At 37.0% G+C, this 144,179-nt stretch overlaps 3 protein-coding genes across 10 annotated transcripts; 1 reads left to right on the forward strand and 2 right to left on the reverse strand.

Moving 5' to 3' along the window:
• Positions 1 to 3,116: 3,116 nt before the first annotated feature.
• On the reverse strand, positions 3,117 to 27,106 carry GLYATL3 (glycine-N-acyltransferase like 3). The gene is made up of 6 exons (XM_045390410.2): positions 26,762 to 27,106; positions 18,084 to 18,189; positions 14,424 to 14,531; positions 13,349 to 13,475; positions 9,414 to 9,540; positions 3,117 to 4,684 (listed from the first exon to the last, which is right to left on the reverse strand). Exons 2-6 carry the CDS (start codon positions 18,159 to 18,161, stop codon positions 4,258 to 4,260), a joined length of 867 nt encoding a protein of 288 aa, XP_045246345.2. The 5' UTR covers positions 18,162 to 18,189; positions 26,762 to 27,106; the 3' UTR covers positions 3,117 to 4,257.
• A 6,468-nt stretch (positions 27,107 to 33,574) lies between these two features.
• CENPQ (centromere protein Q) lies at positions 33,575 to 56,476 on the reverse strand. 6 transcript variants are annotated; one of them, XM_045391006.2, is made up of 11 exons: positions 56,365 to 56,476; positions 55,968 to 56,091; positions 50,564 to 50,654; positions 49,512 to 49,650; positions 48,732 to 48,786; positions 47,586 to 47,706; positions 46,911 to 46,979; positions 42,595 to 42,724; positions 38,191 to 38,310; positions 37,978 to 38,055; positions 33,575 to 34,553 (listed from the first exon to the last, which is right to left on the reverse strand). In XM_045391006.2, exons 4-11 carry the CDS (start codon positions 49,611 to 49,613, stop codon positions 34,422 to 34,424), a joined length of 807 nt encoding a protein of 268 aa, XP_045246941.1. In that variant the 5' UTR covers positions 49,614 to 49,650; positions 50,564 to 50,654; positions 55,968 to 56,091; positions 56,365 to 56,476; the 3' UTR covers positions 33,575 to 34,421. The 6 variants fall into 6 exon arrangements, with proteins under 6 accessions (XP_045246941.1, XP_045246943.1, XP_073895143.1 ...); XM_045391008.2 differs by lacking the exon at positions 55,968 to 56,091; XM_074039042.1 differs by lacking the exon at positions 50,564 to 50,654.
• A 123-nt stretch (positions 56,477 to 56,599) lies between these two features.
• MMUT (methylmalonyl-CoA mutase) lies at positions 56,600 to 92,957 on the forward strand. 3 transcript variants are annotated; one of them, XR_012434469.1, is made up of 13 exons: positions 56,600 to 56,714; positions 60,575 to 60,998; positions 62,122 to 62,489; positions 63,939 to 64,096; positions 67,936 to 68,107; positions 70,039 to 70,287; positions 72,829 to 72,940; positions 73,954 to 74,069; positions 77,652 to 77,767; positions 80,570 to 80,701; positions 83,056 to 83,203; positions 87,683 to 88,667; positions 89,004 to 90,199. XR_012434469.1 is itself a non-coding variant. In XM_045391005.3 (13 exons), the coding sequence occupies exons 2-13, from the start codon at positions 60,614 to 60,616 to the stop codon at positions 91,975 to 91,977; spliced, it is 2,253 nt and encodes a 750-aa protein (XP_045246940.2). In that variant the 5' UTR covers positions 56,600 to 56,725; positions 60,575 to 60,613; the 3' UTR covers positions 91,978 to 92,957. The 3 variants fall into 3 exon arrangements, 2 of the variants coding, with proteins under 2 accessions (XP_045246940.2, XP_045246939.2); XM_045391005.3 differs by lacking the exon at positions 89,004 to 90,199 and adding an exon at positions 91,849 to 92,957 and having other exon boundaries at positions 56,600 to 56,725; positions 87,683 to 87,850; XM_045391004.3 differs by lacking the exon at positions 89,004 to 90,199 and adding an exon at positions 91,849 to 92,957 and having other exon boundaries at positions 87,683 to 87,850.
• Positions 92,958 to 144,179: the final 51,222 nt, after the last annotated feature.

Raw genomic sequence — 144,179 nt, forward strand, 5'->3', positions numbered from 1 at the left:
CTGTGTTTTATGTCTCTACTATCTTCATTTTCCCTACTGAAATAAATAATTTTAATCCAACCATTTCAGGCCAGAAGGAAGAAATAATATTGGCATTCCATGTTTTGTTACTCCATCTGCTACCTTTTACTTTCATTGTCATTTTTTCCTTGCCCCTAGTATTTATTGAGGTTAGAAAAAGGGATACAAAATTTGAGGTGTATCAAAGACAGTTTAAGGAAATTTAATATATATTTATCTCACGTTCTTTCTGAAAATTCAAATCACTGAACAAAACTTAGTGACTAAAAAAATGCAAAATTAACAGAATCAAATCTTGTATTATTAAATGAGATTCTATTTTAGAGGCTGTATAAATGTTCCCCACAATTGCACTTCCCTCTCTTGTTCCCAAAGTTTGAGCAGATTGAATTCTCAGTTATTCCCCTCTGTATCTTTTCAGTGAATCTTAGGCAGACTGAATACTCATTCTTGCTAAAATATACAGACATTTTTTTTCCCGATTTCAGGCCTGTTTTCTGTTAAGGAATATTCCTTATTGCAATATAACACGCATACAGAAAAGTAGATATATCATAATTGTATAGCTTGATAATCATATGCTCTAGGCCCTGATGCACAGGGGGCAGGGAGGAGGTGGTTAGTCATGCAGATTTGCCTATGGAAAGACTGAGCCCAGCAGGGAAGGGCCTGGCTAAGTCAGGGCTGGAGGGAACATACTTGTGTTAAAAAGTGGAACACACCTGTGTAACAAAGTGTTACAGAGTGAACACACCTTTGTAACCCACCCAAGTCAAGAATCAGAATATTACTGGAAATCCAGAAGCCATTTCATGTCCAATTTTACTTACTATCCTTCTGAAGGGTAATTACTTCCTGACTTCTACAGATACAGATTCATTTTGCCTGGTTTTAAACTTTAAAGAAACAGGATTATGCAATATGTAGTTTCTGGTTTCTTTTTGGTACATATGTTTAAAATATTTGAGAGTGAAATATGGAAGGAAGATGTTTCATTCCTAATGTATTCTTGACCTCTCAGCATAATTTGACACCATTGACCATCCCTCCCTTTTTAAATTTTTCTTCTTTCTCTTCCATGACAGTCAACTCCTGGCTTTCCTCCTATCTTCTGGCTGCTCCTTCTCCTACTCCAGAGCTTTTCTTTTCCCTTGCCTTAAATAGTTGATAATATTTAAGTTTCAGTCCTAGACAACCTCAGCTAAATTCATGGCTTCTGTTATCATCTATATACTTCTAAATCAATACCTCTATCCCAAATAACTTTTCTGAGATTTAGACTCAAATATCCAACTTCATCCCATCACTTGCATGGTTCAAAACTCAACATCCAAAAACTGAACAAACAATTTTCTGTGCTACAAATTGCTCCCGATCTGGGATTGTTCCAGGGTTTCTGATCTCAGTGAAAACTACCACCAGCTGTGGCTTTCACAACACAGAAGCCCAGTAGTCATCCTTGACATTTCTCTCTCAGCATACCCTGCAGCCACTAAATTATTAAGTTCTGACAAATTTTCCTTCTAAATAGTTCAAGTAACTGTTCACTTTTCACCATTATCATTGCTAGCATTCAGATCCAAGCTACCACCATCTTTTGCTTAGACTACAGCCTCCCAACTAATTTCCAAACAGATTAATGCACTACTGAAGGCTTTCTATTGGTTTTTATATTACATTGAAGAATTTCCTTAAATCAACAAATAAAACCTATGTTAATGAAGCCTCTTCCTGCTTCTTTTTGTTGAGGCACAGTCTGGCTCTGTTGCCCAGGCTGGAGTGCAGTGGCGCTATCTTGGCTCACTGCAACCTCTGCTTCCTGGATTCAAGTGATTCTCATGCCTCAGCCACCCGAGCAGCTGGGCTTACAGGCATGTGCCACCATGCCCAGATAATTTTTGTATTTTTAATAGAGATGGGTTTTTGCCATGTTGGCCGGGATGTTCTCTAACTCCTGGCCTCATGTGATCCATCTGCCTTGGCCTTCCAAAGTGCTGGAATTACAGGTGTGAGCCCCCACGCCTGGCCCCGTTTCTACTTCTTGAGTTTTTCTCTTCTCCTTGTCCTCTCCTTACTCCAGACATTTCTCTGCACATGCCTTAAAAGGGTCAGAAACAGTGTTCAAAGTTGAGCAATTATATCCAACATGGTTAGCTGGAAGATGAAAGTAAGAAAGTAGTATACGAGCAATTTGGTAGGAACAAAAATCTTTCAAATATGGGGTCTGTTTTGGAGGTGGAAGTGAAGGTAGAAAATTCAGAATGTAACGAGATAAGTGACTAATTATTTACAAAGTGTTCTAAGCTGCTTAAGAGACCAATTAGCATAATGACTAGTAGTATAGGCTTTGCAATCCAACAAACCCCTGTTCTGATCATGATTTTGCCACTTAGAGCCTGCGTGACTTTGGTGATTCATAACACCTCTAAGCAAGAATTCCCACAATAAAGCAATACTTTATCCCTCACCAGGATTAAGCTATATACATCTCACATCTGGTACAATTATTAGCACATAGATAAATGTGAAATGTTACGCAAATTATCATTAGGAAGAAAATAAGGCTATAATAATATTGCCATATATCAAGCAGGAGTAACTCATGCTTAATCGATGCTAAAGATAATTGGCATCCTTAGGGCATATTCTCCTAAGAGGTTTATGGCCTCTGGTTACTTGGTGCTTTCCTCTCTGGATCCAAGGATAGAGAAGTTTCCAGGTAACTGTGGACTCAGGATGAACTAAGCATGTATTTACTCCTACTGAGTCCTATTTTTTAAATTAAAATGTGCTTTACTTCAGCCAATTTGTTTCCTTTTTCTCAGAATAAACGCCTACAAGTTGGATTTTTCCCTATCTTTGCAGTCAGGATTTTGTGACCTCCTTGGGGATAAGAAACCAGTATTTTCTATATAGCTAAGTCAACTTTATCAAGACAAGGCCAATCCAACTATTGTGTTAGTGCCTGCTTTTATTGTAAATGGAGAACACAGCTGGTGATGCTTATCTCTTTCTTTACTGCCCTTGAAAGGTATACATACACAAGCAATTGGAACTCAAATTAAGAAGAAATAATGACAAGAATAAAAGAAAAATAAAATTAATCTTTTAATTACTTAAGCATTTTAATTTACATTATAAAAAAGGATACATGATTTAGTGAAAATAACAGATTGGAATTGAAATGGCAGCATTCTGGGTCTGCCTCCAGTACTGATTATAAAGAATATAATCTTGACAAAGTCATTTCTTTTCTCTGGTCCTCAAAATTTTCACATGTAATCAGAGGGTTAAAGTTTATTATCAAAATTCTATGAGTATATACATATACATATAGAAGATATGAATGTATATATATGTGTATGAATATATGTTATATATTCATTTGCATACCCCCAAACACCCCTATATATGATCTTAGTTTTATATGGGAAAGTAGATTATGAATAAGAGGGCTGAAATAGATTATAGGTAAGGTCTAGTCCTATGCTGACAGCATTTGTTTATAGCATCAAAATGCCCATATTGTCATCCATCCAAGGCAAATAAGCAGTGAGAAGCTGTTAGAAATGCAAAATTTGGGGCCCTACCTCATAGAAGGAGAGGCCTAGTGATGTGTGTTGCAACCTGCCCTCTGGGCGATTCTGACAAACACTAAAATGTAAGAACTACTACATTTGAACATTCCCAGGGCAGTGAACTATAGGCTAGAGTCCTAGGCAGAAGTAAAGAGCAAGTAATTAAAGGGGAAAAAGGAGGTTACTCTACAGAGAACTTAGCGGTAGAGCTGTTAGGACAGAGGTTGCTGAGACAAAGCAGTGGGGACAGGGGAATATGAAGGCAGTAGGGAAGCGGTGTGCCTTTAAGACTACAGAGCAGAGGTCCAAGCAGCAATCATAAAGCAGTAGCCACATGGTCGTGTGTTGAATCATTTGTTCTCAGGCAGTAATTTCTCCTAGTACGCTAAAACTGCTGGCTTTAGAACCTATTCTCCTAAAGGAGGACAATCGTCCTCAGTCTTCAGCCACAGCTACTCTTCACCCCCACAGCTACTTACTGGAGAAACCTGAGATACGAAGAATTAAGGCTTCTCAAGTGGATCCTGTATGTATTCTCCAGACCCTTTCCAACAACCCAAGAGTCTCCCGATTCCCATTTTAACTCAACCCTCGTTGGCAGCCAAGAGTATGTGTACGCTCAGGGAAAGTAAGAAAACCACTGCAGTTTTTCACTGGGCTAGAGGTGAGGCAGGCCAGAGAAAGTCGCAGGGGTGAGAATAAGCCTGTGGAAGCGACAAGGCAAGAACTCAGCGTGGAGACTCTTCAGTAGGCCTATAGATGCCGTGTTGTCATCCAGGACGTTCCCCTGAGAGGGGAATCCCCGGCTTTGCAACTTCCTAGCCAGCGTGAGGGCCACCAGCCGGCTGTAACCTTTCCTGCGATGTTCTGGCAGGGTGTACCCATGGCATATGGTGGCAAACTGGTCTGTGATGGACCAGGAGACCGGGTTTCCCTTCTCATCCCGGACACACACACTAGGGAAGCAGGCGATGAGGTTGGCGATGTACCGGAGACATTGTTCATTGCCACCCCTTGACCAAGTCCGGTTGAGTAGATCTGCTTCGGCAACAGTCAGGTAGGTTAGTCGTGGGAAAGGCCCCTTGCTAGAACAGAATGACACAAGAACAAATAGGACCTCAGAGTCATGTGGTTATACATAACTATTTTTCTTTTTCGAGACAGAGTCTTGCTCTGTCGCCCAGGTTGGAGTGCCGTGGCGTGATCTCGGCTCACTGCAACCTCTGCCTCCCGGGTTCAAGCAATTCTTGGGAGGCCTGCCTCAGCCACCCAAGTAGCTGGGATTACAGGCGCCTGCCACCATCCTGGCTAATTTTTATATTTTTAGTAGAGACGGGATTTCATACTATTGGCCAGGCTGTTCTCGAACTCCTGATCTTGTGATTCACCCATCTCGGCCTCTCAAAGAGCTGAGATTATAGGCGTGAGCCACCATGCCCGACCTATTACTACTCTTTTCATATTGGTTCAAACTGAGAAACCATCCCTGAGAGGGCACCTAAGATTTTCAGTGAGTTAGAATCCACCGTTCCCGATTTACAAGCACCTTTCCAGGTTTCATTTCTGAGAAGACAAAACACTTATTACACCAAATTTAAGTCGTTGCTTCTAATTTTATGTTCACTTGCTTTTGCCTTCAGCGCAGGTTAAGGAAAGTGTTTCTGTTGTTAAATGAATTAAATTTGGCCCGCAGTTCCCGCCATACCTTGAGTCCCCATGTGTTGAATTGCAACCTAACTTGACACAAAACCAACCTTAGGCGCATAACAAACAGCTGAGTTTGTTATACAAGCCAATCACAGGCAGGTAAGTGAGCAGACCATGCCCAAATATACAGATACCTAACTGTTGCCAATCAGAGGATTTACCTGCTTTGCTTCCGTGTCTGGCGTATAAAATCTCCCACTGGTGGGTGTAACTTTGAACTTCTGATTCTGAGTGCTGCCAGATTCATGAACTGTTCTTTGCTCAAATAAACGTTGCTAACTTTTTTTTTTTTTTTTTTTGAAAGCATTGCTCTGTCTCCCAGGTTGAAGTGCAGTGGTGCAATCTCGGCTCACTGCAACTTCCACCTCCCCGGTTCAAGCGCTTCTCGTATCTCAACCTCCTGAGTATGTGGGATTACAGGTGTGCCACCGCGCCTGGCTAATTTTTGTATTTTTAGTAGAGACAAGGTTTCACCATGTTGGCCAGGCTGGTCTCCAACTCCTGTACTCCAGTTGTCCACCATACTAGACCTCCCAAAGTGTTGGGATTATTACAGGTGTGAGCCACTGCACCCAGACCAACGTTGCTAAATTTAATCTGTCTAAAGTTTTTCTTTTAACACTTTCTGTAAACAACAACAATAACAAAAACCCTCAGAATTGCTTTTATTTAGTCCTGACTCTGCTGAAGTCCTCTCTGAGGCCTTGGTAAGTCCAGATTCTTGGAGCCCTAATCTTTTGCTCAATTAAAAAAAAAAAGAAAAAGTTTTAGAATAGAACTTCTGTGGTTATGCATCCATGTTAGAGTAGAACTTCTGTGGTTATGCATCCATGGCCAAAAAAGAAATAAAATCTCTTAATTTGCCAAGCATATGTGCATGCTTTAGAAATGTTTGTTCTTCTTCTTTTTTTTTTTTTTCAGATGGAGTCTCACATTATTGCCCAGGCTGGAGTGCAGTGGCTTACTGCAACCTCTGCCCCCTGAGTTCAAGCGATTTTCCTGCTTCAGCCTCCCAAGTAGCTGGGATGACAGGCACGTGCCAACATGCCCAGCTACTTTTTGTATTTTTAGTAGAGACAGGGTTTTGCCATGTTGGCCAGGCTGGTCTCGAACTCCTGACCTCAGGATGATCCACCCGCCTTGCAAGTGCTGGGATTACAGGCGTGAGCCACTGCGCCTGGCCATATTTGTTCCTTCAAACTGTCTCCTAGGCCTGCTCTTTTCTAGGTTAAATAGTCCCAACCTTCAACTTTTCCATTGGCAGTGTTTGTATACGCCACTAGCTGTATCTGTTCTAATGTTATGAAAGTTTTTATTAATTTACTGTATAAAGCCCCTCATATTAAGATAAAGAAAAAGAATTGCTGCAATTTCTAAAAACTGAAATGGATTACTTAGTTGAAAGCCTATGAGGCTGACAGTGCCTCAGAATTTGCTCTCAGTCTTAAAGCTATTAATATCATAAGACTACCCCAGTGACTGCTAAGAGACTGATAATGTTCTTGTCATCATTTTTATAAAGTAAAAATCTGTGTTTTCTTTTAATTAGTGGTGTGTAGTGTTGTTGCACATTTCAGGCATTTTATCAGCTATAGAACTGGGCCAGTCATTCATCGACTAAGCGGAGGAAAAAAATAGCTGGTTTAATGGAATTTTCAATTGAGTTTTTGAAAATGAACTTTAAAGCAAGGGCAAAGAAGCTTCAGGCAGAAATAATTACTGCAGATAAAAACATTGCTAAGGCAAGTGTTTCAGGAGTAGTTATGTTAGAGACTGTGACCTTGTTTCCAAAGGGCTGGGGGTTCACACACTTGCCTAATGACTTAGGTGTTAAATGCAAATTGTTTGCATCAGTTTCGTGTGGGAAGTTAAGGAAAAAAAAAAAAGACAGAATGTCTAACTGTATGCAAAAGAGATCAATTCAAGTTAAAACCCCATTTCAAAAGGCTTGACTGGACAGAGGAAAATTTTAAATAATACCTCAGGCATACAATAGTAAACAGATTATGGGATACTTCAAAGAACAAATAACCTGGTTTCTTCAACAGAAAAGTAATGCAAAAAATAAAGATGAAGGGGAACTTACAAGTCAAAGGAAACTTCAGATGTATTAAAGAGTTCTATGTATGAACCTTGTTTAGATGTTGATTCGAAACAAACTTTAAAATGTGACAATATCAGAAATATAAATACTGTTATTTTACTTTAAGGAAATATGTTAACAATATTTTAAGGGAATGTGCAGAAAAAACTAACATAGAAGGCTTGAGGCCGTCGCCCTTAAAAAGGCCTAATTGCAAGGTTGACCCTTGGTTGGTGTCTACGAACATGGATCTGGAAGGGGGCTACCATTTCCAGGACTCACATAAATGGGTCACTGTGATTAAATTGTGCAAACAGTGTGGGTTTTGCTGAACACTGGCTTTCCTTCTGTGTGTCTAGGAAATCGGTCTGTGCTAGGCAGAGGATGCTGCCAATAAAAATCCTGGGCACTGAGTGTCTAATAATAAGTTTCCCTGGTAGACAACTTTTAGCAGAGCACGGTGGCTCAGGCCTGTAATCCCATCACTTGGGGAGTCCCTGACAGGAGGATTGCTTGAGGCCAGGAATTTGAAACGTTTTACACATATCATTACAGGTCATTGTTTAGGGACTGAGCACATTCTGTGTGACTCCACTGAGAGACAACTCTTGGAAGCTTGTGTCTGGTTTCCTCTGGACTTTACCCAGTGCTCTCTTTCCCTTTGTTGATTTTGCATTTTATCTTTTCATTGTAATCAATCATAGCCATGAGTATATTTGCTGAGTCCTGTGTGTCAACATAGTGAACCATAAAACCTGTGGGTGTTCTTGGGGACCTCGGACACAGGAGTAATATCAGTATAGTGGGTGGTTTTTTTTAAGACTCACTTTTTAGAGTTACATATTAAAATTTTTAAGGATAATGTCTGGGACATTTCTTCAAAATAATCTAGGAAGTGGAAAGAATATATATTTGTATAAATTAAATAAGGTCAACTGCGTATGGGTAGGAAGTTCTTTATACTAGCCTTTAAACTTTCATGTATGTTTGAAATTTTCGTAATTAAAACTACAATAAAAGAAAATCCAGTTGCTTTCCTATGACTTAAAATGTACATTCTTCTTAAGGTTTAGTGCTATTTTGCTCAACAATTTCTTCAACATTCACTGTAGGAGTACAGAAAATTAACATTCATTGAGGTGGGTGATTTTTAATTATCTTGCTTCAGTCTCTTGCAAAACAACATGTCAGGAAAATATTATAACAATTTTTTTTAACATTAACTGGCTTGGTTTAATCAGTCTATGGTATATACATTTATCAAGACATCACATTGTACCCCATGAAAGTGTACAATTATTATTTGTTGATTTAAAATGATATTAATTTAACAAAATACTTAAAGGAATGAATTCAGAAGAAACTGAGACTCAGAAAGGTAATTAGTAAATGACAGAGCAGGGACTCCAAAAGAAGAATAAATGCAGATACAAACTAATCAATGTTTTGAAAGATTGTATCTGGAGTTGGACTTGGGATTCTTTCTTGGCTCTATAATTTACCCCTGTGTGTTACTTCATCTCTGTTTAAAAAGGTGTGTGGGGGCGGGAGGGGCAATAATAATAGTCCTACTTTACAGGGTTGTGGAAAGAACTAATGGGATAACATATTTAAGACATGTAGTCCCTGGCACATAAGAGCTCAACATAAGTCAGCTATATACCCCCATCCCTGAAACAGCAAAAACAATAACAACCTTGGACTCAGACGGTATAAATTATTTAGAATTATTTGAGGGACGAGGACACCAAGGAATACTTTTTCCGTGGATACTATGAAAACACAGGAATTCTGAGTTCATTTATAACTATGGACAAAGATACTGATTTGATTTTCAATGAAATTATGAGCAGTCAAGCGCAGGAGAGAGGAGAAAAGTAAATATACACACACCCATTTATGCTCAATGGTTGAAATCCAAAGTGCCTAGATATTCCATAGTGATACTAAGTACTCCAGTTACTGCTACCTGTACTTCTATAGCAGTAAGTCCTGCCCCAAATGCAAAAACTTGGTTTACATACAGGAAACTGGTATCTGGCAGAGTTGAAACAGGAGAAAGATGAACAGCCTTGAAGGAAGTTAGCTTTACATTCAACTGCTTTGAGTTGGCAACCGCTTTGGAAACATCATATAACTCACTCTGCAACCCTGTGTATAGAAAGATATAATTTAATATGTGGGCATTTTAGTTGAAAAAGCAGACAGTAAATTTGTTGCAGTAATTTTATACTGAGAATCATCAGTACCAGCAGTTTGCCACTTGTATTATCCTAACCAGTATACATTTACATCTAGTTTATTACAGCTATTGTCTAAGTTTCAAATTTTTGTAGGAGTTTCAAATTCCCCTGATGTTGCCCATTGGGACCACTCATCACGATCTTCATAGAAACTTATGATAGGAATATCTCATGGGACTTTAGAATTTCTTGGGAGAATATTGATTCTTTGGACTCTCAGACTAACCTTAAGCTCCACGAAATAAAGGATGAAGTCTATGAAGTATACAAGAAATAAAGGATGAAGGTCTATGAAGTATACAAGAGCTTAGATTTGTTGGACATGGCAAACCAACTTCAAAGACTCTCTTTCAGTCTGTTATACCTCTCCATTACAGAACGCAAGGTGTAAACTCAGTGTTGGTGAGATTTACCCTGAACTTACCTCACCCAGATTCCATTTGTCCTAGTTATTTGATTAATCTTGATTCAGTAGGTGTTGCATATATATAAGGTGCTATGCTAGACAATGTTCACAGTGGTATGGTCTCTGTTCTTTATTTAGAAACAGGGTCTTGCTCTCTTGTCCAGGTTAGAGTGCAGTGGCATGATCATAGCTTACTATAACCATGAACTCCTGGGCTCAAATGATCCCCCTCCCTCAGCCTCCTGAGTGCATGCCACCGCTTGGCTGATTTATTTTTTAAGTTTTTGTTTTGTTTTGTTTTTGTAGAGTTGGGGTCTCCGTATATGCCCAGGCTGGTCTCAAACTCCTGGCCTCAAGAGATCCCCCTGTCTTGGTCTCCCAAAGCACTTGGATTACAGGCATAATCCACCATGCCTGGCCCTTCCTGGTCTTTGTTCTTAGAGAGCTTATAGTATGATTCCTTTCTCCATCTTTTCAAATCCCCATCTACTCCATCCTTTCCAGTCTATGTCCTGATGGATTGAATTCTCTGCAAACTGACTTTCCCTCTTCCCATGACTAATGGCTTATTTCCTCCCCTCTGGTAAGGTTCTTCAGTGTGGACCTGGGACTTCTTGAAGAATGCTTGAGTGGGAAGGCGTATTGAACACAGTGTTGTATCTGAGCCTTGACTCCTCCCTCAGGGAGTTAAACCTCAGAAAAGATAAGTAGGCTTTTGAGTTAATGTTATTAAAATTAAAGATGCTGTGGCTAGTATCTCATATTATAACACTGAATTTCATCTAAGTAATTCAAAAGACTGTGAGAAAAAAGGAGGCAGTGCCTACTTTTTAAGTGTGTGTTCTTAAACACACTATAGTTTAATTTTGGTCTCAGATTTTTTAATCTACAAGTTTTCCTTCAATCCCTACCCCCACTCTCTGATTCTTTCATTTCATTTGTTGAAAAAACCCAGGTGTTTACCGTGCGGTTTTCACAATCTTGGATTTTGTTGATTACCTCTTCATAGTGTTCTTGATCATGTCCTTTTGTCTTCCTTACAAGTTACGACTTTTAACAAATGATTTTCTCCTTTCCCACAAGTGAAAGGAACTTCCACATCTTGCTCTGCCTCTTTCTACCTACCTTCTTATGAGAAGAGCGGCTAAGTGGATAAGCCACAATTCAGGGCATTTATTAGACTTCTTACCAATAACCAGGCTTCTGAAACTCTCACGTTAGTACACACGTAGATAATTTTTCACGTCAGTGCAAGGTTAGCTTACTAATCAGTAGTGAGCAGAAGAGCCTGGCCTGTGTGGGTAGCTGTATACTTTTTCACTTCCTGCCTTCATATGGCAAACTAAAGGGGTTTAGCTACTCTGGGTAGCTTGTTGGGTTAAACGTGATTTAATATTGTTCATTAATGGCTCTCAGATTAAAAATGACAAAGGCATTCCTATGCAGGATGTGTCATTCCTCTGGACATCAAGTCCTGAAGCAGCTCCACCACCTAATGCTTGATCTACCCAGTAGCCAAACTAGTATCTATGACTGGGGCCTGCACTGTGGCAAATGTTGATCATGTATATGGCCAGTAGGTAGGCTTTTGGAATTGTGTTATGGAAACAGAGAGGATTTATGACCTTTTTGGGTACTGCAATTAAGAATAGTAAACATACCAATGACTTCTTGGAAAGTATTCAGTATTCCAAGAAAATTACAGCTATTACCACAGAAGTCTGTAGTCAAAAGACCACAGGAGAAGCCAACGGTAATGTCCAGGCTGACTTACGTGCTAAATGAGGGACCTTTACTACTCCGGCTATATTAGGTGATACTAATTCACATTTGTCCCCATCAAACCTTCAGAAAGAATGATTGAGTCAATTTAGATGACTATAAGTTACTCACAACTATCAGCTCAGCCTTCTGAAAAGGATATTGGAAATTATATACCTTTTTTCTATATAATGATGGATTGAGGTGATTTAGTGATAATAGGCCTGTAGCACCAAGATCCATCCAATTACTACCATGATTTTTCACACCAATGAGGACATTTATTCATTTCTATGTTAAAGTAATACTGGTCAGAACATTTTTTTCTAAATTGGCTATGGAAGTGATAGAATCATGTCTCACATCTAACCAGCGCAACTGGGGCAAATCTGTAAAGGTGAGAGATAGTTTAGAGTTTCCTGCATAAGGTCTTTTTGTACATTTATGAATACATTTTGTACGACATCTGATGTCTTTGGGTTATGATCATGTGTTAGTCTTTATTTGTAAATTTTCCGGGTGGATAGAAGCTTTTCCTTATTGGAGGGCCTCAGCTTTCTATAGGTGAAAAAAAATTACTAGACTTTGTATTTCTAATATGAGGTTCCCTACTTTCCTGTTAAATGATCAAGGCACTCATTTCACTGGAACAATCATAAACAACAACTTTATTGCCTGTGCTAACACCTAATCATTATGAAAAGTTGGATGAGTAAGTGTACACTGAAGCGGAAACTATTCATCTAAACTATCAGAAACCCTTAATCTTCTCTCCTGGCATGAAGTTCTGCCCCAAGCCCTGATGGCCATGCCGTTATCTCCTCACAGCTCATATAAACTCTTTCTGTCTAAAATCACTTTAGCAGCTTAGTCAATAGGATGAGACGCTGTCTCAACAAAAACAAACAAAAAAGGGCCCTGTGTGGTGGTGCCACCTGTAGTCCCAGCTACTCAGGAAGCTGAGGAGACAGGATCCTTGAGCCCAGGAGTTCAAGGCTGCAGTGAGCTATGCTCATACCACTGCATCCAGCCTGGGTTGCAGAGCAAGACCTTGACTCAGAAAAAAAAAAACAAAACAGTCATTTGAGGGCATTGTATGCAGATCAATTGATTATTTCTTTCCAGAATCATCTGCTTCAGAAAAAATAAAAGGCCTACCTATTGGCTAAGACCTAAATTATAGTTATTTTAAAAGGTGTGATAGAAAATTATTAAAACCAATAAGGAAAAATATTCTGATTCTCACTGATATCCATCCATATTACAATAATAGTAGAAAATATATGTCACCTAAGAACAGCTCCATTTAAATGGTCTCTTTTTAACCCGAAGGCCATGCATGCCTCATTAGAAGTGACAAATAAGTGTTCTTACAACACTATAATATAGAAATGGTAAATGCATAAAATGGATGTGTATGTATTTATACATATATGTGTATATATATAATCTACATATTTTCATATATATGAAATATCTATATCTATCTGGATATATGCTAAGGAGGAAAAAAATGACTGCATAATATAAGTCTTGCACTTGACCTCACCTTGTATTTGAAAAACTTGGTTCCAGTTAAAAACATCACATTCTTCCAATAGCTGTCGATAAGCCCTGACATCCTTGTAGAACACAGCATAGGCATTAGTATAATAATCAAGGTTATCTGTCTCAGCCTAGGACAGAAGACATTACATATATATATTACATATATAAATATATATATACATATATAAATATTTAACTCTTTTATATTTAATTTTATATGTAATTCTTGGATTTACCTCCAAGAATTACAACTCTCAGAATCTTCCTAATGTGGTCAGGACGGTACCTCTTTGGCCATATGAGCTTCTCCTTGGTCTCAGGAGCAGAATGGGGCAGATGTTGTCTTCACTCTTCTTCCAAATACCCACATGACCAAAGTCACCAGTCATAAGCAACCATTCACCCAGGGAAAAAGCTAGTATCTATAAGTCAACCATTTGTGCTTCATCCTTCTAGAGATCATGAAACACTAAGGAACCACTTTATTGAACATGTTTGGACTAGAGGTTTTTCAAGTTCCTGATACTCTGAAGCCAGTCAAATTAGAATTTAATGCTGAGGCTGGGCATAGTGGCAGTTCATGCCTGTAATCCCAGCACTTTGGGAGCCGGAGGCAGACCGATCACCTGAGGTCAGGAGTTCGACATCAGCCTGGCCAACATGGTGAAATCCCATCTCGACTAAAGTGTCTACTAAAAATACAAAAATTAGCCAGGCATGGTAGTGGGTGCCTATAAGCCCAACTACTCAGGAGGCAGAGGCAGGAGAATCGGTTGAACCTGGGAAGTGGAGATTGCAGTGAGCTGAGATCACACCACTGCACTCCAGTCTGGGTGACAGAATGAGACTCTGAGAAAGAAAAGAAAAGAAAGTTAGCAAAAGAAAGGGAAAGAAAGAGAAAGAAAGAAAGGAGGGAGGGAGGGAAGGAAGGAAGGGAAAGAAAGAAAAGAAATGAATGGTGAAACAGGTAGTGTTGTAAGCTAACGTATATGGCTACTGTGGTTATAAAATACCATTACCTATTTTTTCTCTCCAATTCTTACTATTTTTAAATTTTTTACCTTTCAAAACTATACCTCTCTTTGTCGTCGGGTGATAACAGCTTTGAAATCCGGCCATGAATCCAACACCACTTCCTTTTGAAAGGGGTTCCCACGATTTATGTTCATCACCGCTCCATAAACCTGAGTCAGATAACCCAGAGAGACAAGCCAATCATACTATTAGCTGTTTCAGTCACATATTATCTTCTTTACCTCTTGTTCTACTGTGTACTCATGTCCATGAGAGGGGAAATTATAAACATATATGCATACATTCAGACACATGATAGACACACATTAATTTTTCTGTTGCTATTTTATCAGTGCACATGAAAACTGGTAAAAGGTCTATGAAATCCTATAAAAACTCTTTCCAAACCTAGTTTTTTAAAGGATAGCAGTGAGAGGTACCAAATTCATAGGCTTACTAGGTGGGTACTTGGCACATAGGTCAGCAGTAAATACTTGCTGAATGAATCAGGATAACATATGCACTTAGGGTCCATGCATATTTAAAAATTTCCGCAAATAATTTTGATGCTCAGCTGCTTTTCAAGCCCACTATAGTATTTGAAAATAACCTGTGAAATGCAACTCCTTCTTCAACCCTAAATTACAATTAGACATCATTAGAGGGTGACACCAGCTCAAATTAAAACAAACAAACAAACAAAACTGCACTTTAGATTTGATGGAGCCAGGCTCTAAATGATGTCTCAATTCATTATTATGTCCATGGAGCCTGACATAGATGATTGAATGCTTGGTGACTCAACCAAAGTAGAACAATATTAGAATTCTTTCTGTGGCCTTTCACATTTTTTCTTCTCTTTCTTTAAAGTTTACCCTTCTTTTATTATTATTATTATTTTGTGACAGTGTCTCACTCTGTCATCCAGGCTGGAGTATTATGGGGCAATCACAGATCACTGCAGCCTTGAACTCCTCAGTCTCGCTCTGTCACCCAGGCTGGAGTGCAGTGGCGCGATCTCTGCTCACTGCAACCTCCGCCTCCTGGGTTCAAACGATTCTCCCACCCCAGCCTCCTGAGTAGCTGGGACTAAGGCAAGCACCACCACACCTGGATAATTAAAAAAAAATTTTTTTGGAGAGATGGGGTCTCATGTTGCCCAGGCTGGTCTCAAACTCCTGGGTTCAAGTGATCCTCCCACCTTGGCCTTCCAAAGTATTGAAATTACAGGCATGAGCCACCATACGCAGCCACATATTTTTCTGTACTAAGAAAGATGACTGTCCTACAAAACAGCTTTCATGTGTCACATGTATGCTTGTAGAGGTTGGATAAAGTGGTGGTGGTAACAAGGACTGCTGAACTATGGGAATCCTTTTTACCACCATTCATGTTCATCAATAGTGAAATGAATAAATACATTGTGGCACATTGGTACTATAGATTACAAAACAGCAATGAAATTAATCTCACAAACATAATGTTGAGCAAAAGAAGTTAGATACGAAAAAGATACTTACTGTGTGATCCAATTTCTGTTACATTCAAAACAGGCAAAACTAAATTATGGCTTTGGAAGTCAGGATAGTGGTCACTTTTAGGGAGCAGGGAGAGGTAGTGGTTGGAAAGGGGCATTGCCGGTGGGAAGGAGTGATGTAAAAAGTAATTTTCTTTCTCTGTAGTAGTGGATGTTATGTAGGCATTTGCTTTATGAAAATTCATTGAGCTACATAATTAAATTATGTGCACTTTGTAACTAGCATGTGTTAGATTTCAATGGACTTTGTGTTGCTTGGTTTTGTTTATAAGGACATTGGAACCTACATTTACCTCCCTTATCACTTTTTTGTTTAATTAAAAAAAAAAAAAAAAACTTTTTTAAAGAAATGGGACCTTGCTGGCCTTGAACTCCTGGGCTCAAATGAACCTACTGTCTCTGCTTCCCGAATAGCTGGGACTACAAGCTTGCTACCGCACCTGAGTTTATCACTATTTTAATCTAAATCACTCATTTTCTTCAATGCCTAGAATTGTACAACTTTCTTCCATATTACCCATTCTGGACGTCATTCACATATCCTCATAGAGGGAGTCTTTCCAAATTGGGTTCGGCTTATATTATTGTGTAACATGGATCACCCTTAGTGAAAATTCGAGATCTAAAGTAACCTGGAAGGGTCAGGCTTGTTCTGTTAATCTTTAAATTCTGTGGCTGCTCATCTTGCATATACAGAGTAATGTTTATTGATATAGTTTCACATGAAGAAACTGTACATTCTTACTCAAGAATGTAACCTAAATATGGTTGGAATGCTCAGCATGTTAAAAGGGAAAACCCTTTCAATATTCAGATTCGAAAAAAAAAAACGTAACTTATTTATATAGGATTTGGAGCCAACTGAAACATTTGACTCTGGTTAACTACAAACTCTTCCAACAGCTATTTATTAAAAGGGTGAATGTTGAGTTGAGGGGGTGTGGCTAGAAGGATGTCAATGCACTGGGGGAATGAGATGAGAGCTTATGAAGGAACTTTGGAAGGATATTTAATCACTTAAACACTAAGCTGAGGTTACAAAATCCATAGCCACAACCTCCAGAAAATGGAGGAAGTGTAAATAAATAAAACTGTATTTTCTTTAATTTTTTAATCTTTTATTACCCTGTAAAGGTCACTGAAGTTGTTTTCATTATCTCTGGCAAAATAATTATTTGGACATGTTATTAAAGCAAAGTAGCCTACCATTTCATTCTATTAATTCGCTTCAGTGTCAGCATTGATCTTGGGAAGATTTGGGTCAGATTGTCCATTTGGTACCTTTTATTTTTTAGCCAAATGATTCCAAATTATTATTCACATTTTCGTTACCACATACAGTTTAAGCATGATCAATAAGGCAAGATGGCCAGATTTAATTCACACAGTATAGTGCATTAGAGGACTCCTTCTAGATCACTTTTGTTCAAATTTTAATGTACATGAGGATTATACAGGGTCTTTGGTAAAAATGCAAGTCTCTGTCTTCACAAATTCTTATTTGTTATGTCTCTCCTGGGTGATTTGCATGCCACTCCCATTTGAAAACCAGGCATAGGGCAGTCTCCTTGCTCAAGAAATTCAGCTCTTAAAGGCAATTTCACTGCATTTATAACAACATCTAAACCTCAGTTCTATTATTTTAACTAGATTATGTTCTTAACTGCAATGCCACTTAGTCTATACCCTTCTGCTATTTAAAATACTTTAGAAGTCAAATTTATTTAGAAATAATCTAGAAATTATACCTAAATTTCCTTAGGAGTCATCCAAGTGACTATGAAAAGTGTAGTTTCTAGAGGGTGAGAGGAAAGGGGAGGGAGAGCATCAGGACAAACACCTAATGCATGTGGGGCTTAAAACCTAGATGATGGGTTGATGGGTGCAGCAAACCACCATGGCACATGCATACCTATGTAACAAACCTGCACATTCAGCACATGCATCCCAGAACCTAAAGTTTAAAAAAAAGAAAGAAAGAAAAAAAAGAAAAGTGGAATTCCCTGGGCCTTATCCACAGTCTATTCAATCTGTCTCTAGCAGGAGGGAGCTAGAAGCTGTAGGTTTAACAAGTGCTCCTAGAGAGTCTTGTTATCAGAAAAAAAGGAAAATAGCCACAAGTTTGACATTATTTTACAGATTAACACAACAAAGAAATAAAATAAAATTAGTAATTTTATGGTACCTTGAGTGATTCAGGAAAGCAACTCTTCAACATTTTCTCCAGTATCAGTAATTTGGTAGAACAGTTTAGCACCAGCATCTTTTCCAGAGTTCTTGCAACTCCACACCTAATTAGAAACTTGAAGGTAGGCATTTAATTTTTGTCTGTTAATATTTGGATCTATTTAGGAGTATTCTTGTAATTCTATTTTCATTGGGTATAATTCTGACTGCCATTGCTCCCTCTAAAGAGGGAAAAAGGAAGATGGGGAGGCACTGGGACGGGTAAACAGGAGAATACACGGGAAGTGTTAATGACCTAATCCCGAACAGATGTGAGTATCTATCCTGGGTTAAATCTATTATATACATTGATTGTACTCTAAACTCTGTCTTCAGAGCATGTATAACAGTTGTAATTTTATATTTATTTGTGTTTTATTTGGTCTAAATCCATCCCGAGTAACCTATAAGCTGTATAAAGGTAGGACCGATGCCTTCTTTGTGCTCCACTGTATCCACAGCACCTGCCAAAGGGACTAGCACACAGTAGGGACATTCTAAATAGTTGTTGAATGGAAACTATGAAGCTCAGGGTAAGAGCCTCGAGCTAAGTTGGAAAACATCTTTTTCACAATGTGGGGCAAAGACTAGAGAAAGACTTGAGTGGGTCGGGTGGTTATGAGGAACAACTGGAGAGAAATAACCTAGATTGAAGATGAAGAATCAGAAGTGATCAAAGGCTGAGACTCATTTTAGCCTGATAAAATTAAAGAAAGAAGAAGGGCCTAAATATAATGTATGCAAAGTCATCTGTTCTCATGCAATTATATATTTTTTTAGATTTGGGGGCTTCACCTCCCCTGTTTTGTTCCCAAGAAAACTTTTTCTGGCATCATTCCAATCAGGGATGGACTGAATTAAAGAAAAAAAATATTTCCTATGTTCAATGTAGCAGAGCTTATCAACGTACATGTGACAGACAGGCACTAGGATGGCAAAGAGAACTCAGCTAGACAGGAGAACGTGGTGCCTCTGGGGTTGTGGTGGAGAGCTGGGATCATTCCTTTACAACATGTTTTCCAGGTAGAGAAAATTCTACTCAATTTCCCTATGTGGCATAACCCTGTGATTACAAGGTACCCTGAATATTCAATTGTAATCTACCTAAAAACTGCTGTAAAATTCTATCATGAAGTTTATGTGAGCCTGAACTTCTGGAAAGCATATGATCAATCCCTGTGGGCTCTAGTTCACTGAGTGGTTACACTTAAGGTGTCTGTGCTCTCTGCAGGAGTCAGAAGAGATTGCAGGGGCCAGGGTAGCACCCGAACATCAAGAGGCTTTCGAATCCCAGTCTGGACCAATATTAGAAACTTTGAAAAGATCTAGTTTCCATACTTCAGGATGGCAAAGAAAGAAGTACAGCCATCATCTCTTCACTTTTTCATCTGCTTAACTTTTCATTCATTTGCGTCATCTCTAAATACATTTTTTAACTTTGTAGTAGATACTTATTTGAAATACATTTATTTGTTCTAATTCAATATATCCTGATAGAAAATGAAACAAAATTATTTCAAAGAGCAGTGGAACATGAACCTCTTAATTAGGTTTGATGTCTAGAGATCTTTTTATGCCTGAATACTTATCAAAGTAGCTAATGAAAAGAGTAGGAATTAGAATATTTGTTGATAATTTGCTCCTTTATTACCTGATTTGTTCCCTGAAGGATCTAAAGCCATTTATGAAAATATGTAGGACGGGCGCAGTGAGTGGCTCATGCCTGTAATCCCAGCACTTTGGGAGGCGAAAGCGGGCAGATCACTTGAGGCCAGGAGTTCGAGACCAGTCTGACCAATATGGAGAAACCCTGTCTCTACTAAAAATACAAAATTAGCTGGGCATGGTGGCACTTGCCTGTAATCCCAGCTACTAGGGAGGCTGAGGCAGGATAATCGTTTGAACCTGGGAGGTGGAGGTTGCTAGGTTGTGGTGAGCCAAGATCGCGCCACTGCACTACAGCCTGGGCAACAAGAGCAAAACTCTGTAAAAAGAAAGAAGAAAGAAAGAGAGAGAGAGAGACAGTGAGAGAGAGAAGAAGGAAGATATGTAAAATATATCAAGAAAAATAATTAAATTAACATTCGGCAAAGGAGAAATAGAGGGACAAAGTAATATGGAGTCAAAAGTGAGGTTAATATGCAAAGTATGGAGCATGGGACATAATCCTATGTATATAATTGATCATCCTTAATCACGAATTTCATATTTGAAAATTTACCTGCTCACTAGCATTTATTTGTAATTCCCAATTCAATACTTGTGGCACTTTTACAGTCATTTGCAGTCATGCATAGAGCAACAAAAAGAACTGGGTTTCCTAACTCACATGTTTCCAGCTAAGGCTGAACAGGGTGCTCTGTCTTCTTGTTTGTTCTCATACTGTAAACAAGTGCCCTTTTCATGGTCTGTTTAGTGCTAAGTTTTTCAAGTTTTTGTACTTCGTGTTGATTTTGCTGTTTAAAAATGGAACAAAAGCATAGCATGTTTTGGCTGTATTGGTGTTTCTAAGTGCAAAAAGGCTGTGATGTGAATAATGGAGGAAATACATGTGTTGGGTAAGTTTCGTTTGGACATGAGTTACAATGCTTTTGAATCAACAATGTATATTAATGTGTCTTTCAACAAAAACACATATAAAACAAGGTTACTACTGATCTGCTGATGAAAATACCGTAACCAGAGGCTGACAGGAACCTAGCTGTATTTCTACTTGGAACAATGTTTCAGTATTGACTAAGTCAGTGTCTGGTATCATTTTATTGAAAACAACTACCACAATGAGAATCAACTGTACTTGCAGCAGGTGAGAGGTCACTTTTGACACTAAACTTTCTAACCTAAAGTGAAACAAATATGATTAGTTTCATGATGCAGTTTGCCCAGAAAATTGTCCTCCTTACACTCTTTCCTCTAACATACACTTGTTTTTTCACTTATGCCATCTCTGAAGTCCATTACTCTAGCTTATTATTTATTATTTATTTATTATTATTATTTCTTTTGACACAGTCTTGCTCTGTTGCCCAGGCTAGAGTGCAGTGCCATGATCTTGGCTCACTGCAACCTCCACCTCCCAGGTTCAAGTGATTCTCCTGTCTCAGCCTCCTGAGTAGCTGGGATTACAAGCACACACCTGTAGGGAGACACCATGAAACTACTGCTACGGAATAAAATATGAAATGCTCCTGATTATTGTAAATACAAAATTGCATGCAGGATTGTGTAAAGACAATGCTAGGTCGGACTGCCAGAATGAGCCAACAGCGTGTGATGTGCTTCCTCCTGTAGAGAGCCTATGAATGGACGTGCAGTCAGGGAGGTTTCACATCACCAAGATTCCTATTCCAGAAAAGCAGATGTTCATAGCTCTGGGAATGGAATGTGACCCTTGTGGAGAGCCTATAAATGGATGCTTGAGGGGCCCCTGTCCATATGGATAAGATAGGGCTATAAACACCCTCATCTTGCCACGGCTCTTCTAGGCCTCTTTAGGGTTAAAGCATACTCCCTTCTGAGGATTTCTGGTCTAACCAGTTGTCTAGCTTCACATCATGTTTCTATGGATTGTTTGTAACCAGCTTTTGCTGCAACTGTTACTGCTGATTAATATCTTGCTAATCACAGATTATGGAAAGACTGCGTTTCTGTTTTAAGGCTCTGTTAGAAATTACTGATGCACACATTATTTTGTAAATTCCTATCTCCATATACTGTAAATTGCATACAGATGTTATGTTAAATAATTACTTCATCCCCATGTGACCATCTCACCTCATAATCAAATGACCCTAAATCCCTCACTAACCTACCCCCGCCCTCACTAAATTTAATAATAAATGCTGGTATATTCAGTGCATTGGCACCACCGTGGGACCAGAAGGCAGTGACCCCCACTGGACCCAGCTTTCACTATCTTGTGTTTGTCTGTTATTTCTCGGCCTGCTGATCTGCCTGGGAACAAAGAGAGAGCTCCGTTGCATTGCGGGCTGCTGGCCAGATCCTGCAATACACACCACCACGCCTGGCTATTTTTTTTAATATTTTTAGTAGAGATAGGGGTTTCACCATGTTGGTCAGGCTGATCTCAAACTCCTGACCTCATGTGATCCACCTGCCTTGACCTCCCAAAGTGCTGGGATTACAGGCGTGAGCCACCCCACCCGGCCTCTAATTTCTTAGTAGTAAAACCTCTCCTTAATCAGGCTTTAACCTACCCTTCAAGACTATACTTTTGCAACTCACAAATGACTCAGGGTGACAAACTAAAATCAGAGACATTCCCCCATGGATTGATGCAGAGAGGACACTATAATTAATCTACATTTGACAATATCCTTTCAGGAAACAGTGATTCCTTTCATAAGGATCTTTTATTAAATAGAATTTATTTTTTATTTTTTATTTTTTATTTTTATTTATTATTATTATTATACTTTAAGTTCTAGGGTACATGTGCATAACGTGCAGGCTTGTTACATATGTATACTTGTGCCATGTTGGTGTGCTGCACCCTTCAACTCGTCAGCACCCATCAACTCGTCATTTACATCAGGTATAACTCCCAATGCAATCCCTCCACCCTCCCCACTCCCCATGATAGGCCCCGGTGTGTGATGTTCCCCTTCCCGAGTCCAAGTGATCTCATTGTTCAGTTCCCACCTATGAGTGAGAACATGCGGTGTTTGGTTTTCTGTTCTTGTGATAGTTTGCTAAGAATGATGGTTTCCAGCTGCATCCATGTCCCTACAGAGGACACATACTCATCCTTTTTTATGGCTGCAGAGTATTCCATGGTGTATATGTGCCACATTTTCTTAATCCAGTCTGTCACTGATGGACATTTGGGTTGATTCCAAGTCTTTGCTATTGTGAATAGTGCCGCAATAAACATACGTGTGCATGTGTCTTTATAGCAGCATGATTTATAATCCTTTGGGTATATACCCAGTAATGGGATGGCTGGGTACTTCTAGTTCTAGATCTAGTTCTAGTTCTAGATCTAGATATGGTACTTCTAGTTCTAGATCTTTGAGGAATCGCCATACTGTTTTCCATAATGGTTGAACTAGTTTACAATCCCATCAACAGTGTAAAAGTGTTCCTATTTCTCCACATCCTCTCCAGCACCTGTTGTTTCCTGACTTTTTAATGATCGCCATTCTAACTGGTGTGAGATGGTATCTCATTGTGGTTTTGATTTGCATTTCTCTGATGGCCAGGGATGATGAGCATTTTTTCATGTGTCTGTTGGCTGTATGAATGTCTTCTTTTGAGAAGTGTCTGTTCATATACTTTGCCCACTTTTTGATGGGGTTGTTTGTTTTTTTCTTGTAAATTTGTTTGAGTTCTTTGTAGGTTCTGGATATTAGCCCTTTGTCAGATGAGTAGATTGCAAATATTTTCTCCCATTCTGTAGGTTGCCTGTTCACTCTGATGGTAGTTTCTTTTGCTGTGCAGAAGCTCTTTAGTTTAATGAGATCCCATTTGTCAATTTTGGCTTTTGCTGCCGTTGCTTTTGGTGTTTTAGACATGAAGTCTTTCCCCATGCCTATGTCCTGAATGGTACTACCTAGGTTTTCCTCTAGGATTTTTATGGTATTAGGTCTAACATTTAAGTCTCTAATCCATCTTGAATTAATTTTCGTATAAGGAGTAAGGAAAGGATCCAGTTTCAGCTTTCTACTTATGGCTAGCCAATTTTCCCAGCACCATTTATTAAATAGGGAATCCTTTCCCCATTTCTTGTTTCTCTCAGGTTTGTCAAAGATCAGATGGCTGTAGATGTGTGGTATTATTTCTGAGGACTCTGTTCTGTTCCATTGGTCTATATCTCTGTTTCGGTACCAGTACCATGCTGTTTTGGTTACTGTAGCCTTGTAGTATAGTTTGAAGTCAGGTAGCGTGATGCCTCCAGCTTTGTTCTTTTGACTTAGGATTGTCTTGGAGATGCGGGCTCTTTTTTGGTTCCATATGAACTTTAAAGCAGTTTTTTCCAATTCTGTGAAGAAACTCATTGGTAGCTTGATGGGGATGGCATTGAATCTATAAATAACCTTGGGCAGTATGGCCATTTTCATGATATTGATTCTTCCTATCCATGAGCATGGTATGTTCTTCCATTTGTTTGTGTCCTCTTTTATTTCACTGAGCAGTGGTTTGTAGTTCTCCTTGAAGAGGTCCTTTACATCCCTTGTAAGTTGGATTCCTAGATATTTTATTCTCTTTGAAGCGATTGTTAATGGAAGTTCATTCATGATTTGGTTCTCTGTTTGTCTGTTACTGGTGTATAAGAATGCTTGTGATTTTTGCACATTAATTTTGTATCCTGAGACTTTGCTGAAGTTGCTTATCAGCTTAAGGAGATTTTGGGCTGAGACAATGGGGTTTTCTAAATATACAATCATGTCATCTGCAAACAGGGACAATTTGACTTCTTCTTTTCCTAACTGAATACCCTTGATTTCTTTCTCTTGCCTGATTGCCCTAGCCAGAACTTCCAACACTATGTTGAATAGGAGTGGTAAGAGAGGGCATCCCTGTCTTGTGCCAGTTTTCAAAGGGAATTTTTCCAGTTTTTGCCAATCAAAACTGCTCAACTACATGGAAACTGAACAACCTGCTCCTGAATGACTACTGGGTACATAACGAAATGAAGGCAGAAATAAAGATGTTCTTTGAAACCAATGAGAACAAAGATACAACATACCAGAATCTCTGGGACACATTTAAAGCAGTGTGTAGAGGGAAATTTATAGCACTAAATGCCCACAAGAGAAAGCAGGAAAGATCTAAAATTGACACTCTAACATCACAATTAAAAGAACTAGAGAAGCAAGAGCAAACACATTCAAAAGCTAGCAGAAGGCAAGAAATAACTAAGATCAGAGCAGAACTGAAGGAGATAGAGACCCAAAAAACCCTCCAAAAAATCAATGAATCCAGGAGTTGGTTTTTTGGAAAGATCAACAAAATTGACAGACCGCTAGCAAGACTAATAAAGAAGAAAAGAGAAGAATCAAATAGACACAATAAAAAATGATAAAGGGGATATCACCACCGACCCCACAGAAATACTACCATCAGAGAATACTATAAACACCTCTATGCAAATAAACTAGAAAATCTAGAAGAAATGGATAATTTCCTGGACACGTACACTCTTCCAATACTAAACCAGGAAGAAGTTGAATCCCTGAATAGACCAATAGCAGGCTCTGAAATTGAGGCAATAATTAATAGCCTACCAACCAAAAAAAGTCCAGGACCAGATGGATTCACAGCTGAATTCTACCAGAGGTACAAGGAGGAGCTGGTACCATTCCTTCTGAAACTATTCCAATCAATAGAAAAAGAGGGAATCCTCCCTAACTCGTTTTATGAGGCCAACATCATCCTGATACCAAAGCCTGGCAGAGACACAACAAAAAGAGAGAATTTTAGACCAATATCCCTGATGAACATCGATGCAAAAATCCTCAATAAAATACTGGCAAACCGGATTCAGCAGCACATCAAAAAGCTTATCCACCATGATCAAGTGGGCTTCATCCCTGGGATGCAAGGCTGGTTCAACATTCGCAAATCAGTAAACATAATCCAGCATATAAACAGAACCAAAGACAAGAACCACATGATTATCTCAATAGATGCAGAAAAGGCTTTTGACAAAATTCAACAGCCCTTCATGCTAAAAACGCTCAATAAATTTGGTATTGATGGAACGTACCTCAAAATAATAAGAGCTATTTATGACAAACCCACAGCCAATATCATACTGAATGGGCAAAAAGTGGTTAAATAGAATTTTTTTTAATGCCACAAAATAGAGCAGAAATTCTCATTGATGCAGAAAATATTTTCTACACATTTTTGTAACATGTTAGAGAGTCATAATGACGATTAACTCTGAAAGCTACAAGAGCAGAATGTCATATCCTTACCACTCAATTACTACTCTCCACAATCAGTATGTTCTGGAATTGGAAGGTAAAGGTTAGTGACTCCTTTAACCAAATTATAGCCAATAGACTCACTGTTTGAAAGTACTTGTCAAGAAAAAGAATTATGCTCATATAAGTTTTAGAAACTGAAGTTTCTTTGAGGGCATTTGAGTATTTATAAGCACAGAGCAAGCATCTAAAATATTTTATTGATTAATATTTATCATAACAATGAAAGCATGAAACTCCCCTGGGAGACTTTTAAGTCTTGTAAACAATAAAACATAAGATCTCCGTTTTTATAATGTAATACACTATTTACCATACAATGGTGGGCATTTGTTAACGAGGAAATACATTTTTTTTGCACTTGCAATCCGATGCTAATAATTATTTTTGATATGTTAGGATTTTTGTTCAGAGAGGTTGTTCTAGTTGTACCCATATCACAATGCAGACAAATTTATACTTGGCAATGCTTATTGTCGTCACATCAAAATTTAAGGGTAAAAATTTTCCTCATATCAAAATTTAAGAGTTTAAAAAACCCCAAACAAAAACACGCCGAGAAGTGAAACAAAATATATCTTTCCTTGAAACCTAAGGTTGGATTTCATCTCTTTATTTTTCCTATCCCTTTCTGCAATTATAAACTATGACTTGAAATGTATTATATTAATGAATAAATGTTTACCTGCTGGGAGTTCATCCAAAACTGAGGGTTTTCAGCTGTGTATCAGTCTAGCAGCTCCTTTTATATCAATGGTAAGTTTATTCTTCAAGGCTACCTCCCTAATTAGCCCTTAGTAGAAAGAGGAGGGAGAGGAAAAAAAAAAAAAGTGCCCACACCTGTAGAGGGGGAGGAGTTTATGATGTTGGTCAGGTGAAAATCATCTCACATACAGCACAGGCATTTCCACTACATCCCTTCCTTTTTATCACATTTGGCCTTATGGTGTAAAAGGCAATGAATACTAATCTTGATTTAGAGATAGGTATTTTCTAGACATAAAGCCTGTCTATTTATCAGTATCTCATGAACGAGAATAAAAAGAAAAGGAACCCAGGTGAATGGTAGTACGATAAGAAAATAATATAAAGGTATTGACCCCTAGTTATTTTTTATATATTCTGAAGAAAACGATTTTGCTGCCCTAAACTTACAAGGCTGAAAGGGGGTAATCTCTACAGAGGATACGTAAGAACATGAGAGTCATTTAAAGAATTTTAATTACTTCAGCCTATTCTTTTAAATGAAAAGTCATTCAGAGTTTACCCACTTCTTTCAAAAGACTGAAATTTCAACAACCATGTTAGTATTTACTTGGACATCTCAGCACTCAATACCTGAATCTTAAAATAATATTCAACACAAATGTCTCAATGGCATATGCAGAGTGCTTCAGTTTGAATGCGGTCACATGGGAGGATTCTGTTTACCATCTTTATGTCTCATAAAATGGTAAGTTAGGGCATTCTTCACTAGAGGGCACTGAGCTTTGTAATACAATGGGCAGCTAGTAGTTGACAACGAGTGGAGAAATTGTATTAGGTGTCAATTACTGAATGTCAAAATAAGAGCTTTTGATCTGGCTGTATATACTGATAACTTCTTTTTTAAAAGATGTTACTGAGAACAAAGTATACCTACTTTTGGCCCTAAGGAGCCTATATAAATATAGTTTTCTAAATATTAACTGAGTAAAATAGATTTTTTATAAGTTAAGCTAAGGCTTTTATTTACAAAACAGAAACTCCTTTAGATAGTAAGTGCAATATCCTGGGGGAAACTTTAAAAAGTTTGAGGTCTGGTTATTTATAAACTCTGAGACATGTAAAAGTCTCCCCAAATTTAGATTACATCTTGTTTCCAAGTGCATTTAAAACAGAAACTTGAGCTCTTTGTTCTTTATAAAACATCAGAACTAATTGGATCTAACTTTTGCCTGAATAAATAAATGATAAGACAAAACATTACTTTTCCAGGACAGTATGGTTGAAGGTAATTAAATTTGAGATATTTATATATATCAGGCTAAGGCAAACTTTTAATTCTGAGATTAAAGGAAAAGGGAGGAAAAAAGGAGATTCCCACTGTAAGATTAAAGAAATTGTCTTCTGAAGACCCAGGTGAACAAATCCGCAATACATATCATCACTTTACTGAGAAAAATACATCAGATTGTACTTTGCTGTAATAGGGGTTATTCATTAGATTCAGTAGCCCCTTCTACTTGTAGTTTATCAGAAGACTCCTAAGAAGAGGTTCAGTTATTTTTTCACTTCCTTGTTCTATCATTTACTATCTGTGTGATCTTAAGTGATTTAGCCTCCCGGTGCCACAGTTTCTTCACCTGCAGGATGGAGGTAATAATGAATGTTAAGAGGTTTAATTCCCATAGGGTTGTCATTTAGCTTAAACATTGGCATAAATATATGTATATATGTAATGGGATTAGACTAGTACCTGGCATGTAGCAAGCACTCAATAAACGTTAGCCATTTTTCTCATTGTTATTACTGTCTTATATCCCTGTTGTACCATTTGAAAACTTAAAGTAATTTTAAGGACCCCTCTAGGGGGTAGAAATGGGTCAAAATTGGCTAAGGCACATTTATTTCTATTAGTGTAAAAATGAAAAACTTCATTTTTAAAATGTGCTCTATTGTAGTTCTATTGAATTTAGAAAATGTCCCTCTTTTATCTTCTTCTTTGTCCAGTTTTAACAGCTATTATGTCCAATTTTGGATATGGTTGCTAAAGCAACTTCACAGCCCTGAGAAGAACAGAGGCTACTTTAATAAGACAGCAAACCCCTAAGCCAAGAAAAATTGGTTCTATGGTGGCTTAGTTGTGAAGAAACACATTTAGTAACAACTCTAAACCAAAAATGCAAATTAGAAAACAAAAATAGCTCTTTTGACATAATAAAGCCCAACTGAGAAATTAAAATTTCTCTCTGCTTTTACGTTCCTTCTTTCCTTTCTCTCTCTCAAAGCTAAATATTTCTTAACAATGAATGAAACATGAGAGGATTTAGACTTATGTTTAGAAACTAAGCCAATCCGTATACTTCAAATACTAATTTTGACAGGTGCAACTGCATATTTTTGGTAAACACAGAATGCCAAGAAATTCTATCCAACCAAATAAACAAAAGTAAATCCCTTAATTTTTAGGTTCCAGTGCAGGTGGCTCATATTTAAACAAAGCCTGTTTGTTGAACATATGCCAACTGGGAGTTGGGGAAAATCAAAGGGCTCATATAAAGTAAGAATTTTAAGTGGCTGACATTACACTAAGGTTCTGCAACAAATCTGTAAAGTCCGCCTCTCAAAACAGTTCTACCAATTCACCTTCCTTCAGCACAAGTACTCAGTGCCCATTTTTCAGCAATTTTCTTTTAGCTTTTTCCAGTCTTCGTCAATTTGATAGGTGAAAACATGTTTTAATTTGCATTTAAATGGTGAAGTTAAGGTTGAACATCTTTCAAATACTTATGGATGTCTTCCTTTGAGAACTGCCCATTTTCCTATTTGTATTTAAGCTATTTGTTAATGATATTTTAGAGCTCTTTATTAATAAAAGTTTTATTTCTTTTATTTATATTGTAGATATTTTCCTGTTTGTGATGTGTTTTTGGCTTGGTTTTGTATTATTATTATTTTTTTTTTTGAGATAGAGTCTCACTCTGTTGCCCAGGCTGGAGTGCAGTGGCATGATTTCACCTCACTGCAACCTCCGTTTCCCAGGATCAAGTGATTCTCCTGCCCCAGCCTCTTGAGTAGCTGGGATTACAGGCGTCCACCATCACACCCGGCTAATTTTTCTATTTTTAATAGAGACGGGGTTTCACCTTGTTGGCCAGGCTGGTCTCGAACTCCTGACCTCAGGTGATCCACCTGCCTCAGCCTCCCAAAGTGCTGGGATTACAGGTGTGAACCACCATGCCCAGCCAGTTTCGTATTTTTAAAAATCTTATTTCAAAAAGTTCAAAAGATTATGTAATAATCTTTCATGGTTTTACTTTTGCTTATATGCATAATAGGGCATTTGCTACCGTGACATCCACTGTTCATTTATTTCTTTTTAGCTTCCATTTTTATATTTAACTTTATTTACTGGGAATGTGTTTAGGCATAAAGTAGGAATATTAAACATCCTCTCACCCTCCATCATGTAATTAGCCAGTTTTATGAAGACCATTTATTGAATAATACATATTTTTCTGTATGTCATTTGAAATGCTATCTTTATCATGTGCTACATTTTAATACAATATATCCTCTATTCTGAAAGTGTATTTTTTTTAAGTTTCTGGCATTGGCATTTATCAGTCACTAAAGAAGAGATGCATCATAGTTGGCATGGGCTGTGCATGGGAGAAGTTAGATGGCTGACTGAGGAGGACTGTTATCTGAATTATTGGGACCACGTATAGTTAATTTATTTATTTTATTTTTTGAGATGGAATCTCACTCTGTCACCCAGGCTGGAGTGTAGTGGCACTATCTGGGCTCACTGCAATCTCTGCCTTCTGGGTTCAAGCGATCCTCCTGCCTCAACCTCCCGATTACAGGAGCCCACCACTGTGCCTGGCCAATTTTGGTATTTTTAGTAGAGACAGGGTTTCACCATGTTGGCCAGGCTGGTCTCGAACTCCTGACCTCAGATGATCTGCCCGCCTCAGCCCCCCAAAGTGTTGAAATTACAGGCGTCAGCCACTGCGCCCGGTAGTTTAATTTTATTTGGATCTTGTCTTGGGTCTCTTTAGTGTGGCCATAAAGGAATACCTGAGGCTGGGTATTTTATAAAGAAAAGAGATTTATTTGGCTCATGGTTCTGTAGGCTGCACAAAAAGCATCGTGCCAGCATCTGCTTCTGGCCAGGGACTCAGGTTGCTTCTACTCATGGTGGAATGTGAAGGGGAGCTGGCATTTGCAGATCATGTGGTGAGAGAGAAAACAAGAAAGAGGTGCTAGGCTTTTTAAGAAGCAGTTCTCATGGGAACCAAGAGAACTTATTTACTCCTGGGAGAATGTCACCAAGCCATTCATGGGGGATCTGTCCCCAGATTTCTCCCATCTGGCCCCACCTCCAATATTGGGCATCAGATTTCAACATAAGATTTGGTGGGTTGAAAAACACATCTCATGTCTTTCTCACATTGCAAAATACAATTATTCCATCCCCCAAAGTCTTAACTTGTTCCAGCATCAACTCAAAGTCTAAAGTCTCATTTGAGACTCAAGGCAAATTCCTTACAACTGTGAACCTGTAAAATAAAAAACAAGTTATTTACTTCCAAGATACAATGGTGGTACAGACATTCCCTTTCCAAAAGGGAGGAATAGGCCAAAAGAAAGGGGTAATAGGCCCCATGTGAGTCCCAAAGCTGTCAGGACAGATATTAAATATTAAAGCTCAAAAATAATCTGCTTTGATTCCATGTCCCGCATCCTAAGAACACTGGTTCAAGGGGTGGGTTCCAGAGCCTCAGGCATCTCCATCCCCATGGCTTTGCTGGGTGCAGCCCATGTAGCTGCTCTCACGGGTTGGAATCCAATACCTGCAGGCTGAGATTGTAAGCTGTTGGTGGCTCTACCATTCTGAGATCGGAGAGTGTTAGCCCTGCTCCATCTGCTCCAGTAGGTACTTCTCTAGTAGAGGCTCTCAGCCCCTGTGGCAGGCTTCTGTCTGGGCACCCAGGCTTTCTAATACATCCTCTCAAATGTAAGTGGAAGCTGCCAAGTCTCCACTACTCTTGCATTCTGCATGCTTGCAGACTTAACACCACATGGAAGTCCCCAAGGCTTACTGGGTACACCTTCCAGAGCAGCAGCCTGAGGCCTTTTGAGCTGGTGCCATTGGGGTACAGGGAGCAGTATCACCTGCCCCGTCAAAAAGCCATTCTTTCATTCTAAACTTCTTAATCTGTGATGGGAGGGGTGGCATCAAAGATTTCTGAAATAGCTTTGAGACTTTTTTTCTCCATAGTCTTATTAGCACCTGGGCCCTTTTAGTCATGCTCATCTCTTTAGCAAACTATTGCTCCTGCTTGGCCATACTCTCAGACTCCTCTCCTAAACACACTCTTCTTTCCTTCTCTAACACAAGGCAAGGCTGCACATTTTCCAATTTTCCTCTGGTTTCTACTGTAAGCAGTTAGAAGTAAACATGCAGCAGTCTGAGTACTTTGCTGGTTAGAAATTTCTTTTCCCAGATACCCTAGGCCGTCTCTTAAATTAAGCCTTCCATAAAGCCCTAGAGCATGGACACAATGCGGACAAGTTCTTTGCTACGGCGTAACAAGTGTGACTTTTGCTTCAGTTACGTATAAGTTCATCATTTCCATCTAAGGCTTCCTCAATATGACCCTTGCTGTCTCTTTTTCTATAAGCATTTTGGTCCACAACTACTTAACCAGTCTCTAAGAAGTTCCAAACTTTCCCTTGTCTTCCTGTCTTCTCCTGAGCCCTCCAAGCTCTTCCAACCTCTGCCTGTTACCCAGTTCAGAAGCTACTCCCACATTTTCAGGATTCTTTAGAGCAATGCCTCACTCCCGAATACCAATTTTCTTAGTATGTTTAGTGTTGCTATAAAGGAATATCGGAGGCTGGGTAATTTATTAATGAAAAGAGATTTGGCTCATGTTTCTGCAGGCTGTACAAGAAGCATGGCACCAGCGTCTATGGCACCACGCCATTCATGAGGGATCCACGCCATGATCTAAACAACTCCCACCAGGCCCCACCTCCAACATTGGGGATCAAAAAATTTCAACATGAAGTTGGTGGAGCCAAACAAACCATAAGCAAATCATAACGGATCTGTAATTAATTCTTAAATTCTTTCCAAAGAGTATACCAAGATGCAGTCTTATTTAAAGAAAATATTGTGTATGTTTTGGATTGGATGCTACCTATCAGATGACACTGTAGATCTCTTAAAGTTAGATTAGAAACCCTTCAAAGCAACAAGAGTAGTATGGCCAGTTCACACAGGGTGAAGAACTATATCACTCAGCAACAATGGTAAGTTAAAATTCCAGTTAACTATCAGTTATCTGTTAAACAGATGCCTTGAGAGAAACAGCATACGTAATTCCTCCCTCCCCACCAAAAGCTACTATAACATTAGTGTTAAAAATCACTGAGTTAGGGCTCTCCTACTCATTCTAAAAACATGAAGCTTTAAGTTTCCACGTGAAGGGTTTTTAAGACATTTTGTAATAACCTTTACTTTTAGTCATTTTGCCAGGTTTTTCTTTGAGATTTTATTTTCCTCCAAAATCTATTAATAGGTCTTCTTTACCATTATTCCTATGAGGATATTGCTTGTGACCCCTCTCGGGCTGCCCCAGGGTCCTCATGTGTGATCTCCTCAGTACAGTTAAAACCTAACTTGTTTAACTACAGGTGTGTTCCTGGTGGTCTCTGCCTGAAGGGTATTAACATAATTATGGCATCTCCCAAATTAACTGATATTATAGGTTATACAAAAAAGTAATTGCAGTCATTTTATTTTACAGATAAAAAAACAAAAAACAAAAAACAAAAAAACCCAAGACAGTATACTGTAGTTAGAAATAATTTTTGATACATTAGGTTATAATTTATTCCCATATATAAGCTTACTGTCATGATGAGAAAAGGTTTATAAAGTTTTTTGGGTTTTTTTTGTTTTAATGAAATAAATGTGCTAAGGTTCCTTTTTAATACATTTTGGGAGTATGTTTTGATGACAGTAGAAAATAAATATTCAACATTAATTCATTAAACCACCAAAGAAGTAAAATTTTGATACTACCTCCAAAGTTAAAGATACCAGGCATATCTTAACTACTTCCCAAAAAAGACTATGGAATTAGGTAAAAGAGTGAAGGCATTTGAGGATTTTTCAAGTTCCAGATGACCAGACAAAAACTTAATGTAAGCCTTGGCTACAGAATGAATGACAGCAAACGCTTAGGTTTTTATGCACTAGACACTATATGTAAACACTTACTTATCACAGTTCCTGATATGAGCTGTTAATCAATAAATGACCTCTATTCAGGCATTATAAACTATTCGATCCTTAAGGCAATTCCTATTTTGTGGTTCTAGGCAAATACTTATTGATAGAGCAATATAAATGTTAGCTTCCTAGATATGGCAACTGCTAAACACAGTTTTCAGAACCACATTAGATGCTAATGATAGACCTACAAAGACTAATTTTAAAGTGCATATCAGGAGATAATAAATCCTGCAGAAGCCTTAGCCTCTGTACATATAATCATAGGTTAACAGTTTTACAAATTCATGAACATTAAATTAATATGGAACAATCTAAAAAATAAAAAAGCTCTTTAAGAGGCATTCAGTTTCTTGTAGGCTTCTTCAATGAAGGTTGACATGCTCTTCATATGTGATGAATTATGAAGAATATCCAAGTCCTTTAGAAGAGCATTCTGGTTTGGAATTAGTGCCAAAATTTCTTTCTGTGGGAAAGATAGTATTAAATATAGTTGTTAACATTTTACTATGAGAAATCTCAAATGTATGTTAGAGAGAACAGTTTAAAATAAACCTTAAGTATCTATCACCCAACTTCAATAATTGTCAACTAATGGCCATTCTTCTTTCAAATCTCTCTCCCTCTCCCCATCCTGCTCCTTTCGCCACTGGTAAATGATTGAGAGGATTTTTTTTTTTTTTTTTTTTTGAGGTAGAGTTTTACTCTTGTTGCCCAGGCTGGAGAACAATGGCGCAATCTTGGTTCACTGCAACCTCCATCTTCCAGGTTCAAGCAATTCTCCTGCCTCAGCCTCCTGAATAGCTGGGATTACAGGCATGTGCCACCACGCCTGGCTAATTCTCTATTTTTAGTAGAGATGGTCAGGCTGTTCTTGAACTCTCGACTTCAGGTGATCCGCCCACCTCAGCCTCCCAAACTGCTGGGATTACAGGCATGAGCCAACTGTGCCCAGCCAATAGGAAAATTTTAAATTACTTTTTAAGAAAACATGAAGACTTTCCAATGCTACAAACATTTACACTACAATATCTACTGGAGTCTTTGAAGAAAGATAAATTACCGGTTTAGAGTTTACTACAAATAAGACAGCACTGTTTTATAAGGAGTTATATGCTGTTGTTAAAAGCATAAAAAAACCAAACTGTCAATTATTTACTTCTAGAAATGTAGCCTACAATTATGACTACACAAATCAGTAAAGATATATGTACAAGGGTGTACCCAGTCTTACCTGCAACAAAAAAATTATGTATTTCCATCAGTAATTTACAAATTATATGACCTCCATGCAACAGAATGTTACACAGCTGTCAACAAAAATGAGCGATCTACATGACTGACAAGATGTTCAAACTATACAGTCAAATGAGCAAAGTAATTTGCCAAACCGTTTATATCAGGTTCCATTTGTTTAAAGAACGAACTAGGACATAATGTTTTCATACATATGTGATGTAAAACTGGTCTATTATATATAGGGATGCCTTATTTTACTGTGTTCCCAGATATTGCGTTGTTTTACAAACTGAAGGTTTGTGGCAACTCTGTGTGAAGGAGGTCTATCAGCACCATTTTTCCAAAAGCACATGCTCACTCTGTGTCTCTGCGTCACATTTTGGTAACTGTTGTAATATTTCAAACTTTAAAAATCATTATGGTATCTGTTATGGTGATCTATGCCTAGTGTTCTTTGATGGAACTGCTGTAATTGTTCTGGGTGCCACATCTGCAACCATATCAAACAGCAAACTGAATTGGTAATTGTTATGTGTTCTGACTGCTCCACCAACCGGCCATTTCCCAGTTTCTCTCCCTCTCCTTGGGCCTCCCTATTCCCTGTGACACAACGATACTGAAATTAAGCCAGTTAATAATGCTACAATGGCCTCTAAGTGTTCAGGTGAAAAGAAGAATCATGTCTCTTACTTTCAATCAAAAGCTAGAGATTACTAAGTTTAGTGAGGAAGGCATATCAGAAGCCACGCAAACCAAAAGTTAGGTCTCTTGTGCCAAACGCCCAAGTTGTGAATGCAAAGGAAAAGTACTTGAAGGAAATTTAAAGTGCTACTTCAGTGAATACATGAATGATGAGAAAGCAAAACAGCCTTACTGTCGATATGGGAAAAGTCTGAGTGGTCCGGATGGAAGATCAAACCAGCCACAACATTCCCTTTTAAACCGAATCCTAATCCACAGCAAGGCCCTAACTGTTTTCAAGTCTATGAAGGCTGACAGAAGTGAGGAAGTTGCAGAAGAAAAGCTTGAAGCTAGCAGAAGTTAGTTCATAAGGTTTAAGGAAAGAAGCTTTGTTTGTAACATAAAAAGTACAAGGTGAAGAAGCAAGTGCTGACAGAAAAGCTACAGCTAGTTACCCAGAAGACCTAGCTAGCTAAGATCACTGGTGAAGGTGGCTATAGTAAACAACACATTTTCAATGTAAACAAAACAGCATTCTATTGGAAGAAGATGCTATCTCTAGGACTTTCATAGTTGGAAAGGAGAAGGCAATGGTTTTGTTAGGCTCTTATTAGGGGCTAATGCAGCTGGTGACATGAAGTTGAAGCCAATGCTCACTGATCATTCTGAAAATCCTAGGGTCCTTAATTCTACTAAATCGACTACATCTGCATTGTCTGTGCTCTGTAAATGGAACAACAAAGCCTGGGTGACAGTACATCTGTTTAGAGCGTGGCTTACTGAATATTTTAAGCCCACTGTTAAGAGCTACTGCTCAGAAAAGAAGATTCCTTTGAAAATATTACTGCTCATTGAAAATGTTCAGTTACCCAAGAGTTCTGATGAAGATGTACAAGAAGATTGTTGTTTTCACATCTGCTAACACAACATCTATTCCGCAGTCTATGAATCAAAGAATGTCAACTTTCAAGTCTTATTATTTAAGAAACACATTTCATAAGGCTATAGCTGCCCTAGGTAGTGATTTCTCTGATGGATCTGGGCAAAATAAATTGTAAACATCTTGAAAGAAATTTATCATTCTGTCAGTAAGAACATTGATGATTCACAAGAGGAAGTCAAAATACCAATAATAGGAGTTTAGAAAAAATGGATTCAATTTTCAATCCTCATGGATGACTTTGAGGGGTTCAAGATGTTAGTGGAGGAAGTGACTGAAGATGTGGTGGAAATAGCAAGAGAACTAGAATTAGAAGTGGAGCCTGAAGATGTACCTGAATTGCTGCAATCTCATGATAAAACGTGAATGGACGAGGAGTTGCTTCTTATGGATGAGCAAAGAAAGTGGTTTCTTGAGATGGAATCTATTCATGATGAAGATGTTGTGAACACAGTTGAAATAACAATGAAGGATATAGAATATGACAAAAACTTAGTTGACAAAGCCAGGACAAGGAATGAGAACTGACTCCAATTGTGAAGGAAGTTCTACGGTGGGTAAAATGCTATGAAACAGCATCACATGCTCCAGGGAAATCTTTCGTGAAAGGAAGAATCAACTGATGTGGCAAATTTCATTGTTTTCTTATTTTAAGAAATTGCCACATGCATCCCAACCTTCAGTAATCACCACGCTATCAGTCAGCAGCTATCAACATTGAGGCAAAACCCCCCACCGGCAAAAAGATTACGACCTGCTGAAGGTGCAGATGATGAACATTTTTTAGCAATAAAGCATTTTCTAAATTAAAGTATGTCTTTTTTTTTTCTTTTATTTTTTAAAGAAATAATGCTTTGTTGCACTTACTAGACTACAGTATAGTGTAAACATAACGTTTATATGCAGTGGGAAACCAAAACATTTGTGTGATTTGCGTTACTGCAGTATTTGCTTTTTTGCTGTGGTCTGAATCCAAACTTGCAATATCTCTAAAGTATGCCTGTAATCAATATGGTAAATAGGTACTTACCTGAAGTGTGGGTGCTTTGAGAGTTTTCTGAGAAAGTTCTGGAAGAGAGAGTACTCCACTAGTATTTATTTGATGTATCTAAAGTAGAAGAAAGCTACAGATTATTTCAAAAAGCTGGTTTCTCTCATCATATCATACTCGAAAGCTGTCTTGGCATAATTTAACCATTAAAAATTATATCCAAATTCCAGTAATACAGTTTAAAATAATTACCTGTTTTACCCTCTCCTCTTCTTCTTCCACCTCACTTGCCAGAATCTGAATTTTGTTCTTTAGGCTCTGAATATTCCCAGTCATTAACTCTGTGGTCTCTACCATTTTATCTATTTCTTCCTGAATCAGAAAGAGAAAAAAAAATTTTAACCTAAACACATTATTATATTAAATCCTAATAGATATTGTTATACATATACATTTTTTTAAAAACACCATATACATTTAAAACATTTTTAGAAGCAAATGGCGAATTTACTTTTGTTTCTTTCAAAAAACAGACTTCTTGGAAAGCTGGTATGTCAAGGTATTAATGTGGTATACAGATATCTAATTTCCCTGGAATAAGGAGATGTACATGAACACTTCCTCAAAACTTACCAATGCTGGTAGGGTCAGAGATCCTGGAAGATCCAAGTGTAAATCTAGCAGAGCCCAGAATCAATGACAGCAAATATAGTAACCTTCCTTAAGCAGCATGAAACTTCATGTAGTGGAGAAATTCTGAATTGTTTTCATTGATTTAGGAACATTTGAGAGTCTGCTATTTTAATTTGTCAAAAGGAAGTAATGTTGGGCATTAGAGCAGGGAGAATAATAAAAAAAATGAGTAACAGTTTCCCACATTAAAGGAATATATAATTTAGAGGGGAAGATGAAAAGAAAATAAGAAATGAATAAAACAAGTATGGGGACAAGACATTAAGGATATGTTGTGTGCAGGCTGAGGAAAAAATTAAAATTAGCAAGTGTCCAGGTTTCTAAAGGGTATTAAATATGGCACTGCTTTCAAATATAGTCCTAGCAACAGTCAATGATAACATTGCCTGCTGGCTTTGGGGAATAAGTAAATAAGCCACACAGAAAATATACAGAAGTCGTAACTCTTACATCTTGTTCAGCAATAAGGTTGATGCTATATCTATGTCATTCTCCAAATACTGGATGCAGAACTGTTGCTGGCAACTAGAGTAGTCTTCCTCAAGAAATATATTTTGGCTTCTAAATGACCTTTTTTTTTTTTAAAGAGTAGCTGCAGGGGTCAACAATTGCCCATGGCATGTTTTTGTACAGTTCAAGAACTGTGAGTTGTTTTTACATTTTAAAAGATTGGTCAAAACCTCAACAAAACAAAAGGATATGCAACAAAACAGTCAACCATATGTGGTCCAAAAAGGCTAAAATGTTTATTGTCCAGCCCCTTACTGGGAATGTGCTGTTCCCTGAATGCCTAAGATTTTGGGACTGTGAGCTCTATTCACTTGAATCTAAACTCCATGGAGGAACAGACTCTGTTTTTATTTTTTATTATAGTAAATTTCAAACACATACAGTAAGAGAGAATGTTATCATGAACACCCATATACGTATCAGCCAGTTTCCATTATCAACTCATGATCATCTTTTTTTTTTTTTTTTTTTTTTTTTTGAGATGGAGTTTCGCTCTTGTTGCGCAGGCTGGAGTGCAGTGGCGCTATCTTGGCTCACTGCAACCTCTGCCTCCTGGGTTCAAGTGATTTTCCTGCCTCAGCCTCCTGAGTAGCTGGGACTATAGGCGCCTGCCACCATGCCCAGATAATTTTTTTTTTCTGTATTATTAGTAGAGACAGGGTTTCACCATGTTGGCCAGTCTGGTCTTGAACTCCTGACCTCTGGTTATCCACATGCCTCGGCCTCTCAAAGTGCTGTGATTACAGGCGTGAGCCACCGTGCCTGGCCCGTGGCCATCCTGTCACACCTTTAACTCCATCCACTTCTCCTGCTTCCCCTGCGCTATTTCAAATACTATATATCCCATTTTATCTATAAATATTTCAGTATATAGCTCTAAAGGATTTAAAGATATATGAGTACAACATCATTACTACACTTTAAAGAATCTCAATAAATTCCTTAATATCAAGCATATGGTTAGTATTCACATTTTCAATTTTCTCATAAATTGGAGGTTTTTTTTTACATTTTGTTTTAATCAGGTTCCAAACTGTTTGTGACTGGTTGATATGTCTTAAGTCTCTTTTCATCTATAGGAGGCTTCCATTTCAATTCGTATGTGGAGATTAGTTCGCTCTGTGGAATTTCCCATGGGCTAAATTTTATGAACTGCATTCCCTGGTGAAGTTTAAACTGGTTCCTCAGCCCTGTATTTTCTGTGAATTGGTTGCTGGATCTAACAGAGTGCTGTCCAATATAAATATAAAGCAAACCACATATATTAGTTTCCTGTGGCTGCTGTACCACCTACTTGGCTTAAAATAACAGAAATTCATTCTGTCATGGTTCTGGAGGACAGAGTCCAAAATCGAGCTGTTGGCAGGGACACAATCCCTCTGAAGACAAGAGAGAATGGTTTCTTGTCTTTTTCAGCTTTTGGTAGCTGTACGCATTCTTTGTAGCTGCATTGCTCTAGTTTCTGCCTTTGCCTTCACGTGACTTTTTCTTTGTACCTTCTCTTGTCTTTTATAAGAACACTTGTCGTTGGATTTGGGGCCTACCCATGACAATACAGGATGATTTCATCTTGAGATCCTTAATTATATCTGACAAGACCCTTTTCCTAGATTCAACCCACTACAAAGGGAATGTATAACAGCACTGAATGAATAAAAGGGTTAAATATAACAAGGATTAAAATTTCTCATTATGAAATTTATTTTGTTCCATTGCTTTGGTTATCTTTGGGTATTACTACCATACTCATATGGTATCTTCTTTGAGGATTTTTTTCTCAATTCCTTTTAAAAACGTTTTTATGATTCTGAAAATTTTCTCCTTATGTTATTTTCTATTTACCATAAGCATTATCTGTTGTGTTTATTTGCTTTAGTGTTTCTTCTAATTTAGTCTACATATCTGAAAGGCTTTTTCTTTTATGTCTCATTCATTCCTGAATTCTCTTCTTTCATTTATAGTATTTCTAATTCTGATTTATAATTTTTTCCCTATACTTCCTATCATTTTTTCTGAATTTATTTCAGTTCACTTGATAAATTAGGTTAATGTTCATCTGTTCTAGGCACATGTCTTTTTGGCATGCTTTTGGTGTATCAGGAATGTTATTTTTGGTCTTTATTGTCATATTTTCTTATGCTAACTCTGATTCTGAAATCCTATGGCTCCATTTTTATGACAACATCAAGGGAGTCTAAAAAATTATGCTTCAGCTGTTCTAATGCTGTCTCCCCAGAATCTCCAAGATGTTGTTCACCATTGTTGTTTCCCCAGCACCATTACTGAGTGAGAGCACAACGAAAATGTTAAATAAATAAAATTTCTGTTACTATTACAGGTTTTAGAAGATCATCACCAGCAATAGCTCTAGGCTGCAGTGAGAAAAAGCAATGGGTCTAAGGCACAGAGGAGAAAACTAACGGTTACAGATCGAGTTTACAAGCTGCTAGTCCAAAAATCCTCTTATGCCAATGAAGAACTCTCCTGCCCCAGGTGCCAGTGGTGCTTCTTCTGAGTGACTAACAAGCCCACCATAGACTGTAATTATGCTTATGTCCCATGGAGGTCAAATTTCAGCTGAAGACCAAAAATGCTTACGAGTAGCATAAAAATCATACTATCATTTATGACTTCAGAACACCCTTAACTGATGTGCATAAATACTAAATGTTAAAATTCTCCACGATCATACTCTCGAACCTTTTAAAATAACCTAAATAAACGTCATCTAAGTGTTTAGGTGATGAAGCTAGTGCCAATACTGAAAAGATGCCCTAAAAAAGTAGGAACCTTGGGATGGAAATAAAATATAATGTTACACTTTGAATAAAGTGAGGTAGCCACCAGAAAATGTCACCCTATTAACTAAAAATATATATAGATTTGTGCTCAAAGTGACAAAGTTAGCATCTCAACTTTAAGCAATCTGTCTACGGTTCAGTTAGAAATAGCATTATGTCTTTTTATCACATTTGTAAAAAGAGAATAATTTAGGTCATACTCTAAGTTATGTGAGGATTAAGGGATATAAGTATAAAGTGCTTAGAACAGTGTCTGAAGTGTAGGAAGTCCCCAGTACATTTTAACTCTAATGATACTTGTGTTTTCTTGCCATATACAGGTCAGAAAAACTTACACATTTTAAAATTCCACAGTATTGAGTGATAAACTCCTATAAAGTGATAATTAAAAATACTAAGATAGTTCAGTTAAAGTTAGATGAAAAAAACAGGACTGCTACTTAACCACAAATATATTAGAAATACTTCAACTTTAGAGGCGCCAAGTTCAGACAAATTTTTGCTTTAATGAAAAAAAAAATTTAATAAAAAAACCTGGTTCAAGATCTAGTATTCACTACTGCAGGAACATCATGATAATAATTTAAAAAACTTTAGTCTTTTCCCCTTTCCCTAACTCTCTAATTATGGATTTCCTATTCAAATTTCATACCTGCAGTAATGCCAGACCTTCTTCATTAGCTTTGCCTCGTGCCCTTTCCATATTCAGTAGCCTTGACACATTAGTTAAATCTTCCATCTTTTTGGGAGGGACTTTCAGAGTTTCACACAGTTGTAGCAATCTTAAGGATAAAATAAAAACGTAATTATTTTATTTTTTAAGTCTTATTATTATTTTAAAACAGTCCTCATTTTTTCTTGTCCTCATATTCTTAAAAGGTACAATATTCTTTTATTACCACTGGGTAACACTGCCAGTAAGTCTCCCCCTCAAAAAGCCCTGACAAATCATCATTTAGCCTTTCGATTTATTAAGATTTACCTCAAATTAAGGGACACTGGGGCTACTTTACTAAAAGAAAATTTTCTATTTTACACATTTGACAATGTATATACATTTTAAAACCAAAATTTCCTTGTACCATCCAGATGTTTTCTAGACTATTACAGGACATGAGTCTATTATATATTGTGAATTGTTGGTTAAGAGACAGAACACTGGCCGGGCGCGGTGGCTCAAGCCTGTAATCCCAGCACTTTGGGAGGCCGAGACGGGCGGATCACGAGGTCAGGAGATCGAGACCATCCTGGCTAATATGGTGAAACCCCGTCTCTACTAAAAATACAAAAAACTAGCCGGGCGAGGTGGTGGGCGCCTGTAGTCCCAGCTACTCGGGAGGCTGAGGCAGGAGAATGGCGTAAACCCGGGAGGCGGAGCTTGCAGTGAGCTGAGATCCGGCCACTGCACTCCAGCCTGGGCGACAAAGCGAGACTCCGTCTCAAAAAAAAAAAAAAAAAAGAGACAGAACACTAGTCTAGAAGTCTTAACTATGACCCTGGACCCCAAATCTCAATTATTTGAGAGAATGTGATAAAAGACAGAGAAGATTTACCTTAGTTTTTTAAAATGATTTCAAAAAAACTAAGTTCTATAGAGTTTAAGGTAAATAGAACACTAAGATTAAAGTGCACTGCTCGAAAATACTATAAACATGAATGGTATTTAATATTAAAGTTAAAAAATTCCTTTATAAATTCGAGTTGATTTGATCACCAGTAGAAACATCTATTTCTATCGTCACATCTGGCAGACCGCAAAATAGCTTTCCCAGATTTGATTCTTGAATTTATGAGGAAGAAAAGCTAAATTTGATTCCTTTTATAACAGCAGCATCTTTGCGTTCTAAAAAGTTCTACTACTTAAGATTTGAAGAAATCTGAACAATAGTGGAACCCACTGTCCCACTTTTGGGATCTTGTTAAAAATCTTAATTAAAAAAAAAAAGAATCTTTTATTTTAGATTTAGGAGTACATATGCAGGTTATGTAGGCAAATGTTGTGGGGCTTTGGTGTACAGATTATTTTTTCACCCAGGTAATAAGCATAGTACCTGACAGATAGTTTCTCAACCCTCACTCTCCTCCCTCAAGTAGGCCCTGGTATCTGTTGTTCCCGTCTTTGTGTCCATATGTACTCAATGTTTAGCTCCCACTTGTGAGAACATGCATTATGTGGTTTTCTGTTCCTGTGTTAGTTTGCTTAGGATAATGACCTCTAGCTCCAACCATGTTGCTGCAAAGGACATGATCTCATTCTTTTATGGCTGCATAGCATTCCAAGTTCTATATGTCCCACAATTTTCTTTATCTAATCTACCGCTGATTGGCATTTAGGTTGATTCCATGTCTTTGCAATTGTGAATAGTTCTGTGGTGAGCATAAGTGTGCATGTATCTTTATGGTAGAGCAATTTATATTCCTTCACGTATATACCCAGTAATGGGATTGCTGGGTTGGAGAGTAGTCTGTTTTAACTTGAGAATCTGCCAAACTGCTTTCCATAATGGTTGAACTAATTTACATTCCTACTAGCAGTTTAAAAGCATTCCCTTTTCTCGGCAACCTCCCAGCATCTGTTACTTTTTGACTTTTTAAGAACAGCCATTCTGACTGGTGTAAGATGGTATCTCATTGTGGTTTTCATTTGCATTTCTCTAGTAATTAGTGATGTTGAGAGCATTTTTTTTCACGTTTGTTGGCCGCATGTATGTTTTCTTTTGAAAAGTGTCTGCTCATGTCCTTTGCCCACTTTTTACTAGGATTATTGGTTTTTTGCTTGCTAATTTAAGTTCCTTATAGAGTCTTGATATAGACCTTTGTTCGATGCATAGTTTGCAAATAAAATTTTAATTTTTGTAAAGAAGAAAGTAGGCAGCAAAAACTCCATAAATCGTAATTCTCATTAAACTGTTAAGACAAAACTCCAGTTATTTAGAAAAATCGTCATTAGGCTATCACATTTAAACACAAACTATCTGCCTAAGCCTTCCTAAGAGGGATAAGTTTTTTATTTTGTTGACAAAAATATTTTATTTATGAAGTTTCTTCTATATGTTTATTAAATCAATTATGTAGAAGGGTCATTCACTACTCCAAATGTTCTAAATAGCAGTTAGACTTCCAGGAGTCTCACTAACTCTTAGAAACTAAAACCATGGCTTGAATATATCCTACTATATCAGCAACATTTAATCACCACTTGTAACATTGTTTCTATAGGGCAGACTTTCTAGAAGTATGTTCCTTTAGAATTGTAATGGTGAACAGTTTTGTTTGCCTAGCAAACTTATCACTGTAATCATGGGGCTAGGTATATAATCCAGTCTATATCAATCATATCCATGGTAGCTCTTGTCACAAAATCACGCCAAGAACAGATAAATATCACCTAAGCTCAACCAATTAGAAACCATCTCCTAGAATTTTCTAACTGAAGCTAAGGGGTAAGAATTGTCTTTTTCCTTTCTTTACAAGGCTAAAATGATATATATAGGTAGCTGCCTATCACTATAGTTGTAATCTAGTAAGAACTGAAAACTAAAAAAATGAAAATAATGAAGCTAACATTTAGTCAAAAGCAGAGATGAGCCTAATATATGAAAATGAGTTCCCAGAAATATCAATTTGGGAGATGCTAGGTTAAAGAAAATGAAATAGATTTATTTACTGCAGGACTTCTTACATGCTAAGGTACCCAAATATAATTCACCATAGGTTATCTTTATCCATAGACTAACTGTAAGAACAAGTGTTTCAAATATACTTTGAGAAACACTGCTACAGAAGAATGTATTTAGAGTTCCAATTATCAGTTTGCTAATGCTATACTTTGTTGTATTGGTATAAGTAACTGTATCTTGGGTATGGTTACTTCGGAACGAAAGGTGAAAGTAAAAATAAGGAAGAAACAGTCAGGCCTTGAAATGTATATCTCCATAGCTGCTACATGATGAAGAGACTGCCTATCTGTTGAATATAATCTTTTCCAGTGAACCAAGGTGATCACTATGAACAGCAACTATTATGTAATGTAATATTCTCATTCATACACTAAATATTAGTATTTGTCCTATATTAAAAAGATCCTAAACAGCTACATTTTCATTATGCTTGTATTAGCTTATTTATTATCTTTTTAATATCTTCCTCCTTCTTTAATAATAGGCTGCTATACCTTTAAGCAATTTACAAGCCTGCTTCTAGCAGTCTTTAATTTGTTCAACCTTTCTCAACAAACTCCCACCCCCACCAAAACCATCCCATTCACTCTTTCTACTTGGCTACTATGGGTTGAAAATTATATTTAAAGGAAAAGTAAATAGAATTTGTGCTCAAAGGAATTCCTTAAAATAGGTCACAAACATTTCTAGGCAAACTTGAAACTGAGAAGCAGAACATTTTCTTATAAAAAGAAAAAGTCATGTAAGTACTAGAGAAAAGTAATTACTGAAAATCACAGGCAGTGGTGTGCCTTTTAAGAACTCTTGAAAAGAAATCTCCATTGGTGATTTACCATAACATGAAGAGCAATAATATCTTAGAAAATTAGACTTGTTGCTCGTGCAAATAATTTAAGACAATATGAAGTGGAAAAACACAGCAATAGGGTAAATAATCAGATAGATAAGACTGGTGAACTATTAACTTCAAATTATTAAAAATGAAGTTGAAGGGAGTTCAAGTTGACAAAACTGTTTTCAAATTCTGATACGGAGGAGTGAACTGTGGAAACAGAATTTTGTGATTTTCAGGGTTTTTTTTTTTTTTTTTGTAAGTGCCCCTGAAACTTATTTGAGAAATACGTGCAGCAGCAGTTTAGAAAAAAAAGAAAACATATTTCCAAGTTGTTCACCTTCTTTAAAAAAAAAGAAAAACTTACATTCCACCAAGTGTCTGTTTGGCAACATAGGAAGAAGTCAGGTTTTTAAAAATTTTGTTTTAATCATTTTAATTATGCAACAGTATTACCTGTTCTTCAGGAAGTTGAGATGGTATTGTATTTCTTCTTTATCTTTAATTCTGTCACTCAAAATTGTCCTAGAGAAGAAAAAAGATGGAATAAATAGTAGTCTGAAACACAAATAATAATATACTCTGTGTATTTTTTCTCTCTGATTTCTCTCAAGTGTCCCTCCCTACTAGCCAGGCAAAATCAATCACTTTTCCTTTCATATTAAAGACACTTTAAACAGAGGTACAATGAAAAATTTCTACTTATATATATATTTTGCCACACTGTATTGTAATAATTTATATGCCTGGCTCTTCTGATAGAATTCAGCTCCACATAGCAGAATTGTCTTATTTTCTCTGTATCCCCTCTAGTGTGGTAGCTTCTATGTAAAGTGTCACTCTGAACTCAACTTCTTCCTAAACAATCTCTATTGACATAAATTAAAGTTTTATTGATAGCAAGTCAGGCCACAAACACTTGCTTTTATTTCATTGATAGAATTTCAAGTTTCTAAAATTAACAAAGACTTTTCTGCCGAAGGCAAATACCACCACATTAATTATATCTTCTTCCGAAATAGAAATATACTCTATTACCTTAAGATAGATAGCAATATTTAAAAGAACAGTATCCATAGGAAATGCCTAAGTGGGAACCAAAAGAATGAAATGGAAAAATTTTATACTCACCTTATTACTGATTCCATCATAGTTTGCAAATAGTCTCTGGTACTCTTTGACAGAGGTTGCCATGTTTTTCTCTTGTTGGGTGCTATCTTTATCTGTTTTAGGTTAGTGTGCTTTGTTTGTCCTGTCGTAATAGAAGAGGCTCTGATCAATCTAGATGTTTTACATATTGTTGCTTAAAAACTGAATGTTTGCATCTAAAAAAGCTTATGAAATTATCAGAACAAAATATTATAAAGCTGTATAAACTATTTTACTTTTTATCACACAGCTATAACATCCCAGGTGTTGAATATGAATATGCTTTCTATTGATAAGTTAATGGAAATACTACCAAGTGATAATAGAAATAATTTTAAATGAAGAATCGAACTTTAATTATGAAAAGTTTCATTCTCAGAAATGGCCTAAATTCTTTAAACATTTCATTGAGAGGACCAGAAAACTATTTTCCAAATGTTGGATGGCAACTGGAACAAAACAGACTAATCAAACCACAAATAGATAGTGTCAACTATGTTGTTGGTACTGTTCTACTTATTAGGTATTAAAAAAAGAAGAAATAGTGCTGGATCTCATGAAAATCAGTGCTGGAGAGAAGGAATATTGAACAAATTATAGGCGTGCAAAGCATACAAAAGGAAAAAAAAAAAAGTATTGTATGCTATGGGAGTATAAAACCAGAGGACCTAACCTAGTGTTGGCTGAGGAGACGTAGAGAATCCTTCCACGAAACAGTGATGTTTAAGCAAAGGCAACTACTCCAAACTAATTTACTCTAAACCAACTTATAATAGTGGTTCCAAACTAATCTATACAGAATAGAAAGCATATTTGTCTTGAAGAAAAATCAGGTTTGCTTTTTATTACAGATCACTAATAATTCAGGCTGTGGGCCACTTTGATTTTCTCTATTTCCTATCAACTCAGTGGCATTGAAGTCTCTACAGCATTTTGCCAGAGGTGCTAAATAAAATTTCAGTTGACCAAAATAACTAACCACTACTACATATTTTTACAAAAATGCAAATGTAGTTGTTTATTACTATCTTTTCCAGAACTCATAAACAAGATGCTGAACATTTTTTCATGAATGTATATATAGCTTGACAGAGAAGCAGGTTAAACAAGGTAATAGAAAAGAAATACCTTCAGAAAACAGATCTTTTAGATGATTTTTATTTCTTTTCACTGTGTTTCTAACCTAGAGGGGAAAACACATGCATAAACATAAACAGAATTAAACATCAGATAAAAGGATACTTTTACAATAGATTTTTATATATGTCAAAGAGTATTCATATAATTTCTAGTAGATAGAAAAAATGTATGTTGCTACTTCTACAGAAAAATGGTATATATTTATCACAGGCAGAGGATATACTAAAGCAATTCTTGACAATGGTGATAATAACAAAATTTTATACAGTGTCAAAGAATGTTTTAAATGAATCATTACTTACTTTGCCTATGAAATAGTGTTACATACTTTTCCTCCAAAACAAATATAGGCATTGCCTAATGAGTAGGGTAAAACCTGAAACTTTTTTTTTTTTTTTTTCAGATGGAGTCTCATTCTTTTTGCCCAGGCTGGAGTGCAGGGGCACAAGCTTGGCTCACTGCAACCTCCATCTCCTGGGTTCAAGCGATTCTGCGGCCTCAACCTTCCGGGTAGCTGAGATTACAGGTGCGCACCACAACTCCCGACTAATTTTGTGTGTGTGTGTGTATATGTATATACATATATTTATACTTTTTTTTTTTTTTAAGTAGAGACAGGGTTTCACCATGTTAACCAGGATAGTTTTGATCTCCTGACCTTGTGATCCACCGACCTTGGCCTCTCAAAGTGCTGGGATTACAGGCATGAGCCACAGTGCCCGGCCCTAGTCGAAGATTTCTAAATGAGAAACTTTATATTTTCATTACCTTTTTCTCTGACAACACAACTTCCTCATTATCCTTTTTTCTCTTTGGATTTCTTTTTAACTGTTCAAAGTTTTTCTTGGAAGCATTTGCTTTACCAGACATCTTGATCTAAACACAGTGCTTCCAAAAAAAAAAAAATCTGTAAAGATGAAAATACAAAAAAAGCTAAAGCCGTGCACAATGTTTTGTTTAAAAAACTTACCTATAAATGTTCGACATTCTCTTTTTTTTTTTTAAAGAAAAATAATAATAAAAGTTTGGGGATAGTATTGTATGCTTTTAAACAAACATATTTTAAAACAAATAATTTTCACTCTTATCAGAATAAGGATATCTAATTCAATTTCATTCCTAGAAATTAACTTCCATTTGTATGGATTTTAGAAAATCATTTAAAAATGCTTTTGTATCTCTTATTTTATACTCTATCGTATGATAACATCCTCTCAATGTTTAAGTCCATGGAAATAGAAATATAAAGTGGTCACAGATAATGTCAGTTCAAGGAGTAAAACCTAGGTCTTGTTATTTTAAGTAATAAATTTAACATTACTCAATTTTTGCCAAAAATGGAAGGAGACACTTTTTAGGATTATACCATCAATCTATGTGGAAATTCATGTGTTAGTCTGACACTACTAAGAATTTAAACTGCAATCCTATCTGGGCTATGTGCATTTTAACAAGAGTACAGAAATGTACTGATTACCCTGCCCTCCCACAAATTACAAAACAGACATGGGATTGGAAATGGGGATTTGATAAAATTTAGAGTAATTTTCCCTCTTTTATTACCAAACTCATTTCTGATAAAAGGAACAGAAGAATGAGATACTTATTCTTGCATTACACCATAAGAAGTGGATAGAAGTTAGGTGCAGTATACAAGGAAATATGTATATGCACATATTAGCTATATATGCCTAGAAAATATATATATATACACATACGAATACATACACATATTAGCCATAGCTAGATATACAGATAAATTATTCATCATTCCTTTTCTAAATATTCAGAATTATCATACTGATACAATTTAAATATACCTGTGGATTTAGAGAGAGACAATAAAGTAGGTACTCTGGATAAATCTATTCTTTCAAATGTTAAAAACTTCAAGGTCCCTTCCACTGAAGACTGCAAATAAAAAGTGGGAAAGAATTAACAGAAAGGTCACAAACTACATTTAGCAACCACATATCAGACCAGTTACAAAAAGCAGTAGGTCAAAATATCACTTTACCCTGCTCTTGAACAATGTGATACCTTACCAAACACTCATTCTCTATCTTGTGTTCAATTTCTAAAATGCCTACTTCCCTCAACTTTACATCTACACCCTTATACCTCCCCTACTTAAAAACCCATCCACATGACAGAATTTCACTTGTAGATCTCTCCTGGAAGGGCTGACATGTACAGCAGTTCAAGTTATTCACTGAATAAAAGCATCTAGTGAAAGGGCAAGTGACAGCTGAGATTTTAGATTAAAAATGGTACCCATTCCTTCTTACGATTGTTAATGAGAAGTAAGGTGTTCTGTCCCCATGTCTTAAATCTTGGCAGACTCTGAAGCTGTTTGAGCAGCAGAATATAGTAGAAGTGATTCTGTTCTAGCTTACTGGCTTAGACATGAAGAGACTGGCAACTTTGACTTCCTCTTGCTTAGAAACACTTCCTTTTTTTTTTTTGAGACAGTCTTGCACTGTTGCTCGGGCTGGATCTCAGCTTACTGCTGCAACCTCTGCCTCCCAGGTTCAAGCGATTCTCCTGCCGCAGCCTTCCAAGTAGCTAGGATTACAGGCACCCGCCAGTACGCCCAGCTAATTTTTTGTATTTTTAGTAGAGATGGGGTTTCACCATGTTGGTCAGGCCGGTCTCGAACTCCTGACCTCAAGTGATTCTCCTGCCTCGGCCTCCCAAAGTGCTGAGATTACAGGCGTGAGCCACCGAGCCCAGACAACACTTGCTTTTGTAACCAAGCCATAACCATATGAGGGATGCCAACACTGAGAGGAATTGAAACCCAGGAAGGTCTTAGCTGAGCTCCCAGCCAACAGCCAGCACCAACTTGCCAGTCTGGTACATGTACCTAAGTCAATATGTTGCAGCCCACACTGCGTGGACATGAGCAAGCTCTGCCTAATCCCTCCCAATCCCAAATTTTGGAACAAATTAAGTGAGTAAAAAATGTACCCCTATATGTTCTGTGTAACAGTCAAACTCTTTACCATGCCATTTTTAGTTCTTAACAACCTAACTCTGCCTACCTTTTCATACTTCTCTCCTACTACTCCTTAATCAAATCTCCCTCTCTAGCTAGATTTGATGATTTCCTGAACACACTTTGAGCAATTCTGCCTCCCAAACATATACTGTACCTTCTACCTGAGCAGCTCTCTCCCATCTCTGCCCACCCTCTCAGATCATGAGCCACCTCCTTCTCAAAATCTTCCTAACTATTCTACTTCATTTCTAAGTCTGTGGCTCTTATGCTCTCTCTCATTTGGCACTTATTTATAGTTTGGTTCCATTAATCATTTTCTTCTTGATATTCTTTATTAAAATAACATGTAATTTATTGCTACTCCAAATCTCATTCAAACTGTTTGCCATAATCCTTTCAAGTGTGGAAATTGAAGGTAATCATTTAGAAACTTTTACAGCAATTTGATAGAGTAATTTTATGCACATTGAACCTAATCATAAAATAATTAGCCTTGTCTTTGCCATATCATTTTCTAGTAATTACTATTTCTTTAAAAATAGACTTTTTTCAGAACAGTTTTAGATATACAGAAAATTGAGCAAAACATACAGAAACTTCTTGTATAATCCCTGCCCTCCCCCATCCCCTGCAAGCTCTAGTATTAACATCACACACCAAAGTGGTACATTTGTTGTAATTGTTGACACATCATATTACCCAAAATTTATTGTTTACATCAGAGTTCACTCCTGGTATTATACCACAAGGCAGTTTGACTATAATTGATTTTTAATTGCATTTTACAAAATTATCAGTTATGACTGATTAGAAATAAAAAACAAAACCGGTCTAACAGAGTTTGAGAAATACTGTTAACAATGAAACCTACTTGAGGCACTAGACTATAGCACAAAGTTTCTCAACCTCAGCACTATTAACATTTTAGATGGATCATTCTTTATTGTGGAGTCTGTGGTGTGTATTGTAGGATGTTAAGCAGCACGCTTGGGTCTACGTAGACCGTCACATGCTAGAATACCTCCAAACACTGAGTAGAGTCAACCAAAATTGTTTCCAGACATTGCCAAATGTCTCCTGGGTCAATATCAACCCAGGTTGAGAACACTACCATAATGGTTAAGAGCAGTCCTGCGACAAGGGTAAATTGTTCAAGCTCCAAATCTAGCCCTGCCACTTAATTAACTGTATATCTTTGGGCAAGTAAATTAACTCATTTTCCCTATTAGTCAAATGATTAATAAAAGTACTAACATTAAAGGCTTTTGTAAAGCAAAAATGATTTAACAAAGAATATATAAACCACCTAGAACAGTATTTGAGACATAGTAAGAATCCAATAAACAAAATACATAGTTTCTCTTAATTCTGGGCTACTTGCAGTGCATATAAAAATGAATAGATATTTCGTCCCATTCTTAGATCCAAGGGAAACCATAGCTTAGTGATAGTGCATAGGTAGAGACAGATATGAAAATAATTACTATATATATTTATAAATGTTATAAAGAGGCAAGTGAGCGAATGACTGTCTTAAACTGGTTTGTGCATATGGGTAAGAATGTACAGGCATAACTCTTTTTATCGTGTTTCACTTTATTGAGCTTCGCAGACACCGTATTTTGTTGTTGTTGTTGTTGTCATCTTACAAACTAAAGGTTTGTGGCAAGCCTGCATTAAGCAACTATACTGATGCCATTTTTCCAACAGATTGTCCTCACTCTTCGTGTTTCTGTGTCATATTCTGATAACTCTCACAATATTTCAAAACTTTTCATTATTATATCTATTATGGTGATTGATGTTACTACTGTAATTGTTTTGGGGCACTATGAACCATGCCAATATCAGACAGAGAACTTAATAGGTAAATGTTGTGTGTGTTCTGACTGCTCCACCAACTGGCTGTTCCCTGCCTCTCTCCCTCTCCTTAGGCCTCCCTGTTCCCTAAGACACAATGATATTGAAATTAGGCCAGTTGATAACCCTACAATGGTCTCCAAGTGTTCAAATGAAAGAAAAAATCACACCTCTCTCACTTTAAATTAAAAGCTAGAAATGATTAAGCAAGGTGAGGTAGGCATGTCAGAAGCCAAGATAGGCTGGAAACCACACCAGTTAGCCAAGCTGTGGATGCAAAGGGAAAGTTCTTGAAGGAAATTTAAAGTGCTATTCCAGTGAAGACACGAATGATAAGAAAGCAAAAACAGACTTATGACTGATAGGGAGAAAGTTCGAGTGGTCTGGCATTGAAAATCAAACTAGCCACAACACTCCCTTAAACCAAAGATGAATTCACGGCAAGGTCTTAACTCACTTCAATTCTGTGAAGGCTGAGAGAGGTGAGACAGTTGCAGCCAAAGAGCTTGAAGCTAGCAGAGCTTGGTTCCTGAGGTTTAAGGAAATAAGCCATCTCCATAACACGAAAGTACAAAGTGAAGCAGCAAGTGCTGATGCACAAGCTGCAGCAAGTTATCTAGTTCTAAGTAAGATAACCGATGAAGGTGGCTACACTAAACAACAGATTTTCCATGAAGACAAAACAGCCTTCTCTTAGAAGATGCTGTCTAGGAGTTTCATGTCTAGAAAGTCACTGCCTGGCTTCAAAGCTTCAAAAGACAGGCTGACTCTCTTGTTAGGGGCTAATGTGGCTGGTGACTTGAAGCCAATGCTCATTGACCATTCTGAAATATCCTAGGGCTCTTATTCTTTTAAATCTACTCTGTCTGTGCTCTGGAAATGGAAGAACAAAGCCCGGGTGACAGCACATCTGTTTACAGCATGATTTACTGAGTATTTTAAGCCCATCTTTGAGACCTACAGCTCACAAAAAAAGATTCCTTTCAAAATAATACTGCTCAAAGACCATGTACTTGGTCACCCAAGAGCTCTGATAGAGATGTACAAGGAGATTACGCTGTTTTCATGTCTGCTAACACATTCATTCTGCAGCCCATGAATCAAAGAATAATTCTGACTTTCAAGTTATATTATTTAAGAAATACATTTTGTAAAGCTATAGCTGCCCTAGACAGTGATTCCCCTGATGGATCTGGGCAAAATAAATGGAAAACTTCTGGAAATGATTCACCATCCCAAATGCTAGTAAGAACATTCATGAGTCATGGGAGGAGGTCAAAATAGCAACATTAACAGGAGTTTGGAAAAAGTTGATTCCAACCCTCATGGATGACTTTGAGGGGTTCAAGACTTCAGTGGAGGAAGTGACGAAAGATCTGGTGGCAATAGCAAGAGAAATAGTGGAGCCTGAAGATGTACCTGAATTGCTGCAATATCACGATAAAACTAGTGGATAAGTTGCTTTTTATGAATGAGCAAAGTTCTTGAGATGGAATCTACTCCTGGTGAGGATGTTGTGAATATTGTTGAAACACCAACAAAGAATTCAGAATATCACAAAAACTTAGTTGCTAAAGCAATGGTAGGGGTTAAGAGGATTTACTCTAATTTTGAAAGAAGTTCTACAGTGAGTAAAATGCTTTCAAACAGCATCGCCGTTTACTAAGAGATTAGTAAAAGATTCACTAAGAGAAATCTTTAGTGAACGGAAGAGTCAACTGCTGTAGAAACTTCATTATTTTATTATTTTAAGAAACTGCCACAGCAACTCCAATCTTCAGCAACCATCACCCTGACTGGTCAACAGCCATCAACATCAAGCAAGACCCTCCACCAGCAAAAAGATTAGGACTTGCTGAAAGCTGAGATGATTGCTAGCATTTTTAGCAATAAAATATTTTAAAATTAAAGTATGCACAGTTTTTTTAAATACATAATGCTTTTGCACACTTAATAGGTTACAATACAGTGTAAATACAACTGTTATATGCACTGGGAAACCAAAAAAATCATGTGACAGGCTTTACTAACTTTATTGTGGTGGTCTGGAACCGACCCCGCAATATCTCGGAGGTATGCTTGTACATTATTCATGGAAAAAGTATTATTTTAATGACGTTTTGAAATAGTGAAAAAGTAGAAAAATGAAGCATCCAAGGGAAAACAGTAAAACTCGGACGGCAGGAAAGCTCGGGAAAAACAAAACAAAAAAAAACTGGCGTGTTCAGGGACAGGAAAAGTTCAGCGAGTCTTTTAATGTGTATAGGAGAAGTGAAAAGAAACAAGGCTGGGAGAGTAGTTTGCCGCCAGACTATATGCTTTAGGGGAGAGGGAGGCATTCTAGGTTGTCTTGTTTTCCTTACCAGCTTGTTGATACTCATGGGACTCAATTATCTCAATTTAGACCTCTATGTGGGCACAATAGTGAGTAGGACGCCTGGAAAAACAGACACTAATGTCCCAGGCTGCACTTGACTTCACTCGTGCCTGCAGAAGAAATCCAGAAATGAGGATGAGCATAAGGATGATTCGGGGGAAATAGGAAGGAAGTATTCATGGCTTTGCTCCCTCCTCCCTTATCAAATATCTCAATCCCAGGATCCTAACGGCAGACCTTTTAGGACATCGGCACTTCCCGGTGAGCAATCCCCCCTCGCCCTCCTCAAATACAAACCGCGAAGTCTACCACAAACGCGTTGGCTTTAAAACTCATCCCTCAACTTTGGATCCACCCAGCCAGTTAAGGATATCACGACTCACCACTGATTCTTCTTGCACCCTTCTGGGAGCCGCGCTTAGAGTAATTCGCGCCCAAACATTCGTAAAAGAGGAGACCCGGAAGTGGGCGGGAAGAAAGCGGAAACGGGCATCTAACCCTAACCCTAAACGTCATCAGGAACGCGCCCGTGAGAGCGCGATTAGATTGGCTGGAGGGAAGGCGGTGTCGGCCTACGCCCCCAGAGTCATCCGGCTGTCGCTGGCGGTTGCGCGGTTTGTGTGGGCTAGGTGAGGGCGGGGAGGCCTGGCTGTCTGGATCTCTGACAGGTGAGGCGGGGGACGCAGAAGTCCAGCCGCCCTCTCATGCAGCGGAGTCCGAAACAGGCCTACCAGTGAGTAGGACGTACACCTTTTAGATCTCTCCATTCTTCTGGCTCCTGTCCTTCCTCTACCCCTTTATTTTGAACTTTTGTCCTTTCTCTCCCCGTCTGTCCTTTACTTCTGTCTTCTTACCTTCCTACTGTGACGGGATCCCACTCTCTGCCTTCTCCTTAGGTTTAGATTTTCACTTCGACCAATCTCTCTTTTTGGGCGAGGTCCTTGGCAATTCGGAGGTACTTCTGGAAAGAAGGTGCTTTTAATACTTTAGGGGCCATGTCGTTATCTTCTCTGGCCACCTAAGCACCCTGACTGTTCCCGTTGGCGGAGGTCAGTTTTTGTATGGTTCCAAAGGGATGAGCTTGCTCCATGGCTGCCTCCCTTCTAGGTTGTGGGTTATGTCATTGTCAGGGTTTTTCTAAGAGTTTTCGGGACTAAAAGTGATTTTCTGTGTGTAAACAGGATTAAGAGTGTAAACAGGGTTAAGAGTGAGAGGTAGAATAGAAAAGACAGGTCTAAAGTGACATAAAAGCTTAAATTACTAACTCGTTCTCAGTTTTGTCTAGAAAGAAGGTGGTTTTAGGGAAGCTTGAAGCCCTGGATAACGTACGTGTGTAAAGTTTTAAACCACTTGATGATTTTCTCCCAATATAATTTTGTGTTTAATGATGTACTTATGCTAATATCAACTATAATTTTCATGTCCTATGTTTCCATCTCCAAACCCAACTGGTTGAACATCAGAGTATCTTCTTGAACTATTAATGTACAATCACACGTCAGCAGCTAAAGCTTGAAGTTACTGGTTCAGAATTTTTTTCTCACTGATTTGTTTTTGAGGTGTGGGGGTGGGATTAATCATTCCTCTTTAACTCATGTTAGTTGTCAGTAACATATTTGCTTTGCATGTTGCTTCTTTGAATGCTTGAGGCCTCTCTTGATGGTCTTCTGAGAAAATTCAGAGGTCGTATTGCCTTCCGCAGTAGTTGTGTTTTTATCTAAAAGTGGTATCTGTTTCCAGCGTCCACCAATTCACATGTGATTTTCAAGCAAGATCCTCCACCAGCAAAAAGATTAGGACTTGCTGAAGGCTGAGATGATTGTTAGCATTTTTTAGCAATAAAATATTTTAAAATTAAAGTATGTACAGTATTTTTTTACACATAATGCTATTGCACACTTAATAGGTTACAATACAGTGTAAATACAACTGTTATATACACTGTGAAACCAAAAAATTTGTGTGACAGGCTTTATTAACTTTATTGTGGTGGTCTGGAACCGACCCTGCAATATCTTGAAGGTTATTGTCCCTTATATGGGGCTCTTTCCTATTAGTTGTTCAGATTTGGGAAAGTCCACGTGAAATGAGTGTGATATTTCCTGCCAACAGTTTAGACTCAGGTGGGTTTCAAATTACCTTTTATAGGATTACTATTGAAACGGTTTAGTTGTAGCTTCATTATTTTTCTCACCCACCTTTTAAGCTAGTAAATAAAGTGGATGGCTTGCAAAAAGATGGATGACAAGGACCCCATAGATTTAAAGAATAAAAATTGTGCTAGTATTAAAAAATTGAAGGGTTTTTTGTTTGTTTCTTTTTTCTTTTTTTTTTTTTCTTCTTTTTTTTTTGAGACAGGGTCTCTCTGTTGCCCAGGTTGGAGTGCAGTGGCACGATCTGTGCTCATTGCAACCTTTGCTTCCCGGGTTCAAGTGATTCTCATGCCTCAGCCTCCTGAGTAGCTGGGAATTACAGGCGTGTGCCACCACGCCTGGCTAATTTTTGTATTTTTAGTAGAGACTGCATTTCACCATGTTGGCCAGGCTGGTCTTGAACCCCTGACTTCAAGTGATCCACCCGCCTCGGCCTCCTGGAGTGCTGGGATTACAGGCGTGAGCCACCATGCCCGGCCTCTTTTTTGTTGTTTCCATTTAGACTTTGTTCTATGTACTTTTTACATAGTTGAACCTATTGCATTTAAAATTATGTGTATTGAGTCTTTTACTTACTACTTTTTGAGTTTCTCTTTTTTTGGGAAAATACGCATAACACATTTTTAACTTTGTACTTATACATGTATTTACAGAAACTGCATAAAACATAACTGTATAATTTGATGAATTTCCACAAACAGAATATATCTATGTAAGTGGCAATCAGATCAAGAGCATTACTCCCAAAAGCCCCTCTCTTGCTCCTGTTGTATTCTAGCAACCATAAGTAATCATTCTTCTGACTTCCGACATCAAAGATTAGTTTTGCTAGCTTTCTAAACATATTTTAATAGCTACATGAAATGCTATCATTTTTATATGCTGTAATTCACTTATTCATATGTTATTAGACACAATTTTCCTAAATTTTCTCTATTACAAATAAAACTATAGGGAACATCTATGTATTATTACAGAAGCTTTCCCAGGAGTAATGTTCCTCAGTGGAACGGCATAAACATTTCTGAAACATTTCATATATATTGACAATTTACTTTCCAAAGTAGTTAAAATAGTTCATACTCTCACCAGTGGTTTATGGCTCTTGTTTAACGACCCCGTAATAAGTGTTGAGTATTTATTTCATTTAAACTTTACTAAACTGATAGGTAAGAAATGGTATGGAAAATAAAATTTGAAACTCCCTTTATTTGTTGCCGTATGCAGTATAATACACATAGTATAGTGAATATATTAATGTTTGTATCTCAGTATCTTTTTAAATAATAGGCTCTATATGTTTAGGCTGTATGACTCTGACAAGTTTTAGTAATTCAGGTGAACAGTTTACTGCTTTGTGAGGTGGGATTTTGATCAGGCGACTTTATTTCTCTAAGCCTCAGTTTCTACATCTAGAAAATGATGACACTGAACCCAGCAACCTAGTATAAAAATCTTTGCTAGTTATCAGGAATGTACAGCTCTAATGTTGGAGCAGTTTATAAATTAGCACAGAAATAGATTACTGAAGAGGCCATTTGGCTCACCTTATGGGTTCTGGGATGAGTTGTGAGCGTATTAGTTAAATGCAAGGACTTTGAAACCAGCTGCATAGGTTCCAGTCAATGCTGGCTCTTCTGTGCCTCGGTTTCTTAATCTGTAAAATGGGGCTAATAATAGTACCTACCTATTAAGGGTATTGCAGAGATTAAAATTGCTACTCTCTGTGATGTCATTATAGACTTCTGTGTTACTAGCCCATAGAAACGCTGCAAGTTGGAGATAATGCCTTAGCTGAATTAGCAAGAGAATAATATTTTAGGCAGAAGGAAGAGCAAGAGCAAATTCACAAAACTTTGACATATGCGCAGCCAACTGTAGGTAATCCAGTATTTCTAGTGCACAAAATGCATAAAGAGGACAAAGACAGAGGTGGGTCTGAGGGGGAAACAGAGACTGGTTCATGAAGGCCTTGAATACCTGTTTGTCTTATTCACCACTTTTTTCCTCCTTTACCCAACATAATGTCAGTCATAAACTGATATTTAATAAAAGCATTTTGATGTTAATTAGGAGGCTGTAGTATATCTTCCACATGATACAGAGTCTTTGAAAAATTTCATGGGGAGTGTGACATAGTCATATTTACAATGATGTCATTGTATGGAAGGGATTCATATAGAATGGAATAGAAGGGGGCTAAGACTGGTCAGTAAGACCAGCTAAGAGGCTACTGAGGAAAAAGAGTGGAACTAGAAGACTGATAGTAATTGTGGAGAAGAGGGGCCAAAGTTATAAAATATCAGGTGCAGGAAGCAGAAAAGGGGAAGAAATGAAATCAGACTAATACATCTTCTTTCTTTTTTATTCCTTTCTAATCAGTAGCTCCTATTTCCCACCCCTTGTTCTAAATGTTTATACACTATGTTTCTTTTTCTAGGTCAGTTCTTATTTCTGTTGGGTGTTTCCGTGCTCCACCATGTTAAGAGCTAAGAATCAGCTTTTTTTACTTTCACCTCATTACCTGAAGCCGGTAAAAGAATCATCAGGCTCCAGGCTCATACGGCAACGATTTCTACACCAGCAACAGCCCCTTCACCCAGAATGGGCTGCCCTGGCTAAAAAGCAGCTGAAAGGCAAAAACCCAGAAGACCTAATATGGCACACCCCGGAAGGAATCTCTATAAAACCCTTGTATTCCAAGAGAGATACTATGGACTTACCTGAAGAACTTCCAGGAGTGAAGCCATTCACACGTGGACCATATCCTACCATGTATACCTTTAGGCCCTGGACCATCCGCCAGTATGCTGGTTTTAGTACTGTGGAAGAGAGCAATAAGTTCTATAAGGACAATATTAAGGGTGAGATTTTAATATAAGACATAGTATTTGTGATAAGACATATACCTCCTATATTTTTATTTTTTTGAGGTTAATCTCTGTAAAGATGATATTCACTCCATAATTTTGTAGTTAAAGACTACACTCTGAAAAAAGTAGATTTTTTTAAACTTCTGTGGTCAAAAAGATAAGTGAGTTAGAATAAGGTGCTAAATTTTTGAAAGAAAACAACACTTACATGCACATTATTTAAAAGAAATTAGGTGAGGTAAAATTGCATGAAGAAAAGAAGACATTAGCTTTGCCTTTGAAAAATGTTTAACATTGTTGGGATAGGTATTGGAGAGGAAGATAGTTAAATGATGCCCAAAGAAAATGTAAATGTGATAACGTGGTACAAACATTCAGTGCAATCTGGCATTCATTCACTGAAAATTATCTTAATTATTATTAATTCTTTCTGAGCTTTAATAAAATCATAGTGTTTGAATACTAAACTGGTAGATTTATAAGATTGTACTGCCCATGGAAGGTTGAACTTATATTTAGTATAGATTATTTTAGTTATTTAAAAATTTTGTACGATTGTCATAATTCTGTTTTCCAGAATATTTTGAATAGCCAAGAATCCTCTTGTGGCAGTATTAGATAAAAGAACAAAAAAGTAAGCAAGCATACAAATGTTAAGTTATTTTTACCATATATGAACAGCCAGATCTTTTCATGAATTTTAGAAATATTTCAATCAAGTACCATATCTTCAGATAGACATGAGATGATTGAGATTTGTTGTTTCTTCCATTCTTTCCTTTAGTGAGGTCCGGAACTAAATTTGTGCATTTTGGCACAAGGGAAACAACTGACTCTCTTAAGAAGTGAAGTATCTTTATTTAAATTGGTTTTGACATGTATGAGCATAAAAATAGTTGTTATAAAAGTATACTGTTATGAGATGAATCAACATTTTTAGTGGTGTTAAAGTAAATCATTTACCTTGATTCCAGACTCTTGAATCTTACGTTATTTTTCTATATGTATTTAGCTGGTCAGCAGGGATTATCAGTTGCCTTTGATCTGTTAAAGTAAATCATTTACCTTGATTCCAGACTCTTGAATCTTACATTATTTTTCTATATGTATTTAGCTGGTCAGCAGGGATTATCAGTTGCCTTTGATCTGGCGACACATCGTGGCTATGATTCAGACAACCCTCGAGTTCGTGGTGATGTTGGAATGGCTGGAGTTGCTATTGACACTGTGGAAGATACCAAAATTCTTTTTGATGGAATTCCTTTAGAAAAAATGTCTGTTTCCATGACTATGAATGGAGCAGTTATTCCAGTTCTTGCAAATTTTATAGTAACTGGAGAAGAACAAGGTGTACCTAAAGAGAAACTTACTGGTACCATCCAAAATGATATTCTAAAGGAATTTATGGTTCGAAACACATACATTTTTCCTCCAGAACCATCCATGAAAATTATTGCTGACATCTTTCAATATACGTCAAAGGTATACTTTGTGGTTATTATAAGTTTTTCTATAGTTCCTTGAATGTAGGAATTTTTACAACATGCTAAAACCTAATTTTAAAACTAAGTATTATAAATTTGGAATGTTTTATTATTGTTACTTTTTGTTTTTAATGTACTAATTTTATGTTCTGTCATTACTTCTAGGAATCTGGGCAATAGATCCTTACTGTGTTTTCTTTATTCCTAAAATTTAACTCTGATAATTGTTAGATTCAGGGAGGTCTTCTACTTACATTTTTAAATTTTCCTCCGAAATTCAGATGCAGTTGTGAAGTAGACACTGGTATCAGACAAATGGGGATTGGAATATGAGCTTTATTTCTGCTAAAAGCTGAATTGGAAGATATCACTTATCACTCATATCTGCAATCTCAAGGAGGTCCCTAATATTCACCCCTGAATTAGACTCATCTTTCCCAATGAGAATGATGGGAAAAGTCCCTCCATAGGGACACATTTTCCTCCTTCATTTTCCTGTGAACAATTTGTTTATATTTCCACCCATTATTCACACTTTGCTTCTTACTAGCAATGCGCTCCTTCTCTTTACCTATGTTAAAGTCAGACCATTATTTCATGGCACAGGGAAAATCGTCATCAACCCTTTTTATCTCTATCAATCCTTGTAATTACTATTATCTCCAAACTCTAGCAAGCATTGCCTAGCAAGCATTTTATGTATGGTTAACTCTTGGTAAAGATAGTTTTTCTTGACTCTGCAGGATATGTGTGATATACTCTACCTAACGTGAAATTTTAGAGGAATGGTGGAAATACAGTTTTTGTAGTGATTGTGGTGGAAAGAACCTGTCTGGGATATGCTTGGTATTAAATGTCACAGTAAATCAAACTGGAATCTTTGATTTTTAAAGCCATGCATTTTATCCCATTTTGTTTCAACATATAGTACTAAGAATTAAATCATTTTCTTTTTTTTCCTGCCATGTACTTATTCATGTTTGATGCCTTCATTCAAATTAGAAAATTAATAACTAGTAAATAATAATAAATTTATACATCTTCAGCAAATTAACCCAAAGTTTGGGTCTACAACCTCTTATGAGGTCCAAGTCATTGGTTTGGAATTAAAAATGCCTCATTTAGTTCTCAGACCAAAGGTTACATTCCTAACCTCAGCTAGCTAATTCCACAATTTAAACTTTTAGAAGAATGGTTAGTACAAATTCTTGTCCACCAGAAAAATAAAGTAGGTAGAGTCCTGATGATGGTTCATGGACGAACCATTTCAATTGGAAAGCAAATTAAATGTAACAAATAAGTATTAAATATTTTGTTAACATTATAAACTACCAAGTATATTTGAGTTTAACGTAATTTTAAAATAATATTTACGCTTAGAAAGTGGATTTAATAGAACCTTTTAATATTTTACTTATTCATTGTTACAATTTTTTTTTTTATGTAGCACATGCCAAAATTTAATTCAATTTCAATTAGTGGATACCATATGCAGGAAGCAGGGGCTGATGCCATTCTGGAGCTGGCCTATACTTTAGCAGATGGATTGGAGTACTCTAGAACTGGACTCCAGGCTGGCCTGACAATTGATGAATTTGCACCAAGGTGAGTAAATTAAACCTAGATATTGTTTCAACATTAAGAAATGCATAGGACCATTTTATATATTGATAAAATGGATTTATAAATATAAATATCAGGCTAGATTTAGATTTTCTTATATTTGAGTGATAATGAGAGAAAAAGCCAATATTTCTAATAAAAAATAGAATTAAATTTGGCTGTACTTCTTTGTAAATTCCAGGAATATCTTGTTTCCAACTATTTAGAGAACACAAGTTTCACGTTTTAACAAACTATATTAAAATGTAGACATCATGTTTAGGCAGTTTTATTTTTCTAATTTTTCCATTTTAGAATACGGAATTACTCTATTATTTATTTTTTATTTTTTATTTTCCTGTTGCACTATCTAATGTAATGTTTTGGGATCCACTGTGCTGTTGAAACATTTGTTTCACAACAGTTTCTTAATAATGTTGTATGACAAATATGGGAAAACTTAAATGAAGTTTATGAAATATTTAAATTTGGAAGTCGAAAGTCATTCAGTGGTTCAGTCAGTACAGCAATCACTTGCTAAGCTTTGCTGTGCCAAACACTAGCCTATATGCTGACAATACAACATGTAGAAAACATAGCTTCTGCCTTCAGTGTTTATAGACTACTGAAATGCTCCTTTATACCAGGGATTTGTGTACTTATTGTGACAGCAGTTCCCAAAGTGTGGTCTAAGAACAGTTGGGCATTGCTAAGACTCTTTCTGGGGTATTTGAGATAAAAATGGTTTTTATGCTTATATTAGAGCTTTATTTGCCTTTATCACTTTCATTTTCTCAAGAATTTATAGTGGTGTTTTTCAGAAGCTACACGATAAGTGATATTGCAACAGATTGCAGAAACAGATATGAGACTCCAGCTGTCTTCTCTTAAGCCATACATTGAAGAGGTTTGCAAAAATGTAAAACAATGATGCTTTTATTATACATATATTTTAAGAAGCATACTTATTTTTCATAAGAAATGTTACTAATGTTAACATGTTGTGGGTTTATTTTGATTTGATTTGATGATTATTGAGATAGGATCTTGCTCTGTTGCACATGCTGGAGTGCAATGGCATGATCACTGCTCATTGCAGCCTCAGCCTGCCAGGCTCAAGCGTTCCTCCCGCCTCAGGCTCCCAAGTAGCTGTGACTACAGGTGTGTGCCACCATACCTGGCTAATTTTTAAATTTTCTTGTAGAGATGGGGTTTCCCTGTGTTGCCCAGCTGGTCTCAAACTCCTGGGCTCAAGCTATCCTCCTGCCTTGTCCTCCTAAAGTGCTGGGATTCTAGGCAGTAGCCACTGTGCCCTTCCTTATTGTTACTTTTAAGTGAACTAGTAAAGAAAATATTGATAAATATTATACAAATAAAGAAATAAATTCTTTGGAATCTTCAGTAAGTTGTTTTTTTTTTTGTTTTGTTCTTTTTTTGAGACAGAGGCTCGCTCTGTCGCCCAGGCTGGAGTGCAGTGGTGCGATCTCCACTCATTGCAAGCTCCGCCTCCCAGGTTCACACCATTCTCCTGCCTCAGCCTCCCGTGTAGCTGGGACTACAGGCGCCCGCCACCGCGCCCGGCTAATTTTTGTATTTTTTTTAGTAGAGACAGGGTTTCACACCACGTTAGCCAGGCTGGTCTCGATCTCCTGACCTCGTGATCCGCCCGTCTCGGCCTCCCAAAGTGCTGGGATTACAGGCGTGAGCCACCGCGCCCAGCTGGAATCTTCAGTAAGTTTTAAGAGTAAAAAGGGAACCTGAGATAAAAATATTTGAAAATTGCTGTGTTAAGAACTTCTTTGGATTAGAGACTTAAATGTTAGACCTAATACCATAAAAATCCTAGAGGAAAACCTAGGTAGTACCATTCAGGACATAGGCATGGGCAAAGACTTCATGTCTAAAACACCAAAAGCAACAGCAGCAAAAGCCAAAATTGACAAATGGGATCTAATTAAACTAAAGAGCTTCTGCACAGCAAAAGAAACTACCATCAGAGTGAACAGGCAACCTACAGAATGGGAGAAAATTTTTGCAATCTACACATCTGACAAAGGGCTAATATCCAGAACCTACAAAGAATTCAAACAAATTTACAAGAAAAAAACAAACAACCCCATCAAAAAGTGGGCAAAGGATATGAACAGACATTTCTCAAAAGAAGACATTCATACAGCCAACAGACACATGAAAAAATGCTCATCATCACTGGCCATCAGAGAAATGCAAATCAAAACCACAATGAGATACCATCTCACACCAGTTAGAATGGCGATCATTAAAAAGTCAGGAAACAACAGGTGCTGGAGAGGATGTGGAGAAATAGGAATGCTTTTACACTGTTGGTGGGATTGTAAACTAGTTCAACCATTATGGAAAACAGTATGGCGATTCCTCAAGGATCTAGAACTAGATGTACCATATGACCCAGCCATCCCATTACTGGGTATATACCCAAAGGATTATAAATTATGCTGCTATAAAGACACATGCACACGTATGTTTATTGCGGCACTATTCACAATAGCAAAGACTTGGAATCAACCCAAATGTCCATCAGTGACAGATTGGATTAAGAAAATGTGGCACATATACACCATGGAATACTATGCAGCCATCAAAAAGGATGAGTTTGTGTCCTTTGTAGGGACATGGATGCAGCTGGAAACCATCATTCTTAGCAAACTATCACAAGAACAGAAAACCAAACACCGCATGTTCTCACTCATAGGTGTGAACTGAACAATGAGATCACTTGGACTCAGGAAGGGGAACATCACACACCGGGGCCTATCATGGGGAGGGGGGAGGGTGGAGGGATTGCATTGGGAGTTATACCTGATGTAAATGACGAGTTGATGGGTGCAGCACACCAACATGGCACAAGTATACATATGTAACAAACCTGCACGTTATGCACATGTACCCTACAACTTAAAGTACAATAATAATAAATAAATTTAAAAAAAAAAAAAAAAAAAAAGAACTTCTTTCAAGGCTGGGTGTGGTGGCTCATGCCTGCAATCCCAGTGCTTCGGATGACCGAGGTGGGCAGATCACATGAAGCCAGGAATTCAAGACCAGTCTAGCCAACATGGCAAAACCTGGTCTCTATTAAAAATACAAAAGTTAGCTGGGCATGGTGGTGCTTGTCTGTAATTCCAGCTACTTGGGAGGGTGAGGCACAAGAATCGCTTGAACCTGGGAAGTGGAGGTTGCAGTGACCTGACAGTGCTTCATTGCACTCCAGCCTGGGCAATAGAACAAGACTCTGTCTCAAAAAATCAACTTCTTCCAAAAATGTATCAGGAGTGGATTTGCCAGCTTTGTGCCTTTAGAGACAGGCAAGTAACCTAAATGTTTAAATCAGCACAGAATATGAGATAAAAGGGAGAGGTGAAGGAGAAGTATATGCCTAGACCAAATGCACAATCATTCTTTTACAAAACACTTTCTGACTATTTAAACAAAGCAGATTTGCTGTTTTATTTCATTCATAAGTGACTCCTGTCTTACATATTGAGTATTCCTAAAATATATTTTTTTAAAGAAATTGAATCTTTCTTTAATGAAGGACACAAGAAGAGATTCTTTCATAAAGAAAACCAATTACAAAGTGAATAATTCTTACCTGAAACAAAATTTCTTCCATATGCATAAAACTGTGATTTTATGTTAGGTTTAAAGTTACATAAATATACATGTACTGATCTTAATTCAAATTAAGTTGTTTGAAATTAAAATATAGACCTTGATTTTCTAGTGTGTGATGCAATTAGTTTTTTTTTCTGTTCTATATTGTTAAGTTTAATTAAATTCTGGACCTAGCATTACTATTTTAGGTTGTCTTTCTTCTGGGGAATTGGAATGAATTTCTATATGGAAATAGCAAAGATGAGAGCTGGTAGAAGACTCTGGGCTCACTTAATAGAGAAAATGTTTCAGCCTAAAAGTTCAAAATCTCTTCTTCTAAGAGCACATTGTCAGACATCCGGATGGTCACTTACTGAGCAGGTGTGTATATAATTCAAAATGTAGAATTTTAATAAAGTCTTTTATATATATATTTTCTGAGCAATATGGCACAAGCAGGAAATAGATTTAAGAAGCTATCTGTTAATATTTGAAATCATAAATATTCTGAAGCATAATGTATACTTAGATTTGTAATTATACATAGTATAATAAATAAATAAATAAAAATTGTCTCCCTCTAGTGGTTAACAATATAAAATCACTTACATCCTAGCTTCCATGTAGTGCTGAAACACTTTTGTAAAAGTAAACAAGGCTGGGTGAGGTGGCTCACACTTGTAATTCCAACAATTTGGGAGGCCGAGGCAGGTGGATCATCTGAGGTCAGGGGTTCGAAACCAGCCTGGCCAACATGGCAAAACCCCGCCTCTACTAAACATACAAAACTAGCTGGGCATGGTGGTGCATGCCTATAATCCCAGCTACTTGGGAAGCTGAGGCAGGAGAATCACTTGAACCTGGGAGGTGGAGATTGCAGTGAGCCGAGATCACACCACTGCACTCCAGCCTGGGCAACAAGAGCAAAACTACGTGTCACACACACACAAAAAAAGTAAATGGAATTTAATGATGAGGAAGAAGCAAAAGTCATAAGTTAATACTCCCATATATTTGTAAGAGTTATAATTCTTAACATAAAACTGCCTATTTAAAATTGATTGTATATACATACATATTTTATATGTTAAAGTTATATGTTTAAACAAGCATGCAAGCAAACAGACTGTTTAAAGACTATTTTTACTTGGGTAATTTTATTTGTTCTCTTAAAAATTGTATAGTTATGGCCTTGTTTTTATACATGTTCTCTTTACATATGAAATTATTTTGGTACATTTAAAAATAATTTATATGTGCAAAGTTACATTGCTTTTATACATTTAAATGTTGAGTAATAACTATTGTGCTCCATATGAAATATAACTTCAGCTTCTTATAAATGGAAAAATAGACTGGGCGCAATGGCTCACGCCTGTAATCCCAGCACTTTGGGAGGCCAAGGCGGGCGGATCACGAGGTCAGGAGATCAAGACCATCGTGGCTAACATGGTGAAACCCCGTCTCTACTAAAAATACAAAAAAATTAGCCGGGTATAGTGGCGGGCGCCTATAGTCCCAGCTACTTGGGACTGAGGCAGGAGAATGGCATGAACCTGGGAGGTGGAGCTTGCAGTGAGCCGAGATTGTGCCACTTCACTCCAGCCTGGGCGACAGAGCAAGACTCCATCTCAAAAAAAAAATAATAAAATAAAATAAAGTAAATATAAATGAATAAATGGAGAAATAGAGACTTTTAGGTTGGAAGGAACCTTAATAATCATTTTTATTTTATCTTGCTTATTTTTTCAGCTAAGGAAACTGAAGTTCAGAGAGATCCAATGACTTGCCCAAATCACAATTAGGCATACAATAAACTAGAACTCAAATTTCAGATATCTCAGTTCATTGTTTTATCTGTTTGGTTAACATTTATTCAGTGCCTGTTTTGTACACATCATTGTGGTAGATACTGTGAGGTAGACAAAATAATTAGGGGAGAGTGAATTATGAAATGAAGGACTATATAGTCTTAAGTAGAAAAAGAATGTGTTCTTGATATACTTATAGAAAAGTATTTAGGCAATATATAAGTAAGCACAACAAACGTCTGATATTTCAGAGGATTATAAGAGGTAATGTTTTAGTGCTTAAGAGAAGATTAAGCACTAAACAGTGACTCTGACTCTTCTAATTCTCTTCTAATTCTGGCTTCTAAACTAATTTGTCTAAATTTATTTGCTATTCTGAAGCTTAGTATGGAAATTAACATAGAAAGTATGCAGCAGTTGCTGTTTAATCATGTTGCTGTTTATAGTTACAATATCTATCATTTGTTTCTTTGGGTTTTTGTTTTTTATCAAATATTTTAGGATCCTTACAATAATATTGTCCGTACTGCAATAGAAGCAATGGCAGCAGTATTTGGAGGGACTCAGTCTTTGCACACAAATTCTTTTGATGAAGCTTTGGGTTTGCCAACTGTGAAAAGTGCTCGAATTGCCAGGAACACACAAATTATCATTCAAGAAGAATCTGGAATTCCCAAAGTGGCTGATCCTTGGGGAGGTTCCTACATGATGGAATCTCTCACAAATGATGTTTACGATGCTGCTTTAAAGGTGAGTTTTTCCACTTTGCAACTTTGTTTTCAGAATTTGCAGATTTGTAAAGATTTATAGATGTTAAAACTTATAAGTCAAGATTTATAGATTTTAAATTTATAAATCAAATCACTTACAAATTTATATAATAATTTAAACAATGTTTGCAAAAAAAATTCAGATTTAATTTTATAGTTTTCAAAACTGAATCCATTTAAAAATACATTTGTATTAAAGTATTTTATTAAAAGAATTGAAAAGATAGCTAGTAGTTAAAAGCTCATAGAAAGAACAGCAATTTTTGATCTTCCACTTTTTTTTTCCTGCTTCCTGGAGTAAGATACATACTTCTTTGCTTATTTTTGTTTTTATCTGCATAGTTTATAATCACATGTATACTGTTTCTTCTAATTTTATCAACTGTAGACATTACACATGAGACCTTAGACACTATTGCTTTCCTAGTAGAGTAGTTTAGATTTTGGCTGATTCATACCCCTACTTTGCCTCCTCCCTTAGTACTGATATAATTATATCTCAATATAATCCTTTCTGAAATCTTCTAATGTTCTCATTTGATTTAAATTGTCTTTTCTCTATTTATGCTCACTATTGCTGTTGTTTCACTCCTCTTTGCCATTATAGTAGGAATATATTTTCATTTCTCCTCTGTTGAATTCTGAATCTTGAATCCCATGTCTATCTCTTGGTTATTTGGAAGTACATCTCATAGAAACCTGCTAAAAATGGTGCATGGGAGATAAATTATTTGAAACTTTGCCTGTTTGAGAATGTCTTTATTCTGTTTTTATACTTGATTGATTATCTGACTAAGCTTGACATTATTTCCATTCAGGAAATTCATAAGCAAGTTTGTAAGCAGTGATCTGTTTTTTATTCTATATTTTTATTCTGGCTTTCAATATTTCTGATCAGAAATTTGATGCCATTCTTATTCAGGATCTTTCTTTTTCAAAGTATTGGGACCTCGTCTTTACTTTTTGTGTTGATGTATAACTTGGTGTATTTTTTCCTACATGGTACTGAACCTTTATTGGGTCTTTTTCATCTCACTTTTAAAAAAATATATATTTTTATAGCTCTAGGAAATTTTCCTGTATTATTTCTTTGACAGTTTTTTTCTTGCCATTTTCATATGGTTTCTCTTTCTAGAACTCCTAGTCACAAGCTATGGACCTCCTTAAATAATATCCTGATGTTCTTATCTTTTTTTTTTTTTTTTTTTTTTTTTTTTTTTTTTTTTGAGACGGAGTCTCGCTCTGTCACCAGGCTAGAGTGCAGTGGCACGATCTCAGCTTACTGCAACTTCTGACTCCCTAGTTCAAGCGTTTCTCCTGCCTCAGCCTCCCGAGTAGCTGGGATTACAGGTACACGCCACCACACCCAGCTAATTTTTGTGTTTTTAATAGAGACGGGGGAGTTCACCATGTTGGTCAGGCTGGTCTCAAACTCCTGACCTTGTGATCTGCCCACCTCGGCCTCCCAAAGAGCTGGGATTACAGGCGTGAGCCACTGCTCCCTGCCTGTTCTTATCTTTTCTATAGTGTATCTGTTTGCCTTTTTGTTCTGTGTTCTTAAAGATTTGTCAACTTTATGTTTCTACTTATTTTTACATTCATGTATTTTTAATTCGTAGAGCTCATTTTTGTTTTCTAATTTCCCCCTTATAATTAATGTCATCTTCATTTGTTGCATTAGTGCAGAATCCCTTTTTATTCTGAATTCATGATATTTTCTGAAGTTTTCTTTTGCGTCCTGTATTGTCTCTGCTTTCTCTCTGTGCTTTTTGTTATTAGCCTTTAGTTCGAGTACAGGCTTTTATTTTGGTAAGACATCTTACCCTTACTTCTCTCTGTATTTGGTGTTTGATAGTTCATTGCATCTTGAGTTCATTTGCTGTAGACAGTAAACGTTGGTTCTCCTGACAGAATGAGAGAGGGGTGGTTGCAGACTCTGAAATTGTCTTCTTCTTTTTTAGCTTCTCATTTTACAGTTACATAGAATCCAATTACGTAGAATCTTGAATTCATCAGGGAAAAGCGGGTTGAACTTGATCCTTTCTGCTAAGCCATATATCATTCCACTGTCTGCTTTCTGCTTTCATATAGAAGCTATGATTGAAAGTTTAAATGTTTCCTGATTTCATTAAAGATGAGGTTACATTGTTTCTCTGCAGCTCAAATAAAAAGTAAATTACATTTTAAAATATATTTTTCTTAGAGACTTTATGTAATTATGAAAACTTTAGGTACCTAAAAATAAAGATTAGAGAATTGATGTGGCTTTAATTTTCTCCCAAGACTTAAGAGGTTTTGTGTTTTTTGGAATATACTTGTTAGTTGTCTTTTCAAGTAACTATAAACACACAAATTCTAATTAATGTCTTTGGTGTTTATTTAATTATGTTCTTATGAAACATTAAAATTTAGTTTATAATTTTATTAATATTAGTAATTATGTAACACTCATAACAAATTTGTATAGTTTATACACATTTTTAATATTCTCTTTTAGTTTTGTTAATGTTTTTCTTTTTAGCTCATTAATGAAATTGAGGAAATGGGTGGAATGGCCAAAGCTGTAGCTGAGGGAATACCTAAACTTCGAATTGAAGAATGTGCTGCCCGAAGACAAGCTAGAATAGATTCTGGTAAGATAAAGTGAGAAAGTTCATATATGAAATCCAGCATTTGAAAAGAAATTCATTTCTATTTGAAGATAACATGTATGGTTACTAAAACAAAAATAATGAAAAATGGAACTTGGGTAAATTTTTTCTCATATACTTTATCTATGTTTGTATTTTCGCATACACGGATGCACACAGGCAAGCATATGTACAAAGTGTGTGTGGATGTCTACCCATTGTATATATGTACTTGTTTGTGAATAGATGTCATTAACATTTTGAAGATGACACTGTTGATGATCAGTGTTCTCTGCATTGGAGTATTCATTCATTCAATGAATACTTTTTTAGTTTATTTTGTTTGAGGCACTTGCTATGTCTGGGCATACAACAGTGAACAGGACAGACATGACCTCTATGCACACAAATCTTACATTCTAGTAAAAGAGAGGGAAATGATCAAGCAAATAAAGAATTATAGATCATGATAAGTGCTATGAAGGAAATATGAAGGAGTATAACCAGTGGTAGGGGTTGCGGGAAGTTTTATATTAGAGTAATAATCTGGTAGTTTGAGGTAAAATATATTCTTTATCATGTAAGGAAGTATCTTTGTCATTTTGATTTACTACTTATAGAAGCGTTCTTTTTTTTGTTTAAAAGTGATTGGCTGAATTCAAAAAAATATTAGAAAAGCTACTGGGTATTCATTCTCTACCTTATAAATCTTAGATGGCAACTTCTCTGATTGTTATTTTGAAGTGATAGAAGATTTATTAGAAACTGTGAGAAAGTGTGTATTAATAGTTTGGTAGAATAATGAAAGTCCTTCCTTACAGAGATTCTGACATATACCTCTACTTTCCTCCCACACGCCCTTCTCAGATTGGGATTTGCTGATCTATGTCGAAGTTTCATTAAGACTTAAGAATACTACTTAAAGATATTAAATTTATAAGAAAAATACGTCATACCCAGAGCATTACAATTAGGTAATTATTTGGGAATAAAATTTTTCTTTGGGAAATTACCAGGTTCTGAAGTCATCGTTGGAGTAAATAAGTACCAGTTGGAAAAAGAAGATGCCGTAGAAGTTCTGGCAATTGATAATACTTCAGTGCGAAACAGGCAGATTGAGAAACTTCAGAAGGTATTAATAGCTTTTTTTTTTTTTTTTTTTTTTTTTTAGTATTTTCTGTGTTCTGGGCACTGGCTAGGCTCTGAAATTGTTGTGCTTAAATTAATCCTTAAAACAGCATGAGGTTGGTATTAATTTCCATCATTTCAAATGTAAGGGAACTAAAGATAAGGCTTTGAGAAACTTGCTCAGGATAAATAATTAGACAACCCGGACTCAGTCTTAGTCTGTTGCCACCAAAAACTTGTTTTAAACCATAATATCTACCTCTGTGAAACTTCTAAGTTGTTATTAAAAACCACACTACAATAATACCTTCCATAATTTATAGATTAAAACAAAGGCTTAGATAATTATGTAACTTACTCAAAGTTAAAAACAGAATAAAGTTTAGAGTTAGTATATGAATTCAGGGCTTCTTATTATGATTTCTTTCACCAGAATGGTAGCATCTGATACTACTGTTAAATAATTACTTGCTTTTTGATTTTTAAAATTCAACTATATTTGGTAGTGCTTTAGTAAGGTACAGTATATAATAACCTTTATTTATTTTGATTGAAACTAGAGTACTGTATTCCCTCCTTATTTTGTCACTGAGTTGATCCAAAGCATATGAAATACTAAAATAGGTAAATCAAATTCATTGTCACTGTTGTAACCTATATATTTTTGTTGTGTGAAGCTACTTTGGCCTCTTAATCTTTGGCATTTGTAATTACTGCTGTTTCCAGGGTAGGAGGCTTAAAAATTTAATGGCTTTTCTTTGTTCACTTTTCCTGAGATTGTTTAATGCATGACTTTTTTTTAGTTCAATCTATAAAAATCTAATAGTATTTATTGTATTTGGAAAACCCCTTTCTTCTCTCTTATACTTTAGGTTCTTATTAACTTTATATCTTCATAGCCTGAGGGATTTCATTTATCGTAAATAATGATAAACCTTATTTTGGGCAACAGAGAGGAATTCATTAATGACAATATAGGAATAATAGTTTTCCTATATTATATATAAATAACATTTATTGAGCACTTACTATGTACCACATACTGTACTAAATGCTTTTCTGGAATTGTTGTTTTTGTGTATTATTTTATTTAACAGGTAATTACTATTTTTATTTCCATTTACAGATGAGGGAACTAATGATTGGAGAGTCTCATTTAGTTGCTCAAGTTTATAGTATAAGTGAGAAAGCTGGGATTTGAATGCAGGCTTTTTTTTTTTTTTTTTTTTGAGACAGAGTCTCGCTCTGTCACCCAGGCTGGAGTGCAGTGGCCGGATCTCAGCTCACTACAAGCTCTGCCTCCCAGGTTTATGCCATTCTCCTGCCTCAGCCTCCCAAATAGCTGGGACTACAGGCGCCCGCCACCTCGCCCAGCTAGTTTTTTGTATTTTTAGTAGAGACGGGGTTTCACCGTGTTAGCCAGGCTGGTCTCGATCTCCTGACCTCGTGATCCGCCCGTCTCGGCCTCCCAAAGTGCTGGGATTACAGGCTTGAGCCACCGTGCCCGGCCTGAATGCAGGCTTTTTGACTCTAGTGCCAGTTTAGGATAAATGGATATTCTGATGTAACTTTTTCCTAGTTTTGAACCTTCTTAGGACCATGACCAAATCAAAGTTCTTCTATTATAAAAATTGACTTTCATAGCTAGAATCAGATATTTTTAGAGCAAAATATATTTCTGCTTCAATACTCTGAGCTCTCTTCAGTAATGAACTCAAGTTTATATTGTCTTATGCTTTCCTCTTACCCATGGGTTTTAACAGTATTTTACCTGTGGTGGTAATTTTTTAAAAAACGTGAACTACCTCAACAGTAATTTTGTATTAAATTATTTTTTTAATCCTTAGTCCCAATTAATTTTAGCATGTGTTTTCACTCCCTGAATTTTAGTAATCTGTTGTTGAGATAATTATAGCAAACTACCTAATCTAAGGACGACTAGTTTTCTAGTAAACCAGAAAAGGTATACTTCTCAGGTCTTTGCTCAAATGTCACCTTATCTAAGAAGCTTACAGTGATCCAATATCTACAATGGCACCCTACTACCCTGTGCCAAATCACTTCATTATTTTCTCGATTTACTTTATTTTTCTCTTAAATTGTATGTGTTTATTGTTTCTGTCTCCAATGAAAGATAAAGGAAAATGGGCATTTTTTTTTTTTTTTTTTTTTTTTGAGCTGGAGTCTCTCTCTGTTGCCCAGGCTGGAGTGCAGTGGCCTGATCTTGGCTCACCACAACCTTCACCTCCCTAGTTCAAGCAATTCTCCTGCCTCAGCTTCCCAAGTAGCTGGGACTACAAGCATGAGCCATCATGCCCGGCTAATTTTTGTATTTTTAGTAGAGACGGGGTTTTAACTATGTTGGCTGGGCTGGTCTCGAACTCCTGACCTCATGATCCACCCACCTCGGCCTCCCAGAGTGCTGGGATTACAGGCATGAGTCACCGCGCCCAGCCAAAAATGAGCATTTTTATAGAGAATTTGGGGTTAAGTTTTTTCTTGCCCTAAATATAGTTGGACCTCCATATCTATGGGTTCCACATCTATGGATTTAACCAATAATGAATTGAAGATATTTCAGAAAAAAAGAATGGATGCATCTGTACTCAATGTGTACAGACTTTTTTTCTTGTTATTTCCTAAACCATACAGTATAACAACTATTTATGTAGTACTTACATTGTATTAGGAATTATAAATAATCTAGAGATGATTTAAAGTATACAAGAAAATGTACATAGGTTATATGTCAATACTACATCATTTTGTATAAGGGCCTTGAACATCCCTGAATTTTGGTGTCTGTGGATAGCATGGGCAGTGGGTCATGAAACCAATTGCCCAAAGATATTGAGGGATGACTGTATAAATTTTCTATACCACCTCTGCTTATATATACTATATAATATTCGTGGCAGCTTCAGCAGTATCATATTTTAGACTCTCTTACAGGTGGTACAATTTGTAAAAAAAATGGATTTATGCAACTTTATTTTGACAAATTGTTGGCAGAGCAGAGTTAGGACCCAGGGAAAACATTTTTGACTATGTTTTTCATTGTGTATCTTAGTCTCTCTTTCTCTCTTGAGATTATTTTTAAATAAAAGTACAGCAATATACATACATATTATTATTAATATATTGTTATTTATCTAAAGGAAACTTAAAATATAACTAAAATATTCTCCAAGTTCATATTTTTTTTTCTCTTGTCACTACTAATCTTTAGTGTTCCTTCAAAATACTTAATATGAAAGACCTACTTGTTTTCAATGTCTTGCTACTTTAGAAAAGCCTAAGTAACATGTGCTGCTTGGGAAGGTCAGCACTATTATTGCCCTGCATGTTTCTGATTTGTTGGGGTTATACCAAATGTAATATTATTTTAGGAAATCCTGAGTAAATGAATGAATTGAATGAATAAAATTCCTAGGTTATATATTATTCTGTTCATTTTTTTCCTCTTATATTTGGAGTTAGGATTATGGAAAAAAATGCCACGTGGTATGCATCAGGGTCTAATCTCTTGATCTCTGTTTTATTCTCTCTTCATGTAAATTGTCCCTTTCCTTGACTTTTTCCATAGATCAAATCCAGCAGGGATCAAGCTTTGGCTGAACGTTGTCTTGCTGCACTAACCGAATGTGCTGCTAGCGGAGATGGAAATATCCTGGCTCTTGCAGTAGATGCATCTCGTGCAAGGTAGAGATATATAAGTTGGAGGTTTCCAAAGACTAAAAGTTGGCCGGTTTAGCTTTCCAGAGTATACTTAAATGAAAGGTTGACCCTATAAACCATGCGAGCCCAAAAGAAAATAATGGCATCCATAATAAATTTAATTCTTATCATTTTAAAATCCTCTGTATTTAAAACATTCACATATTTTGAGTGAAATGTATTAATAAATGTATATTTTACTGTGGCTGAGGAATTTTGAAACTACTGAAATGAATCCATTTCACTGATTCACAGGTTGAAATGTGTTGGACTCTCAAGTATATCACTAGGTTTATGCCTATTACCTTGATATTTTACCAGTTAAAATGGCTCTGGGGTGGGGAGGGGAACATTAATCGGAGAATTAATAGGAAAAACTTGTCATCCCATTGCTTTTGAATTAGTTTTAACCATGAAGCAACCAGAAGAGTAACCAACTTCCCCACACTCTCATCCCAGTCCTTCTTCCCTTGTTACTAGAACCACATGTTCTTTTAGGAGTAGAATACTTGTTAACTGTTACTAGTCTTCTATCTCCTGTTGACATTTTGGTCTACTGCATTTGATTTTCTACTGTAATATAATTGCTCTTACTAAGTTCACTAGCGAATGCTCTTTGTCTGATATTGTGGATAATTTTTAGTCCATATCTTGAATTCTCTACAGTATTTAACATTATTGACCACTTCTTCCTTCTTGAAACTTTTTGCCATTTGTAACCCTTAACATGCTCCTTTGTCTGCTAACTTTTGTCATCCTGCATTTTTAAAAGGCTAAGTAAAAAACAGAATCTAATCTCATGTTGTATCTGCTTCTGTGTTACCATAGACGTGATATTTGGCAAAATGAAGTTTTTTGTATTTACTACCCAATAGAATTGTTGTGAAGACATTAAAGCATTAAAAATAGTTCCTGAAACAGAATATGGCACTTAATGTGTTAATTGTTATTATTTTTCTATTTGTTGTTGTTTTAAAATTATCTCGTTATATATATCAATATATAAATAAATTCATTATATTAAGAACCAGAAGGGGCCTGAAATACTATCCTTCTTGTAAGCTAGCAAGTTATCCTGTTTAGTGGGGTGCTGGTTGATGATATGAGATCCCTGGATCAGAACCTAATGACAGTTTGTTACTACAGTATTAATAGCCATAACATCAGCAGGTTTGGGCTAGTTCCTTTGATGCCCAATTGATGTGAGTGATGTGAAAAGGGCTGCTAGGTGATACCTCTTGTACAGTGTATTGGGTTACTTTCAAGGAGAGGAACCCTGAGCTTAGGGATTCTGAATCTTTTGTAATGGGTAATAAGCATGGCCCCCATTGTTCGACATTATTATATTGGACAGAAAGCAAACCTACCCTTTGCTCTGGGGGTAGCTAATATTCCTGTCTTCTAAGGCAATTCACTATACAGACATCTTTGAAAACATAGTCCAGAATAAAGAGCCATCAGTGCTTTGCTCCACAGGATATGAAGAAATGCAAGTGACCCACAGAAAATTTTTCTCCCAATATATGGCAACATCATTAAATAGATTACTTTTGCTTTTAAGTGTTTATTTCTTAATATAATGAACTTTTAAAAAAATATGTTGCTTTAACTGGTTAAGGTATAGTATAAATAGTATGTGTTGTTTTTTTCTACTACTGATTTCATAAAAGAAATTAGATGACTTTTTTTATTATTATACTTTAAGTTCCAGGGTACATGTGCACAACGTGCAGGTTTGTTACATATGTATACATGTGCCATGTTGGTGTGCTGCACCCATTAACTCATCATTTACATTAGATGACTTTTATTAAAGGCCTTTGACGGTTGCCCATTCCTTTTAGATTAAAACCTAATCTTTCGATAGTCTGCAAGATATGCTAGATGTGACTCTTGCCCATTTCTCTGACCTCATCTTATACCACTTTCCTCAATATGCTGTGTTCCTAATGCCCTTCTTTCTATTTTTAGAACATAAAACATATTTTCCTACATCTCAGAGCCTTTGCTTTTAGTGCTTCCTTTTTCAAACACTCTTACTCTTTTATGTTCCCTTGGGATCCCCTTTTTTATAATTTATATCTTAGTTCAAAAGTCATATCTTCACATCTTCAATAACTTTAAAATAGTTCTTCCAGACACCCCATTCCATCTTTGCCTGGTTTAGTGTCTTTATAGTACTTATTACCTTATGAAATTATCTTACTAATTTATTAATTTAGTTGTTTATCATGTGCATCCTCTGACTAGATGTTACAGATGTTAATGTCTATAAGAACAAGCACTTTTTCTTTGGTCTTGTTTATTACTGTATTGCTCTAGTAGATATAGAGATATAGTAATATCTGGCACATATTAGGCACACAGCTAATGTTGGATGAATTAGTGAACAAATGGATGGAATATGCTAAAAGATTTACTTCTTATCAAAAAATATTTATGGGAGTGTTTCTCTTTATCCATTTGTGTTTAGTGGTGAATTATTCAGCAACCTTCAGGTACTTGTCTATATATATAATTTTTAGGTCATTCAGTCATTTCTTGATTGACAAATGTTGAAAAGATAATTGGATGCATAAAGGCATCCAGAATAAATTTTTCACAAGTATTTTCAGAAGAGACGTTTTCATAATACATTAAAAACATTCTTATTTTACATTTTTACAGTCTATTGTTAATAAACAATCTTAGGTAATAAAATATGTTTAATTATATTGAATATTATGGTAAGTAGATATCTTTATCACGAAATAATGAAGTTAATGGAACCACCATTTCATGTTTCAGATGTACAGTGGGAGAAATCACAGATGCTCTGAAAAAGGTATTTGGTGAACATAAAGCGAATGATCGAATGGTGAGTGGAGCATATCGCCAGGAATTTGGAGAAAGTAAAGAGATAACATCTGCTATCAAGAGGTAATATGTAAGGTTTCTTAGGCCAGAATTTCATCTTTTCTGTTAATAGAATCCCCTTGAATCTACTGGGAGCTTAATTTCCTTACATACAACTGAGAAAATTTTTGAATTTTAAAATAATAAATAGCAAATTAAATGTTAATTATATTATCTATATTATATAGACTATATAACATAATTAATAGAGTATATAATTTATTCATTACATATAATATATAATTAGAAATATACATGATATATATTATATCTGTACTATCATTATTTTAATATGTACATGATAATGTTTATTTTATTTTATTTTATTTTTATTTTTTTAATTATTATTATACTTTAAGTTCTAGGGTGCATGTGCACACCGTGCAGGTTTGTAACATATGTATACAAGTGCCATGTTGGTGTGCTGCACCCATTTACATTAGGTATATCTCCTAATGCTATTCTTCCCCCCTCCCTCCTTCCCCCTCCCCACAACAGGCCCCGGTGTGTGATGTTCCCCTTCCTGTGTCCAAGTAATCTCATTGTTCAATTCCCACCTATGAGAACATGCGGTGTTTGGTTTTCTGTTCTTGTGTCCATGTCCCTACAAAGGACACGAACTCATCCTTTTTTATAGCTGCATAGTATTCCATGGTGTATATGTGCCACATTTTCTTAATCCAGTCTGTCACTGATGGACATTTGGGTTGATTCCAAGTCTTTGCTATTGTGAATAGTGCTGCAATAAACATACGTGTGCATGTGTCTTTATAGCAGCATGATTTATAATCCTTTGGGTATATACCCAGTAATGGGATGGCTGGGTCAAATGGTATTTCTAGTTCTAGGTCCTTGAGGAATCGCCACACTGTTTTCCACAATGGTTGAACTAGTTTACAGCCCCACCAACAGTGTAAAAGTGTTCCTATTTCTCCACATCCTCTCCAGCACCTGTTGTTTCCTGATTTTTTTAATGATCGCCATTCTAACTGGTGTGAGATGATATCTCATTGTGGTTTTGATTTGCATTTCTCTGATGGTGAGTGATGAGCATTTTTTCATGTGTCTGTTGTCTGCATGAATGTCTTCTTTTGAGAAGTGTCTGTTCATATCCTTTGCCCACTTTTTGATGGGGTTTGTTTTTATTTAATAATAAATATTAAATATTGAAACTAATAATATTAGTTTTCATATAATTAATACTATTTTGAACTTTCACTATGGTCCCCTTCAGGAGTTTCTCATGTCAAACAGATGTTTAACTAACAATGATACTGCTTCATATCCTCCAGGTATTTATATTTCAATCTGCTTACTCTGGTAGAGTTTCATATTTTTTGAATTTGTTTACATTATTTATTGCTTAAATAATTATAAAATCTTGATTTTCGTAATTGAAAGTAAACGTTTAGTTGGCATCTATGCATACATTACAATCAGTATTTATTGAACTGATAATAACTTATACTTCCACAGCATGACTTGGAAATATATATTAATGTGATCATATCTCTCAAATGTAAAAACTAGCTTTTTGATGATTGGTCTTTCCAACCTCTGTAACAAGTTTCCCATTAAAAACTGAATTTCAATACTTGTACACTAGGTAAATATCAAAACAGCCAGGGTAAAAGTCATCAAAGTGGAACTTTTTTTCTTTTAACAAAGATAAGTGCTTTTTTGTGTTGGAAGTAAATTTGTCGATGGAGCAAGCAAGCATTTTGATTATTTAGCATTATAAGAAACCATATTGCTCTTAGCTTGGGAGAGTTCACACTTATGAAGGGTAGATGAGATATGGACAATTCAAAGCATCTAGTCTGTCACATATATGTATAAATGACTATGAAGTCACTTTTTCGCTTATATTTAAATCTTTCTGCATGTTGTACTCTGTACACTGGCTCATGAAGGTGGGAGGTTGTCATTTTTTGTCTTACTTCACCATGATGTTCTCAGCGCTATATGCTTACAGTCTGTGCCATCTTTCAGATTTTCCTCTAAGGGGGAGATGGCTTTAATGGAGCTTTCAATGTAAATAGATACATTAACAAAATATTGATGGGAGCAGGGAGAGCATCAGGAAGAATAGCTAGTGGATGCTGACCTTAATACCTAGGTGATGGGGTGATCTATGCAGCTGTTCTCCATGGCACATGTTTAACTGTGTAACAAACCTGCACATGTACCCCTGAATGTAAAATAAAAATTGGAAATCAAACAAATAGAACAACAACAAAAAAATACCCAAAATATAAGTAAACAAATTAAGTATTTTTAAATAAACTTGAAAGATTTGCTGTAAATAAATTAGTTTTTATATCTCACCTTTGGAAAATTAATATCTAACTACTGATATATTTTTAAATGTTTTTTAGGGTTCATAAATTCATGGAACGTGAAGGTCGCAGACCTCGTCTTCTTGTAGCAAAAATGGGACAAGATGGCCATGACAGAGGAGCAAAAGTTATAGCTACAGGATTTGCTGATCTTGGTTTTGATGTGGACATAGGCCCTCTTTTCCAGGTACTAAAAACTGTTGGGGGGAATTTCAAAAGTATGTACTAGTCACTTACATTTAGAAATAGTAGTAAAATGATGACAGACCAAGACATTGAGCAAATTAACACACCTCCTGGTAACTGGTATGCAGCCACTGACTTGGCAAATGCCTTTCTCTCCATTCCTGCCTATACGGCCCACCAGAAGCAATTTGCCTTCAGCTGGCAAGGCCAGCAATATACCTTTACTGTCCTACTGCAGGGGTTTATTAACTCTCCAGCTTTGTCATAATCTTATTCAGAGAGATCTTGATCACTTTTCACCTCTGCAAGATACCACACTGGTCCATTAATTGATGACATTATGCTGATTAAATCCAGTGAGCAAGAAGTAGCAAACACACCAGACTTATTGGTGAGACATTTGCTTGCCAGAGGATGGGAAATAAATCTGACTAAAATTCAGGGACCTTCTACCTCAGTAAGATTTCTAGGGGTCCAGTGGTGTGGGGCCTGTTGAGATACTCCTTCTAAGGTGAAGGATGAATTGCTGAATTTGTCCCCTACTAAAACCAAGAAAGAGGAACAACGCCTAGTGAGCCTATTTGGATTTTTGGAGGCAACACATTCCTCATTTGGGTGTGTTACTCTGGCCTGTTTATCGAGTGACCCGAAAGGCTGCCACTTTTGAGTGGGGTCCAGAATAGGAGAAGGCTCTGCAACAGGTCCAGGCTGCTGTGCAAGCTGCTCTGCCACTTGGGCCATATGACCCAGCAGATCCAAGGGTGCTTCAGGTGTCAGTGGCAGATAGCAATGATGTTTGGAGCCTTTGGCAGGCCTCCATAGGTGAATCACAACAGAGTCCTCTAGGATTTTGGAGCAAGGCCCTGCCATCTTCTGCAGATACCTACTCTCCTTTTGCGAGACAGTTCTTGGCCTGTTGCTGGGCTTTGGTGGAAACTGAACGTTTGGCTATGGGTCATCAAGTCACCATACAACCAGAACTGCCTATCATGAACTGGGTGCTTTCTGACCCATCTAACCATAAAGTGGGTCATGCACAGCAGTATTCCATCATCAAATGGAAGTAGTATATATGTGATTGGGCTTGAGCAGATCCTGAAGGCACAAGTAAATTACATGAGAAAGTGGCTCAAATATCCATGGTCTCCACTCCTGCCACCCTGCCTTCTCTCCCCCAGCCTTTATATATATATATATATGTAAGGGGGAGTTTATTAAGTGTTAACTCACATGATCACAAGGTCCCACAATAGGTCTTTTGCAGGCTGAGGAGCAAGGAGAGCCAGTCCGAGTTCCCGAACTGAAGTACTTGGAAGTCTGATGTTCGAGGGCAAGAAGCATCCACCACGGGAGAAAGATGTAGGCTTGGAAGCTAGGCCAGTCTCTCTTTTCACATTTTTTTGCCAGCTTATATTCTAGCCGTGCTGGCAGCTCATTAGATGGTGGCCACCCAGATTAAGGGTGGGTCTAGCCCTTTCCTAGCCCACTGACTCAAATGTTAATCTCCCTTGACATCACCCTCACAGACACACTCAGGGTCAATACTTTGTATCCTTCAACCAAGTTGACACTCAGTATTAACCATAACACATATAGTCCAATTAATTATGATAGAAATAAAAATAAAATATAATTATCAGACTTTTAAAAGTGTCAATTCAGAACTAAAACTGATTATGCCTGGAACTATGAAGATTACTTTCAAAGATCTTATTGTACTCTTTATGGAGATTTGACTAATATTTTGTGGGAAAGATAGCCCACATGGGATTGGTGAAAAGTGTTTTGAAAAGGAAATCAAATAGCAATATAAGCTCAATTCATAAGTAAAGTTATTTTTGTTTATTTTTGTTTTTGTTTTTTAGCTCTCTACTAATATGTTACTTAGTCACAGAATATTAGACTTAGACAGGAAAATAATTTGCTGGAGATAAATTACACTGATATTTTCCATAGAATGATAATACAAAAAAAATTTGTCTAAAAAGTACATTGTAATAATTTTATATGAAAAGCCTTATCTAATACATATTTATTAAACATCTACCAGATGCTAGGCTCTGAGTTGAGTAGGATACAATTTTGTCCTCTAGGAGGTTATAATCTCCTAACAAAGAGAGATTTACTTACTTGTAATTACATCAGAGCATGAAAATTACTGTAACTAAAATATGGACAAGGAGGGCACCTCACTTGTTACAAGAAACCCAGAAACTTATGTTTGTTGATCCTTGAAACTTTTGTTTGATTCAGAAGCACAGTGCCATTCGCTTTCTAGTAAAAATCACTCTCTGAAGTCGATGGAAAAGAGCTGCAACTAGATGCAAGGAGTCCGGTGAAGAAAAAAAATGAGAAACAGTGAGGACCTTAACTAGGGCAATGTCAGGATCTCAAGAGAAACCAAATCTCAGCTAGGATTTTGAAGAAAATTTAATGGAGGGACTACTTACAGATATATAGGCAGGATTGATAGAACCACTAAGGAACAGCGAGGCCTCCAGGAATTAAATTTTTAAGAATTTCAAAAGACACTTGTTTTTCATGGTGTGAAATTGTGTCTTATTTGTTTAAGTTCCTTATAGATTCTAGAGATTAGACCTTTTACTATTGCTTGAAACCAAAGGTAATAAGTACTAAAAACTCATCACTCCCTATACTTACTATGTTTTATTATTATCTGCTCTTTAGGTTATTTCCATCTGCTTTATCTATATGGTAGAGATACTGTGTAATTGTGTGACTATTGTGCATCTTTTCTGCTTTGCATTTAGTAATGTCATGTTAATAGGGTGAAATTGGCTGTGGTTGGAATATTCACAACATAAACTAAAAATTAGGGATTGAGTTATTGCTTTCAGAAAATTTGATGAAAAATGTAGATAATCAGAACAAAGTTCTCTGAGGGAAATAATAATATAATGATGAATATTAAATTTAAAAGTTTCTGATACCTGTAGGCATTACATTAGGAAGACCTCTCCCAACATTTGAGGAAACATTCGTTTAGTATTCAAAAAAAATTATTATTATTATTTTTAACTTTTATTTTAAGTTCAGGGGTACATGTTTAGGTTTGTTATATAGGTAAACTTGTGTCATTAAGCCTAGTACCCATTAGTTATTTTTCCTGCTCCTCTCCCTCCTCCTGCTCCTCTAACCTCTGATAGGCTCCAGTGTGTATTGTTTCCCTCTTTGCCTTCTTTGTGTCCATGTGTCCTCATCATTTAGCTCCCACTTATAAGCAAGAACATGTGGTATTTGGTTTTTCTGTCCCTGTGTTAGTTTGCAGAGGATAATGGCTTCCAGCTTTATCCATGTTCCTGCAAAGGACACAATCTCATTCTTTTTTTCTGGCTGCATAGTATTCTTTAGTGTGTATATATCACATTTTCTTTATCCAGTCTATCATTGATGGGCATTTAGCTTGATTCCATGTCTTTGCTGTGGTGAATAGTGCTACAATGAACATACATGTGAATGTGTATTTTTTTTTTTTTTGAGAGTCTCACTCTTTCGTCCATGCTGGGGTGTAGTGATATGATCTTGGCTCACTGAAACCTCCACCTCCTGGGTTCAAGCGAGTCTTCTGCCTCAGTCATATGAGTAGCTGGGACTACAGGCACGTGCCACTGTACCTGGCTAATTTTTGTATTTTTAGTAGAGATAGGTTTCACCATGTTGGCCAGGCTGGTCTCAAACTCTTGACCTCAAGTGATCCACCCACCTCTGCCTCCCAAAGTGCTGGAATTACAGGCCTGAGCCACCGTGCCCGGCTGCATGCATGTGTTTTTATAATGAAAAGATTTCTATTCGTTTGGGTATATGTACGGTAATGGGATTGCTGGGTTGGGAGGTATTTCTGTTTTTAGGTCTGTGCGGAATCACCACACTGTCATCTACAATGCTTGAACTAATTTACACTCTCATTAACAGTGTATAAACGTTCCTTTTTCTCCACAACCTTGCTAGCATCTGTTATTTTTCGACTTTTTAATAATAGCCATTCTGACTGGTGTGAAATGGTGTCTCATTGGGGTTTTTATTTGCAGTTCTCTAACAATCAGTGATTTTGAGCTTTTTTAAAAATATGATTGTTGGCCATATGTATGTCTTTTTTGAAAAGTGTCTGTTCATGTCTTTTGCTCACTTTTTAATGGTTTTTTTTGTAAATTTGTTTAAATTTTTTATAGATGCAGATATTAGACCTTTGTCAGATTCACAGTTTGCAAAAATTTTCTCCCGTTCTGTAGGTTTTCTGTTTACTCTGTTGACAGTATCCTTTTTAGTGCAGATGCTTTTTAGGTTAATTAGATCTCATTTGTCAATTTTTGCTTTTGTTGTAATTGCTTTTGGCATCTTCATCATGAAGTCTTTGCCTATTAGTATGTTCTGAATGGTATTGCCTAGATAGTCTTCCAGGGTTTTTATAGTCATTATCTAGTAATAAACAATGATTTATCTTTACTTTCTGACTGTTTAGACTCCTCGTGAAGTGGCCCAGCAGGCCGTGGATGCAGATGTGCATGCTGTGGGCGTAAGCACCCTTGCTGCTGGTCATAAAACCCTAGTTCCTGAACTCATCAAAGAACTTAACTCCCTTGGACGGCCAGATATTCTTGTCATGTGTGGAGGGGTGATACCGCCTCAGGTATTTTTCATCTCTATTTTTCTAGTACTGTGATGGGAATCCTGAGTAATGATAGCTTATATGTGGTTCTAAAGATAATATGTTCCTAAATCTACAACAAATTTATTTCCTGTTGATTTCACTAAATAAATTCTAGAAGGTCTAAAAGTGGACAGTGTTGATTTATATTCACGTTATATTGCAATTCATTATGTATAATTTAACTTAACACTTTACAAACCTTCAGTGAGAGAACTACCTCCTTACAAACCAATAACCTGTGCCAGATGTCTACCTTCATTCTCAATAAACAGTTACGGAGAAAGAAAAGGATAAAAGTAATAAAACTCTTAAGTGGAGTAGAGAACAGTGGTAGTAAATACACAGTGAATATATCAAATCCTAGCCAGACATATAGTGAGTATTCCTTGTCCTGGGGGGTGGGATGAGTCCTTTAGTTTGCTTGCTTCCATTTAGAAGGAGCTACCTTGTCCTTTTCCTCCAGGATGGTCCCATCCCTAAATGTTATCTTACCTCAGAGCTGTATCATTTACATGGTCCTATAAAACCCTTTATTATTTAAGCTAATTTGATTAGGGTATGGTATTTCGGGAGCCAAAAATATCCTATTGCAGACATAAATAGAATCAGCTTGTCTTGAAAATTGTAGGCTGAATGGGGAGGAGGTGACTACATGAACAAAACTGTGAGTCCTCTTAGGAAAGGAGAAATAGATGTTACCTACAATGATATCAGTTAATTTATTAGTGAGGTAGGGAGACACTTTCCACATATGACATTCCTGGCCAGTTAAAATAGTTATTTAAGTTACAAATAGGTTCTATTGGCCGGGCGCGGTGGCTCAAGCCTGTAATCCCAGCACTTTGGGAGGCCGAGACGGGCGGATCACGAGGTCAGGAGATCGAGACCATCCTGGCTAACACAATGAAACCCCGTCTCCACTAAAAATACAAAAAAAATTAGCCGGGCGTGGTGGCGGCGCCTGTAGTCCCAGCTACTCGGGAGGCTGAGGCAGGAGAATGGCGGGAACCCGGGAGGCGGAGCTTGCAGTGAGCCGAGATCGCGCCACTGCACTCCAGCCTGGGCGACAGAGCGAGACTCCGCCTCAAAAACAAAAACAAAAACAAAAACAAAAACAACAACAAAAAAATAGGTTCTATTTCCAATCCAGTTCTCAATTATATCAAGATTTTCTTTTTTATTGAGTGGAAAAAATGTCAAGTTAGAAGAACTGTATATGAGGCCACTGTAAGTAAATGACTCATAGATGCTACAAAGGCCCCATTGCTATAGCAGGAATCCATCAGTGAAGTGTGACCTTGTTTCCAGCTCTACGGCTTTTTTTTTCTCCATTAAAACTCAGAATATAGAATAGTGCATTAATATACTACTCGTGAAAGGAGAAAATTCATATGAATAAGGTTGTGAGATTCATAATAAAGTGGGGCTAGTGAACAAACTACATATTTATTTTCTTTCCAACAGCACATTATTTAATATGATATAATCAACACAAAATTCTTTTTGTTAATATACTTGCCCATTATATTCATAAAATAGGTCATTATTTGAGAAAATAAAGGGTAGTTATTCTTTATTGCAGTCTGTCTGCAGGACACTTCTATCAGTGTTGCAGTTTTAGAGTCTGTGATACCTAGGCATGATATTAAAATGTAAGGACCAAAATAATTAGCCAGTAGAAAACATTTGAATTGGAATTCATGTTGAGAAAAAAAATGTAGGCCTATTATATAAGTGAGCTGACATTTTCAAGAATTGTATTTCAAATAAGTTGTATTAATTCTCTGGATATTTAAATTACTTAGAACATCTTTAGGTGTTTTCCATGTGATTTTTCCCATGAATTTAACAACTGAGGATAAGGACCATTTTCTGTATTATACTTTTGTGTGAATATGGGTATCCCATATTATATAATTATAGCAGTTAACACCCTTATTTTCTCACTATTTGGTTGAAGTGAATATGTAAAATGTTGCTATTATTCAATTAAAGGTCACTTAGTTTTAAATTAGAAGGCACTAATATCTAGTGGCTAATCAAACAGATACAGCCTCTGCCATGTGGAGCTTACTGTTTCTGCTGTCTGATTAAATGAATAAATGTGGTCTGTCCTCACCAGTATGTTACTACAATCAGGATTTTCTAACTCTCTTAGCAGCAGTTGCCTCCAAGTTTTTTTCAGCAGCTTGAGCAGACTCACGATGCCTGCTTCCATCCTGAAGCAAGTACTATGCTATCCCTGGCCCAGCTAAGTGGAGGACATTCAAACATATATTTTTATTTGGAAATAATTTCAAACTAACAGATAAGTTGCAAAAATAAAAATAGTACAAAAAATGTCTGTATACCCTTTACCCAGATTCACTTACTGTGAACATTTTACCCTCTCACAAAGGTATGTTTTACAAGGCTTATGTAAGAAAGAGTTAGGTAAGTCATATACCCTTTTTGCAGTTGCAACATTTTGCAGTTCTCTTCCAGTTGAATCCTCCATTCTAAATCCATAACTCAGATGTCAGGACAAATGTACTTGGGATTTTTAGGAAGGAGAGAAGTATATGACCTATTAATCTGACGATCTCCAATTTAGAGATGATTATTATTACACATTTCATTCAGTTCCTTTATGAGCTCTTAAACTCTGTAGCATCTGCTCAAGAACAATGACATGTTTTGAGCACTTTTATGTGTCACATACTGGGGAAAGAGATTGGACATGATCTCGGCTCTCAGAATTTCACAGACTAGAAGGAGACAAGTTCAATGAGATGTGTTAAGTTCTATTGCAACATTATAGTATTATAAGAATACAGTTATATAGTAGAGACAGAAAAGTAGTAGTTGGGGAGTAATTAGCATGACCATATAATTTATCATCCAAATATGATCACTTGAGAGTAGAAATGGGTGCTCTTAAAAAGGGTGCTGCAACAATAAACTGTCCTGTCATATATGATCACTCATCAGACTGTCCTGTCATATATGATCACTCTACTGGATAAGGATCAGGTTCTTATAGCACATCGTAACCGCAATCGATATTGTAGCTACAAATGTTCAGATGTTAAAACAGCCTAAATCCTGCAGGGTTATTTGTGCCCTTGCTATCTTTTCACTCATACTTTGACTGTTACAATAAACTAAAAATGGTGGGTGCGGTGGCTCACGCCTGTAATCCCAGCACTTTGGGAGGCCGAGGCGGGCGGATCATGAGGTCAGGTGATCGAGACCATCCTGGCTAACGTGGTGAAACCCCGTCTCTACTAAAAATACAAAAAATTAGCCGGGTGTGGTGGTGGGTGCCTGTAGTCCCAACTACTCGGGAGGCTGAGGCAGGAGAATGGCGTGAACCCGGGAGGCGGAGCTTGCAGTGAGCCGAGATCGTGCCACTGCACTCCAGCCTGGGCGACAGAGTGAGACTCTGTCTCAAAAAATAAAAAAAATTTAAAAAATAAATAAATAAAATAAAATAAAAAACAACAGCAACAGAGAATGAAAAAAAAGGGCTTATTTTCATTTGTAGGAAATCTATCAGGTGTCCAAATTCAAAGTGCCACCATTCACTAACTGCAGACAGAATACCTAGGAGAAAATAGTTTTTTAGGCTCAAACTTATCATATGATACTAAATTTAACACAAATAATGACAAGTAGTGAAAATTTAGGTGAGAGAAAATTATGACTTAAGGCTCAGAAGTTCTCAGGATATCCAGCTTCCCACCACAAACAACACGTAGAGGTATTTAGAAAATGGGTGGAGTGTTTTGTTTTTTAAATAATGTGGCCCGGAAGACTGGTGCTGAGGGCTATTAGTAGCACTCCCAATCAAGGAAGAATTTTTTAGACCCACATGCCAATAGTATACCAGTTGAGAAGGTTTTGGGTATTTGAGGGACAAAGAAGAAAGGATAGCGTTTTATTTCCTTGAAAATGGAAATAGTGTCTCATATTAATTAAACAAATTCTTTCGACAGGATTATGAATTTCTGTTTGAAGTTGGTGTTTCCAATGTATTTGGTCCTGGGACTCGAATTCCAAAGGCTGCCGTTCAAGTGCTTGATGATATTGAGAAGTGTTTGGAAAAGAAGCAGCAATCTGTATAATTTCCTCTTTTTGTTTTAGCTTTTTTCTAAAATATTATTTTAGTTATGATCAAAGAAGAGAGTAAAGGTATGTCTTCAATTTAATTTTAATACCTGATTTGTACTTTCCTTGAAAGCTTTACTTTAAAATACCTTACTTATAAGCCTGGCGTCATGCTATACGTATGTACATACAGTTTCACTTCAAAAATTAAAAAATAAAATCTCTAAAACCTCTCTATAACAATACTTTATCAAGAACTCTAGACAAAGGTATTATTTTTAAAAATCATGGTGATGTATTTATTAGAGTGTTTCTTATAAATCTGTTTACTTTTTATATTGAGAATTAAACTATACCTAAAAAACTCTGACTAGTCCCATTTGTCAGTTTAGCATTACATGTCTTGAGCACCAGAAAATAAAATCCATATATTAATAAACACCTATCTTGAAAAACTAGTGGAGTGTATTTACATGGAGAAAGAGATTTTGGGTGGAGTCCTCAGCCAAATTCTACCAGAATCACCTTGATAAAAGAAGTATTGAAATCAAGCACAGCAGGTTGGAATATGGGGAATTTGACATCATATTTCTTCAAGTCTGATTTTACTTTCTTCCTGAGCATGACCATTTGACCTTGTTATTTCTGGGCTTTGCTCAAGACCCAGGAGAGTAGATGTTTATGAACATTCCTTTAAATGAAAGTGCCTAGGTTATAGTTATGGCTTTGTCTGGAGTGGTGATGTCAACTGTGAGTGTAGGTCTGATACAGAAAGAATTCAACTTTCCAGATCTAAAAAGATGCTACCTTGCATTGATTTGCTCATTAAACATAAATTGCAAAAATAAAAATATCACAGAGAACACCTGTACTTTGCTTATTGAAAGATTTGCTCACTAAAGAAGGAAAGTTGTCATTTACCTGTGTAACAAATCTGTGCATCCTGCACATGTTCCCCAGAATGTAAAATAAAAATAAAAATTTTTTAAATAAAAAAGGAAAGTTGTCCTTTATTGTTAACATGATACATTACATGAATATAAAATAAATAATTATCTTTTGTAATAAATTTCTGTTGTGTTAGATCAGAGAGCAATCTTTTGGAAAGTATAGATATATTACTGTAGAAGTTACAAACTCATTGTAATACAATGTATTTAATTTTTAGAATAAGATCATCTGAATGGTATTGTCATGATTATTGTTCCCGTTTTACAGATGAACACTCTGACTTCAAGTCCAATGATATATTCACTATGCCATTGTATTGACTTTTCCTTGTAAAGCAATGCATACCAATTTAATAAGTATTTGATTTCTGTGATGTGTTCAGTTGTCTGCTGGGTGACGTGAAATAAACTCATCTTTGAGGATTTTAGAGTTCTTGACATTCAGTATCTTTTGAGTAGACTACTTTGGAAGGAAGAATAGTAGCCACCTGCTACCAAATTTCACATCCATTGTGTGTGTGTGTGTGTGTGTGTGTGTGTGTGTGTGTGTGTGTTTGTACCTGAAGTCAGAAGTACTGGGCTCCAATAACTTTGATATTTGAAAACCTATTTCTGAAATATCCAGTGGCATAACTCACAGAAATTAAATCTGGCCTGACTCTAAGATTAAATTTTCTCATTAAATTGAGAAAATGTTAAAACTTAAACACTTTAGTGTTGTTTAGATTCCAAAAGAAATTTCATCTGACTTTTATTACTATCCTTATTTTTGGATGAAAACTTCTATGGCCAACAATGAGCAGACTTTTGGAAATGATCGGGAAAATAACCAAGTATATTTAAAAAGTGGATAGATGGTTTATACAGATAAGCTATCCCATATTCACCAAATAGTATAAGAAAATAATTAATGGATCAGGAAGATAACTACTTTCCTCATTTCCTTTCATCAAAAACATCCAATTCAAGATAGAAGATTCCAGTAACAATTATAAAACACAACCAAAAGATACGGTACAAAGCAATTTAACTTACTGAGATACGTGTTGTTTCACAGGTCAGCACTTCATCAATCTAATAGTGCCCAATCTCAGTTACAGCTGTTTCATCTTTGATAAGATTATATTTATGTGCATGATGCCAGTGAGGTAACTGACAGAGATAGGAAGAAGAGGTTGCATTCATAGGCAGTGTGATCTAGATACCTTTGCTTTGTTTACAGGCTAATGAAGAATCAAAAGTTCATCTGTGAGAAACACACCACATCCACACATCCACACCTGAATTGAAGAAATAGGGAACCCGGGCATTAACTAACTTAAACTCATATAATCAGGATTCAATCAGAGAAGAATCAGTAGGAGAAATGTGTGTGTGAATGTGTATGAGTTTGTGTGTGTGTGTGTGTGTGTGTGTGTGTGTTTATGAGTTGGCTGGAACCCCACAGGCATAAGCTGAAGCTTGTTTTCTTCAAGGAACCAGTCAGGAAGGAAGATAATAGACTGAAGGGAGAGCAATTGTTGATTCAGTGACTGGAGTCTCTGAGCTCAGGAAAGGTTCAAACCCTTTTTATTGTTTATTAATTATTATTTATTTTGTAATTATACTTTAAGTTCTGGGATACATGTGCAGAACATTCAGGTTTGTTACATAGGTATACATGTGGCATGGTGGTTTGCTGCACCCATCAACCCATCATCTAGGTTTTTTAAACCCCACATGCATTAGGTATTTGTCCTGATGTTCTCCCGTCCCTTGTCCCCCAACCCCCCAACAGGCCCCTGTGTATGATGTTCCCCTCCCTGTGTCCACGTGTTCTCATTGTTCAACTCCCACTTATGAATGAAACATGCGGTGTTTGGTTTGCTGTTCCTGTGTTAAACTGCTGAGAATGATGGTTTCCAGCTTCACCCATGTCCCAGCAAAGGACATGAAACTCATTCTTTTTTATGGCTGCATAGTATTCCATGGTGTAGCTGTGCCACATCGTTTTCTTTATCTAGTGAGCTTTTATCAGATTAAGTCAGATGACTTGCTCAGGATAATCTCTCTTTTGATTAAAACCAACTGTTTAGGGGCTTTAATTATATCTACAACATTTCTTTCCAGCATTATTCAGAGATTAGTGTTTCATCGACTGGCAGAATATGTTTGTGTGTGTGCTACAGAATGACTGTCTCCTTTCCATCCTCCAATTCACAAAAGAGAGGGAATATCTTATCCGTTGTATCTCACCCTAACTGGAAATATACTAGAAAGGGAATTTTGGAGACTGTAGTTCATTCTAGCTAAACTGACACATTACAATTACAAAATCATCATATCCCCTCACTTTATAGATAGGCAACTGATGCAGAGAAAGGAAGAAGATTTAACCACGATGACATGGTATTTATAGCGTGTATAGAGCCCGGTCTGCTGGCTCCAGACTCAGCACTTTTCATATTCATATCTGAGGAAAGTCACATTATCAAGATTTATAACTACCCATATTTGCTATTCATTATTCCACAGAAAGGTCCAAAATTTAGAGTCAGTACACATATGGTTGGTGACAAAAATATTGAAGAATCACTTTTGTATTGAATCAAACATTTGCATCAAAGGTATCTGGGGATGTACTTTCTCAAAACCAGTCTTTTAAACAAAATTCTCAGAGCTTCTGTGTTATTAATGAATATATGTCAACTGGGATTAGTAAATACATAAGACTTTTCCAAGACTGTAACAACTAACAGTAATTGTTATACCAAGCAGGCACTACTTTTCCTTTACTGTAAAGACGGCTCTGATTATAGACACTATTGACTCTTCTTCCCAAATGAGTCAGGAGTAAATAGACTCGGGTGGAACTTCTGGCTATAATAGACGGAGTTCCATAACTACAGGGAAGGCAAAGTCTTTCTAGCAATATTATAAGTAGGCTAGTTGCATCACATCTTATCTATCTGCAGTGTTCTATCAAAAAGCTAATCTGGAGAAGGGAAGTTCATTTGCTGAGCCTTGGACTCTTTCAAAGTCTTGCACAAAGTGTTATTGAAAAAAATATAGAAAATACATATAAAATATATAAAAAGAACTCCAGACTGGGGAATCCAGAAAATATGTTTCCAACAAATAGTCTGCTGATAATAGAGTGCTAGTTAAGTCATTCAAGAATTCTGTATCATATATTTCCTAACTAAAAGTGAGGAGGTTCTTTCCCTAACAATAGTGACATATTTTTCATTTGGATACTGTGTTTCTTATCTCTAGAAGTTACATTTGTTTTTTGTTTTTTTTAATAGCTTTCTATTTCTCTTGTCACATTTTCTTTACATTTTGAACATATTTGTAATATATTAGCTGTGCTAAGGTTTTTGCAAGACGATTCTATTATTTCTGTCATTTTGGAGTTTGCATTAATTAATTTATTTTCTTTCTGGTTATGGGTTGTGTTGCTTTTTTGGTAATTGATCATTAGATTGCAGATACTGTAAGTTTTGTATTAGTTTGCTGTATTGTCTGTTTTCACATGGCTAGAAAGAACTACCTGAGACTAGGTAATTTATAAAGGAAAGAGGTTTAATTGACTTACAGTTCTGCATGGCTTGGGAGGCCTCAGGGAACTTACAGTCATGGCAGAAGGTGAAGGGAAAGCAAGGCATGTCTTACATGGCAGCAGAGCAGAGGGAAAGAGGAAGTGCCACACTTTTGAACCATCAGATCTTGTGAGAACTCACTCCCTAGCTTGAGTACAGCATGGGGGAAACCACTCCCAAGATCTAATCACCTTCCAGCAGGTCCCTCCAACAAGTGGGGATTACAATTCAAGACGAGATTTGGGTGGGGACACAGAGCCAAACCATATCAGTTGCATTCCTTCAAAGAGTATTGAACTATGTCCTCACACAAAGTTAAATTACTTGCAGATCATTTTTATTTTTTCCATACTTGCTTTTAAGCTTTGTTAGTCTGGATCAAGAACAGCCTTTACAGTAGGGCTAATTTAGTGCCTTTCTTTCTTTCTTCTTCTTCTTCTTTTTTTTTTTTTTTTTTTTTTTTTTTTTTTGAGATGGAGTCTCACTCCACTGCCCAGGCTGGAGTGCACTGGTGCAATCTTGGCTCACTGCAACCTCCACCCGCTGGGTTCAAGCAATTCTTCTGCCTCAGCCTCCCTAGTAACTGGGATTACAGGTGCGTGCCACCACACCCAGCTAATTTTTTATATTTTTGGTAGAGATGGGGTTTCACCATGTTGGCCAGGCTGGTCTCGAACTCCTGACCCTGTTATCCTAGTGCCATTTTAAAAATTCTGATATCACATGATCCAGTAATTCCATTTCTGGGTATATACTCAAAAGAAGTGAAAGCAGGACTCAAAGAGATTTGTACACTAATTGCTATGAACTGAATGTTTGTGACTCCCCAGACTTTTATTTTGAAGTGCTTATCCTCAATGTAATGGTACTTGGAGGTAGGATCTTTGGGAGGTAATTAGATTTGGATACTGTCATGAGGATGGGAGCCTCATGATGGAATTAGTGCCCTTTTATGAAGAGACCAGAGTTTTCCTGGTCAGGTGAAGATATAGTACACAGGTAGCTATCTTCAAGAGGATCTTCAAGAGGAGCTGTACTGGTTAGCATCTTGATCTTCCACTTTCCAGCCTCCAGAACTGCCTGTTCTGGAATAACAGAAATAAATGCCTGTTGTTTAAGTCATGCAGTCAGTGGTAATTTGTTATACACCCCAAGCAAAGACACAAACGTTCATAGCACATAGCAGCATTACTCATAATAACCAAAAGCTAGCAACAACCCAAGTGTCCATGATAAAATGTGATATATACTTACAGTGAATATTATTCAGCCTTAACAAGGAAGAAAATTTGACACATGCTACAATATGCACATGTGTCCCTGAAGACATTTTGCTAAATGAAATGAGCCAGTTAAAAAAGAAAAAAAAACAAGCACTGTATGAATCCTATTGTATGAGGTTTCTATAGTTGTCAGATTCACAGAGATAGAAGTAGAATGGTGGTCACCTGGAGCTGGGAGGGAAGGGGAGAAGGGGGAGTTATTCTTTAGTGGCTACCGAGTTTCAGTTTTGCAAGACAAAAAGAGTTCTGGAGATGGATGTCAGTGATGGTTGCAGGTCAATGGGAATGCACTTCAGACCACAGAACTCTACACCGAAATATGGTTAATATGATTAATTATATGTTATATATATTTTATCACAATAAAAACAATATACTTAGGACAATGGTTAGCACATAATACAGACTTCGTAAATATTAGTTATTATTATTGTATTATTATTCCTATTATTATTACTTTATAGAAATTAATGAATGTGAAGGTGTGAAACCAAGAAACTAGGTGGAGAACAGATTATTTAGAGGCTTATGCTGTTAAGAAATTTAGTTTGTTATCCTGAAGATTATAGAGAGCCAGTTTTAACCAGAGAAATATTCTCAGATTGTTTCAGCACAGCAGATAGAAGATGCCTTTTTATGGGGGCAATGACGGAGAAAAGAATTAAAAGGCTGTTATAGTGATATAATAGAGAATTCAAAGTATCTAAGCTTATCTGCCTAGGTGCTGATCAGAGATGTCAGAGATGGAGAGGATATGATTTTGTTTTGGAAGATTGGCTTGACAGAAACTGGATTTTATCTTTTTAAAAAAAGTCTCTAGATCCTTAGGTATTGCTGTGTGCAATCTGCTATATCCCCTCATCCATTTTCGTTGTTTTCTGTGGACCTCTTTTGATGTGTAGTGATTTCATGACTGAATACACTGGTATAATGTCAAAATCAGGAAAAGGTAAAATTATGGGAATTTTTTCTCAGTGATAATTTGTGTCAATACTAGAGCTCTCTAAGCTTTTCTGGCATCAGAAGAGCACCAGAATGATGTATTTAGGGGGTGCTGAAGACATGAAAATTCTCTTCCTGTAATATAATGAAAATTTAAGTATTGTATAAATATTTTAAGTACAGGAAATGAAGGACAGCTTTGGAAATGTGTCCTGTCTGAGCAAAACCTGCATGGAACTGGAGATTTAAATTAAACTAACAGAAAACAAAAACAAAATTTGGATGGTTACTTCTTCCTTTGATTTTCATCTCATAGAGTGGGAATTTATATAATGGGAGGTGGGGGGTGAGGGGAGAAGCTTTTAAAAAGCTCTAGATCTGTCTATTTGCTAACGAAATTATACCGCATGTCACTGCCACCTTCCATTCGCATCCTTAAACTCTTCTGCACTTCATACTAGTCAAAAACCTATTCTTAAAAATGAATCTAATAAAACCATATATGTTATGGCAAAAATGTCTATTAATGCGAAATGTGTTTATTCTACCAGAAATATTTTTATTTTAACTGAAGAAAAAACTTACCAAAGTGATTAATATCTAAATATACTTGTTGCCGCTTGGTAGACACTCGGTAAAAATGATAATGAAGAAGATGATGACAATGATGACAACTAATGTTATTTCTACCAATAAGTAAATCCTAACTCACTTCCAAAGAACTATGGGTTATCTTTTAGGCCATTAGACAAAGTTTGATTTTAGAAGTAGTCTAAAGTTGAGAGAGAAAATTGAAAAACCATATATTTGCTGTTAAGATATCCTTGTATATGTTGTGTTTATCATTATGAAAAGTGCTCTAAGCATTCAAAAATATTTTCAAGAAAAAATTATTTTGGTTTTCCTAATAAAACACAATGCTATTGTTTTCTGGTTCTCAGATCCTCATTTTATTATTTTTTTTCTACTGTACCTGTAGGTGTCTCCCTAAGTTCAGGATTATTCTATTTTCCTGACACTGTATTTGAAATGATGCCCATCCAAGAAACCCTTAGGTGCTATAAACAATCTGAGAAAAAACATGTCTGTTTAATAATTTACTTAGACGCTCCTTAGGTCACCCTTTGTGATTGTGATCTGTGGTCAATAAAACTAAATGTTGAGAATTGTTTATGAACTGTGCTGCCTGTCATACTAAATTGATTAGTTCATTAGCAGTGAAACTAGAATTATATGAGATTAATATTGAATTATATTCTGTGAATCCATCTCTAACTCACATAGACTCCTTTTTAAGTTACTAATTCTCCATGGCCTGTTTCCTCTATTTACATTCAAACCTCTTATTGTTATACTGACCTCTTCCTACTATTTACTATAAATCCCTTGAAGTCTTGAAAAACAGGGAAATGCAGAATTTAATAACTTCTGTCAGGATAATTCCAATACCCTTTTGATTCTGAAATCATGGGTAAAATATTAATTCAGACTAATGCTATGAATTCATGACACAATATACTTCTATTGGTTGACTATCATTTGCCAAATTTTAATATGCTATTACTTTAGAAAATAAAAACAAGGTTTTCCTGTGATTTTGCAGAGCTACTCATGCCCAATAAACACTATATATCTCTTTAGCAAAGAGACATTTTTGCTGTTCAATTGCTTCTGCAAATGGAAGGCTCAGCCCTGAGCTTGCTTAAGGGAGTAGAAAAGCAGAGCCACACTGATGACATTCTCAGGCTTTCTGAACCATCTTGACTTGACTTTAAGCATTCTGTCCTATTGCCCTTTTTAGTTTTGTCATTCTCATCAGACCATACGGTCATCATAGCAATATTAATGGCAATTTTTTGTCAGACAGAATAAAATGGTTATCTAGATATCAAGTATTGAAGGACACTAGGCAGATGGCCCTCTTTGCCTGTAACATATTCTCATTGGTTTAGGGTATCTATGCCTTTAAAAATATTATTTGAAAAAACTGCAAATACACTGAGAAAGTTTAATATTAAGTTGAACATTTATTTATTTATTTGTTTTTTGGGATGGGGTCTTGCTCTGTCACCTAGGCTGGAGTGCAATGGTACGATCTCAGCTCACTGCAACTTCTGCTTCCCGGGTTCAAGCAATTCTCGTGCCTCAGCCTCCCGAATAGCTGGAATTGCAAGTGCACACCACCAGGCCTGGCAAATTTTTGTATTTTCAATAGAGACAGGGTTTCACCATGTTGGCCAGGCTGGTCTTGAACTCCTGAGCTTAAGTGATCCACCCCTCACAGCCTCCCAAGGTGCTGGGATTGTAGGTTTCATCCACTGTGCTGGGCCAGAACATTCAAACTTAATTCTAAAAACATTGACTGAAAGGGCCATTGCTAATTGTGCATGGGTCATACACTGTCCAACTCCAGAGAGAGCCATTCACTTTGTCGACACGCACTGTTGTAGTCCTGCATACTCTGTGCTGCAGTTTTTTGGTCTTAAAAAAGGGATAATAATAGAACTGAAATGTTTGTTACAAGAATTAAATGAGATACTGTATATAACATTTTGGAACTGAGCACCATGTGGTAAAAACCACAATAAATGTTTGTTATAGAAATTATTATTATTATACTTTATAACAGTCTCATGTCTAACCCTTGAAAACAAAAGTTTGCATACCACATGATTCTTCTCCTTGAGGAGCTGGTAGCCAATTTGCAGAAGATGAACTGATAAAAAGATTGTTAGTACATGTCATTAATTAGATTTCTACATAGTACTATGAGAAGGTAAAAGAGGTACTTAATTTTCTTCTGTGAGAGAAATAAAGCCTTCAAAAAACAGACAGTGTCTGGAGCCTAAATAATGACAGGGATTAAATGGACAGAGCATGAAATTTGTAAAAGGAGATAAGATTGAAAATATAGGGTATGAATTTTATCACCTGCTAACATGTTACAATGATATCTTTTTTAAAAAAAACTGAATTTGCTCACTAATTTCAAGTTGCATTTCTTTTTTGCTAGGATTGGCCAAGTCCTGTGATTAGAGAGATACTTCCCAAGTCATGGCATTTGGATGACCTGCTTTGAAATCCTTTGAGATTGCTTATTAAAAGCATAAGTTAGCTCACAATAGACCCCTTACTTTCAGTCCATTTTGTAAAACCCATACTCAAACCCAGGGTGGTTGTACTAAATACATCTTATTGGTCACAAAAGAATCTGATAACTAGACTACTGGCAAACAATTTTATGGTTTGCACAAGAAAAACTTTTCAGACATGCCTTATGTGTATCTAGATGGACAACACCATTAATATAAAGTGGTTCATAGAGATTATATTTGCAACAGGTCAAATAATTGAGATAACCTGTGTTTGCTGCCTTTTTTAGGTGAGAAAATTTCATCTCTTCCTATTTGGCATATCCAAACAGAAAGTTATTTCTTCCAAAGAACTAGGTTCCTTGACTAAGATTTATTTTGATCATCTGGTGAATAATCCAGAAACAGTAAGAATTGCTTTTGTGTGCCAAAATTCAGAATGATTTTTTCTACTCTCCCTAATATCAGATTTTACTATAGAAGGCATTTGGAATAATTCTAGGCTTCCGTTTGCTAAGAATTCAGCTAAGGATTCTTTAAACATCCAATTGTTAGTCAATCTGTGCACATGAATCATTCCTGAGCAGAGTAAGAATAGTCCCTTGACATACCTTTCCTCTGTTTTTCTGAGGATGTGGCTGCTTGAGATTACCATAATACACATGATATTAAATAGCAGTTTTACTCTTTAAAAATTTCTGAAATTCTTCAAAGTCACTATTCAGTGAGACAATACATCGTAGAACAACAAAAAATCAACTCGCATGATATCAGAGATGCTGCCCCAAAATAAATTCCTGCATGCTACTTTGTGCTGGAAATTCCTTTAACAATAGAACACATCTTTAATTTCAGTTAGAACTTGGACTAAACTAAATAACTCTGATAGAGATGTTAACAGACCATCCGTATTAGGTCACTTACACACATACATTTTGATCTAGGAGAGATTATATAGGAGGTAATAATGTGAAAAGGGGATTTGTGTGAGCAACAGAATGGGGAAAAGGTTGGGGAAGAGGAGATGATATTAAGGCACATTCTTGCAATGGGTTTTCCTAAACAATGGAAAACTGGCAGCAAAAACATTTTTTAGTTACTCATGTGCAGCTTAGGTTATCATTCACTTTACTACCGTACTGTTTATCTTCCATGCAAATATGGCTTTACGAAGGTGAAATTTAATTCAATAACCAGGAAATACCAATACATGTGTGATAGTATACTTCCTAGGATAATGTCAGTAGGAACTCTGCCCTCCATAGGGAACCAAGAGTGGAAAGAAAACAGGGGTGCTAAGAAATGCTGCATGCATACCTTTCTGTATAGACACATTTCCTCTGTCAGTTTCTTTATTCGTATTCAATAATTGGAGTATTTTTAACATTGATTCATGTGAATATTTGTGTGTGTGTGTGTGCGCGCGTGTGCATGTGCACGTGTGTGTGTGTGTGCAGATGATGTGGAAGTAACCTAATTGTGGGTATTGACGGGTATAATGCCTTCCATTTCTAAGATTCTGATTTCAATTTGAAAACAAATTTCTTCGTCTTTCTGTCTCATTGATCAAGTTTCCTCTATAGGCTTTTATGATTGTACACCTAGGACTTTGTATCTCAGCTGAATTCAGTGAATATACTGAGTTTTGGAAATAACATGGACGTGGGTAATAGACTGACCTGGGTTGTAGCTCTCTTTCAGCCTCTTCCCAGCTGTTGGATTCTGGGCAAGTTATCTATTTGTCCTGCTTAGCCTCAGGTTTCTTAATACCTTAATACTTTCCCTAAATGTTCTTTGCATGAACAGAGTAAACTGAAGACATGCTCATTTTACTTCCCTTAGGGAGAGAGAAACCAAATATATGAGTTATCTAATAATACAATGGATAAAATTTTTAACTCCATTAAGACTGGAAGGAAAACAAAATCTGACCTTCTATTTTACATTGACTACCAAAGATATCAGAGGACACTAGTAAGTAAGGTATGATATTTATTTAGTCAGTTTTCAAGGTGTGGATTTGCGATATATAGAAGTCTACAGCAGCACATTCAAAGTAAGTCCTGCAAATAGATTTGATTTGAGTCACCTTGTCAGTTTAGAAACAATATCATAAATACAAATGACAAATTCCCAAGGAAAGACAATGGCCATGCCACTTTGCTAGCTTTCACAAAACCTAATTTTCCGTGCAGTCTCTGGTGCATTAAAAAAAATAAAATGTAACATCAGTGTTGAAAGGTGTTTCCAGATGGCATTTTATTAGCTACTGAGAAGGCTATTTCTATTCTCTATCAACCGCACACATCACAGCAGCAATTTTCACTTTTCTATATGATAAGGTCTCCTTGTTGCATGAGATGCCAAATAACGCTTGGAGGACTGGTCCCTAAAATATTTTTTGAAAATGCCATGTTCATGGCATAGTTCACAGGATCACAAACGCAGACTTGTTTATTTACTTGGAGGTCAGGCAATGTCAGTAATACTCCTTCTCCCTTTTAAAAATTATTTCTGCTCTTGACCTCTCTTATGAAAGTTCCACTGAATGTTGTATATCTCAGAATAATTTTAAGTAGGAAGAAGAAATTGTTTAAGAGTTTATTCAACTGAGCACGTTGCAAATGTTTAAGACTAGAAGTTCCTTTGGGAAAGCAGGTCAAGTTAACTTTACTAAAAAATAGTGAACGAAGGGGCAACTCCTAAGCTCTTACATGACATTATGTAAGGAGAAATCTTTGTCTATTTTCCATGAAATTCCCTGTCATTTTCCTCTCTACTTTTCTACTCGCATATTTTTCATAAGGGCTTTCTGGAACAAATTCGTTCAGCATTCCCTAGAAGTAAAGATTAAAAGAAAACCAAACAAAAAAGAAGAACCAAAACAGAATTAGGGTTTAATAAATATATTTTAGGCTAAATTCTGGATGGATCTTATATCTTGACATATGTTGATTTCCATGGTTATTAAGAACATGAGAATCAGGTCATAATAAGCCCTTGATTTGAACAGGAGAAATAAAGGACTATTGAGAAAAAAAATCTAACCAAATGGAAGCCAAGGACTCTCCTGACCTGCTCATAATTGTCTTCCAAGGGATTTTCCTGAAACCATGCAATGTGGTTCTCCTAACACATGTTCTCATCAAAATTACTTGGAGCATTAAAAAGAAGGCACACTGATTGGTTAGTGCTCATGTCAAATGATCTGGGCATCAAAATAGTTCTGTAATAAGAGTATAAGTTTTCATTAGCAATTGCTCACTTCCATTGGCGATAAACGTCCAATATGGAGGGAGAAGAAAGCTGAATAAAAGACTGTGGTATCCTGTAAAGATGAAGTCCTCAGTTTAAAAAGGAAAGGTGTGGAGGATGAATTGGATCAGAGGTAAGACAAGTGACATCTACCCGGACTGTGCTGGCCACTTCACATTTAACTATCACAATCACCCTAAAAAGGACGTGTCATGATTCCCAATGAGAAACGGGCCCAGGGTACTAAAATGGCTTTTCAGTGAAGTTGTGGAGTCAGGAATTTATACCAGGGATATCATACAAGTCTGCTCCATTGCCATAGATGACAGCTTCATTCTCATGCAACTCCCATGCTCTCTCTGAGAAGCATCCATGGCCCCAGCCAGGCTATTTCAGCAGAAGCCAGAGACATTTGCTTCTTTGCCATTTTTGCTACTTCTGCTCAATTTATATTTTTCTTTTTATTAATTTTTAATTTTTATCAGTACTTAATTGTTGTACATACTTAAGAGGTACATGTGATATTTTATACATGCATACAATGTGTAATGATCAAATCAGAGTAATTGTGATACCCATCACCCCAACTGCCCGTTTGCCTCTGGTACATAAGGACTGTTCACCTGCTGCCCTCTCTTGTTACCTGCTCCAGATGACTGTTAGACCCAAAGCCCTTTATTTCAAACTAAAAATTATTTCCTGTTTAGAGGCAAACAAAGAATACAGCATTTATTCACTGATTCAGTTGCCTAAATGGAATTGGTAGTAGTCCCCCAGGAGATGGGGGAAGAGGAGACACAAGAAACTGACTGAAGCACCAGGAAAGGCCAGGATGCTATGAACATTTTTAGAAAGGAGGAAGTTCTAGTTGTCTATTCAGGGTGATGTGGATTGGGTGCTACTAAATTAGATAGAGTCAGTGACCTTAAATGTGACTAGCACAGCTCCCACGAATTCCACGTTACTATGTGATCTTTCTCCACAGTTGACGTTCTACCCTTTCCTCTTCTAACAGACGGAAAAACTGACACTGAGAAAGTGAAATGACTTCTCCAAAGTCTCACAGCCAAGTTGTGGTGAAGAAATGTTTAGACTCTCAGCTGCTCTTATTCAGCTTGCAGTGTAAAACAGGACAAAATCAAGTTTCTACACACACTGGTGCTAGAATTCACTTCAGTGTCATCTGTCCAGCCTAAGAAATTCTCTTCCCTTGCTTCCCTTTCATGTCCCTCTTCTGTTTCAGGTTCACCCGAGTTCCAACAAGCCAGACTCCTGAACATGGCCCCTGTGAGTCAGTGCCATATGCCACCACTTATTTATAGACACAGAACCTGTCTTTCAAATTATACAGGTGAAAGATGATTACACACTTTCTATCATGTGAAAAAATATGAAAGTGTATAGAACAAATGTGAAAACCCTCATTCAACCCAGTCTCCAGATATAATCACCATAAAATGTTATATATGTGCATCATTAATACATACTTTAAATGTATTGACATTGCTTTATCTAAATGGCACAATTCTATATGTGTAGTTCTAGAAATTGTGTTATAAAAATTTAATGTGTCTTATCTCAGGTCAGTGTGTATTAATCTACCCCATTCTTTGCACATTCTTCATATTTCAGAACTACAGTTATGTAATTATTCTCCTATTGATAAGCATTTGGGTTATATCAAGGTAGGCACCTATATGAATGTTTATTCAAATTCATTCCCAGGATTGAAATTGCCAGTTTAGTACTTTTCAGCATTAATATTCATTCTTCTATTAAAGAATAAAAGAAGCCTCCTCTTGGTGTCCCAGATTTGAAAGGAAAAGTTGTAATAGTGTGTCAGCACAGTCATCTTTTTATGGAAGAATGAGTGTGCTGAGCAGTGACAGGTCACATCCTTGGAGGTCTTCCTCAGGTGGCTTTATCTGTGTCCATTTCTCTGCTAAGGTAGATAGTCTCTGCTACCCAGACCTTTGAGCTGAAAGAAAAATCTCACCCATAGAGGCCGGAAAAACCAGTGCAAGTAACATATGATTATTCCTTGACATTCCCTTGAGTTGGAAACAAAAAGGGATTGTTTTGGAAACACCCTTTGATATGGCATTTAGCTTTTAGAGTTCTGTAACTTTCACTGCCTGTCTCATAGAAAGAATCAGTAAAAATAAATGAAAGAATAAATGAACAAATAATACCGACAAAAAGAAGGGATCTAGACTTCCCGATATTTGATCAAGAATTTTGCAAAACACCAGGATGATTTACTTGGGATATTTTGACCATGTGCTCGAGTTTTTACTTTGTAAGCAAGACCAAAGAAAATATGGCGATTATTTGATGAATTACTTCTGAGTTTACTAAAATGTTATATAACATGTATCTATTTTGTTGTAATTTATTCTTCATTTCTCTGGTTTCTTTATTCAATTACTCACCAAATATTTATTTACCATATGTTATGCATTAACACATAACAGATGTGTAACCAATTGGACATAGCACATATACAAGATTTTTATGTAAATTTCCTTCATTCCTTCTTTCCTCCCTACCTCTCTTTCTCCTTCTCACCCTTTGTTCCTTCCTCTCTCCACTCTCTCGTTCTTCCTCTAGGTGTTTAATGAATATGTTATGTGTCAATGTTATAACACTAAGTTGTACTAAATGCTGACGAAAGCAGTTTTATAGTCCAATGTGGCAGACAGCAGACACACATATCCATTCATCAAGCAACATACTTTTAGTTGGTGATGGCTACTATGGAGAAAATTCAACAGGGTGATGTAATAAATGTTAATAGGTGGCACTGGGATGAGCGTATAGAGACAAAAACATTAGATTGTCCAGAAAAGGCCTTTTAGAGGAGGTGACTTGGGGGAAAGAAAGAAGGCGGAGAAGTGCAGGAACCTGTGAAACATTAAACACTCTAATTTTTGCTTTTACATAGTTGCATTTTTGGAATTCCTACTGATAATCTCACTCTTATTTTAGTGAGTGGATCTTTGTCTAAAACATCTACCAGCACCTCCACATTGACATTCCTAATATTCTACTTTCCTGCAAGATCAATGTCATATCTGTTATTTTTCAAGTCTGATTTCTTTATGGCTAACACCCCAAAATTCTAGTTCTAATCTTACTCCTTTAATATTAATGTAAGAGCTTATCCAAAATTTCCATTTTGGATTCCAATTTCCATTCCAACTTACCATTTCCAAAAATTCGCTGTATCTCAAACAAGACATTATTTTACCTCCCAAACAAAGTATTTTTCTCACTGCTCTCATTTCTCTTAGTGACACCAACATTGCTTTAGTATGTCAGGCTAAAATATTTGGAAATTTCTTTCATTTTTCTTTAATACGCCATAGTTATTTTGTCATCTGATGTTGCCTTTTATTTTTTCCTTCTGACATATTTATCGGAGGCACACATCTATCCAATTTCCAGTCCTTTTACTATCTTTGCTCTCAGGCATTGTATCATCGTGACCATTGCCATGGCCGCTCATCTGGACTCACCCTTCCCAGCACAAACTGCATCTTTCAGCCAGGTTAATTATTTTTGGATAATACTTTGATGACGAAATTGCTCCACTCAGAACTACTGTGTCTTATGAATGCTCACTTACTTATATGTGGATCTCCTCTTTCCCCCGTTACCTGGCCCCTTAAGGCCCATCCAGCGTCATTCCCACAGCTCCTCCACATGGCCCTCGAGCATTCACAGTGACACCCAGGCTCCCTGCCACATGCCAGCCTCCTTGCCTCCTTGTTTTGCTTATGCTCGCATTTTACTTATTTTTTTTTCCATAAAGAAAATATATTTACTATTCATTAAGTGAATGTTGTTCATTGTAAAGGTCTTTCTTTTTAAAAAGTTTTGTTTTTTTTTTTTTTTTAATTTTAGGTTCAACGGGTACATGTGCAGATTTGCTACATGGGTAAATTGCCTGTAGCGGGGATTTCATGTACAGGTAATTTTGTCATTCGGATAATGAGAAAGTAACTAATAGGTAGTTTTTCAATCCTCACCATCCTCCTACCCTCCACCCTCAAGTAGGTCCCAATGTTTATTGTTTCCTTCTTTGTGTCTATCTGTACACAATGTTTAGCTCCTACTTATAAGTGAGAACATGTGGTATTTGGTTTTCTGCTCCTGCATTAATTCACATACAATAATGGCCTCCAGCTCCATCCATGTTGCTGAAAGTCCATCATCTCACTATTTTTCATGGCTGCATAGTATTCTGTGGTGCATATGTATTATGTTTTCTTTATCCAGCCCACCACTGATGGGCATCTAGGTTGAGTCTTTGCTATTGTGAATAGTGCTGTGATGAATATATGTGTGCATGTGTCTTTATGGTAGAACAATTTATATTGCTTTGGGTATATACCCGATAATGACATTGCTGTGTCAAATAAGTGGTAGTTCTATTTTAAGTTCTTTAAGAAATCTCCAGACTGCTTTCCACAGTGGCTGAATTAATTTACATCCTCATCAGCAGTGTGTAAGCATTCCCTTTTCTCTGAAACCTAGCCAACATCTGCTATTTTTTAACTTTTTAATAATGGCCATTCTGATTAGGCTGAGATGATAGCTCATCATGGTTTTGATTTGCATTTCTTTAATGATTAGTGATAATGAGCATTTTTTCATATGTCTATTGGCTAGTCATATGCAGAAGATGGAAACTGGACCCCTACTTTTTACCATATACAAAAATCATCTAAAGAGGGATTAAGCTAAGACTGAAATGTGAAACCTAAAACTATAAATTCCCTAGGAGAAAACCTAGGAAATACCATTCTGGACATCAGTCCAGGCAAAGATTTCATGATGAAGGCTCCAAAATCAATTGCAACAAAACAAAAATTGACCAATGGGACCTAGTTAAGCTAACAAGCTTCTGCATAGCAAAAGAAACTATCAACAGAGTAACCTAAAGAACAGGAGAAATTATTTGCAAACTATGTACCCAACAAAGGTCTAATGTCCAGAATCTATAAGGAACTTAAATCGACAAGTAAAAATCAGCCCCATTATAGAATGGGCAAAGGGCATGAACAGATACTTCTCAAACACTTGCACTTCAGATGCCATTCTTCATCCTTTCTCACTCATCGATTCCCACGTATCCCAGCATTCTACCTGTTCTGTTAGGTTCCCTTCTTTACCCTTTTAAACACGCAGTCCGTATTACCCCGTTTGCTAATATGTGTTGCCTCCACCTGTAATGCACTCTCTCCTCATCTCAATCCTTTCTTTAATGGTAAGTGACATACCGCCTCCTCTCTAAAATCTGCCTACATTTTTCCATCTTTCTCCATGTGCCCATGGAATACTGGGATTCATATTCCTATCAGAGCATTTATTAATTGGTGTTGTATTACACTCTGCTCTTTGAGGGCAAAGACTAAGTCTAATTTAGCCTGACTTTCTTCACAGGCCAACTCTCGCACAAAGTAGGTGCCCAGTAAATTCTGTGGGCTAAACTTCTTGGCCGATCTCACATTTATAGCCCCTGTCTTTAAGTTTAGTTGCTCATTCGGTGCTAAATTTTTCTTGTTTGCTCATGTCTTCCTCTTCTAGATTATAAACTAATTTTTGGTGGTGATTCTGCTATGTAGCCCCTGGTTTTCTTGACTCAGTCTCCAGTCTTAAATGTCCACTCTAGTTATAATTGATGTCTGTGATTTCTAAATTTGTATACTACTAGGCTTACAAAGTTGAAGAATTGAAGAAAACTTCATTTGTGCTACATTGCTAGTCTTTTTCATTACCAAGATTAACTTTTTTTGTTAAAAAATATGAAAAGGGTAATTTACTTTGCAAGGTAATATAAAGATTAAGTGAGGTAATTTATTTGAAAGTGCTTCATGAATTGTCAATCACCATACAACGTGGTATTATTAGTAATAGTAAATTGTAAGCCTCTTGAGAGTAAAATATACCTTTTACTGTGTGGCAGATTGTACCCACTAATCATCTGCCAGCTGCCTGCACCCTACATGCTCCTTTGTGCTTCTTTGCTAGCAGAATACTGGTCCCACAGTAGAGGCTAAATATGTCTAATATTCTTTTTCCTGTATCACTTGCAGCTAGAACCTGGGCAGCGGACTCAATTTTGCCCAAGGAGTCCTGAGTGGAAAGCCGCTCTGTGATTTCTGGGATATGGTTTGCTCTCTGATTTTTTTTAATGCATGAAAATAACATTTTCTGTTTTCTGTCTTGCTGTGATTGCCAGGGACCATGATGGTAATCTTGCCACCCCAAGAGAAAAGCCAAAAATGAGTGCCAGTTATCTAAGTGTGGCAGAGTGGAAAGGTGTAAGGAACATGGGCTCTTGTTCTATTGTTGAACTACTGCCTACACCCTGAAACTGCTTTACCTCCAGAACTTTTGTTATAGAAGAAAATAACTGTTCTTATCAATTAAACCACTTTTAAGCTGCAAATTCTGTTCCTTGTACCCCAAAGGATTCTACTTCTATTATATCCTTCACAGTGTCAAGACCAGATTTAGATTATTAAGTACTCCATATTTGATTATAATTCTATTTATTTTCTTCTCATGTTTTTGTAAAATAGGTACTAATATTCATCAACTCCTTGCAAAGGCTAAAAAATTATACCCCAAGAAAACATAGACACATTGATTGTTAAGATTACATGACCATGTCATTAGTAGGATGCCACAGACCCAAGGCCTGAAATAAACAAGACTTAAATTGAAAGTAGAAATACTATAGGCAAGATAAAAAGGGTCAATACAAATGAAAACTGTGATGGAGGACAGCTTCCAACTGTGCCTCTGCAGACTGGTAACAATGCAAAGCTTCATAACCTCTTGGGTAAATAGTTCTCATACTTCCATCATTGTGCTAATGTCTCTCTCATTTCTCTTTCTCATGTCTAAGGTCAATGTATCAAATTACATGATTTAATGGCCTATATTATCATTTAATTTCAATAGGATTGACCACATTTATACTCAGAAATGCTCAAAATCATATGTACGCTTTCGAAGGAAATTTCCCTTAGAAAAATTCCAAGCCTATTATTAAGAACCGGTGTCACCCAATTAATCCATCTAAAATTGTTTATCAGGCTACAACCATAATATAAATGGTACAAATACATTTTACCAGTTGGATAATCTTCATGTTAAAACTGTGTTTTCTGATTATATCCTATCCAGCAATTAACTCTTAGCATGAAGAGAAAATAGAGCTTGAATGACTGACAAATGTACTTATCAAGTAATTGGACTGGACTGGTTGTCAGTGGCTTAAAAAAATGTATGACCCATGAAATTTCTTAGTAGTGTAGTGATTGCCCAGGGTACCCGACCAAAACAAAGGCTCTGTTTTCAACTGCAGCTGGAGTATCATTTCAATATAAGGACAGAGTTCCTTACTCCTAAAGTGAAAAATGGAATTTCAGATGTGAAAGGGTTCAGCTTTTCTTCTCTCTGAATTGATATTGCTACCAAATTTAATATTCTTATTATCCAGTGTGGAGACACAATTATCAAAGCGAGGCACATTGTTAAATTAGGCAAAGAAAGGTGTGAAAACAGGAAACATAGATGAGAATGAGAATTCAAATCGAACGAGTCTAACAACAGAGGAATCTGTTGCCTCATGCTGAGTAGCGAGAGAGCTCTTGGGAGTCTCTACCTATTACAAACTTGGATTTGGATAACGGCAAGAGTTGTGTAAAGGGAATTTGGAATTATTGGCAGTGCATCCCAGCAGTGTTAGCCTCTCAGGCGCCTCTGGTCATTTCAGCTCATCTGTAACAGTGAACAGCTGACAGCTGCCTCAATATTGTGTGCTACGTTGAAGGAGCTGCTATACCACAAATGGGCAGGAGAGGTCAGCATCAGAAGTACATGACGGCACTCCTGGATTTTCAGAGAAGCTGTGATAGCTGCAAGGAAATCAAAAGGAAAATATCTGCGAACTATTTATCTGATAAGGGTTTAATTTCCAAAATATATAAGGAAATGTAAGGAATTCCTGTCACTAAATGCCATATATATATATTATATTATAATCTATCTATCTAAATGATAGGCAAGGATTATAAACACAAAAGAATAAAAAAATAGGCAAGGACTGGAACAGAAATTTCTCCTATTGACATACAAACAGCCAACAGGTATATGAGATGCTCAACATTATTAATCATTAGAGCAATTAATATAAAATTATAATGAGATAGTATTCATACCTGTTAGAATGTCATAGATAGATAGATAGATAGATAGATGATAGATAAGTGTTAGTGAGGATGCAAAGAAATTGGAACCCTTGCCCATTGTTGGTGAGAATGTAAAATGGTGCAGCAGCTACAAAAAACAGTGTGGAGTTTCCTCAAAAATGTTAAAAATAAAATTATCATATAAATGAATCAGGAATTCTACTTCTGGGTACATAGCCAAAAAAACTGAAATCAGATTCTCCATGATATATCTGCACTCCCATATTCCTTGCAGTGTTCTTCAAAATGGCCAAGATAAAAAAGCAACACAAGTGCCCGTAGGCAGATGAATGGATTTTAAGAATGTGGTATATACATACAATAAGATATTATCCACTATTAAAAAAGAAGAAAATCCTGCCATTTGCACAACATAATAAACCTGGAGCACACTATGTTAAGGGAAATAGGCAACTCACAGATGGGCAAATATTGCATGATTCCACTTATGTATGATATCTGTAAGAGTTAAACCCATAGAAATAGAGAATATAATAGTGGTTTCCCACACCTGAGGGGTGGAGGAAATGGAGAATTGTTCAATTGAACAATTAGTACAAAGTTTCTCTTATGTTAGATGAGCAAGTTCTAAAGATATGTCACATGACATAGTCCCTATAGTTAGCAACACTTCAAAATGTTAGCAGGGTGGATCTCAGGTTCAAAAGGAAAATATTTGCAAACCATATATTAAGGGTTCTTACTATAAAAAACAAACAAACAACTGAAAAACAAAAACAAAAGAAAATAAAACTTTGGGAGATGTCATTCTCCTTAGGAAGAGGCAATCTAATATGCTTTCTGTGCTCTGAGGCCAGAAAAATCAAGGAAACAGCTTAGTACAGTAGATACTGCCTGGGATCTATACTCAGTAGATCTGGATTTCCATCTGGAGTCTACCCCCTTTTAAGGAATCATGTAACCTCTTTTAACATGAGTTTTCTCACATACTGAAATAGGGTTCATAATATGTACTTCACAAAGTTATTACTAAATTATAAGTTTATTGTGGAAATGAGTTAAACATCTGGAAACCAATGGGTACATATAAATTGATAAAAATATTTTTTTGGAAATTATAATAACTTTTCCTTTTCTAACAAAATGGAAATATGCAAAATCATTAGAAGAAGAAAACTGAGCAGCAATACCTATACAGATCCGGGTCTGGGTTACAAAACACAAAGCAAAACAACTCTGACTCAGTGGAATTTATTGACAGGACAATACATAGTTTTCTGAACTTAAGGGAGGGCTGAAGAGATAGACTTGGAGGTGAACCAAAATTTGGAACGATGTCACAGCCAAAATTTCATCCTGTGAAAAGTTTGGTGATGCTGATGCTGGCTCCATTGTCACTGGATGTAGTTTCCAGGACATCAGTCCCCATAGCCACCAGCATCTTACCCTTAGACCCTCTGCTATTACTTGAGTCTCAACTTTATCATAGCTGCTCTGAGTAAACACTAATTTTTTCCTTTATTTATTTCAACAATGTTTCTGTAGTTTTTAGGGTGTATATTTTGCCCTTATATTAAATTTATTCCTTGCTGTTTAATTCTTTCTGATGTTATTGTAAGTCAATTATTTTCTTAATTCATTTTCAGATTGTTCATTGCTCGTGTATCAAAATAAAACTTCTTGTAGTCCACAAACTTGCTGAATTAATGTATTCATTCAAATGAATTTTTAAGTGATTTTTCTGGATTTTCTATATGAAAGACAATGATACTTGAAAATGGAGATAATTTTAGTCATTCCTTTTCAATCTGGTTGCCTTTCATTATCTTGCAAATTATACTGACTAGGACCGCCAATACAATGTTGAATAAAAGTGGCAAGAATGAACACTTTTGTCTTCTTCCTGGTCTTAGGGAAAAGCATTCAGTCTTTCTCCACAAGTATGATGTTAGCTTAGTTTTTACAGTGCTATTTATCAGGTTGAGAATGTTGTGTACTATTCCTAGTTTATTGAGTGTTTTGTCATGAAGGGATTTTAGATTTTGTAAAATGCTTTTTTTCCTGAATCTAGTTAGATGATCATGTGGATTTTGTTCTTTATTCTCCTGATATGATGTATTATACTTACTTTCAAATGTTAAACTACTTGGTCATGGTGTAAAATTTTTTTATATATTGTGACTGATTCTGTTGGTGTTTTATTAAAGTCTTAATTTTCTCTAAACTTGTATCATTCTCTCAAGGTTTGAAGGTTCCAATGTTCAAAATCTCAGTTGGGGCATCTATTGGTTGATTTTATGCCTGACACCCAGTGCTAGCTGCCAGAGGGCTGGAGAAGACAATCTTTCTTGTTTTGTAGGTAGTAAGAAATGGAGTCTGAGTCTCACCTTTACTTTAGGATTTAGGTTTCTCCTCAAACAGGAAAAATGTTTATTTACTAGACATCCAAAAATGACAAATGTTCATTACAACATTCCATACAAACATTCATGTTTTGTGTTATATATTTACATTCATATTTATAAGCACACAGTATAATTTCATGAAAGGGCAGCAGAATTTTTTATTTTATAAAGTAAATTGAATCATGCCCAGCTTTGCATTTTCACTTTGATGTGCAGCCTCTTTGGTGTCTCTGGGCTAACAATGTAGGCAAGGCGAGAGGTTTACTACCTAAGTTACAGATGCCTTTGGGAGCACGTTGGGTGATTTTTGGTGTGATATATTTTAAGTACTAAAGAGCCTCCTTCTCTATTTTTCTTCTTAAAACCAGTGCCTCCTGCTGGGTGAACATGGTAACAGCCCATCTCAGGAAAGTCAGAGGTCACTTTTCCCCCTACTCCATTCCCATGCTTCTGTATTAAATTTTCCTGTTCATACCATCCTTCTACTCTTGACACATGCACACAAGTGTACTGGCAAAGCAAGAGTAAAGGCCTCACAACTCCCCGCATGGAGTTTGGAAGCTGAGTCAGAAGGAGGTTAAGTGCCAAACCCTAGCTCTTCCAGCACAGTGAGAGCTCCCCAGAATTGAGGTGCTCATCCATGCTTGTGAATTGATTACCTTAAGCACCATGATTTAACACAACCCTGCCCTAGAGCAGCAGGGAGGGAGCAGGAAACTCTACATTGTGCCAAGTAGAATTAGCTTCTGAGTTTAGGTCACAAAACTACCAGCCCTGGAACCGAGGATCTCTCCTGGTTACCCTTCGGCTTGCACTCTACCGAGGGAGAGGCGTCACTGATAATTGGACACGTTACTCTATTTGTGACACGATAAGGTTACTTAACATTCAGCCTGTCTCCAAGTGTGCTATTCAAGTGGATGAGCTCACTCTTTGACTACAGGGAAAATACAAGATAAATGTACTCTTACATTTTAAATTAAATCCCACATTTTTCTTGGAAATTAATGTAAAATGATCAAGTAAATATTTAACTGAGAAAATGTTTCTGAACTTTTGTGGAGAGACATCAGATAAGCATTTAGTCAACAAGTTGGAGTGGGGGAATGGGGTCGTGAATGAGCCAGGAGTGTGCCGGTGGCGGCTGAGAGACATTGATCGAGACACCCTCTGAGAACAAACTGTGGGATTTATAAGCATTGTCACATCCCGAGGCACAGAATAGCGAAGTGGGAGACTGTGCAAACCCTTTTAAGGTTACTTAAATTTTTTTTTTTTTTTTTTTTTTTTTTGCAAACAGAGCCAAGTTCGTATCTAGGCTAATAGGAGGAGCTATACTATGAGAGAAAATATTTGCAAACTATGCATCTGACAAAGGACTAATATCAAGAATCTACACGGAACTCAAGCAAGTTAACAAGAAAAAAACACCATTAAAAAGTGGACAAAATACATGAATAGAAAAATTTTTAAGAATACATAAAAATGGTCAATAAGCATGTGAAAAAATAGCCAACATCACTGATCACCAAAGAAATGCAAATTAAAACCATAACGTGATATTATCTTAAACCAGTCTGAATGGCCATTGTTAAAAAGTCAAGAAATACTATTATTTCTTGGCCACTGTTGGTATGAATGTAAATTAGTACAACCTCTATCAAAAACAGTATGGAGAGTTTTCAAAAATATAAAACCAGAACTACCATTCAATATAGCAATCCCACTACTGGGTATCTGCCCAAAGGGAAAAAACTCATTACATTAAAAAGATATCTACATTGATACACTGATATGCTTATCATAGCCCTATTTACAACATCAAAGATGTGAAATTAACCTAAGAGTCCATCAACAGATGACTACATAGAGAAAATGTGGGGTGTGTGTGTGTATACACACACTATATATATGGTGATACACTATATATATCATGGAATACTATATATTTCACTAGTGCTGAATGTATATATATATAATATAAATACATGAACATTATATGTATATAATAGAATGCTACCCAGCCATAAAAAAGAATGAAATCACATCTTTGCAGCAACACAGATGGAACTGGAAGCCATTATCTTAAGTGAAACAACTCAGAAACATACAGTCAAATACCACATGTTCTCATTTATAAATAGGAGCTAAATAATGTATACACATGAACATATAGAGTAGAATAATAGATATTGGAGTCTTGGAATGGTGGGAAGGTGGGAAGGGGGTGAGGAATGGGAAATTGCTTAATAGATACAATGTACGCTATTGGGTGATGGTTGCATTAATAGATCAGACCTCACTGCTACTCAATATATTCATGTAACAAAAGTGCACATGTACCTCCTGAATCTCTAAAAATAAGAAAATTTAAAAAAGAAATTTTCCTTCATGACAGCTATGGTAAAAGCACTAACAATGTGCCTCAAAATAGACATGAAGAAAGAGCTCGTGAAGGCTTAATTAATTAAAGTGGGTAAAGTACCTAGTAAATGTCTTGGTGTATAGTAGTTGCTCAGTGAATTTTAGTTATTTTACTTTCCCCTTTCCCTATCTCCTTTTCATACTCTCTCACTCACATTTTCCTGAAGAAAATAGGAGGCATGGCTGTGTGGCTTAGGGGGCATCAATTGTTGCTAGACACCTAAAGATGGGGACATACATAAAAATGGAAGTGGAAGTCCACTGAGGACAAGTTTATCATTTTACTCTGATTTTGGGGGGCAGTATAAACAGTGTTTAAGACCCTGGAATTTGGAGTACGGAGCTTAACCCTGATTCCTGCTAGCTGTGGGATCATGATAAACTAAGTGTCATCTGCAAATTATGATAACAATATCTATAACAATATATGTGCTGGAAGAACAAACATAACAAGATAACATATGTCAAGTACCTATTTCAGTACCTGGCACATGTTATGGTAGCTATTTAGAGCTTTGCTGAACACTGATCCTCCCTAATGGACACACTGCCTCTTCTTTTGTGTGAACTTAGCATGCCCTTCTTGGATTCTTGTCCATGGGCCATAGGAAAATCATATTTTAATCCTATGCCTTCTAAAGTACAATACTCTGAGCACTTAAGTTTGGAGAAAGAAAAAGGAGGAAAGAAGAAGCAGTTTGGTTGAGAAGGGAGGTGACTCGATAAGAATTGCTTAACCCATTGTTTTAAACTTGCAGGTTTCTTATTTATTTATTTATTCAATTTTTATTTTAGGTTCAGGCTGTACATGTGTAGGTTTGTCACATGGGTAAATTGCATGTCACTGAGGTTTGGTGTACAAATGATTTTGTCACCCTGGTAGCCATCAATGGTAGTTTTTTGATCCTCATCCAACCCTCCCTCATCAAAGGCCCCAGTGTCTGTTGTTCCCTCTTGAACCATGTGTGCTCGATGCTTAGCTCCCATACACAAGTGAGAGCTTTAGATATTTGGTCTGTTCCTGAATTAATTCACTGTGGATAATGGCCCCCAGCTGCATCCGTGCTGCCGCAAAGGACATTTTAAGTACAATTTTTATTTTATGTCTTAGATTATAGGAAAATTGAAATGATGGTACAGAGAGTTCTCCTAGTTCCCCTATTGTTAACACCTTACATTAGTACGGTACATTTGTTACAATTAATGGACCAATATTGACACATAATGATTAACTAAAATCTATGTTCTATTCACATTTCCTCTGTTTTTACATAATGCCCTTGTCTCTTTAGGCTCCTTTTGGCTATGAGATTTCTTGGACTTTCCTTATTTTTGATGAACTTGACACCTTTGAGGACTACCATACAGATATCTTTTGGAATGTTCCTCAACTGAGATTTCTCTGATGTTTTCCTCATGATTAAACGGGGGTTACATATTTTGGGGAGGAGCACCAGAGCTGAAGACCATTTTCATCAAATCGTATCAAGGGTGCACACTGTCAACATGACTAATCATTGTTGATGTAGAGGACAGCAGGTACCCATCCGAGGGGACTGTAAGGGAACCAACATTCATTGAGCATGTAGTCAGGTCTGTTTTATTCATAATCCCATTTAACATTCACAACCACTTAAAGAGGTATGTTTTCATTATCACCATTTTGTAGTTGTAGAAACTGGCATGAGAGAAGTTGAAAAACTTTCTCACCCCAGCACACAAAATACAGACTTTGTATTTGGAAGACTCGGGTCTATCTGATCTAAAACTTCTCCTCTCCACTATACCATTTTGCCTTCTTTGTAATTATATAAGATTTAAAATGTTAGTTGAGATTTTATATAAATAGAACTAAAGGTGTTGTGTGATGTGCTTTTTGATAAATTGAGTAGGAAACGTGCAGCTTCTTTGATATTGGATTCAGATGAGTATGTTATTGGGAGACACTTGTTGGTAATTTAGGGCCCACCTAAACTAATTTAGTCTTATGTGAGATTTATTTTATGAATTGAAGCTGATGAACAGACATGAAATGTCAGCAGACTGAGGTGAGCAAATACTGTACTCAGATGTAATATGCAGTTGCCATAAAATAAGTTTATTAGACTTGATCTGGATATTTGATGGATAATTTATGAAATACTCAGAGAAAACCCTCTGAGTTGTTCATGCCAGTCATTCTTTTGTATGAGGGATTTTATGGTGCCAAGAGTGAGAGTGGAAGGACTGACCATGAGTCACTATTTTAATGCTCTGGCACAATGTCCTGTGTCACTGGTAGTATTAGTATGATCTTTGAGGCACTGATGTCCAGGGAACGTATGTATACATGAATTTCAGAACCTCATTTCTTTCTAGGCCAGATGCACTAGTGTTTACAAATTTTAAAGTATTGGTTATAAAATAGAAATGTGTCTCATCGAAATGCAAATCAAAACCACAATGAGATACCATCTCACACCAGTTAGAATGGCAATCATTCAAAAGTCAGGAAACAACAGGTGTTGGAGAGGATGTGGAGAAATAGGAACACTTTTACACTGTTGGTGGGATTGTAAACTAGTTCAACCATTATGGAAAACAGTATGGCGATTCCTCAAGGATCTAGAACTAGAATTACCATATGACCCAGCCATCCCATTACTGGGTATATACCCAAAGGATTATAAATCATGCTGCTATAAAGACACATGCACACATATGTTCATTGCAGCACTATTCACAATAGCCAAGACTTGGATTCAACCCAAATGTCCATCAGTGACAGAATGGATTAAGAAAATGTGGTACATATACACCATGGAATACTATGCAGCCATAAAAAAGGATGAGTTTGTGTCCTTTGTAGGGACATGGATGCAGCTGGAAACCATCATTCTTAGCAAACTATTGCAAGAACAGAAAACCAAACACCACATGTTCTCACTCATAGGTGGGAACTGAACAATGAGATCACTTGGACTCAGGAAGGGGAACATCACACACCAGGGCCTATTATGGGGAGGGGGAAGAGGGGAGGGATTGCATTGGGAGTTATACCTGATGTGAATGACGAGTTGATGGGTGCTGACGAGTTGATGGGTGCAGCACACCAACATGGCACAAGTATATATATGTAACAAACCTGAATGTTATGCACATGTACCCTAGAACTTAAAGTATAATAAAAAAAGAAAAAGAAAAGTGTCTCATCACCACTAGATACAAACTTTCAGATAAGCAGTTAATAGTGGTAGCCTAGAATAGTGTTGGTATCAAGGATATAGGAATTCAACTGACCTCAGACTGAAATATACACATGTGGCTATCATGGTTGACTAAAAGAAGGAGAAGTTTCACACCTACATTTTAAAATTAGAATTGCAACAAAGAGTGGTAACAGGGCTGAAACCAAGACTCCATTAGTCGATGTGCTGAGGTAGGCAATGCTTTCTATTAGGAATGGGGTTTGACAGATACCATTGTGCCTAAGGACAGTTGGGACTCTGTAGTTGACACTTTGTTGTCTGCCATTCATTTTTCTTGTGTTCTTGGTAGTAATATCCCAGGTTTCTTTTGGGGAACAACTTCTTAGCCCCTGGCTCTGGTCCTCAAACTGACAGTTTCAGGAATGGATTCTGATTGGTTTAAACAAATCAGGGTAGCCCTCTCCATAGTTACACTAATTGGCTATGGATGAGTAGGTGATTTAAAAGAGTCCAATCAATGTAAGTCTAAAAAATTTTATTTGAAATAACAAAGATGAGATTCTTCTGATATTGAGGGAAGCAGCATAGAACTGCTGCAGCTACAGGGGAGCAGCCTGGAGTTGTTGGGTGGAGACATAAGATAGAACCCTAGAATGGGTCATATCTGAGGAAGGCGAACCAAGTGGTAAATTCCAGAAGATGTTTTTGGAATACCAGATAAAACTGGTGCCTGAAGTCAGATGTCTGACAGGAGCAATTCAACCACCTTTTTTGTTTAACTGATGAAGGCTGTCACACTTACTTATGTAACTATTTCATATGTGAAATGTTCCTAAGTGATAAGGGGACCAAATGTAATTAGAATGCAAAAATAAATTATGGGGTAAATGAGAAAAAAATCACCATAAAAGCCACTATAATTGAAAATGGCACCTGGCATATGAGGCACAGCTGCTGTAGAGACAGATACGACTGTGCTAGAACATCCTAGCATCCACTGTACTTCGTGCATCACTTCCCCTTGCCCATGGGGGTGGCAAATTGGAATAAAAAGCTGATTTATTCAGGGGTCCACAAGCTCTGCTGTGAAGTTTTCTATGGCTGGAGAAAGAAAGAGAGAGGAAACCAGAGATAGGAACAGGTATCAACAGCTAAAGACTCTTGGTAGGGAAATGGCCAAGCCCTAAGAAGGTCAGTAAGCAATGTAGTCAGTGGCGTGAGATCAGCAGAGCAAGAGCAGATGTTGGTGCAGAGGAACTGCAACTCTGATTCTGTGAGGAAACAGACGGAGGACTCTTGCAGGGAAGGTACCATAAGCTACAGTCAAAGCTGCTGGGGAATAAGTATTCCCCAGGTGAGGTGATTGAAAATATTCTGGAAGTGAAAAACCTGAAAAGGGGAAGAATTTATACTTGTTAGCAGACTGGGCAAGAACGCTTGTTACTGAGAGATCTTGGAATAGCGCAGTTTTGGGCATAATCACACAGGTTCCCCAGACACTCTATGGTTGATCATTTTCAAACTTCAGAGCATTCAGTCTCCAGAGAAGAAAGATAGTGCAGCCTCAGTATTGAAAATGTCAGTATCAATCAATGCCGCAAATGCTCTTTAGAGATTTTAAATGTGTAAGTCTATTAGGGGATTGGATGTTTATTTTTGCCCACTGTGGTTGCCTACCATGGTGACACGAGACTACTGGCCAAGAGTTTTGCATTTGGCTCTTCCTTTAGTTAGTTGGTCATCTGGACTCCCAGGGTCTTCTTTGCTACTAATTTGTTATGGATATTTACATAAATTTCTAAACCTTTTTAGTTTGTTTTTCTTGAAAATGTGACTAATAAATATAACACAGGGCTATTGTGAAGATTGACTGCACCAATATTTCAAATCCTTTAGGACAGTGTCTGGAACACACACAAAAAAGATCTCAAGTGAGTATGCACATCTTCCAAAAGACATAATTTTGGGGTAGGAAAGGTATGTGAACATTGCTTATTACTAGATTTCTTAATAAAGCATCCAAAATCAAAGAATCTTTCAGCCTTCTCAGTGGCTCGCCAAAGACTCACCCTGTGCCACTGTGAAGTGAAGTTAGTTGGACTGTCTTTTGAATGTAGCAGTTAGTATTTACAGCACTGGGCTCCAAACAGAGGAGTGAGAGGTTGGTGCATCCATGGAAAAAGGATGTTCCAATTATAAGTGGCACATTTTATCATGTGTTTAGTTCATTCATTTCCATGGTGGTATGTATGGTGGTATTTGGTGTAATGGGATATAATCATTATTAGAAAAAAAAAGATAGAGGATGAGTATGACATGATATATGGATTTCCTGATTTGGGGAGCTCTAGATTTTATTAATATAATACTATACTTTTGTCTCCATTATGAATTGATATCATACATTAAAAATTTCTGATAATGAGATAAATGCTCACACCTAAACACAAAATAAATGAGATATAAACAAGTAGCAAAATCTTCGATTAGTCAAAGACATTAGAAAAAGTGCTGCTTTTATAAGACTTAACAAATGAAGTGTTATTTCATCTCAAAGAATTTAAAAAAATTGAGACTTAGGGGTAATAGCCAGTTTCAAGAAAATCAATGCTAATTAAAGAAGAACAAGCTGTTCTTTCTAACAGTACCCTCGAGGAGGGAAAACCTGACATTCTCCTTTGTCACAAGACTTACTGACAGCATGTCAAACTTTAATACAGAAGATGACTGCACAGGTGTGCTGGGCATTCACAAAGACCCAGTGATGAAGGCATGAATTTGTATTGAATTTGATGAGTATGTTTCCCCAGAGATGAGACGTTGCATATTCAGACACTTAGGATGTAAGTTGTGGTTATATTAGTGGTAAGAGACTGATTATCCAGATGCTCTTGGAAATTGTTAACATAAATTTATTGTACCAGTCTAATATTTTGTTCCATAAAGAATAGACAATACAAACAACCAAACTTGTCTTTTGACATCAGGCCAATCCTTGTACTTGTGTCACCTCTTCATTAAGAAATTGGGGCTCTAGGCCGGGCACAGTGGCTCATGCCTGTAATCCCAACACTTTGGGAGGTCGAGGCGGGCAGATCACCTGACATCAGGAGTTCGAGACCAGCCTGGCCAACATGGCGAAACCCCGTCTCTACTAAAAATACAAAAATTAGCCGGATGTGGTGGCAGGCAACTGTAATCCCAGCTACTTGGGAGGCTGTGGCAGGAGAATCACTTGAACCGGGAGGTGGAGGTTGCATGAGCCAAGATTGCACCATTGTACTCCAGCCTGGAGGACAAGAGTGAGACTTCATCTCAAAAACAAAAACAAAAACAAAAATAAAACAATTAGGGCTCTAAGCCTTATTTTACTATACTCAAATTCTTGCTTTCCCATTGATGATATAAACGTGTGGCTCCTTAATCCTATTTCTGGAGGCTCGGTTACCCCTTCAACTCTTCTACTTTTTAAGATCTCATCTTCTTACACTTCCCCTGGGCCATTGTCTTCTATTTTCTGTTTCCTAACCTTTCTCTCTTGACTGGCTTGCTTCACTAGCCTTCATCCATGACTTTGCTGAGAGATCCATTCTCTGTCATCCAGTAGTTCTCCCCTTGTTACATCAACTTCTCTAAATGTTCATTCTATCACTAGCTCTTCTTTATCCCTCATTTACTCCATGAACCATGACACTCTAGTTTCTTGCTCTTACTGCTCAAAGGAAACTGCTTTTAGTAAAGATTAAAGGCATTAATAATTTCCTAATTATAATTCTATTGGATATCTTTCAGGAATTGCCTTCTTGGATTGATCTTGTTCATTCGCTACTTTTGTTTTGTTTTGACTTCTCTAAAGGACATTTCACTTCTTTGACAATCATAACACAATAGTCTGTTGCTTCTATTGATACTTCTCTGCCTATTCCCTTTACACTTTTGTGTGAGTTCTTCCTTTTTACTTAAAAACAAAAAAAGTCATTTCCCCCCATGTTTCTCATTCAAGCCACAGCCCTTAGTCTGCACATACATTTTCCAAGTGACCACCAAAGTGATCCATTTCAAATTTGGGTGTGATGATACCATGTGATTGCTTTAAATCCTTCAATGACTCCTCAAGGATACATTTTTTTATGCAGTAAATATTATTTTCTATTATCTGTTCTCTATCTAGCTCTGTAGTCCCATATCTCTTTATTTTGTTTTACTGTTTGTTTAAATTTTTAATGTTTTATTTCAATAGGTTTTTGGGGAACATGTAGTGTTTGGTCACATGAATAAGTTCTTTAGTGGTGATTTCTGAGATTTTGGTGCACACATCACCCAAGCAGTATACACTGTACCCAATCTGTAGTCTTTTATCTCTCGCCATCCTCCCAACCTTCCTCTGAGTCCCCAAAGTCCAATGTTTTGTTTTGTTTGTTTGTTTGTTTTTTGTTTTGTGTTGTTTTTTTGAGACGGAGTCTCGCTCTGTCACCTAGGCTGGAGTGCAGTGGCCAGATCTCGGCTCACTGCAAGCTCCGCCTCCGGGGTTCACGCCATTCGCCTGCCTCAGCCTCCCGAGTAGCTGGGACTACAGGCGCCCGCCACCACGCCCGACTAGTATTTTTTTTGTATTTCTTAGTAGAGACGGGGTTTCACCGGGTTAGCCAGGATGGTCTCCATCTCCTGACCTCGTGATCCGCCCGTTTCGGCCTCCCAAAGTGCTGGGATTACAGGCTTGAGCCACCGCACCCAGCCCAAAGTGCAATGTTTTATATCATTTTTATGCCTTTGCGTCCTCACAGCTTGACTCCCGCTTATGAGTGAGAACACGGTGTTTGGTTTTCCATTCCTGAATTACTTTACTTGGAATAATAGTCTCCATTTCCATTCAGCTTGCTGCGAATGCCATTATTTTAATCCTGTTTATGGCTAAGTAGTATTCTAATATATATATATATATATATATATATATATATATATATATATATATATCACATCATATTTTCTTTTTCTACTCGTTGATGGGCATTTGAGTAGACCCATATCACTTAACTCTCTGCTTTATAATGTATAATCTAGCAATTTAGAGCTTTTTAGAGTTTCCCACTGTGCTTTCTCAGTGAGTTACTCTTGCCTGTATTGCCTATTCTGCCAGTCATGTCCTTCCCTGCGCTACTCTACACCATCCTTACCCTTTTGCCAGGTTAACATCTACACATATTCTTGATCTCAGCTCAAATAGATACTTAGGAAGCCCTTCCACTACCCAATAGTCTGAATTAGGGATCACTCCTTGGTACACACATAGCACATGTGCATGTCTCCCTTAGCGCACCTACTTCATAATATTATAATTATCTATTTATGCGTCTGCAATCCTCACAGACAATGCGTTCTTTGTGATCAGGAGCTATTTATTTACCTTTGTATACTTTGAGCCCTGAACAGTATCTGGAATATCAACATAGTTAGTCATTTACTATGATCTCCCAAAAACACTTCTCAGGAAAAGATTGTCTTTGTTTGTCTCATTCTACTAGAACTTTTTGAACTTGATAATGATAGTTCTGTCAGACATACAGTCATGCATTGCATAACAACAGGAATACCTGAGAAATGCATCATTAGGTGATTTCGCCATTGTCTGATCATCATAGAGTGCACTTACACAAACCTAGATAGTACAGCCTACCACACACCTAGGCTATATGGTCTAATCTATTGGTCCTAGGCTGCAAACCTGTACAGCATAGTGCTGGACTGAATACTGTTGGCAATTGTAACACAATGGTAAGTGTTTGTGTATCTAAGCTATCTAAACATACAGAAGATATAGTAAAACCATGGTCTTATAATCTTATGGGAACATCATTGTATATGTGTTCTATCATTGACCAAACTGTCCTTAATCAAAATGTAGTTATATGGTGCATGACTGTATTTATTTTGTGCTACTTGTAAGGATTATAAACTTTAAGGTTCTAGATAAGAATTGAGAGATTGAGGCTGGGCGCGGTGGCTCAAGCCTGTAATCCAGCACTTTGGGAGGCCGAGATGGGCGAATCACGAGGTCAGGAGATCGAGACCATCCTGGCTAACATGGTGAAACCCCGTCTCTACTAACAAATACAAAAAACTAGCCGGGCGAGGTGGCGGGCGCCTGTAGTCCCAGCTACTCGGGAGGCTGAGGCAGGAGAATGGCGTAATCTCGGGAGGCAGAGCTTGCAGTGAGCTGAGATCCAGCCACTGCACTCCAGCCTGGATGACAGAGCCAGACTCCGTCTCAAAAAAAAAAAAAAAAAAAAAAAGAATTGAGAGATTGAGTAAAAAATAAAATAGGTAAAAAGATGTTCTATTTTCTACAAATTTACATTATGAGAATCCAAAATATTTGTTTTATTCTGTGTATTAGTCCATTTTCATACTGCTATGAAGAAATACCTGAACTGAGAAGTTTATAAAGAAAAAGAGGTTTAATGGACTCATAGTTTGACATGGCTGGGGAAGCCTCACAATAATGGCAGAAGGCAAAGGAGGAGCAAAGGCATGTCTTACATGGTGGTAGGCAAGAGCGTGTGTAGGGGATCTGCTCTTTATAAAACCATCAGATCTCGTGAGACTCATTCACTATTAAGAGAACAGCACAGGAAAAACCTGCCCCCACGATTCAATTACCTCCCACCAGGTCCCTCCTATAACACATGTGAATTATGGGAGTTACAATTCAAGATGAGATTTGAGTGGGGACACAGCCAAACCATATCATTTTGGAATGTCAAAACTTAACAGTTATTACATATTGACTTTTATTTATTAAATACTCTATGTAGTACTTCTAATATTAGTGTCCATGTGACTCATAATCTAGGAGAAATATCAAGTTCCACTTTCTAATGGAGCAAGTTTCTTTAGTCATGTGCCTGAGAAACATTCAAAGAATGAACAACCTGAATTTTCCATTTTTTAGCCCAACCTTCATGCCTTAGGATTTACCCTAAAGTCAGGGACAAATTAAGAATGTGTAGGCTGGGCATGGTGGCTCACGCCTGCAATTCCAGCACTTTGGGAGGCTGAGGTGGGTGGATCCCAAGGTCAGGAGATCAAAACTACTCTGGCCAATATGGTGAAACCCAATCTCTACTAAAAATACAAAAAATGTAGCTGGACATGGTGGTGTGTGCCTGTAGTCTCAGCTACTTAGGAGGCTGAGGCAGGAGAATTGCTTGAACCCAGAAGGCAGAGGTTGCAGTGGGCCGAGATCATGCCACTGAACTCCAGCCTGGGCAACAGAGCAAAAAAAAAAAAAAAGTGTGAACTTGGGCAAAGTAGGTAGGTAGCTCTAAATCGCACCCCTTGTTAGACCTCTCTCATGTACATCCACATTCTTGAGTTATTTGGTGCCTAGTTTTATCAAACTTTTTCTAAATATGAACCTCAGAGAGGAAATCAACTACATCATCTACAGTTTTAGATAACCTGAGCCTGTTCTATTTTCTTAGTATGCCCTAAGCATTTACCTATGGGCATATCTTCTTTAATTAAAGGTATTATAATAGTTAAGCATAATGTCCCAGAGACACTACTTTTGGCATAACTTTCAGTTATTAAAAAACACTCCACAAAACCTGTGGGACTGAATTTTACTGATGCATTGCAACAAAGGGCCTTTCTCTTGTTTTTCATTTGTCCTTTCACTGCTGCTAAACCTCCTCTAATTGCTGTTTTTATTTATGCGACCTCGGGATGCATTGCCACCAAATGAAGAGCATGCCAGGAAATAAACAAGTTTGTTGCTAAAATCACCTGAGGCCGTCATTAAAAACATTGGGAGACTGATCCTAATAAAATATTGGAGGAGGAACAAGTTGGATAGGCCATGGTATCACCTAACAGCATCTCCTCTCAGGGCAGAAATTTCTACAACTTTCTTAATTGAACCAGTGAGAGATGTACCAGTGAGGGAGAACATTCTAGATCATTATATGTGTATTTTATATGCATATTTTAAGTAATTGCTTAATGTATATTTTATTTTATATTCTATTCATTTGCTTTACATTCAAACTTTAAACATTTCCTAGGTCTGCATGACTTGCCCTTCTTGCTTCCTTCCTTCCATTTAACTCACATCAACACTTACCACTAATATCAGTTTGGGCTCAGGCAGATATGTGTCTGAAACTAAGCTCTTATCAGTTCTTAATGGAAGGACATTAGCTAGGTTACTTAATATCTCTAAGCTTTAATTTCTTCATCTGTAAAATGGAGATGATAATGATTACGATGTTGTTATAGGAATTCAGTTTGATAATATATATATACATTGATTTCATTCTTTTTCCTTTTTTAGAAATTTAGTATCTGGAACTACAAGACCCTGTCCTGATACCAAGGAGCTCAGAGTTTAGTGAAGAAGACAGATGACAAGTGTTGACTAGTATAATGTGAAGTGTGTTACTGGAGTTACACACACAGTGCAAGCCTATATATACATGTCATGTTTCATTAGACTATCCAAAATTATCTAAGCATAAACTTAAAACTTTCAAAAGTTGTATGTATTTATAATAAGTTTCAGAAACTACAGATAATCCAAAAGAGAAAAGAAAATCATACTCTAACCACTGTTGACATCTTGTGGTATTGATTTTCAGACATTTTTCTGTGCTGTATTTACATAGATATGTTATATCTAAGTCTATATATGATGCATTTGTAAATAAATGGGCTCACATTAAATATTGATTTTGGAGACCTTGATCGTTTCCTCAACAATAGACTATGAATTGCTTTCCATTTTAAACTTTTTTTTTTTTTTTTTGCATCCCATTTTGTGCTTCCATTTCCCTTTTCAAGCCACTCCAGAATAATTCAGTATGTGCTCTCTCTTTTTATACTCTCTCCCTGGATTTGGCTGTAGCTCCCTATGGTAGCAGTGTATCACTCGGTTCCCAGAACTAGAAATGTCACTTTTAACATCTGCTATATTGCTGGACTTTTGTAGAAAAAAAATTAAATACAGAACAAGGTTGTACTTCATTCTCCCAACCCCTTGCCCTTTTTAATACTGTGGCACTTAAAACAGAACACAGTGAAAAGAATTTTACCTCTTTAACGTACAGTTTTAAAAAAGTCATTAACTGACTCAATTAGCTGAAATTCTACACCAATTCAGGCAAAAACAGGACTGAAGTTTTATTTTTCATAGTATATTTTAAAAACTTTTTTAAGATAAAATTAATATAACACATATATGCTTAGAAAAGCATAGTTTAGATTCTGGAGAAAAAATAATTTTCATGTCTTTTAGGCAGACTATTTCCAAACATTATATATATATATGCATATATCTTAAACACATTTTTTATAATGTGAGTATTAATTTACCCTTCTCAGAATTGAGGGTCACAGAAAAACTTCTATTTGATAATTCTTAATATAGTCTCAAAAATATGAACAATATTTGTTATATGAGTACTCTGGGGCAAGTCATTTAGTCTTTGAGTCTTAGTTTTGTCAACTAGGAAGAGAGAATACAATAATTCTTTCATAATAGGGTTAATGAAAGATCTACAAAAACTGAGAAGTATTGTATAAAAAAACATTTTCATCTCTCTTACTACTTAGTCCCAACTACTGTGTGAACTTAAGTATAATTATATTTTTCTTTAAAGCATCATATAAATCAGCTTTTTCTCAATTCGAATGAGATCCTTTTTTATTTCACTGCTCAGTGAAATAAAAGAGGACATAAACAAATGGAAGAACATATCATACTCATGGATAGGAAGAATCAATACTGTGAAAATGGCCATACTGCCCAAGGTAATTTATAGATTCAATGCCATCCCCATCAAGCTACCAATGAGTTTCTTCACAGAATTGGAAAAAACTGCTTTAAAGTTCATATGGAACCAAAAAAGAGCCCGCATCTCCAAGACAATCCTAAGTCAAAAGAACAAAGCTGGAGGCATCACGCTACCTGACTTCAAACTATACTATAAGGCTACAGTAACCAAAACAGCATAGTACTAGTACCAAAAGAGAGATATAGACCAATGGAACAGAACAGAGTCCTCAGAAATAATACCACACATCTACAGCCATCTGATCTTTGACAAACCTGAGAAAAACAAGAAATGGGGAAAGAATTCCCTATTTAATAAATGGTGCTGGGAAAATTGGCTAGCCATAAGTAGAAAGCTGAAACTGGATCCTTTCCTTACTCCTTATACGAAAATTAATTCAAGATGGATTAGAGACTTAAATGTTAGACTTAATACCATAAAAACCCTAGAAGAAAACCTAGGTAGTACCATTCAGGACATAGGCATGGGCAAGGACTTCATGTCTAAAACACCAAAAGCAATGGCAGCAGAAGCCAAAATTGACAAATGGGATCTCATTAAACTAAAGAGCTTCTGCACAGCAAAAGAAACTACCATCAGAGTGAACAGGCAACCTACAGAATGGGAGAAAATTTTTGCAATCTACTCATCAGACAAAGGGCTAATATCCAGAACCTACAAAGAATTCAAACAAATTTACAAGAAAAAAACAAACAACCCCATCAAAAAGTGAGCAAAGGTTATGAACAGACATTTCTCAAAAGAGGACATTCATACAGCCAACAGACACATGAAAAAATGCTCATCATCACTGGCCATCAGAGAAATGCAAATCAAAACCACAATGAGATACCATCTCACACCAGTTAGAATGGCAATCATTAAAAAGTCAGGAAACAACAGGTGCTGGAGAGGATGTGGAGAAATAGGAACACTTTTACACTGTTGGTGGGATTGTAAACTAGTTCAACCATTATGGAAAACAGTATGGCGATTCCTCAAGGATCTAGAACTAGAAGTACCATATGACCCAGCCATCCCATTACTGGATATATACCCAAAGGATTATAAATCATGCTGCTATAAAGACTCATGCACACGTATGTTTATTGCGGCACTATTCACAATAGCAAAGACTTGGAATCAACCCAAATGTCCATCAGTGACAGACTGGATTAAGAAAATGTGGTACATATACACCATGGAATACTATGCAGCCATAAAAAAGGATGAGTTTGTGTCCTTTGTAGGGACATGGATGCAGCTGGAAACCATCATTTTCAGCAAACTGTCGCAAGAACAGAAAACCAAACACCGCATGTTCTCACTCATTGGTGGGAACTGAACAATGAGATCACTTGGACTCGGGAAGGGGAACATCACACACCGGGGCCTATCACAGGGAGTGGGGAGGGGGAAGGGATTGCATTGGGAGTTATACCTGATGTGAGTGACGAGTTGATGGGTGCTGACGAGTTGATGGGTGCAGCACACCAACATGGCACAAGTATACATATGTAACAAACCTGCACGTTATGCACATGTACCCTAGAACTTAAAGTATAATAAAAAATAAAAATAAAAATAAAAAATAAAAAATAAATGACCAAAAAAAAAAATCAAAATGATCCTTTTCTTAGAGTTAGTGATGCAATAATTCATAGAGACAATGCAGTTCCATACGTTTCTCTAGCATGTCTTATTGTTAATAAATCAATTTCTTCCTCAACCTCAAATGTCATTATTGTTTTCACAAATACTTCACAGGTAAGTTAAGAAAGGAGGTGGTTTGGAGGAACAATTGAGGATAAAGTAGAATGATGGCTCAGAATCATCAATTTCCCATTTCATGTGTTCACTTTCAATGAATTCACTGAGTTTCACATTGAGAGTGGATTGGAGAGAAGAATGCCTGGTTCTGTGCAAAGGTCTTGTGGTGGAGTTGAATGTTTCCAGTGCTGCTTTCCCAGATGCTCCATGGTGTGTTTCTTTTGTAGGTTCAACACAAAGCAGAGGGGACAAAGGATTGTCACTGGGGACAAAGGATTCACACTCTTCTTTCCATTCTTGCTGTTTGGTTTATGTTCTGCTAAACATGAATAGGTAGGAAACAGATGAGCAAGATCTGAGATACTAGGCTTGTTCTCTCTCTCTTTGGTAGTGGAAGATGGAAAGTCATATATCTGATATATATCTTGCAAATATTTTTCCTAGTCTAGGGATTTTTTCATTTCTTAATAATGTCTTTTCAAAAGTGAAAGTTTTTAATTTTGATGAAGTCCAATTTATAATTTTTTCTTTTATGGTTCTAGTTTTTTTGTGTTCTCTCTAACAAAACTTTGCTTATTGCAGGTCACAATTGTTTTTCTGTGGTTTCTTCTATAGGTTTACCAGTTTAGATTTATGTTCCATTTTTTATAACTCATGAGATATGAATTGAGATTTCTCTTTTTGCATATGATTGTCCAATTGTTGTAGCAGTATGTGTTTAAAAGATATCCTTTATCCATTGAATTGCTTTGGAACTTTTGTTAATGATTGATAATATATGTGTGTAAGTCTATTTCTGAACTTTGCATCCTGTTTTATTAAGCCATGAAAAATGTAACTTTGCCAATATCATTGATTTATAGAATCATTTTGCTAGTACTATACTCTATTGTGTACTGTGGCTTCATGTTAAATATTAAAATCTAGAAATTGTAGTCCTGCAAGTTAGTTTTTTCCTTGAGATTGTTTTGACTATTTTATGTCATATGCTTTTCATATATATATTTTTTTTCTTTTTCTTTTTCTTTTTTTTTTTTTTTGGAAGCAGTGTCTCACTCTGTCACCCAGGCTGGAGTGCAGTGGTGTGATCTTGGCTCACTGCAACCTTCACCTCCCGGGTTCAAGCAATTTTCCTGCCTCAGCTTCCTGAGCAACTGGAATTACAGGCATGCACTTCCACACCTGGCTAATTTTTATAGTTGTAGTAGAGATGAGTTTTCTCTTGTCTGTTGGCCAGGCTGGTCTTGAACTCCAGGTGATCTGCTGGTCTCAGCCTCCCAAAATGTTGGGATTACAGGTACGAACCACTACACCCAGCCCCGCTTTTCATATAAATTTAATAATTAATTTCAATATTTTTACTAGAAATCCTTCAGGAATTTTGATTTTGAACTTTTATATGTGGTTTTTATTATTGTTATTTTTTGCTTTATTGAATTGTCTGAGACCTTCAGCACATTCATTGAATGAAAAGCGTTGATAGCGGACATCCTTGTCTTATTTTTGATCCTAGATATATTTCAATATTTTTTGCAGAGAGTCTAATGTTAGCTGTAGGTTATTTGTAGACTTTTTCTTTAAGAAAATAGAGACAGGATCTCCTTCTTTCATCCAGGCTGGAGTGCAGTGGTGTGATCTATGCTTGACCTCCTTGCCTCAAGTGATTATATTGCCTCAGCCTCTCAAGGGATTCTCCTGCCTCAGCTTCTCAAGAAGCTAGGACTACAGGTGCCTGCTATCACACCTGACCTAAACTTTTCTAAAAACTCAGATTAAGGGCCAGGCGTGGTGACTCACGCCTGTAAACCCAGCACTATGGGAGGCCAAGGCAGGTGGATGGCTTGAGGCCAAGAGTTTGAGACCAATCAGGTCAACAGGGTGAAAACCCATCTCTACTAAAAATACAAAAATTAGCCAGGTATGGTGGAGCACACCTCCAATTCCAGCATACTTGGGAGGCTGAGACAGGAGAATCACTTGCACCCAGAAGACAGAGGTTGTGGTGAGCTGAACTTGCGCCACTGCACCCCAGCCTGGGCAACAGAGCGAGACTGTCTCAATTAAAAGAAAAAAATAGGCCAAGCACAGTGGCTCACGCCTGTAATCTCAGCACTTTGGGAGGCTGAGGCGGGTGGATCACGAGGTCAGGAGATTGAGACCATCCTGGCTAAGACAGTGAAACTTCGTCTCTACTAAAAATACAAAAAATTAGCTGGGCATGGTGGCGCTCACCTGTAGTCCCAGCTACTTGAGAGGCTGAGGCAGGAGAATGGTGTGAACCCAGGAGGCGGAGCTTGCAGTGAGCCAAGATTGCACCACTGTGCTCCAGCCTGGGCAACAGAGCGAGAATCCGTCTCGAGAAAAAAAAAAGAAAGAAAAAATTAAAAGAAAAAAATCAGACTAAGGAAGTCTTATTGTTTTCCTAGTTTGTTGAAAGTTCTCTAAAAATTATGAATGGATTTTAAATTTAATAAAAAAAATTTTCACATCTATTTATATATATGATTTTAATCTTTATTCTATTAATATGGGAATTTGCATGGATTGATTTTTGAATACTAAACCAACTCTACTTTCTTAAAAGTAACACCATCTGGTCATGATTGAACATTGTTAGAGTTTACTGCTAATATTTATTATGAGACATTAGTATTCATTTTCTCTTCTTGTAATCCTCTTTGCAGTGTTTGGTGTAAGGCTTATTCTGGCTTAGAAAATCACTTTGGAAGTATTTTATTCTCCTCTACTTTTCTGTAAGTACTTGTTTAGTATTTAAATTATTTTTTCTTAAAGAAGATATTTTCTTTCATGTTGGAAGACATCTTCTTTATAAACTTTGCAACCGTGTTGACTTTCACTTTTACGTAATTTCTTTTTTCTTCTTTTTCTTTTTCTTTTTTGTTTTTTATTTGTTTTTTTTTGTTGTTGTTGTTGTTGTTTTGAGAGGCAGTCTTACTCTGTCACCCAGGCTGGAGTGCAGTGGCATGATATCAGCCCACTGCAACCTCCGCCTCCTGGGTTCAAGTGGTTCTCCTGCCTCAGCCTCCTGAGTAGCTGGGATTACAGGCAAACGCTACCATGCCCGGCTAATTTTTGTATTTTTAGTAGAGATGGGGTTTCACCATGTTGGCCAGGCTGGTCTTGAACTCCTGACCTCAGGTGATCCACCCACCTTGGCCTCCCAAAGTTGTGGAATTACAGGCGTGAGCCACTGTAATATGATATCTTCATAGGTTGTGCATATCTAATTTAAGGAATAGTATTTGTTTCCTTCATACAAAAAAGACTGCAAGAAAATTACACTATGTATTTTTTAAATTCTTGTATGTTTTTAATTGATGAAAAGTTTCTAATTACTTATGTATAGATTGCAAACTGAATTACTGTAAACTCATTAAGGGTGTCAACTGTATGACCTTAGCAGTCAAGCATAATGCTGGGCACATTTAATTTGCTCAACAAATGTGTCAACAGATGATAAAGGAAGGACAATTTTCTGAAAAAAATATTGCCAACATTGCAAACTTGTGCCATATCATGCATCACTGGGCATCAAGAGACAAATGAGAAACGTGGGATTGAAATATTAAAGAGAGATATTAAGAATTGACATAATTGTCCAAGCAAGAGAGTATACTCAACTGGAAGTAGGATATTACGCAAGAATTAAATTTAGCAATTGCAAATATAATTCAAGAAGATAGCAAGGGCCACATCCAACAAGCAAGGCAGTCGGATTGACATTTCTTTAGCCACTTTTTCTTAATTTCCAGCCAAATATAAATCCATCCTTTTTGATCATGGTTGGAACTCACTGTTTTTTAAATTGCATGAAGTTGTGATATCCTATAATTTTATAACAGTCTTTGTTTCTAATATACCACTTTCAAGCTTTCAATGATTTGCAAATGAAGAGACTGCATATATTTCTTTTGATAGTGTCTGAAGAGTTGGTATAATGCTTAACAGGAGTCCCACATCACGTGACTATTTTATATAATTGAATTATCTAACTAGAATCAGAGGTGATGTGTGAGATATTCTTTTATACATACTGACTATATCATGATTTCTATAACCACTGTTGTATAAGTGCACATCTAGATTGTTTACAAGGTTTTTTTACTTGTGGTGATGCAGCCAAACATATTCTTGCACACAAGAGTTTTTGGATCTGTATGAGTATTTTTTAGAAAAAGGTTTCTGGAATTAGAATTATAGCTTCAGAATACAAATTTAAAAAATTTGACAACTATTATAACCAAATTCCATTCCTTTACAAGACTTTTTATTAACTAAAGTGTACAAGAATAGCTGGCACATTTTCTGCACACTTGCCAAACTAAATATAATTCTCTTTAGACTCTTAACAGAGGGCTCTTGAAATCGGGAGCATCTTCTGTAAAAAAGTGATGGCTTTTATAGTTCAAGAGGTAGTATCATTGTTTGGATCAGGATATAAAAAAATAAAAAGTGGTAGGTATTGTGCTGAAGTCGAGAGGGCTTGCCTAGTATGGAGACATTCAAATTCAAATCCAAACACCACCACAACCAAATGCAGTATAGATCTGGGCTGGAGTCCACCAGCTGGAGCTCATGGAAGTAAAGAGTCTCAATAAGAAGATAACTGGTCCCATTGTTTATTATCCTTAAATCATTATAATTGGCTGTTCATCCAACATCTCATATACAGAAGGTGGGCTTTGTCTCTGAATCAGGCTGCCAGACCCACAAATATGAAAATTCCTTGTTAAGAATTGAGACAGTGGAATTTCACTTGCTGACATCTTAGCATGTGGTAAATTTTTTCTTACTCCTAGAGCAGTCAGACAACATAATAGAGGAAAAAAATACATATTTAAAGGGATCTTTTATGTTTTAATTAAATTGCATGTTCAATAATGAAACAAATGGCCAGGTGCGGTAGCTCACGCCTGTAATCCCAGCACTTTGGTAGGCTGAGGCGGGCAGATCACAAGGTCAGAAGTTAGAGACCAGCCTGGCCAACATGATGAAACCCTGTCTCCACTAAAATAATACAAAAATTGGCTGGGCACGGTGGTGTGCACCTGTAATCCTAGCTACTCGGGAGCCTGAGGCATGAGAATTGCTTGAACGGAGGTGGAGGTTGCAGTGAGCAGAGATTGCACCACTGCACTCCAGCCTGGGCGACAGAGCAAGACTCAGTCTCAAAACAAACAAACAAACAAATTAAATTAAATTAAAAACACTTTAATAATGCTCTGGATAATGCTTTGTACAGATCCAATATCTTAACTAAGAAAATGAATTCCAGTAAAAATCCATGAAACTAATGAGTTTTTAAAAATTCTATTCCTTTTTATTTTGTGGAAACATAATATAATGTTTCAAATGATGGTGTTGTGTCTTATGAATTGATTGAAGTCAATTCATTCAAAACACTGAAAAGTAGGACTGTTTTGTAGATTATTCAGGGGAAAAAAATTACTTTCAATCCACGAATGTTTTCCCAGCCTAGAACATTTCCTCTCTATTTTTCCCAAACCTAGTCCAAACTATATCATTGACATATTTGAAAGCCATAAGTATGAGGAACAGCTGGACAAGTTACTGATCTCAATGAATACCTTTTCCTGGTTTGCACCCCAATTCTGTCCCTGTTGAGGAGCCTTAAAAATGTTCTTAGCCAGAGGAAGTAAGGGATAAAATTGAATTTTCTCCAACTCAGCATATCTACTTTAAGGAGCTCCCCAGGCTTCCTTCTACTTTTGCCTAGATAACTGGATAATAACAAGAATTCTTACAGAATGTCTTTTATGATTAAAAAAATATTTTGCCTGTGGGTAAAATCATAAAATTGGTAAAATTGGATAGGAGAGTCTCTTGTAGGGGAAGTGTTAACTTCAAAGTTAGTGGGTGGGTCTGTATTGCTAATTCATCTCAGCCATTTGTGGATGACTTCTGGTCAACTAATAAAAACTGGTTTGTTGTGTGCATTAGATGAGACAGAATGTGTAGGGCACCCAGCACTGGGCCAGCACATAACTCTTAATAAATGTTACTGGATAGGAAAAGATTAAAACAATTTTTTTCTTTATTTATTTCTCTGCCCTGTGGATTACCACAGTGGTTCTGATGTCCTATGCAACTACTCCATTTTCCCTCTCCACTTCCTGTGCAGTCTTTTGAAAGAATGGACTTCTCAGAGAGAACTGGTCTGTGGAAGATTCATGAGGACTGCATTCAAAACAACTTTATACCCATGCTTTCAATCTGACACATTATCTCACTTGACCAATCTCTCCTTTTACCACTCATATTGTTTGATATGGATCATCATTATCATCATCTTCTGAAAGTTTGGCGAAACTCCTAACCTGTCTCCTATCCCCTCCAACCAACTAAAAAGCAGCTTCTGACAGGCTAAAAAGTCAGGTGATCATGTCCATATTAAACCGGTGGTTACCTGTTTGACGGACCTATAGAGCTCAACATGCACAGCAGTATTGCAGTGTAAACTGGAAATGGCACGAATGTGATTGGATCTGAGCAAATCCAGAAGGTAGGAAATTAAAGCAGATGACTTAAACTGTCATGGCACTTTCTACTACTTCATTGCTTCTCTCGCCACCCATATCTTTGAAGTAGGACTAGTTTTTATCTGTAACTGTATAGTATGTTAGCAGAGTTGATCCAGGAACTAGTGAGGAAATCCTTTAAATAGATAGCACTTTAGGTTGTGCCTTTGGTCATTTACTTCAAGTGGGAAGAAGGCCTGAGATACAAATCTACAGATTCAAGAACAGAGGCTAATATATTGGTCAAATTGTTAAGAATATAGAAAGAACAAATATTGTAAGCTTTACAAGGGGTGAGGGGTGTATAGTAAGGGCATAGAGAGTATGATGAGATCTATATCCCATATGAATGTTTACCAGAGGTCTTCAGCTGACTAGAAGGGTCTCCAAGGCACTCTTTCCAGATTTTCCTTCAGGTTTAGGGCCTCATTCCCCCAACTACTGGTCATGTTGGCCACCACTGATGGATCATGGCTGCTTCCTTCTCTTAGAATTACCTTGAGTGATAAGAACTGATTCACTCAAGGATAGTTTCCCTGTCCAGGGGCAGACCACATTCAATTACTAGTAAATGCAGAGGTAAAGCCCCACCCCTCACCTCAATGTAAGAACACTTTGAAAGTCCCCAAATAAAGAGCTCCCTGTGGAATCCGCTGAGGCTTCTGCTTAAATTGTACTGTTTTTTCCTTTTAGAGTTACCAAAGCAGGCTGGGTGTGGTAGCTCATGCCTGTAATCACAGCACTTTTGGAGGTCAGTGCACGCAGATCACTTAAGGCCAGGAGTTCAAAACCAGTCTGACCTACATGGTGAAGCCCTATCTCTACTAAAATACAAAAATTAGCCAGGTGTGGTGGCATGCACCTGTAATCCCAGCTACTTGGGAGGCTGAGGTGGGAGGATCACTTGAGCCCAGCAGGTGGAGGTTTCAGTGAGCTGAGATTGTGCCACTGCACTCCAGCCTGGGCAACAGAGCCAGATCCTATCTCAAAAAAAAAAATTTTTTTTTCAAAGCAAAACTCCCACAGATAAGAATAACTCTTAAATATTCCCTAAGAGGTTCATTTCTTTGTTTGTATTATTCCATTTCAAGTTAACAGACAAGTATATTTGATAATTTGATTGATTATGGACAAATGTGTCTCAAATTTGAGTAAGGCTGATCTAATGGCTCAAAAGACATGTGGCTACCTGTAAAAGAATAGCCTTTTATTTATGAATTGTAACATAATTTGTAAGGATTTGTTTTCCAGAGTTGGCAAAATAAACAAGAGAAGTTTTAAACATGACTTAAGGGAGGTTGCCGTCAATGCAGTAAGAAATGTTGATTCCAATCTGACTGAGAATTAGAGATCATAACATATCCATCTGGCTACTTGGAAAGTTGAAATATTTACCTTTTAGTTGTCATCATCCATGATGAACGTTCCTAGGACTTCAGACAAGCATTTGCATTATTAGTGTTAGGACAGACTCTCTGAGCTTCTGAGATCCAGATGATTGTGACATGTGTATGAAGAAAGATTTAAAAATTAACTGAAGAAGGATTTTATGAAAAACAGTGAAAGGAATGTCAGCTATGACTATTTAAGATGCTTTTTAAGGATGTTTCTTTCTTTCTTTGACTCTGTATGGGAGCCAAAAACTTTCTGTATGAGGAGGTTTTATGATGGTTGCTATAATTCCAGATCACATTTCAGGCGTAAAGTCCTGGAAATGTTCGTCGTGCATGGTGCACCTTAGGGAGCTCATGGGAGGCATTCTCACTGTGTATTAACTTATAGTGCTGTATTTATTTATTTAACTTTTATTTTAAGTTCAGGGATGCAGGTTTGTTACACAGGTAAACTTGTGTCATGGGGGTTTGTTGTACAGATTATTTCATCACCCAGGCATTAAGCCTAGTACCCATGAGTTTTTTTTCCTGATCCTCTCCGTCCTCCCACCCTCCACATTATTTATTTGTTTGTTTATTTATTTTTTTGAGATGGAGTCTCGCTCTGTTGCTTAGGCTGGAGTGCAGTGGCGCGATCTTGGATCACTGCAAGCTCCGCCCCCTGGGTTAAAGCCATTCTCCTGCCTCAGCCTCCTGAGTAGCTGGAACTACAGGCTCCCGCCACCACGCCTGGCTAACTTTTTGTATTTTTTTTAGCAGAGACGGGGTTTCACCGTGTAAGCCAGGATGGTGTCTATCTCCTGACCTCATGATCTCCCTGCCTCGGCCTCCCAAAGTGCTGGGATTACAGGCATGAGCCACCATGCCACATTTTGAAAGGCCCTTGTGTGTGTTGTTTCCCTCAATGTGCCCATGTGTTCTCATCATTTAGCTCCCACTTATAAATAAGAGCAAGCAGTATTTAGTTTCTGTTCCTGTTTTAGTTTGCTGAGGAAGTGAACTCCAGCTTCACCATTCTTTTTTATGGCTGCATAGCATTCCATGCTGTATGTGTACCACATTTTCTTTATCTAGTTTATCATTGATGGGCATTTAGGACAGAGCTCCCAGAGGAAGGGGCAGGCTGCATTATTTATTAGATAAAGGATTTTATAACATTTTCCACAAAAATCAGAGCATAGTACTATTTCAGAAGTTCATAATATTTTTATATAAAGACTTTTCTTCCACCAATGGGATGTAAGATGCATGATGGAAGCCTGCATGAGTAGTTGTCCACATTTAAGGTGTTTGTTATAATTTTTTAGGAGTTACATGAGGGATGGTTATCTCTTAGGGATTGCATTTGGCATGATGTTACAAAATCTTAGCTACAGTGGCTTAGACCAAAAGGAATTTATTTTTGCATAATGCAAGAAATTTTTGAGGCAAGTAGTCCAGGTCTGAGGTGGCAGTCCAATGAGAACATCTGTATTTTAGTCTACCTATAGCTTTATCCTCTTGGTATGTGGCTTTTATTCTGATGATTTTATGATGGTTGCTACAATTCCAGACCACATTGCAGACATAAAGAAAACTGAAGAAACAAGAAAGAGCATGAAAATTTTGTTTTAGTAATACAAAACATTTCTAGGAACGCTGAGTAGAATATGGCTTATATCTCATTGAGCAACAATGTGTCACAAGGTGATATGGTTTGGCACTGTATCCCCAGCCATATCTCATCTGGAATTGTAATCAGAATTGTAACCCCTATGTGTCAAGGGAGGGACATGGTGGGAAGGGATTGGGTCATGGGGGTGGTTTCTCTCATGCTGTTCTCATGATAGTGAGTGAGTTTTCACAAGACCTAGTTGTTTGGTAATTGTCTGGTGTCTCCCCTGAGCTTTCTTTCTTGCCTCTTGCCATGTAAGATATGCTTTGCTTCCCTTTTGCCTTCTGCCACAATTGTAAGTTTCCTGAGGCCTCCCCAGCCATGCAGAACTTTAAGTCAGTTAAGCCTCTTCTTTACAAATTACCCAGGCTCAGGTAGTATCTTTATAGCAGAGTGAAAATGGACTAATATAGAGAATTGGGACCGAAGTGGGGTACTGCTATAAAGACAACATGAAAATGTGGAAGTTACTTTGGAATGGGGTAACAGGTAGAGGCTGGAACAGTTTGGAGGACTCAGAAGAAGATAGGAAGGTGTAGGAAAGTTTGGCACTTCCTAGAAGTTTGTTGAATGGTTTTGACCAAAATGCTGATAGTGATATGGACAATGAAATCCAGGCTAAGGTGGTCTCAGATGGAGATGAGGAACTTATGTTTAAATGGGAAGCAAAATATGAAAGTTTGGAAAATGTGCAGCCTGGCCATGCAGCAGAAAAGAAAAATCCCATTTTCTGGGGAGAAATTCAAGTTGGCTATAGAAATTTGCACAAGTAACAAGAAGCCAAATGTTAATAGTCAAGACAATGGCTAAGACAAATGTCTCCAGGGCATGTCAGAAATCTTTGCAGCAGCCCCTCCCATCATAGGCCTGGAGGCCTAGGAGGAAAAAACGGTTTTGTGGGCCAGGCACAGGGCCCCACTGCTTTGTGCAGCCTCAGAACTTGGTGTCCTGTGTCCCAGGCTCTCCAGCTCAAGCCATGTCTAAAAGGGGACACAGTACAGCTCGAGCTATCACTTAATAGGGTGCAAGCCCAAAGCCTTGGTAGCTTCCACATGGTGTTTGGCCTGTGAGTGCATAGAAGACAAAAGTTGAGCTTTGGGAGCCTCCAACTAGATTTCAGAAGAGGTATGGAAATGCCTGGATGTCCAGGCAGATGTCTGCTGCAGGGGTCCTCATGGGGAACCTCTGCCAGGGCAGTGCAGAAGGGAAATGTGGGGTTAGAGACCCCATGCAGAGACCCCATGAGGCACAGCCTAGTGGAGCTGTGAGAAGAGGGCTACCGTCCTTCAGATCCCAGAATGTTAGATTCACTGACAGCTTGCATTGTGCCCTGGAAAAATCACAGGCATTCAACGCCAGCCTGTGAAAGTAGCTTCAGGGGCTGTATCCTGAAAAGCCACATAGATGAAGCTGCCCAAGGCCATGGGAGCTCACCTTTTGCATCAGCATGCCCTGGATGTGAGATATGGAGTCAAAAGAAATTATTTCAGAGCTTTAAGGTTTAATGATTTCTTTGCTAGGTTTTGGACTTGCATGGGGCCTGTAGACCTTTTGTTTTGTCCCATTTCTCCCATTTGGAATGGGAATATTTACCCAATGCCCATACCCCTATTGTATCTTCAAAGTAACTAATTTGTTTTTTATTTTACAGACTCATAGGTGG

The sequence above is a fragment of the Macaca fascicularis genome, chromosome 4 (assembly GCF_037993035.2).
Source record: "Macaca fascicularis isolate 582-1 chromosome 4, T2T-MFA8v1.1".
NCBI classification, from domain to species: domain Eukaryota; kingdom Metazoa; phylum Chordata; class Mammalia; order Primates; family Cercopithecidae; genus Macaca; species Macaca fascicularis.

Bases quoted from the DNA above. Each gene is read 5' to 3' on its own strand.
- GLYATL3 (XM_045390410.2), bottom strand. From the start codon at position 18,161: ATGCTGGTGCTAAACTGTTCTACCAAATTACTGATACTGGAGAAAATG. The intron at 9,541-13,348 runs GTGAGGTCAAGT...TTCTATACACAG, and splicing joins CCAAGTTTTTCAAATACAAG to GGTTGCAGAGTGAGTTATAT. The intron at 4,685-9,413 runs GTATGTAAACCA...ATTCTGTTCTAG, and splicing joins CTGCCAGATACCAGTTTCCT to CAAGGGGCCTTTCCCACGAC.
- MMUT (XM_045391005.3), top strand. From the start codon at position 60,614: ATGTTAAGAGCTAAGAATCAGCTTTTTTTACTTTCACCTCATTACCTG. The intron at 60,999-62,121 runs GTGAGATTTTAA...ATATGTATTTAG, and splicing joins CTATAAGGACAATATTAAGG to CTGGTCAGCAGGGATTATCA. The intron at 80,702-83,055 runs GTAATATGTAAG...AATGTTTTTTAG, and splicing joins ATAACATCTGCTATCAAGAG to GGTTCATAAATTCATGGAAC.
- CENPQ (XM_045391008.2), bottom strand. From the start codon at position 49,613: ATGTCTGGTAAAGCAAATGCTTCCAAGAAAAACTTTGAACAGTTAAAA. The intron at 38,311-42,594 runs GTATGAAATTTG...TTTCTGATTCAG, and splicing joins AAGGTCTGGCATTACTGCAG to GAAGAAATAGATAAAATGGT. The intron at 34,554-37,977 runs GTAAGTACCTAT...TCTTTCCCACAG, and splicing joins TCAAAGCACCCACACTTCAG to AAAGAAATTTTGGCACTAAT.